This window comes from Salvia miltiorrhiza, chromosome 6 (assembly GCF_028751815.1).
Source record: "Salvia miltiorrhiza cultivar Shanhuang (shh) chromosome 6, IMPLAD_Smil_shh, whole genome shotgun sequence".
Lineage (NCBI taxonomy): Eukaryota > Viridiplantae > Streptophyta > Magnoliopsida > Lamiales > Lamiaceae > Salvia > Salvia miltiorrhiza.
In genome coordinates this window covers 35,146,264-35,289,723 of record NC_080392.1, presented here as the reverse complement: position 1 = coordinate 35,289,723, position 143,460 = coordinate 35,146,264, and the positions used below count along the sequence as shown (strand labels likewise).

Sequence of the window (143,460 nt, the reverse complement as noted above, 5' to 3'; positions counted from 1 at the left end):
TTTGGGGAGGTTAAGCTTTAGGCTGAGTAGCAATTTCGGCAGAACTTCAGCTTATGTCGTTGAATCGGTGAAGATTGAAGTTGATCCTCGAGCGCTATTTGTAGGAGAACTCTTGAATAGATCCGTTGGCGTAGAGCGTCCTCAAGATTTTTTCCGTTGGAAAGCAATTCGAATTTGGGCTGAGGCTTCAATCTTCGAGGTTCCTTGTCTGGGTGGAAACGGCTCTCTTGATGGACAGGAGATGTGACGTCTCTGAAAAGTAACCACCAGATATGAATGACCTCTGCAGAGATAAGGATATCCTGAGATCTCTGCATTTAATGCGGCTGTACTTTGTGAGTACGTGGCTTCCTTTGAACGTTGGAAGATCAGTCCGAGGAAGAATGATCAACTGATACTTGACTTTAATATCAGTCCATTGCGCGCATTAAGTAATCAGTTCCTAACTGATTCTTCAACTGATACTTCAGTTGGTGTCTTCAGTCTTTAGTCTTCAGTCCTTCGTTCTTCAGTCTTCAGTCTTCAGTCTTCGACACCACAAGCTAAACTAGAACCGAACTCTAACACTTGAGTTCAAAAAAATTCTAGTCTATTACAATTACGACCTATGAATTTTGGTATCATCAAAACAAGGATTAAGATATTCCACAAGGTTCCCAACAATTTTCCCCTTTTTGATGATGCCAAAACCACACAACAGTTCTAGACAACAAAAAGATTGAACTCACAGTACAAGTTCTAAAACTGGGGTGAAAATAGTTCCCCCTTAACAATAGAACCTAAAAACTTGTACTTAGAGTTAAGAACGAGACAGTTCTAAAACAGAACAAGGAGAAGACAGAAAAACATAATCAGAGCCTGTACAAAGAGTCATGTCTTCAGGTTGAGATCAAAAAGAAGTTCTTTTCATTAATAAAAGACTGATAAGCCATCAGTCGAGGTACAGAGCAAGACTTACATTGGAGTAAAAAGAAAAAACAAAAACAACATGGGAAACCCATGGACTCCAGCAGTCTGCTTGGCTGCGCCTTTGAACTTCTTGATCTTCATCTTCTGTCTTCGTGTCTTCATGTTCCTAAGCTTGTTCCACTTTTACTTGTTTTCCGTTGATTTGAGGTCTTTACTGGAACGTCGTTCTTACAACTTCTGGTGATCCTTGCTGTCTCATCTTCATTTAAGAAGGAAGATGAGGAAAAACCTTTGAGAAGGTTTTTCCCTGTCTTCCAACTTTTCCCCCTTTTTGGCAACATAAAAAAGAGAGCTGATGATGAAGACAATGATCAGACGGTACCCAACTCCTAGTCTCAGAAACTCGTGAGAAGATTTGAGAATAGGGTGAGTCCAGATATGCAGAAGAGGAGAACGCCAGTGATGAGGTGAGGAGAGGAGGGAGACGGAGAAGTGGAGGAGGACAAGAGAACGTAGAAGATGGAAGATAGAAGAAGGCTGCCTTGGAAATAGGAGAAGGATGCCTTATGAGGAGAAGGAAGAGTTGGTGAATGGGAAAGAAGGAGGGAAGAAAAGATGGGCGTGAGAATGAAGAATCGAACCGGTGGCAGCTGAGAAGACTAACACCGTCGATTCGCCGGCACTGGGTCTTTGAAGAATAGACCTGGTGCGGCTGAAGATGCCGGCTAACAACGAGAGAAGTCTCGTTGTTTGTTGCAAGCCAGGGAGGAGTGCAATATCTGCGATAAGGAAAGTCTCCTCCAGAAGCTGTGAAGCTTCTTGGCGCCAGGCATGAGGATGGAAGACACTCGCTTCGCTGGATACAAGTGAGGGTAGAGCAAACTTTGACGTCGGAGAGACGTTGAGATCCAGTGGAAGGGTCCGGTGAAGACCAAGTATGTGAGTGTCATTCTCCCACTCCATGACTTTGCAGTCATAGATTTCTCCTTTAGTCGGAACAAATTTTCTCTGCAACTTTCGAAAGATTGAAAGATTTTCTCACAGTGAAGGCTGTGGAGATTTGTTAGTTGATGCAGAAAAAGAGTGAAGACAACATGGTATAAATAGACAAGATGTGTACCACGTAAGAAGATGAAAGGTTTTTCGAAGACTGCGCCTAAAATGTTTTTAAAGAAATTTTCACGTCCGCCGTCACTGCAGGGGACTGAGACTTCAAAAAGGTGAGAGGCATCATTGCATTCTGTCATGTCAATGAGGTTCTCAAGAAATTTTATCACAGAGGCAAAAGGTTGGAAAGATTTTTAGAGAAGCTTATGACAAGTTCCATCAAAACAAATTTTCCCTTTTAAAACACTTGTCCTTCTCGGATATTCCATTTTCCAACAATCAGTTAAAGTTTTTGAAAGAAACTGATCAGTTTGAGAAAGATTTTGAACTAAAACTCAAAACTCTTAACTGAAATAACTGATTTAAAAAGTAAGCTTTTAAAATACTTATTGATCGACTGAACATTGTAGTCAGTCGATACCACTTGATCCTGGTTGAATCATCAGGATAACTTCTTCTTCAGATGAGCGTTCTGACTTCATTGCTTTCCACATGGTTGACCACCAGTCAACATGACTGTTTGAGAAAGTCTTCAAACACAGCATCACTCTTCAGGGTTGATGAGGTCGATCTTTCCGCACAGATCATTGAACCTGTCGCAGCCCGATATAGCCAGTGATAGCGTATACCAAGTATCGTACGACTAATAAAAGAAATAGTGAAAGAAAATAGAAATACATCTTGTTTTAGCGGAAGCAATTGCAAACTTTACTCATTTCCAAGAAAGATTTTAAGACCAAAATAATTACTCGCTTGGGTAAAACATAATAAGCAGTTGGAACTTAGCAAGGGTTTGAGAAGTATTTCCCCTTATGGGATATTACAGGCATAAGCAAATTAAATAAAGAGTTTCATCAGAGTTATGCAGCGAGATGCGTTACTATATGTGTGAAGACATATAGCAGGGAGTTCAAATTCTTATAGAGTCAAAGCTTATAAGGATAAATATGAGACATAGGAAAGACACAGCCAACTGACAATTCCAACAGCTTTCACCCATCCTCGCGCCAAGCCAGACCTGCATATTTAGAAATACATGCAGGGCTGAGTACCAAAAAGCACTCAGTGGACTCATGCCGGAAATAATTGAAATGTTGCTCTTAGAGCTATATGTCAATCTTGCCCTTTTCAATGCATCAACAGGATTTAACTGAGATTAAAAATACCTGTTCATGTTTTTCTGTCATAAACTCATTTGCATCATCATAATAATATCATTAGTCTGCAGACATTATATATTCACGGTATGTGCCAACTATGAGAACTCATATAATATATATATAAGGTGAAGAGAAGGAGGCCTCCTTCAAATCACCGTGACCGGCCGACTAGAGACGGCTCACGGTCACCTCTGCGCACAAAACCTTTACTGTCATATAAATCAGTCAAAGGCCGATATCTTGCATCATGATCATAATCATGTCTTTCATAGAGGCAACATACCATATCTCATTCTCATCAATAATAAATATGGCAAGTTGACAATTTTCATAATACTCATCAATAATGCTTCAACATGCTTCATTTTCATAAGATTCATCAATAATACTTCAACATGCTTCATTTTCATAAGATTTTGCATTTGAACTCATTATCATGGTAGCTAGCCATAATAGAGTTAGAATAAAGCCCACCTGTCTCAGGGGTCGATGACGTAACGCTCAGAGTCGTACTAACGCCGGCCGTCACTCGAACCTTTGGTGGCGCACGTGGTTTAGATTGTCATGTGACAAAATAAACTCTAGTTAGAATTTCATCTAACTAATATCTCAATACTTATGCTTTCATCATATGCTTAATCTCATCTTATAACCTATCTACTATTTACCCAATTGGACCTCTCAATTTAATTAGATATCTTATCCAATTAAAAGACTCTCAATCCTAGGTAAATAGCATTCATAAACATCAAATAGTCATTCATACTTTGCAATAATCAATTTCCACATAATACATTTTCACGATTTATCACAATAGTCAAATGACTTAAAAAAAATAATCCTATGAACTCGAAATCTTTTTCCTTGTAAGTAAATTCCCAAATATTCACGTAAGCTTGGAAATAAATATAAAATTTTCTAGTAGTATTTTCATGACATAACATGGTGTATTAATCCACCAAAACTTTAAAATCCTCAAAACAATTACAAAGTAGAAATTTTCAGACTCCTACAGTTTATCATTCTGCTCTGCCTCAACTTTAACGAATAAACTGTTTTGACTCAGAAATCTCCTAGATTCGAGACTTACACTGTTGAAAACCTTTCTGCGTCTAGTTTTATTTAAAAAAAAGTAGAGTGAAAAAATCCAAGTGGTTTACGAGATATGGGTGTTTTCCCACAGTCTACCAGATTCGGCAGTTTTGCACGACTGGAAGCTATGATTTTTGAAAAATAGTAAACGTTGGCCAAATGGTTTGAAATTTGGTGTAAATCCGTATAATACATGTATCTTTCTACCATAAAAATTTGGGAGGCTGAATGTTTTTGAAAGTTACTGAAAAGTGTGACTCTAGGGACTGCCTTTCTAAATTTCCGGTGGACATGCGCAGTAAAAGTTTTGCATTTTAAAAAGGTAGTAAAAGACGTCCAAATGACTTGAAATTTTACCAGCGTCCTCAAGACACATATATCGACACACGGTAAAATTTTGAAGAGTTTTGGACGAGGGAAACCTCGTCGACTGATCAGTCCAGAACGTAAGAAAACTTCTCAAAATGGTTGAAACAACAACATATACACATATCATCATAGATCTATACTTTCATCACCATTCTCATGCATTTTCACACTAATAACTCATCATGCTTCAATTATGCATCAATATACATGCTTATACCACAAGAAAATATATATATAACATAAGAGGAGGATTGAGGTTGCTACCAACAAGATCAATGGAGGTGGAGTAGAAGATGATGCGTAGTATGCTTGGAGCTTGAGCTTGAAGATGAACACTTTAAGAAACCTTAGTTCTTACTATATTTGGTGGAACAAGAAAAAGAAGTGTGGTGGAGTGAGGAGGAGGAGGAGGGCTGCTGAAAATAAAGAAGAATAAGAGAGGGAGGGAGATGAGAGAGAGGTGTGCATGTGCTTGTGAGCTTAAAGTGTGGAGGAATGAGTTGGCTAGTTAGATTAGCCTTTTAGGGGCTCTTTAATGGTGCATGTGATTTCCATTGATGGGAAAGAGAAGAATAATGTGGGAGAGTGGGGAGGGAGCTAGTGCTGCGTAAGGGTGAGAGAGTGAGAGAGAAAGAGTGAGAGAGATTGAGAGAGATAGAGAGAGTGAGAGAGAAAGAGAGATAGGTGTGTATATATATATATATATATATCTATATATATATATACTTGAATAATTATAACTCTTATTTAGTATGTGGGAAAAATATATCTCATGAAAATATATTTATTCATGTGAGGAAAAATTATCTCTATTATGATATATCTAATATCATAATAACAATGCATCAATAAATCATATGTGAATATTCTACCAAGTAAAATATTTATATCACATAGACATTTTAATAAAAATATAGGGCGAAGATAGGTTTCTCAATAAGAGAATTTATAAGACTCGAGAAAATAATATCGCCTCCTATTAAACTCTAAAAATTTCTTATCTCATTTATTCGCCCACGTGCATAATTCCTCTAGCTACTATTTAAAACTCAATTTAAATTCGAGCTAGGGCACAAATAGCTTCTCAAAACACGGGGTGTTACAGAACCTCTCTTCTGGAAGAGCCTTGGTCAGCAGGTCCGCTCTCTGAACAGCAGTGGGAATCCATTCCACAGAGATATTCTTCTTTTCGACATGATCATGGATGAAGTGATATCGAATAGCAATATGCTTGACTCTGGTGTGATGAACTGGATTCTGGGAGATTGCAATAGCACTGGAGCTGTCGCAATAGATAGGGACTTAATTTTCGTCGATCTCATAGTCCTTCAACTGTTGGACTAACCACAGGAGTTGTGAGCAGCAGCTTCCGGCAACAACATATTCAGCTTCAGTTGTGGAGGTGGCGACTGAAGTCTGCTTCGTTGAAAACCAAGAGATGAGCTTGTTGCCTAGGAATTGACATGTTCCGGAGGTTGATTTGCGATCAAGCTTGCATCCACTGAAGTCCGAGTCTGAATATCCGGTGAGCTTGATGTCATCGTCTGCTGGATACCACAATCCTAAATTGGGTGTGCCTTTAAGATATCGAAGTATACGCTTTGCTGCATCCAAATGAGCTTCCTTTGGATCTGATTGATATCTTGCACATACCCCGACTGCAAATGAGATGTCTGGTATGCTCGCAGTCAAATACAGCAAAGATCCAATAATTTCTCTGTACTTCGTCGAAGAGACAGATTTTCCTTCTGAACCTGGATCAACTTTCCAGTTTGTGTTCATTGGGATCTTGACTGATTTTATGTGCTGAATACCGAACTTGGCCATCAGTTCCTTAGCATACTTGGACTGACTGATCAGTATTCCTTCGTTGGTCTGCTTGACTTGCAATCTGAGAAAGAAATTCATTTATCCCATCATGGACATTTCAGCAAACTTTTTGCACATGCGTTCGGATTTGGATCCAAAAATTATGTCATCGACATAAATCTGAACAAGCAAGAGATCTTCTCCTTCTTTGAGAGTGAACAGAGTTCTGTCCACAGATCCTTTCTTGAAACCTTGTTCAACAAGATACTCCGAGAGAGTATCATACCACGCTCTTGGTGCTTGCTTCAATCCATAGAGCGCTTTCTTCAGCTTGTACACCTTTTCTGGTCCAGCAACCTCAAACCCTAGAGGTTGTTCAACATAGACTTCATCTGTGAGCACTCCATTGAGAAATGCACACTTGACATCTATTTGGTGTACCTTGAAACCTTTGTGAGCTGCGAAGGCTAAGAAGAGTCTGACTGCTTCCAATCTGGCAACTGGAGCGAACGTCTCGTCATAGTCGATTCCTTCTTCTTGACTGTATCCTTTTGCTACAAGCCTTGATTTATTTCTCACAACGTTTCCTTCTTCGTCTTTCTTATTTTTGAAAATCCATTTCAAACCAATCACCTTTGCATCGTGTGGTCGATCCACAAGCTCCCAAACTGAATTCCGGTTGAATTCATTGAGTTCTTCTTACATTGCGATGACCCATTGAGTAGACTTTAGAGCTTCTTCAACATCCTTGGGCTCTGTAGATGATAAGAAACAGCTGAAAATCTTATCTTCGTTGATGCAGTTCTGATTGATGTCAAAGACGAGGTTGCACATTGATCTCCGAGTCTTGACGCCATCTGATGGTTCTCCAATGATGTTCTCCTTTGAGTGGAGTTCAAACCATCTTCGATACTTCTTGATCTCTTCTGGAGATGGTGGGGCTTCTTCGGTCAGAATGGTTCTGAAGTGTTGAGCACCTTTTGGAGCAGGGGAGCGTTGAGCTGGAGCTGCTTCTGCACGTTCAACTCGATCTTCAGCAACTGGAGTTCCCCCTGACTGATGCCATCTGCATTGGCTCCAGTCTGAACTTCAGACCTTTCGCTGATCTTTTGATACTGAAGCTTCTCAGTATCTTCATCTTTGCCTGGTCCCCACACCAAGATAGTAGAGGGCTCGGTGTTGTGGATTTCAGCTTTAGAACCTTCAGTGTTCTGGACACACTTTTCAGTTTCCTGTTCCCTGAAATCATCTGTAGACTCATCAAAGACCACATGAGGTGTTTCTTCAACACAAAGAGTTTGAGAATTAAACACTCGATAGGCTTTGCTTGAACGTTCTGTTCCAGAGTATCCAAGAAAGACTCCTGGATCAGCCTTGCTATCAAAAGTGTTTAACCTCTTCTTTTCATTGTTGTGGATGAAACACTTAGAACCGAAAGCATGAAAGTAGGCAATTGATGGCTTTCTGTTCTTCCATAGCTCGTATGGAGTTTTTCCATGTCTCTGAGTGAGGAATGAGCGATTCTGTGTGTAGCATGCGTTGTTGACTGCTTCAGCCCAAAACTTCAAGGGGAGTTTTGATTCGGCTAGCATCGTCCTTGCTGCTTCTTCACAGCAGCAGAACTCGATGCCTTTGTAGTAGGCGGCGAATCGCAAACAATCGTCTCCAAATCATCCTCCTCAACAATCTCTACACCTTTTTCCTTGCCATCCTGCAGCTCTGGATGATTTTGATATTGAGTCCCGCTCCTTAGATGAATCGCATTACACTGATTTTTAGGATTGATCTCAGTGTTGCTAGGAAACTTTCCTGGTGTGTGTTGCGCAGCTGCTTGGTTGGCAATCTGACCAACTTGAGTCTCCAAAATCTGCACTTGCTTGGACAGTGATGAAAAATTATTCTCAATATTTCCCACTTGAGACTCCAAATTAGTCATCCTTGAACTAACAGTTGTCTTCATGCTAGACATCTCTGTTAACATCTGCTGCATCATATCCTCCATTGATACCTTCTTCGGCTCATTTATAACTCCTCCGCTAGACACAGAAAATCCAGGTGGAGGCTGCAAAGCATTGTTCGGATTGCCGTAAGAAAGGTTAGGATGCGGGCGTGCTCCTGGCTGGAACTGCGGCTGTCCCTGCTGAAATTGTTGACTTCTGCCATACATTCCTGGCTGTCCTCGCTGGAAATTCCCATAATTTCTGCCATTCACATAATTGACATCTTCCATGCCTGACGGGTCTATCACAGCTTGCTCATGATGTCTAACATTCAACTCACCAATTTTTGTAGTCAGCTCTGCCAGCTGTGTAGCCATCGCTGCCTGTTGAGTAACCATTGCTGCCATAGGATCAGAACTTGACGCAGCTGCTACCTTCTTCAATTGTACTCGCTCAGATGGCCATTGGTAACTCGTAGAAGCCATACTGTCAATAATGTTCCATGCGTCAGAACTACTTTTCTGGAGTAGAGAGCCACCTGCAGCTGTATCCATGTGCATCCTTGTACGCTCCCCACAGGCATTGTAGAACATTATCACAAGCGTGCCCTCATCGAATCCATGGCCTGGGCACTTTCTGAGCTTCTCCTGATATCGCTCCCAGGTTTCCGCTAGCTTTTCTCCATCGTACTGTTGAAACTGCACGATGTCCATCTTCAATTTCAGCGTAAGGCCAGGCGGATGAAACTTGCGTAGGAACGCATGAGCTAAATCTTCCCACACGATATTATCTCCCAGCTGTAGCGTATGATACCACGACTTCGCCTTATCCCGCAGTGAGAAAGGAAAAAGACGAAGACGGATAATGTCATCAGGGACACCATTCATCTTTACCGTGCTACACAGCTCCAGGAAATGCGCCAGATGCGCATTAGGGTCTTCAATCGCTTGTCCACCATATTGGCTCTGTTGGACCATCGTGATCAAACCCGTTTTCAGCTCAAAGTTGTTAACATTCACTCGTGGAGGCTCCTGGTAAATATATTGCGGAATGAATGCCTCATTAATTGGAGGCTTCTGAAAAATTACATAGTGATTTTTTATTGATCGATTAAGATCTTTGACCAGATCTCTCTCTCTTGCCGCAGCCCGGACCGCCCCGCCCCTCCGGCAGCAGCGCTGCAAGCCTGCAGCAGCGGCCCAGCTACACCGCAACAACAGCCAGGCAGACGGTCTGGTGTTCGAGGCAGCAGCAGCGCGGCGATCCAGATCGTTGACAGAGAACGACTCAGCAGAGATCGACTCAGCAACGGCGACCCACCTTTCGCTTCCACCGGCAATCTACACCGTTCAGAACAGAGCGGTGACCGAGAGAACGACTCAGCGGAGATCGACTCAGCAACGACGACCCACCGCGAATAGCGCCGAGCTTCGCAGGCCGCTGACTCTGGTTGAGAGATCTGCTGAGTTGCTGCCGCTGTTTCTGAGGTCCGACGAGGCCACTATCGGAGCCACCACCTCCTTCCGTCGGCAGTAGCTAAGATGTGATGGAAGGACGCCGTCAGCAGCCTCCAGATCTCGGCGCTGCCAATCCCGATCTGCCCGATCCTTATCTTGGCGCCGCCGATCAAGATCGAAGGAAATCTGCCCGATCCAGATCTTCGCCCACCACACCGCAGCAGGTCCCCAGTTGCACAGTCGCCGCCGGATGTCAATCGAGTCCGCCGGTGACGGACTTGAGTTCGCCGGCTTTCAATAGTGAAAAGGGGGGCCTCAACCTTCCCCCGGTATCATCTAACTTTGACGTGTTTCGCTCGAAATCAACTGTTCTGTATCGGCAACCGTCCGGCGCAGTGGCTGCTGGGCAGCAGTCGACGCCTCATGTTGATACAGAAAAGCCTTCTGGAGGATTAAACGACTCGGAACAGGTAAACCCGTCGTGCAGCGAACCTATCTCTTATGCCGCGAAAGTTCGTCCTACCATGATCAAGAAGCCGGATTTTCCTGCTTATGGTCTTCGTACACTTCATTCGAAACATGAGGGGGAGGTCGTTACTTTATCGATCCCGAAATCAGAGTATCAACAGCGTCTTGATGAATTTCAGTTTGCTTTGATCGGGAGGATGATCCTTCGCAAAGGCGACAAGCCGCGTACGTTCGCGGATATTACGCTAGAGTTGCAGCGTATCTGGCAGTGCTCGGATTGCCAATTCATTCCTATGGCTAAGGGTTTCTTTACTATCAAATTCAAGACGGTGGAAGCAAAAAAGAAGGCAAAAGGAAATCCGGTCCTCCAGCTTTCAACGGGTCACATACGTCTTCGAGAATGGTGCCGATACTTTGATCCTTATAAAGAAACCTCATCTCTTGCACAAGTGTGGGTCAGGGTGTATTATCTCCCGGTGGAATTATGGACTCCAGTTATCATTGCTAATATTGGTCGAGCCCTAGGACATCCGTTGCGTATTGACAACGTTTCTGCTAATGGCCAAGTGGGGCACTTCGCCAGGGTCCTTGTGGAAATCAATATGGCGCTGCCCCTTCTCAATTCAATGTACATCGATGATGGTAATAATTCTTTCTATATTGAATTTGGTTTCGAATCTTTGCCGTTGTTCTGTTCTCATTGTAAAATCACTGGTCATTCCACGGATAAATGCCGGAGAGCTGCGAAAGCAAAAGGCAACCAGAAGAATGAGGAAGCGGCTGATCAAGTTGAGGAGAATCATAAAGGAGATGCTAAGGTGGATCCGAAGCCTGCTTGGCAGCCTAAGGAACAGGTTTATTACCCTAATGTCAAGGATAGTGATCTTCCGCCGATTGGATTGGAAAACCGTTACGACGTGTTTCATAAAGATGATGAGAAGGTGGCCGAAACAGATAGTGACAGGGTGGACGAAAACTTTGTTGTTGAGTCTCCCGATATGTCTCTAAATGAAATTGGGGAGGTTAGTGCGGAGCGTCTGAATGAGGATGGGGCTGATGATTTTCAGGAGGATCATGGCATCACTAAGCGACATGATTTGTCGGCTGGTAAGGGACCTACGACTTTCATAGGAGATAAAGACTCCGGGAGCAGCAAAGGTTAGCATGGGGAAGAGGTTGTTACTTCTCCAAATATGCAGTCGGAGGATATTGATGAGTTACAGGTTCAGAAAGCAGCTGCCATGAATACACAACGGGAGAAGGACCCTACTCCTGATCAAGAGGATATTGCTAATCGTATTAGCAGGCTCGAGGCGCAGGTTACTCAAGGGATGGAATTGCTCGTTGAGCAAGTTCCACCTAAGCGTGGACCGGGTCGTCCAAAAAAGGGTATGGAACGTTCGCGCGTGCCACTGAATCCGAATCCGATAGATTACATAAAAGGTCGTCTAAGAAATGCGGAGGAACTGGGATATAAGCCGAGGGACTTTGTGGTTGATCATAGCAACAATAGTGCTATGTGTGCTATGAACAATATCGCGCACGGCCGTTGGTCGGATGAAATGGAGTTGGACGACTGATTTTGTTGCCAAGTATTGTCTTTTGACTTAAGCTGTCCTATGCGTTGATGTTTTTATTTTACGAGCTCTTTTCGAGTCTCGGGCCCTAAGTTTGCTTTCTTGTGCCTTCAAGGGTTTTTTCTTTTTCATTTTTAATAAAACTCAATTTCATCATTAATTGGAGGCTTCTGAGCCTCTGTAGCCGCCTTTTCATCAAGTAACTTCTTCACTTGCTCTTGCAGAGCTCGCATTTGAATTTGTATTTGTTCAGGAGTGGCCATCGTGTCCTGCTCAGCTTGATTATTTTACTTGGTGATATTGGGCAAAGTAGCGTTGATTTCATGATCAAACTTAAAAAGAGGACTATCGTGAGATCTTGTGTTCATGCGAAACCTACAAAATCACACTTTAAAAATTAGAACAGAAAAAATAAAAACAAATAAAACCTGTAGTACTATAAAGTCCTATCGAAAATATTAAAGCAACTTCTTAACAGTCCCCGGCAACGGCGCCAAAAAGTTGATCACTATTTTTATAGCAACAATAACTGCAACTAAACAGTGTAATTGTAGTACGAAAACAGCAAGCAGAGTATCGTATCCACAGAGACTGTAAAACGAAATTGCACTATCTATTTCCTAAACAGACTCTAACAGTAGACAAGTAAAACAATAATGAAGGTGAATTATGAACTAAGATTAACTAAATTAAAACTAAAGAGCATATAAATAACGATTACTTAACTCAAATATATGGAAAACTCTGACCCTAGGGATGTACTTTCACTAATCAACTACATGCATTCAACCTATTGATTCAATTACCAATTTTAATCCAACCCTGATTAAAGATCACTATATTATTCACAAGCGTCTCTAACGACCACCTATGAACGTAGATTAATTAATCCCTTTTCGCATTCAAGACTCCAAGGAATAAATTAACTCCAAATAGCACATAAAGAATAGCTTCCTATAATTTCACCTATCGCATTGAAGACTCAAGGCTAACACTATATCATGCATTCCTGAATCGGCTGAACAATTATCGCATTCAAGACTCAAACTGAACAACTATACATGTAAATCATTGATCAGATAATTCACAAGAGAACAGGCACCAGGAATCATGAATCACAAGTTGGAGGGCAAATTGATATCAATAAATCAAAAACACATAATCAATCAGCTATATACAAACCCTAGGTTCAGATTAAAAGAACTAGCCTAGACATAATAAAATCAAACATAAACATAATTAAATTGAACGCAATTGTAAAAACAAATTGTATAAAAACCGAATTAAAACGATTGTAGCGGCTTGAATCTTCAATCTTGATCCAAGCCTTGAAAACTGAAAAACAAAAGTATTCTAACGCTATAAAACTGAAATATGAATGTTGGGAACCCTAGATAGGTCAAAAGAGGACCTATTTATAGTCTTAGGGTCAAAAACCAAGTTCTAAACCGAAAATAACTTGAAAAATCGTAAAAACGCGGAAGAAATGAAAACATGCGTCAATTCGGCGAGCCGTTCGGCGGTCGCCGAATTGATCGCCGAAAATGGCCTCTTTTCCTCATGAAAACGGCGACCGCCATTTTTTCTCCACCAAGCCAAATTCAGTTCAGAGATTTCGGCGACCTGCCCGGCGATCGCCGAGTTGGTCGCCGATTTCACCCTTTAAAACACTGAAATTCGGCGATCAACGCCCTTTGACCGCCGAACTGCCCATTTTCGTCCCGACTTCAGAATCTTCGTCTTTTCTCAATTTTTGGGCTCGATTCTCTCATAACTCTTCTTTTCAACATGTTCCTTACACCCCATGCTCCAATATCACTCAATTCTGCATCCAAACAGTCAAAACTACACCCAACCGTGAAATCACGAAATAATAGTAAATGAACTCCAATCAATAATGAAACAGGCCTACAGAATATAAACCATAAAAACCATGCAAAATGAGTGTTTATCAATTACCTCTGAGCCATTCATTCCATTGTCGTAGCTGTTGTCAGCCACGCTTTCAGATTCATTGGCCATCAGGGCTCGGCTCTCATCGTCTGAGCTGGAACTGTCGAAGTCGGATGATTCTGATGTGTCTTTGGAAGAATCAGCATCGTCAGCAACCATCGCTTTCTTCTTCGAAAAGCTGCGATCTTTCTTGGCTTTCAGCTCTCTGCGCTCAGCTTGAGTCAGATCAGGGCATTCATTTCGAAAGTGCCCTTTCTTTCTACATCCAAAGCATTCCATGTCTTTGATGTCGTAAGCGGCTGACTTCCTTTCTCCGCTTCGGTCTGTGGAATGTCTGGAGTGGCTTTTTCTTTCCTTTCCTTTGTAGTGCTTCTTGTGGAACCTTCTGTACTTCCGGAACTTGGACTCTATTTTGTTGAATCTTTCAGTCAACAAAGCATATTGACTGAAGAAGTCCTCAGGGTTGAGTTCTGTTGGTTCCTTGATCTGCTTCTTACCTTCTCTTGTTGAGGCTTTCAGTGCTGCTCCTCTTGAGGTTGATGGATCATCTTCGTCTGATCCTCCTGTTTGCTATTTTATTTAACACGCCGCAAGTGTACGGGTGCAATTGTGTACAGTAGCAAGCAAGGTCGTATTCCACAGAGACTGATTTAACCAATTCATATCCTAAATTATTCTACTCTATCTGGACAAACGAAATTGAGAGTTTTTTTGTTGTAAAGAACAAAATAAGTAAACAACAGGAAAGAAAATAAATCAAGCTGCGAAACAGAGAAACAGATAAGAGAAGATTTCCCAAGACAAATGTTTCAACAGATTCTCCTAACTAACATGTTCAATTCAATTAATAAGACGATTCCTAAGGCAATCTCTAAGCTAGTTCATACCCACTCCCGTGACATACAAACCGTTGATTACATGCAAGGCTACCGTCCCCGGATCGCACTTCTAACATGCAACTCCTAAAAGCTCACAGGATTAGCGCCCTCACAAATATCAATTCCCTTTAGAATTAAATATATGTGTTCTATGTTCTTAGTTCAGGTAATAATTATCATCTCGCGATCTCAAATTAAAACCTATGATTATGCTAAATTGGTGGTCAATCAATAAAGCAAACAATAATAACAAGAACATAAAAAGGAATAACAATCTCAATTTATCGAATCAAAGAGTCAGAAATTCAAATCATGTTTACTCCCTAAACCTTGGGAAAAAGGGATTCTAGCCACACATAGACATATGAACTAGAATACAATTCTCAATCAAATAAATAAACATTCAACAAGAAAAACCGTAGTAAAATCGAGAATTTTCAGTCTTGCTCTTGCTCTGTTCTCCGTCTGTCTCAGCTCTCAGGAAAAGTAGTATATGATAAAAGATGATAAAAGGTTTTTTCAATATGTTTATGGGGAGTATTTATATGTCCTAGGTCTCAAAATATAGGTCAAAACCGTGTAGGATCGAAAAATAGCTGAAATAATAGAAAAATCGCACAAAAACTGTGCTGTCACGCGGCCCGAGGCGCGGCCGCGCGCCCAGCCCGCATGAGGTGCCACGATGTTCTGACAACTTTGCGCAGGAATTTTGTTTTCGCTCGTTCTCCCTCGTCCGAACTCTGATTTACAATCCGTTTGCGCTCACGAACTCCTCTCGAGACAAACTACAACTTTTATTTCATCTAATTCTTCCAAATTCTGCTTCATTATTTCTGAAAATTCGTTCAAAACACAAACAAGTGACAAGTTCTTGACCATAAACCAATATAAGCTCAAATAAATCATCAAACACACAAAATCCTCATAACTAAACATCAAATATGACACACCAAGAGGTAAAAATGCATGTTTATCAACCCCCAAACTTGAACTATTGTCCGTCCTCATACAAAACAAAGATGAACCAAGAATGAATCAACAAGAGCGCAGAGAAAAGTGGATAACATTGTGGCTTCAGATTTGTCAACAAAAATACCAACATGCATTTGTATCTTCTATCATCAAGATAGCACACTCATGACAAACTTCAAATTATGGTCTCAATGACTTGCAATCCTCACCAAAAAGATAAAGAATTTAAGATCTCTCAACTCTCAAGTGTGTCAATCAACATAGACGTGTATACGCTCAGTTCAAGCAAAACAAGTACTTAACCATAAGCTTGTCAATCGTCTCACCTCTCCACCACTTAATGTGTGCTCCTATAACTATGATCAAAAAGGTCTTTATTGAGGGTTGTAATGTAGGCTCTTTGGTAGGGTAGGATATATTTGGCTAAGTGACTAATAGATACTCTCAATGTAGCATAATCACCAACCTTATAGCGTTCTTACTCAATTCTATCCTCCACCTTCTGCAAAACTAAATTTTTCAATACGAAAATCATCACAACTCAACAATTATTTCTCATAACATTATGTCTCTCTAATGCATCCTATGTACCCATTTTTTTTCCAATTCTTTTCTCTTTTTTTTTCTTTTTTTTTCTTTTCTCCACCATTCTTTTTTTTGCTTTTTTCTTTTTTTTCTTTCAACAACTTGTAGGGTACTAGGATTTTCAATTTAAAACCACAAAACATAACTCATGATCATTCATCTCCACAACCCAATTATCTCCTATCAAATAATCTCCAAGCTCTCACCCATAGCTAAATCAAAGAATAAGGAAAAATAAGGCTCAAAGGGGGTGAACTAGGATCATATAAATAAAGATATATGACAAATAAGGGATAAATAGGCTAGCAAAGATGGCCTTCTATCATCTCAAAGTTATTAAGCACACTATGTGACCTCGAGGGAGAAACCAAGACAAGTTCTAGTGAGACATAAGCATGCTCGAACAATCACTCAAGAATAAGAAATAAGACTGTAAAAATAATGACAGTCAAGGCTCAAATCTCACATCTTATTTCATTGATTGCAAGCACACAGAGACCATGCTTATCATTCATCATTCATGCTCAATCTCAACAATATCGATACAAACGCATGCAATTTCACAAGTTTTAAACAGAAATCATCATGAACCAGTTATCCAACAAATCTCTACACAACTCACATCATCATCAAGGTAACATCACAGAGAAACCACCAAAGCAAGACTAAACAACTCAACGACGACACAAACAAAAACAACTAAAAAGAATCAATGCACCCACAAAGACACATCCCCCCAAACTTATTCACCGCCAAGGAGAATAAGTTTGAAAAGGATTTGTGGGGCACACAAAAAAAAACTAACAAACGAAAAGAAACGAACTAACCGAAAATTGGGTTGCCTCCCAATAAGCGCTATTTTTAACGTCGTTAGCTCGACAGAACATCAAACTCTTCAAGGAGGCTGATACAAGCAGTGCTGCGAACAGCTGCTCCCTGCTCCACTCTTGCCAGCCAAAATGCCTTTTTCCAACTTTCGATCACCTGGGTCCTGCCAAGAAAAAGGATCTGTATCAAATGTATTAAATACATCAACACTTACCGTTCCCGGATCCTTTGCTTTCTTGGGCACTTCGTCCTTGTGGATGCGGTATGGTTCATAGACATAGAAAGTTTGGCTCTCAGCATGAACTCGTAGTGTGAGCTCTCCTTTCTCCACATCAATTAAAGCTCTTCCCCGTGCAAGGAACGGACGCCCCAAAATCAGCGGGATTTTGTTGTCATCTTCAATGTCTAGAACCACAAAATCGGCAGGGAGAATAAAATCCCCCACCTTCACAAGCACGTTCTCCACAATTCCACGAGGATAAGTGACCGACCTGTCCGCCATCTGCAGCCTCATTGATGTCGGCTTCAACTCTCCAATTGCCAGCTGCTGGAAAATAGATAGAGGCATAAGATTTATGCTCGCCCCCAGGTCGCAGAGTGACCTTCCGAAATGCTGGCCTCCAATAATGCAGGAAAGTGTGAAGCTGCCAGGATCTTTGACCTTCGCTGGCAGCTTCCTCTGTAAGATTGCGCTGCATTCTTCATTGAGATTCACCATCTCAAACTTTCCCAGCCTCCTCTTCCTCGAGATAATGTCCTTCAGGAATCTAACATACTGCGGCATCTCCAGCAGTGCTTCCACCAATGGAATATTAATATGTACTTTCCTGAAGATCTCTAAGAATTTGGAGAACTGCTCTTGTCCCCTCTCTTTCTTCTGGCGCTGAGGGAGAGCTGTAGTCACAGTTGCTGGCGAAGTAGCTTTTTGCTTTTCATCCTTCTTTCTGCTAGAAACCTCAACAGTGACCTACTCAGCTCTTTTTTCAATCAGCTGTGCACTCTCATCTTTTGCCGTCATGGCCCCTTCCTGTGTAGTCCCGCTCGACAAATCAACCATCTTAAAATTACGCTGGGGAAACGGCATCCACCCCGGAGGACGCAGATGAGGTGGGAGTCGTCGGCCTTCCTCATGAACTCTCCACGATAGCTCTTCTTTCTCCATCTCATGAGATCCATGGCTGCAATCTGAGGTGACTTCACTCTTTAACCCAATGGCCATGCACTGCTCCTTGGGATTCACCTTGGCATTGTTTATGAGATTTCCCGACTGTTGGAGTTTGTTGACGGCGGTGGCTATTTGACCCAATTGGGTCTCGAACATCTTCATTTGAGTCCCCACAACAACGGCATTGGACTCTAGCTTTTCCATCCTCTCATCTGCCTTGGAGATGAACTTCATCATCAGCTCCTAATATTTGGCTTCTTCTCTTCATTAATGATTCCATTCGTAACAGAGAAGTCTGGTGGAGGTTGGATTGCATTGTTGGGATTCCCATAAGCCAAATTGGGATGTGGACGCCCTCCATGATGAAACTGTTGTCCACTATTGTATCCACCCTGTTGCCCATGCTGAAAGTTCCCATAATTTCTGCCATTGATGTAGTTGGCGTCTTCTACGCCTGTTGGGATCTCCATAGCCGGCTCAGGATTGCCAACAGTTATAGCATTGATCTTCGAGTTCATCTCTGCCAGCTGAGTCAAAATCAACGCCATAGGGTCCGAACTGGAGGTAGCAGCAACTTTCTTCAAGTGAACTCTCTCGGATGGCCATTGATAGCTCGTGGTGGCCATGCTCTCAATGATCTCCATAGCTTCAGAACTCCCTTTCTTGAGCAATGAGCCCCCTGCAGCTGTATCCATGAACATCCTGGTGCGCTCCCCACAAGCGTTATAAAACATGACCACCAGAGTCCCCTCATCAAAGCCATGGGACGGGCACTTCCTCAGCTTCTCCTGGTATCTCTCCCATGTCTCTGCTAGTGTCTCTCCATCGAACTGTTGGAATTGGAGAATCTCCATCTTTAACTTCAATGTGAGCCCGAGACGATGGAACTTCCGCAGGAAAAGATCTGTCAGGTCCCCCATACTGGATTGGCTCCCAGCTATAGATTTTGATACCACGACTTACCTTATCCCTGAGTGAGAATGGGAAAAGACGGAGTCAGTATAATATCATCAGGGACTCCATTCATCTTAACAGTGCTGCACAACTCCAGGAATTACGCCATATGCGCATTGGGATCTTCCATAGCTTTGCCTCCATACTGGTTTTGCTGCACCATCGTGATCAAACCAATCTTAAGCTCGAAATTATTCGCGTTGACACTTGGAGGCTCGTAGTACTGATACTGCAGAGTGAACGCCTCATTGATCGGAGGCTGCTTCTGAACCTCGCGGTTTTCCTGCGCCTCAATCAAACGCTGTAGTTCCTCCTTGAGAGCACGAACTTCTTCTACGGTAGCCATAGAACTACCTAGCAAACTTCAGAACCAAAAATCAGGACCACAGGAAAAAAATAAAGAATAGAATTTAAATAAACAGAAAAAAAAATCCAGATTAGTATCAAACAATTAGCAGATAGTACTGATAAAAATCAGTCCCCGGCAACGGCGCCAAAAACTTGTTCGCTATTTTATTTAACACGCCGCAAGTGTACGGGTGCAATTGTATACAGTAGCAAGCAAGGTCGTATTCCACAGAAACTGATTTAACCAATTCTTATCCTAAATTATTCTACTCTATCTGGACAAACGAAATTGAGAGTTTTTTTGTTGTAAAGAACAAAATAAGTAAACAGCAGGAAAGAAAATAAATCAAGCTGCGAAACAGAGAAACAGATAAGAGAAGATTTCCCAAGACAAATGTTTCAATAGATTCTCCTAACTAACATGTTCAATTCAATTAATAAGACGATTCCTAAGGCAATCTCTAAGCTAGTTCATACCCACTCCCGTGACATACAAACCGTTGATTACATGCAAGGCTACCGTCCCCGGATCGCACTTCTAACATGCAACTGCTAAAAGCTCACAGGATTAACGCCCTCACAAATATCAATTCCCTTTAGAATTAAATATATGTGTTCTATGTTCTTAGTTCAGGTAATAATTATCATCTCGCGATCTCAAATTAAAACCTATGATTATGCTAAATTGGTGGTCAATCAATAAAGCAAACAATAATAACAAGAACATAAAAAGGAATAACAATCTCAATTAATCGAATCAAACAGTCAGAAATTCAAACCATGTTTACTCCCTAAACCCTGGGAAAAAGGGATTCTAGCCACACATAGACATATGAACTAGAATACAATTCTCAATCAAATAAATAAACATTCAACAAGAAAAACCGTAGTAAAATCGAGAATCTTCAGTCTTGCTCTTGCTCTGTTCTCCGTCTCTCTCAGCTCTCAGGAAAAGTAGTATATGATAAAAGATGATAAAAGGTTTTTTCAATATGTTTATGGGGAGTATTTGTATGTCCTAGGTCTCAAAATATAGGTCAAAACCGTGTAGGATCGAAAAATAGCTGAAATAATAGAAAAATCGCCCAAAAACTGTGCTGTCACGCGGCCCAAGCCGCGGCCGCGCACCCAGCCCGCATGAGGTGCCACGATGTTCTGACAGCTTTGCGCAGCAATTTTGTTTTCGCTCGTTCTCCCTCGTCCGAACTCCGATTTACAATCCGTTTGCGCTCACGAACTCCTCTCGAGACAAACTACAACTTATATTGCAGCCAATTCTTCCAAATTCTGCTTCATTATTTCTGAAAATTCGTTCAAAACACAAGCAAGTGACAAGCTCTTGACCATAAACCAATATAAGCTCAAATAAACCATCAAACACACAAAATCCTCATAACTAAACATCAAATATGACACACCAAGAGGTAAAAATGCATGTTTATCACCTCCAGCCTTCTTGATTCCAAGATTTCTCAGAAGGTCGAACTCATTTGCCATGAGATCGGACAAAAGCTTGTTTGTCGGGAGTTGACTGAATCCTGGCTTATGCTGATGAGCGACTGAGTAGATCTGCCATTCTCCTCGTGGCAGTGCTCGAAGAATCTTCAGGTTGATTTCTCGTTGAGTGTATTTATCTTTAGAAATGGATTGAACTTCATTCAAGATTTGATTGAATCTAAGTTCCATTTCCTCGACAGATTCATTCTTGAGCATGAGGAATGAGTCGAACTTCTGGCAAGCTATGGATAGCTTATTCTCCTTGATTTCCTCGGAACCTACGCACATTCTTTCCAGAATGTCCGACATCTCCTTTGCAGTTCCGCACTTGATGATCTTCATGACATGCTTGTCGGGAACGGTGCCGGAGATGATGCTTTTGGCGAGGTTGTCAAGCTCATCTTGATTCCTTTCTTCGGTGGTGAAGTCTGTCTTTTGCTTTGGCCTGACCTCATCGTAAGGATCCTGATGTGGATCAACAGGAATCCGTTTGACGGTTTCGGTGATGATGATTGGTCCTTTGGTGATGACTTCCCACATTCGGCAATGTTGGGCGGTGAGGAAGCTTTCAAGCCGAAACTTCCATATGTCGTATTTTTCAATACTGAACATAGGTAGAGAAGATAATCTGCTGTGGTTAGTCTCCATCAAAAAAGAGAGAACAGATAACAACAGATAGCAAGCACAAAAACAAAGAGAGAACTTTTTCGAGACCTTTGAGAAAAAAAGGATCTAGTTCAATTAGAACCTAATCAGATACAGAGTGTTATTGCGAACAACCTGCTCTGATACCAATTGTTAGGTCCCGGGGGGTCTCGAATAGGTGTATGGGGGGGGAATACACCTATGGGCTATTTTTAAAACTCCTCAATGAGAGGGATCTCAGATAGAGATCAAAACGAAACTTTACATGCAAACAAAGACACCTGTTCTACTGAAAGCAGTTTTGACCAAACAGGGTTGACGACTGATACTGAAAACTCTTCAGTAGGGAGTTATCAGTTAAGTTGTTGGAACTTAACTGATGCACGTAAGGGCTTCAGTCGAGTTTGCTAAAACAGAGATGATAACACTCTTCATAACTATCAGAAGATAGATCAGTCAGACTGATATCATACGCAGCGAAAATTAAACTTAGTTTCGCAATAGCCTCGGTGGAGCACGTTGTTGGTCTTTAGGTTTCTCTTTGCAGTTAATTAGTGTTCAGTTTATCAATTGAAATAACACAAGTAAGAATGTAAAACTGAAAACTGTAAACAACACAGAGACTTTTACGTGGTTCGGAAAAACCCTTTCCTACATCCACGGTCGGTTGATCAGACCAACAATCCACTCCGCAAGTGCTTAACAAGTGCACTGCAAACCAAACCGTGTGCTTGTCGGGTGCACACAACCGTATCACTGAAGAAAACCCTTCTTCAGTACCCACGCTTCACTCGCATCGGATTTCTCTTGCTCAGCACAACCCGTGCTAAGACTTCTCACTCAGAGTCAGAGTACCTTCCTGAACTCCGAATCACTCAAACACTCTTTTGGGGGGAGGTTTGAACGAGTGCCAACTATACTACAAAGAACAAGTTCTTTAAAGCAAGTTTGACCGTTGGCTTCTGGGTAAACAGAGGTTTGCCTAAGGTCTAAGAGAATATGTGTAATCAGTAGTGACTGATTTTGGCTTTGGAATTCTCTTCTTCGATTCAAGCTTTGGGGAGGTTAAGCTTTAGGCTGAGTAGCAATTTCGGCAGAGCTTCAGCTTATGTCGTTGAATCGGTGAAGATTGAAGTTGATCCTCGTGCGCTATTTGTAGGAGAACTCTTGAATAGATCCGTTGGCGTAGAGCGTCCTCAAGATTTCTTCCGTTGGAGAGCAATTCGAATTTGGGCTGAGGCTTCAATCTTCGAGGTTCCTTGTCTGGGTAGAAACGGCTCTCTTGATGGACAAGAGATGTGACGTCTCTGAAAAGTAACCACCAGATAGGAATGACCTCTGCAGAGATAAGGATATCCTGAGATCTCTGCATTTAATGCGGCTGTACTTTGTGAGTACGTGGCTTCCTTTGAACGTTGGAAAATCAGTTCGAGGAAGAATGATCAACTGATACTTGACTTTAGTATCAGTCCATTGCGCGCATTAAGTAATCAGTTCCTAACTGATTCTTCAACTGATACTTCAGTTGGTGTCTTCAGTCTTCAGTCATTCGTTCTTCAGTCTTCAGTCTTCAGTCTTCGACACCGCAAGCTAAACTAGAACCGAACTCTAACACTTGAGTTCAAAACAATTCTAGTCTATTACAATTACGACCTATGAATTTTGGTATCATCAAAACAAGGATTAGGATATTCCACAAGGTTCCCAACATTGACATATCTAACCTTTAGGTTAATAATTAATTAAACAAATCAGAAAAAAAATCTAGCCATAGGATTGAAAAAATAAACGCACCAGATCGTGCCCTAGATCTCACTAAAATTAGGGGGTCTCATTGGAGCGGCCCCCTATATATGTATATATATAGGAATGGGATCATGTAGTATCCAATGCATATAATAGATCCGTAGATCCAAATCTAGACCACACATTTATGACATGTGGCGTATCAAGATGCATAAAGGCATTTGAAGGCAAAATATGGAGAGGGGTAAAATTGGAATGTAATTTTCGGATTTAATAATTAAAAAAATATATATTTTTTTAGATTTTCTCAAAATAGATATATTTTAGATGCATATAGTTTCACACAAAGATGCATAAAGTTTTCACATGAAATGCATCACTTTGAACATAAAAATGCATTTGATTTTTACAGTTTTGGTATTTTCACCACCCCACCCCGCACCACCCCCCAACCCACCCCACACCATCCCCCAACCCTCCCCATTACCACCCCCCAAAATAGTCATGTTTCACATGCATATAAAATCAAACAAAAGTGCATAAAGATTTTACATAAAAATGCATTAAATTATACAAAAAATGCATTTCATTTTAATAAATCTGGTATTTTCGCCACCCCACCCCTGCGCTACCCCTGCCCCACCCCCCACCCAATTTTTTTTTTTTTAAAAAAAACTGATTTTCTGACCACTGACCCCCCACCCCCCCCACCCCCCCCCCAATTTTTTTTTTCAAAACTGATTTTCTGATTGTTGAGTCGCTGACCCACCCACCCCCCACACCCCCCACCCACCCACCCACCCCAATTTTTTTTTAAAAAAACTGATTTTCTGACCGCTAACCCCCCCACCCACCCTCCAACCCAAAAAAAATTATATTTTTTCAAAAAATGCATTTTTATGTGAAAGTATATGCATTTCTGTGCGAAAGTATATGCATGTAAAACATGTAATTTTTTTATGCATGTAAAAATCAGTTTTTCAAAAAAAAAATTGGGGGGGTGGGGTGGGGGGGGTCAGTGGTCAGAAAATCAGTTTTTGAGAAAATAAAAAAAAAATTGGTGGGGGGTGGGGGGTAGGGATGGGTCAGTGGTCAGAAAATTAGTTTTTAAAAAAATAAAAAATAAAAAAAAATTTGGGGGGGTGGGGGGGTGGGGTGGGGTTCAGGGGTGTGGGGGTGGGGTTGGGGTGGGGTGAAATCTTATGCATTTTTATATGAAACTTTATGCATTTTTATATGAAAGTTCATGCATTCTCGTATGAAACTTTATGCATCTAAAATATACCTATTTTGAGAAAATCTAATTTTTTTTTTAATTTCAAAAATTACATTCCAATTTTACCCCTCTCCAGATTTTGCCTTGAAATGCTTTGCCACGTGTCACCATATTGATGCGCCACATGTCATAAATGTGTGGTCTAGATTTGGATCTACGGATATATTATAAGCTTGGATACTACCGGAACCCAACCCTATATATATATATATATATATATAGGGTGTGGTTCTAGAGAGAACTACATTATTTGTGAGAACGGGAGAACCATCAAATCTAATGCATCCACTGTAAAAATTAATGGCATTCGCTGTTAAAATTAATGCACTGAAATTTTTTTTAAAAAAATGCTCCCTTCAGGATTCGAACCCAGGATCTGCATTAATCCAACAAGATGATGCATCCACCGTAGATCTTCATGATCGAATGGCTGAAAATGGTTCTCCGGTCTTCTTTTATTTATGGTTCTTTCTTGAACCTCTCCCTATATATATATATAGGGGGGCGCTCCAATGAGACCTCCTAATTTTGGTGAGATCTAAGGTACGATCTGGTGCTTTTATTTTATCAATCCTATGGCTGATATTGTATCTGGAGGGAGAATTTTTTTCGCAGGGTTCGAATCTTGGAGAGAGCATAATATTTTAAATTTTGTTATTCAACAGTATATACTGCATTGTTCATCAGTATATAATGCTTGTTCATTAGTATATATGTCTTATTCATTACCAATTTTTAATTTTTTTTCATCAGTATATACATCTTGTTCGTTAGATATACGTCTTGTTCATTAGTATTATATGTCTTATTCATTGTCCTCAATGTTTCACGGAAAATAGGGGGTCTCACTGGAGCGCGCCCCTATATATATATGGGAAGGGCTAAAATAAGAGCATTTCTTAAGATATAAAATAAGAATCATTTTCAGCCATTTGATCATCAAGATCTACGGTTGATTCGTAATCATGTTAGATGGATTTATGGTCCTGAGTTCGAATTCCAAAGGTAGCAAAAATTTATTTTTCACAATTCATACCTTTATACAACGAATTCATACGTGTTCTATATAAAATTCATACATTAAAAATTGTTCTTATTTCTTATTTTAAGATGTGCTCTCACGGTAGCCCAACCCTATATATATATATATATATATATATATATATATATATATATATATATATATAGAGTGTGGTTCTAGAGAGAACTACATTATTTGTGAGAACGGGAGAACCATCAAATCTAATGCATCCACTGTAAAAATTAATGCATTTGCTGTTAAAATTAATGCACTAAAAAAATTAAAAAAAAATGCTCCCTTCAGGATTCGAACCCAGGATCTGCATTCATCCAACATGATGATGCATCCACCGTAGATCTTGATGATCGAATGGCTGAAAATGGTTCTCCGGTCTTCTTTTATTTATGGTTCTTTCTTGAACCTCTCCCTATATATATATATATATATTTGTTTTTTTTACGGATGTTTCAAATATATAGGTTTGTTTTCATAAAAAATAATTTTTTTCACTCATTTATCATTATATTCCTATTTAGTTCTTTAATTTTCTCTAATTTTAATTCATCATTATGGGATGGAGGAAGTTTACTTCTATATTTTCATTTCTAATTATATTTTTAAAATCTTTGTATAAATTTCAATCAAACTATTATGGGACGGACGGAGTAATTTAACGTTGCTTATAATTATTGTAGAGGCAAAAATCTACAATTGAAGTTGACGTCTGCACATCCGGATAGATTGGGCACTAGCAACCTGTCAACACAAGAACACGTAAGAGCCCTAGGTTGAACACCGGGAGGGGGTGTCGACCGTAGAGCCACCGACGCTCAAGTCAGTAATAGAATAGCAAAATAGAATGGTAAACATATCGAAATAGAAGAGAAAGACATGTTGGAATGGGTGGTTATTCCAAGGTGTCAGAGGCGTCGGAGGGTGGAAACGGTGACATTAGGGCTGTAAACGAGCCGAGCCGAGCCGAATACTAGCAGGCTCGAGCTCTGCTCGTTTAAATATTCGGGTGTTCGAGCTTGGCTCGAGCTCGATTCGAGCTTTTATCTTGATGATCGAGCTCGGCTCGTCATCCACTTACTAAGCTCTGGCTCGGTTCGAGTTCGGCTCGGGTGATGCTCGATAATATCGAATTCGAGCTTGAGCTCGAGCTCGGCTCGTTAGATGTTTGTATATATGGTGTTCAAGCTCGAATTTGTTATAAATTTAAGAAAATCTTCTTAATTAATATGTTACACGAGTTCGAGTTCGACTCGTTTAAGGCTCGTGTACTAGCTCGATTGAAGGCTCGACTGAAGGTTCGTGAACAAGCTCGCGAACAATCGAATTCGAACATGTTCGCGAGTTCAATGAGCCGAGCACTGTCAGGCTCGAGCTCGGCTCGATAAAAATTTCGAGCTCAAAATTAGGCTCGAGCTTGGCTCGTTTATTATCGAATCGAGCTCCGAACGAGCTTTTTCGAGCCGAATCTCGAATAGCTTGCTAGTAGCTCTGTTCATTTACAGCCCTGGGTGACATTGGGTTGTGATGGTAGAAGATGAGAGGCAGAGATAGGCCAAGATGGGCGGAATAGAGAGAATTCAAGAAGTAGAGAGAGCAAGTAGGATTTTTTGTCTCCCTTTGATGACTTAGTCGGGCTGTTTATATAGTGGACATCCAGCCGCTAGGGTTTCTACAGTCTGGCCTCGTCAAGACCCTTATCTCACATGTTGTTTCGATTCGGATGGGATCACAAAGTTTTACCCATCTGACTGTGTCAGCTTGGTGGTAGACGTGTTTTAGGGTTTGACGGTTGTAAGATGTTTTTTAGGGTTTGACGGCTGGGTCTGACAACCTTGTCAATCTCGGTTGACATAAGCCCTTGGGCCGTAAGCGATATATCCAGCTTGGTTGTGGATTCAAGTCGGTCTATAGGTTTTCGGGCTAGACGGACCGATCTGTTTGACTAATTGGGCTTTTTAGGGTCGTGTCAGATTGGCGAGTTAACTTGATGGGCTTAGGCTGAGTGTGAGTTATTCGGCCTGACCGTTTAGACAAGTTGGGTTTGAAGCGGGATAGTCAACCTAGGTCGGTCTAGGTTGACCTTGCAATAAGTATAATTTGACTTATCGGGTTGGACGAACAAGATTCCTTAAATAATTGGGCCAGCTGCATTATCGACTGTAGTGACCCGCTCTTTTTATATTATTTAAATACGGTATCGCGATAATTAATATAGCATCTTTCAGTAAATGGAATTCAGTTGACAGTTTATGAGAATTCAGCTTATGATCCTGATTTATTTATCAGAGACGAAGTTATTTTTTTTAGCTTTATGCTTTTGTATCGCGTGAGTATATCGCAATGAGAATTATTGAACCATTCAATAATTATTATTTCCAAGTTATAACTGACTTAGCGAAGTCATGTTATTTTTTTTATCGAGAAACAGATGCAGTTATATTTTATTAGTGCTACTAGAAGTCGTGGAATTATTCCGATTGCAAAGCAGATTAAATCCACGGATTTAATTTAAGACGTATTACAGTTTATCGCTATTAGCAGGCGAGGAAGCAGATATCAAGCAAATACAGAAATGTGATGTTTAGAATTCGTAACCAGTATTTTATTTACAACATGGTACTCAATTACATCAGTTTTCCTAATGAAGAGCTTGTTTTGCGCCTCACGTAACAACCGTGGGCTTTTATTTGCCTATTTCCTATCTTCTAATGAGGACACCCTGACTTGCAAACAAAAAGGAGGAAGAAAGTCAAAGAGAGAGAAAGGTAAAAAGAAGAGTGTGCTGCAGAAGTAGCCGACCACCCCTTTGCACTCCCATCTCATCAGCCATCGGCAAAAGCCCCAGAGAAGTCTTTCAGCCGCCTTCCGTGGCTGCGCGGTTCCCTCAAATCTCTACCTCCAGCCACCCTATGCCTGCTCATCTTTCTAGCATACTCAAGTATGCAGCGTCATTTTCTCTATTAGTATCAACCCAGCCAACAAATGCAATTTTTCACTCTCAGCTCATTTCACCCAAAAGAGAATCAAAGAATAGCCCCAGCTCGTTCGGCCGAAGCTCTCAAGGTAAGGCTTGGCTTCAATGATTTCATTCTCTTTGATTAGTTCACCTGTATTAACACAAGAATCATCGTTCATTTCAGATATTCCCCAATTAAAACAAATCAACCATAACGAACAGTACATCAAACTAAGCCAAGCAACTTGAAGGTGAGTTTTACTCTTAACTCTACCATTTCCGCCCAAAGTTTCCCTCGTTTGCTAAAACAACGGCACCTTCATTCATTTCAGTTAGTTCACAATCTATTCAACTCCAACAGCCACCAATCAGTTCGAATACATTCAAGGTATTCTACTATATCAGATTTTCAATCCAGTTGCATCCATATCTAGCATAATCATAGTTCATCTACTTCAAATAGCCAAGTTATGTTATAAACTTCACAAACCGGCTGCACTCTAGAACAACAAGCTATAAGAGTTTTTCCCAAACCTTACCAACTTGAACATCAACCGAGATAAGGAAGTAGAACTTAGCTTTAGAAGAGGAAGGGCTGACTGCCCGTTCGGTTGGGACTGAGCAACGATAACGGTGACAAGGGCGAACTCTCTCGGCCTCATCGAGACCCGAGGACGACAAGCTACGGCGTTACCGATCTAGAGAGGAAGAAGCCGACCGGCACCAGGGCCCGGAGCAGCAATCGCTCGACAGGGGCGATGACTTCCTGAGATTAGGGCTCGAGTTGGATTTCACGAATGGAATGAAGAACAGAGAGGAAACGGCGTCGGGGTTTGACGCGTCGCCGGTCGAAGCCGGCCGGAGCAGATAGCGGCTGAACGGCCGGAGAAACGAAGCCGGCCAGATTCAGCCGGAGGAGAAGAGGCCGATCGGCTGGCTTGAGAGAGATAGAGGAGCATCGGCTCCTTGAGAGAGAGAGGGCCGATTTGAATTTGGGGGATGGGCTCCTCTTTTGTTTGATTTTGGGCTTCCCTTTATTTTAATTGTTTTGGGCCACTCTCATTATTCCTGTTGGGCTCTAATTGTTTAAAGATTTGGGCTGATGTAAAATTTATGATGGACTATTATTCCAAATCCCCATTTATATTTCGTTGGGCCAGTTTAATTCTTCATTTGGGCCGATTAAATTGCCTATTGGGCTAAGAGTTAATTTTTTCCAGTCCACATTAATTATTATTTGGACTCCTCCATTATTCTTTTTGAAACGACTGCAGTATATTAATTCGCATCATTCTTGATTAATTATCAGGCTGCTTGTTGAGCCTCTTAATTAATGAGCTTATTACTAATTCCTTCAAGCCCAAATGATTTAAAGTGGGTTGTTATTGTTTATTTCATTAAAGCCACTTGTTTTATTTAATTATTTGGCTACTTTTTTTTAGACTATTAATTATTTGAACCTACAATAGTGATTATGATTCAATTGTTAAGCCCGATAAATTTCTACGAGGTCACATCTCAATTAAAGCCGAGTTAGTTCTTTCATTTCGATCGAATACAAGGACGAGATTATCTATTTTACAATTAGAATATTCCGATGGGCAAGGAAGAGTTACAGCTTTATTTCGACCGTGATAAGCGAGAGTTAGCTAAATCTATTAACGAGGATTAATAGTAGAATTTCCCGACTATCGCTCAGATGATTAGTTCACGCATACCAGATTCATGCATATCTATTTATGCATTCTCATCCTGAGAATTTTTTCCCGAGTAAGTATCTTATGTATTTTCAAGCAATCAAGGTCAAGGTCGGGAATAACAGTCAAGCAAGGAACCACCGAATCACCGAGATTGTCATCAGGTGGGTTTATTTTCAGATATATCAAATCAGTTTAATGTTACTTTCAAGCAAGTTATTTCATTACAGAATCTATGAACAGAAAGTTATTTCGGTTATTTCAGTTATTGTCTTGCCATAAAATGTTTCATTTAGTATGATATCTATCTGATGAGGCAATGCCAAGTTAAAGTAATCGAATTCGGGTCCTGAGCAGTTGATAGCTATCCTGCCAGGGCTAGTGTACACCCAGGGCCGTGAGTCATCTAGCCGGTCAGGTGTCCGTGAGAGGTGGCCACCTCTCCGGCACACAAGCTTCAGATATGATAAAATACAAGAGAACTTAGACTGATCAGTCAAACTTTGAGAATCACAAAAGAATTTAGTAAGCTTGGACCTATTTCATGAAAACTCCTTTGCTGTACTGTTAAGATGGCATGGCAATTTATGTTTTCAATGCAAGTTTCTATAGGCATATGTACCCACTGAGTACTTTTGTACTCAGCCTTGCATGTATTTCTAAATGTGCAGGTTGAGCAGTAGCCGGTGGTGATGAAGTGACGAGCAGGAAATCCCTTTTGTCTGGAGTTATATGTATTAATGAACTCTTGAGTACATGTCTTCATACATGTAATCAGAACCTTCTTCCGCTGCGTACTCAAAAGAACTTCATGTTATTTTGGCTAAGTCAGAGCTATCCGAACTTACTAGTTTGACTAAGTCATTACGACTCCAACTCTGTTGTAAATGTTCCCTTCGTTATTAATGATTAAGTATGTTTCTTCATTGTTTATTTGTTATTCGTTCATCCCCTTTCTATCCCGCTTCTCATCTCCAACCCTTGGTCATGATTTCCCAGCTTAATTATCCTTAATTAAGTCCGGTCGTGACATCGACCCAGATTGGTTCGAAGTTTGTCGGGCTGGACTGACCGAGTTGTTTGGCTTTTCGTTCCAGCCTAAAACATTAATTGGCTTGAACTAAGTTGACGAATTTTGCCCACTACAATTATAGAAGTTAAGTTATTATTAAATGCTGACTGATATATAGCATATTCTTCTATATATGTCCTCAAATATCAATCCCAAAATATTCCTGATTCCGTCCGAACAACTATTTTAACTATTTTTTAAAATAAATTAAATATAATGTGATGATCATACATAAGAAAACAAAACAATAATTGATAACTATTAAAATATTCCGTAAAATACCATCTATACTTGCTACATGTACCCCGAAAAACAAAACAAAATTTATGAATTCCCGTGCGAACAACTATTTTAAGTATTTTTTAAAATAAATTAAATATAATGTGATGATCATACATAAGAAAACAAAACAATAATTGATAACTATTAAAATATTCCGTAAAATACCATCTATACTTGCTACATGTACCCCGAAAAACAAAACAAAATTTATGAATTCCCGTGCGAACAACTATTTTAAGTATTTTTTAAAATAAATTAAATATAATGTGATGATCATACATAAGAAAACAAAACAATAATTGATAACTATTAAAATATTCCGTAAAATACCATCTATACTTGCTACATGTACCCCGAAAAACAAAACAAAATTTATGAATTCCCGTGCGAACAACTATTTTAACTATTTTTTAAAATAAATTAAATATAATGTGATGATCATACATAAGAAAACAAAACAATAATTGATAACTATTAAAATATTCCGTAAAATACCATCTATACTTGCTACATGTACCCCAAAAAACAAAACAAAATTTGTGAATTTCTCCTCAAGGGACGCCAAGCAGTGTGATTTTTTGTCTATGAACAATGAGGTTGGGAGATCAAACCCCACCGCTCCTCCTTCCCGTAAAACAAAACAAAAAAAAAAACAAAAATGACAAAAAATATATAAAAAATTATAATCTTTCGACAAATACTCCCTCCGTCCCGGCTTTTGGTATCCAGAATAAGGGTCTCACATTTTATGTGAGAGTTAAAATAATTAAAGTGGAGTAAGGGCCCCACCTACTTTTACTAAAAATAGAAATGGATACCAAAATGTGGGACGACAAAAAAATAAAAGTTGGATACTAAAAGCTGGGACGGAGGGAGTAATATTTATATATTTTTCTTCATAAAATGTACTTGAATACAATTAATGACGACTATGTCAATGTTATTAAAATACATATATACTCGTTTATTCTATAATATTTTAATAAATTCAGTTTGTGATCCTTTTATTATTAAACATTTTAGTTGGGCAGTCCCCTTGTACAAGTCATGATGCAACCAACAAATGTTTTCATCGTGAGAGGAAGTAAATTATAGTGGGTCGTGTTTGAATTTTGTTTTGTTAATTGTTGGATAATTATTGTCAGATTTATTTTCTATGCTACCTAATTAGATATACAGATCCTCTGTCCCCCCTAAACGAATTGTATAGTTTTTCTATTAATGTTTGTCGACAATGAATTACAATTGATATTGACAAGATTTTATTTTCACATTTTCTTAAATAATTGCCATCCATTTAAATCAAATAATAAAGAATTTTATCGCCTCTTGGTCATTGATTAATATATACTCCTTTCATATCATATACAAATTATTCGCACCTTTCATGATTTTTTTTTTATCAAAAGCTCCATATTAAACTAATAAAAAATGCATTGAGAATTACATATAATAAAAAAACAAAAATTACCTTTCACACCAATACAAGTTCAATACTTTGTTTTTTTTGTTAGAATAAATTCAATACTTTTTGTTAACTCAGTTGATATACGTAACCCATGATTCTTGTCTGCATATAATTACACATACATGCACATCACAGCATCTAAATAAACACCAACACTCAAATTAAACTACATATTTCAAGAAATAAACAAAACTTTAATTCTCCAACTCAATATATCAAAACAATTATATTTATAGATATATTTCTCTCTCCCTCTCTCGATATAGTACCCTAATTGTTAAATTGAAATTTATATATGCAAAAAGAAAAGCCAAAAAAAGGCATTTTTTTTTGCCAATGCTCCAAATTCGTAGAAACCAGAAATTCAGCTAACCAACCACATAAAGAATAAATTACTAATATTTACCCCACTTTGTTTGTTTTGTTTTGTTTTTTTTTTTTTTATGAACAAACACGGCATAAAAGGTCAAACGATGGAAGCAGAAGACTCAAAGATTTCTTTAATCATAACAGCATCCAATTATTAGATAATTAAAATTTAATTAATTAATTGATTAAGTGAGAAAAGAAATGCTCAAGCAATCTGCATTGATATATAGGTTTTATTTACAGAAGGGAGAAACCAGAGGTTTGTGTGAGAGAGAGTGCAATGGAGAATTGGAAGAATTTAATGCACGTATTTGTGACGATATTTTTATCAAATTTTGCGTCGTTGATAGTGAATCCGACAATCGCAGACGTCACCATGGAAGCTGTATGCCCCGGAAAAGATGAATGCTCGCTCTCCATTTATCTCTCTGGATTCCAACAAGCTGTACGTCTCTCTCTCTCTCTCTATATATATATATATACACACACATACATATGACCATAATGATCTACAATAAATTCATTATTTTGTTAGATGAAATCATGATTCTACGTTCAAGGTAGCAACCCACGCCTTAATATCTTCAAAGTTGTGGGTTCAAATCTCATTTCTAGGTTTGAATTTCAAGAGAGAAAAATTCAATTTTTAAATTCATATATTTTCACAAATTTATAATTTATATTTTAAAAGGGATTTTTGACTATTCCATATATATAATAAATATCTATAAGATACTCCCTCCGTCCCAACTTTTAGTATCCAAGTTTCCTTTTTTAGACGTCCCACATTTTGATATCCACTTCTATTTTTAGTAAAAGTAGGTGGGGCCCTTACTCCACTTTAATTATTTTAACTCTCACATAAAATGTGAAACCCTTATTCAACTCACAACACATCAATCACTTTATTAAAATCCGTGTCGTTCTCAACTGGATACCAAAAGCCGGGACGGAGGGAGTAATACATTAGACTACAAGATGATGAACATATAATGGAAAAGATTAACACCGTACTAAATTACTAAATTTTGCCAAAATAAAGTCATAAAGAGCTTACAAGTATTCGATTAGCTTTAACTAGCTAGCTATAACTTGATTGTTTCTTTACCTTATCTGGGAGAATTGCATGTAAATACACAAACTTTGCTTAAAGTTTATATTTGACATAAAGTTAGAATTTTACAATAAAATACACCAACTTTGTAAGTTGTTTAATTTTAACGTCGAATTTATTTCCGATGATTGAAAAAAATGATGTGAAGTTAGGATTTTATTCATTTGGTTTTGTTATTTGTCCGGCAAACTAAAAGGTGTGTGCTGGTGAGCTACGTAGGAGCTACGCCATTTTAAAATTTGGAGAAAATGAAATCGACGTCAAAATTAAACAACTTACAAGGTTGATGTATTTAATTGTAAAATCCTAACTCCACGTCAAATATAGATTTTAAGCAAAATTTGTGTATTTTCATGCCATTTTCCCTTATTTAATTCCATATATTGTTAGCATAACTCGGAATCGAAGTTGTTGAACACGCATGAATTTTAAATTCAGGAATTGAAGTTAGGTGAAGTGGGATATTCAACCTACTTTTAATTAACTCGATTTATAATATCATAATTCATAAACAATTATGACAAATATTAATTAAATTGTAAATGGTGGCCTAGCAAATCTTAATTTTGCTATTTTTTTAGTGTTTTGTTGTTGCGTGTCTATGAAAGGATTACATATATTCAATGGTTAAATAGATGTAAAATTTGATAAAATCATCAAATACACATCATAAATTTGATCAAATCATTAAACAACATGCTACAAATTTATTTTATTTTTTATTTTTTATTTTTTTAATTCTAACTATTTAATAATAAATTAATTAATGCAGATTTCAGGATTGGCTTCTGTGGTTATGATGCCATTGATTGGAAATTTATCCGACACCTATGGTCGAAAACTCTTGCTCACAATCCCTTTAACCCTAGCAATTATCCCTTTTGGTATATACTATTCATTCATCAACACTTTAGTCACACATTAAATTTTATTTTTCGTCTAAGTAGAGATTTCAAAAGTAATTTTATTTTTGATTAGGTATATGAGTTTGGATCGAATCGGGCCTATATCCTCGATATAAGCCCGATCGACAAGAAATTCCGATCCAACAATTTGACAATTAAGTCTAACAATATTTTATTTGAATGATGTATGTGTAGTAATATTGGCTGTGAAGAGGACGACGGAGTTTTTCTACGTGTACTACGTCGTGAAGACTCTAACGTCTATAGTAACGGATGGTGGCATCATTTGTCTCACGCTCAGTTATATGGTACACTTTCATCTATTCTAGCTAGTGTCGTTAATCTTAAAAAAAAATCGTACAACGGTGTACTCGAATAGAAATTTTTTTACTTTAAATATTTTATTAGGCTGATAATGTGTCGGAGGGAAAGCGTGTATCTGCATTTGGGATATTTTCCGGTGTGGTTTCAGCTGCAATGGTTTGTGGAACATTAACTGCTCGAATTCTTCCCACAGACCGTATTTATCAGGTTATATTCATTCATTTTTATCAATAATTTCATTTATTTTCTACTTTTGGCTACTTTCGATTATTTAAAATTCTTATGAACATTATAGTTTTTTGGACGCTATTTTTCAATTAAATCCCAACTTTGGGGTGGTGGTGGTGAAAAAATGGGATTAATCATGTGATTAGAGGGGATTTATATAACAAAATACAATCTAATTATAATAAATAAATAAATAAAATCCCGAATGGTTGCTGGGAATGCTATGCCTCCAGTTATCGGGTCCCATTAATTAAAATAACATTTCTTTTATGAAAATGGGTAAAAACGAATTTTTCTTAAAATTGATATTATCAAATAATTTAGGTAGCGGCAGTTATAGCCGTTGTGGCGGCAGTTTACATGAGAATCTTTCTTGAGGACGACCGACGAACGGGCTGCCGTAAAAACGAGCAGCCAATGCTGATGTCAGCAACCGAAGGAGATGGAAACGAGCCGTTGAAGACCAACGATTTGATCAAGTTGCCAAAGGACATGTATCGATTGTTCAAGAGCAGGTTGGATTATTGAATAATTAATACAATACCACCACGTTTCACATTTCTAATTTCCTAAAAATGTATAATACAAGAAAAACAGAGCTACTATTTCAAAAAATTTCAATTCCAAGTCATGCTAAAATTTAAAATCTTTAGAATAAAAAAAAATGATTTGAGGGTGCTGAAGCACCTTCTAGCCTCCCACTATGCATAATTCGCCTCACTTTTTTTGACTTATTTGTAGCACTACTATGTCACTGGCCTCGTTTGTTGCCTTCTTCAACAGCCTTGCTGAGGCAGGAATTTCTGCTTTCTTGATGGTACTCTCTCTCTCTCTCTCCCTTTCAAATTATATTGAGATAATTATTTTCAATTCTTCCATCCCCAAAATCTAAAGAGAATGCATTCTGGTGATGGATGAATGTATGTATCACTTGGGTTCGAATTTCATGAAGAACGAAAAATTTATTTTATTAAATATAATTAAATTTTACGACAAATGCAATAACTTTATACGTTTTAATATCGATACAATTATTCTCTGCAGTATTTCTTGAAGGCGCGCTTCCATTTCCAGAAAGATCAATTCGCTGATATATGGCTTATTACTTACACTGCAGCAACCTTCTCAAGCGTATGTCCAAATAATCTTAGTTTCCCCAATCTAAAAAAATTTGTGTCAAACTGTTGAGATTCGTTAATTACTATCCATATCTTTTTAGTTCTGTATACAAAATATTTTTTTATATATATATTTTACCAAACATAGTATTGATATCTAATAAATAAATAAATATTCCGATCAAAGATATCACACATTATCGCAACGGGTGCTTATTGTCTTCGTATTGGTGCCGGAATTTGTTCTAACGACAACACTCTCACACAAAATTCTCCTACATATATCTTTGAATGGTATGTATGCAGATGGTCTTGATGCCTCTGCTGGGTCCAATTATAGGAGAGGAAACGCTTCTATGCATAGGACTTTTTGCAGGATTCTGGCAGATGCTGCTTAACAGCATAGCTTGGGCACCTTGGGTAAGATCTTTAATTAACCTATTTCGAACGACCTTGATTTTCACTTTCTTTTACAATGTGTTTATTTTGATTGTAAAATTTTTATTAAAAAATGATGAATAAAAAAAATATATTTTTTTTTCATTTATTTTTTATCATATATATTTACATAGATGAAAATATGAGAATATGTTGAAAAACATTTTCACACCACTACCCAAAGATAATACTTCAACATTTGATAGAAAATGAGTGAAGATAACCCATCCAAAAAAATATTTCATCATGTCCCTATAAAATTTTCTATCATATAGTAAATATGTGAAAATGATGAGAAAAAGATGAAAATATATTTTTTCTCTAATTTTTCATCAAAGTAAATGATCCTTAATGTCTTCCCTAGAGACTATTGTTATGGGACGAGTCGAAATAATTAAAAATACATATTTTTATGATATTTTTTTGGTGAATATGCAGGTCGCTTATGCTTCTGCCTTCTTGGGAGTCTTCCTATTCCTAGCAAGTCCTAGTGTAAGTTCTCCCTTCTTCTTCTTCTTTTTTTCTCTCTCTTTCTTCAGAGACGATCAATAATAATTTTTCATTTTTCTCTGTGATAATTCAAATCTCCAATCTATTAATTCGAAGAGAAGCATCTTATCAATTAAATTATGTTATGTTGTCCAAGTCTTAGTGTAAGTTAACATTACATATTAATCCTAAAAATTATGTATTTAATATTATAAAAATTAAATACATCTAACAAATTCTTCATTAATGTTAACAAATCACATCTTCATATTAATGGATAATTTATAACGTCAAAACTATTATTTGTAATAAAATTATATTAAATTAAATTAATTTTATTTGCTTAAATCTATGCTTCTATTTATTATAATTGGATTAAATTATTAAACTGCGTTTAATTCTTTAGAATGTGAATATTAAGGCATAATAGAGAACCAAATTGAGTTATGAACAATTTATTGTATACCTTCCACAAAAAGTTTCTAGCTTAAGGGGGGTGTATTGGTTTGGGATTCTGTTGGATTTTTTTGGACTTTAAAAAGTTTATGGATTTTCGTGGGTTTAGGAAATCCATAGACTCTATGCAGAGTTTTGCTGACTTTTTTTTTATTAATTTTCATGGATTTTCATCGACTTGATATATAGGAATTAGGAAGACAACTTTTTATTCATTTTTGTTTTAGTAACTCACATTTTCTTTTTATCTTATTTTCCATGCTTACTTTTTATATAGTAATTAAATCTGATGAATGAATAAAAATTACATTTATGTACAATTAAGAATTGTTTAAAATAAATATTTATGAAATCAACAAAACGTGTGTTAATATAAATAAATTACAAAGTAACGATTATAAGCAGGTATTCAGTATAGTGTCGATTACTTTTGTAAGCAAATTAGCAAAAAAAACTCTAAAATGCTCTTTATAGTATTGAAGCATACAATTTGAAGTTGTTTGTGAATTAATACGTTTTTAAAATATACTAATATATTTTTTTTAAAATTCATTGTTCTATCTAATTTATTAATATAAATTGAATATAAGTATTTACGAATATATATGTAAATCTAGTTTTCATTTAATTTTTTAAACTTAATTGAAAAAGATGACGAAGAAGACAAGAAGAAAAATAAACGACATACCACCTTAGTTTGAGTGTTTTTTTTGTTCCAGACTCCAAAGTACTCAACAAATACACATGAGCAAAAAAATTGATTTCTCAAATCAAAGCCCAAACCTTTACTTTTCGAATCAAGATATCAAACGACAAAAAATTGAAAATTTCATTAGAAAAGTTTTAATTGCTAAAGAAATTGAAAGATTTGGGTACTTATCTCCTACGTTACGTCAAATTAAAATTATGAATTTAAAATGACAAGTTTTTATGGCCACATCAGATAAGGTGCATCATCTCAAGAAAAGTCGGGCCTCACGACCAGGTGAACACTGATAGTCCAATCTCATAATTTATTTCACAATTATTATTATACTGATACACTAAAAGCACGATAAACGTGCTGTGCACTGATGAAATAAGATACGAAACTTATCCGAATTTCTTCTTGAACTCATCAGGGGATTGCTCAAGGATCTCTAATGGGAATAGCTTCATTAGCCAATGTCGTATCTCCATTAATCTTTAGCCCTCTTTCTGGTGAATACTTCAATTTACTTAATTTTTTTTTCAATAATCAAAATTATTCTTCAACATAAACCCTAACCACTACAACATGTTTTAGCTTTGTTCCTATCCGATGATGCCCCATTCAATTTCCCCGGCTTCAGTATTTTCAGCGTCGGTCTTGCCTACGTAAGATTTCTCTACTACATTTCATATTTTAATTGATTAAATACATGTTACGTGTATATTTATGAGGTCTAATTAACGAATATTCTCCTGTGTGGTGCAGCTTGTTGGTTTCTTTCTTAGTGCGGTGATAAAAATTCAACCGCATTGGTCAAAAAACAGAGCATGCAATCAGCCCTCTTTGTTGGCCTAATTAAAGGTTAAAATTCATATATATACTCCATCGGTTCTAATAATAATGTCCCAAATTTCTTTTTTGGACATTTTATTTATAATATTTCAACTCAAAAAAAAATCATTTTATTTACTATCTCTACCTTTGTCCTCATTTATTTTGTCTCTCTATTACTTTTTCGCTACTATTTTCATCTCTCTCCTCATTTACTTTATCTCTCTTACTTTATCTACATTTTCTTATTTTGCATACCCCATTCTTTTGGGATGTTATTATTAGGACGAATGGAGTATTAAGTTTATGGACTAAAGTTTTGTTTTCCTTAAAAAAAATACCAAATTGTTCGGAATACTTTATATTATTTTGTGAAAATGTAAATAGATTACGACTCCAACACTTATATATTTGTTGCGCAATGTTTTATTATGAATAGTGTCTCTGTTTCGAAAACTAGTTTAGTGCTCGTTTGGTTCAAGTAGAAGAATAGAAATGGAATGGAATCAAAATGGTAATAGTAACTATTACTCCCTCCGTCCCACTTATCTTGAGACATTTTCTTATTTGGCAAAAGTTTCATTTTTTATGTGGCAATACTCATAAAGGGCCATTCTCAAATAGTAGACCTCTTATATAGCAAGGAAGATAAAAATGGTAGTTTGATAGGCAAAAATGTATGAAAAGTCTAATATAACCTTAGTGGGCCCCACAAATTATTTAAAAAAAGAGAGAAAGAAATAAAACTCTTCAACACTCTCTCTCTCTCTCTGCGTGAAACACACCCAACTCTTCCCTCTCTCTCTTCAACACTCTTTCTCTCTCTTCAACACAATCCTCCATTTCTCTCTCTTCGTAACTATCTGATCTTGTAATTTTTCAGATCTTGTTAAAAAAAAATGGTGCTACATGTGTAAAGAAATCATCTTCATCTTTGAATGTATTAATTGAAACAAGTTTGGTTCGATTCGGAGTCATTTTGCCCCTGAAGTGATATAGGTATGTTGTAATCTGTAATAAACGATTTCATTGTGTATTTCGTGCATGTATTTTTATTTTTTTCATTGTGTTCTTAAGTACACAGTTGCATACTTCTAAAGGACACAGTTGAAAGTATGTTTAGATGATCTTAATAATTTTTTATTTTTAAACCAAAAAAAATTAAGTTTTATCATGTTTAGGACCATATTAAAGAATAATAAATTGAAATAAGTGCGTCTTATTAAGGACACAGTTGAAAATACACATTGTGTTCTTAAGGACACAGTTACTTGTAGATGATTATAAACATCATCATTTTATACTTGCTCAATTTAAATATATATTTGTTTGTGTTTACTAACACACAATTGAAAGTACACAGTTCGATTACACAGTTAACACACAACTTCACTGTTGTTCCTTAATAATAATGGAATAATTAATTAATTTTCATAATAATCTTTCAAAAAAAAGTAATTTACATAATAATTTAGGTAATTATTGACTTACTAAATTTCATATTAATTTTAATATTCAGTGCACAGTTCGAGTATGTCACACCCCAATTCTTGAAAGAATAAATATAATCGAGGTATAAATAATTCATAGAAATAAACAAGGGAAATACCTTGTTAAAACCCGAAATAGGATAGAAAGTCGGGCTATGCCCCTTTGGATCACAAGTTTTGTTTCATGCTTCTGACAACCGACATTCATTGGCATAAATTTAGTAGTGAAGAGTCTAAGCTCGGTCAGGTATATCATTTGAAATTTAACATGAAGATCTTAAGTTGGGAAAACAAAAGACTGATATGAGTAATTGCCACAACGGAAGTCTAACATAGGAATTTATCGCTAGCCTCAGCTCCGTCCCGTCAGCACCGGCCAGCCAACCTGAAAACATTTGAAAGTATTTTTGGGCTAAGTACTAATGTACTTAGTGGGCATGCATTTTCTGAAACATCTCATATTTTAATAAAGACAGTTTATCCAATCATACTTGACATGACTTAGAAGGTTTTAAATTGAAAGAAGTACTTCTAAGCATGTTAAAACATTTTCTTTCATTTGTGCGCACATGTCACACTCCCTTTCTGTTACTCGCTGTGATCCCGGACCTCTAGCCACCGACGGATCCATTTCTCCCATTGCACTTGCCCTGAGGACGTAACTCAGACAAGTTGAATTGACCTCGGGACGCTACCCAGGCAGGCCTTACATGATACATGCTCCGGAACACATCCAGCCAAGCACCCTTATAACGCCTCTTACATGAATTAGTGCCCGATGGAGATCAACCCACCGAAACAACTAACAAGTGTACACAATTCTCAAATAACGTGTTAGGCCATAAGAGAACCTCGATCGATCCATGAATTGCGAGCCTTAAACAGAGCAGAGTGCACATAAACATTTTATTGGATAAACAGTTTTCATTACATTAAATAAACAATTTGCATTTCATTGAAACATTTAGAGCTTAATAACTCAATCATACTTTGTACATTTGGAAAGTAAGCCCACCTGGATAGGCAAAGCCTGAAGATCATAATCACATAACCTGTCTTGGGAAAGCAGTGCTAATCCCCCTGGTCACAAAGCCTACAAGAAATTCTATTCTTAATAGGTCTCGTGAAGCTGACTTAATATCTTAGGGAAAAATACTTAACATACTTGATTCATCACGCCGGGTTTCCAAAATTTAGTAAATAAATAATTGAAAACTAAATTCTTAAGTTAAAGACACCAACAATATCCTTACTCGATTTTTCTTAAATAATTGGATTTATAAATAAATCAATTAAATCATGAACGCTTTCACTCACAAAAATACTTGATGCAAATCATTTCATGCTTAATCATATATGTACATAATAATATAATATTATTATGCAAATCATTCTTTAAATTAATTAATTAAACTTTTACAAGTCTAATTAATTAATATAATGCAGCCCCTTTAAAAAAAATCTGCATAGCTTAACTAAATAAAAATGGATTGGGCTCAATAATTCAATTAATAGTCAACCCAAGTTTTTTTTTTTAAAAAAAATTACAGCCCATTTTAGATAAAAAAAATCGGCCCAACTCCCATGGTCCAACCCTAAAACCCAAACTCTTACTCAGCCCAAATAAGGAGCCCAACATAATTAAATAAAACCCGGCCCAACAGCAGCCCTAAACCCTTTTATCCACCTTTCCTTCTTCTCCAAATCACACGCACACACTCAGACACACAAAGCGGCGCAGCAGCATTCTCTTTCTCTCACGACAGCACACACACTCACGCTTCAGTCACTCATCCCCCCTCACTGCTCATCTCCATCTCCCGGACGTTCCGCCACCGTGAAACCATCGTTTCCGGCGAGGAGCTTCGCTTCCGGCCTCCCTCTCTGATCGGCTCTGTGACTGCAGCGGCGAAGGCTGCCGCGGCCACCTCCGGTCGTCCTCGCCTCTCCCGTTCACATCTCCCTCTCTCTCACACCCCGGCACGCACAGGCGACGCGCACCCAACTGACAGGCGGCGAAGCAGCGGCAATAAATCATCGCCTCATCTCCCTCTGTACCCCCCCTGTTCTCTCTCCTCCTCGGCGACGACGGAACGCCGCCGCCTCCCTCGGCCTCTCTCTCTCGGCCTTCCGGCGACAGCAGTAGATAGAGCAGACTGCCGCCGCCGTCCTGACCTCCACCCAGACCAGCTACCGCCCTCATCTCTCATGCTCCATCCTCGGCCGGATAACAGCGGCGGAGCCGCCGCCGATCCCTAGCCTCCCTCTCTCAGTTCACACAAACACAACGCTCATCCTCCTCGACTCAGCAGACCCAACCAGACACTCCAACATTTGGACTCGGCAATCAAAATCAAGCTCAAGACTTTTTCTTTATTCTTTTTAATAGGTATGCTTCATATATGTATCTATATGCACATAAATTGTATGTCTGAACACTTGGTGATTTAAGAAATTGTTGTTCTTTATGAATGTGTATACATATGCACCGAAATGATGAGATGAAAGTATGTGAAGGTTTGATGTGCTACAATTGCAGTGTCATAACTAAATGAGCAAGTATAAAATAGATAGAGAGATTCAAAGATGAAACCTCTGGTTTGAGTTGTTGAAATATGAGTTTTGTGGCAGTTTGATCCATTCGCAATATGGCTGAGCTCTGCACTTAGATTTCTTTGGGTTTGTTGGAACTAGAGAGTAACTTGAGGAAGAAATGAGATTAATCGAAAATGCCTAACTGAGGGAAAAGATAGGTCCTTTATTGAAGTGAAATGACTTTGTAGAGGAAGGTATGGTGATGAATGAGGTGTCTTTGCAGAAAGATGTATGATTGAAAGGTATGGTGGTGAATGAGGTGTCTCGACAAAAAGCTATAAAGTTGTGGCATAGGGTGGCTGATGGAGTAGGTGGGAGTAGGTGGGTGTGGGAGTAAAATAAAAATAAAAAAAAATCTTCTGGGTTGTACTATGAAAACTGTAATAATTCTTCAGGGTTTGCTGACTAAAAGCTCGTGAAAAATACTTTGAATGCTAAATTAAATAAATATGCGACGCACATAAATTTAATAACTAAATTTACAAATGTTTTTGTAAATCATTTTTGTTGGAATTAAAATAAATTCATTTTCTTTATATCCGGCGTGAATCATCTTAAATCTAAGTTTAAAAAGAATTCTAAACTTAAAATAAATGGGCGGGGTGTTACATCCCTCCCTCCTTATAAAAATTCCGTCCTCGGAATTGCATATCTGGTATTCTAGCTTGTGATACTAGTCATTGGTTTCATTCATCTCTTTTGTGGCCTTTTCCATCCTGTGATGGTTCCACTACATGACGAGAACAATATTATTGTCTCATAAAACTTGAATCTTGCGATCAAGTATCTGGACTGATTTCTCTTCACAACTTAGGTCCTGGCTAGGACTACTTTATCTTGCTTAATCACATGTTATGGATCACATACTTTCTTAATTGTGAGAATATCACCTTCTAGTACTTCGAGAACTGACATCAAACTAAATCATTCTAGTCATTACTGTGCTTATCGTGGTAAAAGAAAATCTTATTGTGACAACTACATAGTGTGAGTCTATACATTGGGATGACGCTCTACTCAAGGTCAAAATCCTAATTGACAATCACTGAAATCTTAGTTATGTGGGCTGGCCAGACCCAGCACAACGAATCACTCAGTCAAATGGGAGCTTCGCCCCCAATCATGTCAACTTCTTATCTCTTATAAAGCTCTAAGTCAACTTCTAACTTAAAGCACTTACTTCTAAGTACTTCAATCATAAATCTTTGGTATCATATAGGTCCATTCTATGTCGTTCTAGCGGTGCTGTCACGACTAACATTCGTAAGGCATTTTTGGGTGGTTCTCAAACGATTTGTAAAAGAACTCATCATTCTAATCATATAGGCAGTGAACCTAAAATGATAACATAAAACTTTCTCATCATTCATTCATACATACATACATACATACATACATATATTTGCTTTCTTTGAAATTTTGAGTCATATGGACATTAAATGTCCCTTTCATGAAAAACTTTGCTTATGCCGGAAAGATTCAAGGAATCTAACTCGGCCATACATACATACATACATTGATTCGTTAAGGGCTCGGGTTGTCCCAAACATGAAATACATTCATTGAGTCGTTATGGGTTCGGGTAGTCCCAAACACGACAAAAGCATTCTCATAGCATCATAAACATAAGGCGCACATTTTCTTGAAAACTTTCATAACATCTAAAATACATATATGTATATTTTTGAAACTATTATCGTACCTTTGTTGCGGCAGTGTGACGGCGAGCTGAGGGCTACTGACATTCTTAGAAGTCTAGAGATACTATTCTAGACTCGACATCAAAAGCTTATGGTTATCAGAGTCATGAAAGAAAACTTATGCTCTGATACCATTCTGTCACACCCCAATTCTTGAAAGAATAAATATAATCGAGGTATAAATAATTCATAGAAATAAACAAGGGAAATACCTTGTTAAAACCCGAAATAGGATAGAAAGTCGGGCTATGCCCCTTTGGAGCACAAGTTTTGTTTCATGCTTCTGACAACCGACATTCATTGGCATAAATTTAGTAGTGAAGAGTCTAAGCTCGGTCAGGTATATCATTTGAAATTTAACATGAAGATCTTAAGTTGGGAAAACAAAAGACTGATATGAGTAATTGCTACAGCGGAAGTCTAACATAGGAATTTATCGCTAACCTCAGCTCCGTCCCGTCAGCACCGGCCAGCCAACCTGAAAACATTTGAAAGTATTTTTGGGCTAAGTACTAATGTACTTAGTGGGCATGCATTTTCTGAAACATCTCATATTTTAATAAAGACAGTTTATCCAATCATACTTGACATGACTTAGAAGGTTTTAAATTGAAAGAAGTACTTCTAAGCATGTTAAAACATTTTCTTTCATTTGTGCGCACATGTCACACTCCCTTTCTGTTACTCGCTGTGATCCCGGACCTCTAGCCACCGACGGATCCATTTCTCCCATTGCACTTGCCCTGAGGACGTAACTCAGACAAGTTGAATTGACCTCGGGACGCTACCCAGGCAGGCCTTACATGATACATGCTCCAGAACACATCCAGCCAAGCACCCTTATAACGCCTCTTACATGAATTAGTGCCCGATGGAGATCAACCCACCGAAACAACTAACAAGTGTACACAATTCTCAAATAACGTGTTAGGCCATAAGAGAACCTCGATCGATCCATAAATTGCGAGCCTTAAACAGAGCAGAGTGCACATAAACATTTTATTGGATAAACAGTTTTCATTACATTAAATAAACAATTTGCATTTCATTGAAACATTTAGAGCTTAATAACTCAATCATACTTTGTACATTTGGAAAGTAAGCCCACCTGGATAGGCAAAGCCTGAAGATCATAATCACATAACCTGTCTTGGGAAAGCAGTGCTAATCCCCCTGGTCACAAAGCCTACAAGAAATTCTATTCTTAATAGGTCTCGTGAAGCTCACTTAATATCTTAGGGAAAAATACTTAACATACTTGATTCATCACGCCGGGTTTCCAAAATTTAGTAAATAAATAATTGAAAACTAAATTCTTAAGTTAAGGACACCAACAATATCCTTACTCGATTTTTCTTAAATAATTGGATTTATAAATAAATCAATTAAATCATGTACGCTTTCACTCACAAAAATACTTGATGCAAATCATTTCATGCTTAATCATATATGTACATAATAATATAATATTATTATGCAAATCATTCTTTAAATTAATTAATTAAACTTTTACAAGTCTAATTAATTAATATAATGCAGCCCCTTTAAAAAAAAAATCTGCATAGCTTAACTAAATAAAAATGGATTGGGCTCAATAATTCAATTAATAGTCAACCCAAGTTTTTTTTTAAAAAAAAATTACAGCCCATTTTAGATAAAAAAAATCGGCCCAACTCCCATGGTCCAAACCTAAAACCCAAACTCTTACTCAGCCCAAATAAGGAGCCCAACATAATTAAATAAAACCCGGCCCAACAGCAGCCCTAAACCCTTTTATCCACATTTCCTTCTTCTCCAAATCACACGCACACACTCAGACACACAAAGCGACGCAGCAGCATTCTCTTTCTCTCACGACAGCACACACACTCACGCTTCAGTCACTCATCCCCCCTCACTGCTCATCTCCCTCTCCCGGACGTTCCGCCACCGTGAAACCATCGTTTCCGGCGAGGAGCTTCGCTTCCGGCCTCCCTCTCTGATCGGCTCTGTGACTGCAGCGGCGAAGGCTGCCGCGGCCACCTCCGGTCGTCCTCGCCTCTCCCGTTCACGTCTCCCTCTCTCTCACACCCCGGCACGTACAGGCGACGCGCACCCAACTGACAGGCGGCGAAGCAGCGGCAATAAATCATCGCCTCATCTCCCTCTGTACCCCCCTGTTCTCTCTCCTCCTCGGCGACGACGGAACGCCGCCGCCTCCCTCGGCCTCTCTCTCTCGGCCTTCCGGCGACAGCAGTAGATAGAGCAGACTGCCGCCGCCGTCCTGACCTCCACCCAGACCAGCTACCGCCCTCATCTCTCATGCTCCATCCTCGGCCGGACAACAGCGGCGGAGCCGCCGCCGATCCCTAGCCTCCCTCTCTCAGTTCACTCAAACACAACGCTCATCCTCCTCGACTCAGCAGACCCAACCAGACACTCCAACATTTGGACTCGGCAATCAAAATCAAGCTCAAGACTTTTTCTTTATTCTTTTTAATAGGTATGCTTCATATATGTATCTATATGCACATAAATTGTATGTCTGAACACTTGGTGATTTAAGAAATTGTTGTTCTTTATGAATGTGTATACATATGCACCGAAATGATGAGATGAAAGTATGTGAAGGTTTGATGTGCTACAATTGAAGTGTCATAACTAAATGAGCAAGTATAAAATAGATAGAGAGATTCAAAGATGAAACCTCTGGTTTGAGTTGTTGAAATATGAGTTTTGTGGCAGTTTGATCCATTCGCAATATGGCTGAGCTCTGCACTTAGATTTCTTTGGGTTTGTTGGAACTAGAGAGTAACTTGAGGAAGAAATGAGATTAATCGAAAATGCCTAACTGAGGGAAAAGATAGGTCCTTTATTGAAGTGAAATGACTTTGTAGAGGAAGGTATGGTGATGAATGAGGTGTCTTTGCAGAAAGATGTATGATTGAAAGGTATGGTGGTGAATGAGGTGTCTCGACAAAAAGCTATAAAGTTGTGGCATAGGGTGGCTGATGGAGTAGGTGGGAGTAGGTGGGTGTGGGAGTAAAATAATAATAAAAAAAAAAAAATCTTCTGGGTTGTACTATGAAAACTGTAATAATTCTTCAGGGTTTGCTGACTAAAAGCTCGTGAAAAATACTTTGAATGCTAAATTAAATAAATATGCGACGCACATAAATTTAATAACTAAATTTACAAATGTTTTTGTAAATCATTTTTGTTGGAATTAAAATAAATTCATTTTCTTTATATCCGGCGTGAATCATCTTAAATCTAAGTTTAAAAAGAATTCTAAACTTAAAATAAATGGGCGGGGTGTTACAGAGTATACAATTAAGAGACAATTGAGAGTACATTGTTGTTCTTGACAACACAATTAGTGTTTGAAAGCACAGTTGTGTGCACACAGTTATGAGTACACAGTTCAGTTCTTGATGACACAATTAGTTAAATATTTGAACCAACATTATGATTTGCCGATTTTTCAATTTGAGATACACTCTCTCACATTATATGACTACATTAATAATAGACAATCTGAAAATGAATTTGTGTTTAACACGACACAATTAAGAGTACACTGTTATAGTATTAAGGACACAATTATTAATTGACAATTTTTTTTGCAGACATGTCTTCGCGGCGTGTCGTTATTCGTCATAGTGGACATTGGGATAGATCAGATTACATAGGTGGGGATGAGGTTATGGTATACATGCCCGTGGGTCAATTATCTTATGATAATCTAGTAAAAGAGATTCACGAGCAAGTGGATAGCGATGCAACTTCAGATTATTTGATTTACTACACGACGAGCACGGGCAATGATAGGAAGACAAAGGTTTCCTTGAAGAGTGATACTGATTTTTTTCGATTGCTTGTAGAACAGAATGACTATCCAGTAGTTTATGTTATCAAGAAAGGTAATCAGTCAGCACCAGCAAGTGTCCCATATCACAACGATTCACAGCGTTCTACTGTCTTACCCGGAGAAGATGATGTAGATCAGAATGAAGCAGATGATGACGATTCAGAGTCATCAGATGATGAGGATGACAAGCGCCGGGAAGAGATTGTGAAATCAAGCATACATGAATATGAATGTTGGATTCGCCAACCGGGGCACCTCGAGAGACTTATCGGGCAATGTAATTTAACATCTAAGCATCATGCAGGTGCAGACGCCCATCGTGATGATGATGATGATAATTCAGCGAGTGATGAACAACGTAATTGGATGATTGCAATTCCTAATTTGGATAGTGCATTACCATTACGTTGGGATGAACCATCTTTTGTAGACAAAGGGCAGTTATCCATGAATGCCACATTTGGGTCGAAGGATGAGTTGGCAATTGCAGTGGGACTGTATCACATGGAGCAGAAAGTAGAGTACAGTTCGGATCAGTCCAATAGCATACGTGTAGGTTACGTTTGCAAGCATTCTAAGCAATGCACGTTTAAGCTACGTGCAGTCCAGGCTGCTGGAATTTGGAGAATTATTGTGTATATCGAGTACACAATTGAAATTACAGTTCACAGTTAATCTATGGGGTAACCAGTACACAGTTAGAATACACAATTGGAGAAATTTAGATTTCACACATACTTGCACAAGATTTAATCATACGATTTACACAGGCAGTCAATTTAAGTATGTTTGGTTAAAAAATAAATAAAAAATTATTGTGTATATCGAGTACACAATTGAAATTACAGTTCACAGTTAATCTATGGGGTAACCAGTACACAGTTAGAATACACAATTGGAGAAATTTAGATTTCATACATACTTGAACAAGATTTAATCATAAGATTTACACAAGCAGTCAATTTAAGTATGTTTGGTAAATAAAAAATAAAAAAATTATTATGTATATCGAGTACACAATTGAAGATTACAGTTCACAATTATCTAATAAAGTGCTCTAAAGAAGCTTTGATTACATATCACTAACTTTGAACAAATGTTGTAGAAGTATTTTGACTTTGGTTAAAAAACAATGTTACTACTAAGTTACATTGTGTTATAAAAAAACAATAAATATACTTATCAAATTTGATTAATTGTATTTTTTGGTTCAACTATATAAGACTATTTTCTTTATTTCATTGGTGAAAATCATTAAATCAATTGAACAAAGTGAATTGTTTTTCAGTACACAGTTAGAATACACAATTAACAAAAATTTTATCTCATACAAAGTTTTACACTATCTAATTAACTTAATTAATAAAACAATCAATTTAAATTTGTTTCATCAATATAAAATCTAAAAATTAATATTTATAATGAGTACACAATTGAAGATTACAATTCACAGTTAATATGTGGTAACGAATGCACAGTTAGAATACACAATTGGGGAAATGTATAGTTTATACATACTTACACAAGATTTTATCAAATGATTTAAGAAAACAATCATTTTAAGTATGCTTGATAAATAAATTTTTTTAAAATTAATGTATATATCCAGTACACAATTGTTGCGTACACAGTTATATACAATCAATACACAATTAATTTTTAAACACAGTTCAATAACTCATTACAGAATCTAAGGAAACACCAAAACATCATCCAAAATATCATCTAAAATATCATCCAAAATAGCATCCAAAATACATACCAGTAAATATATCATCCAAAAAAAGGTGTGTCACAACACCAGTTAAAATATACAATACTTAGTGAATAACATCATCATTTATCCATAGTTAGTCCAAATATACTACGAGCAATGTGACACCTGTAATCAGCCAAGAACTTCTCGTCAACGGTCTTGCGACGATTCGAAGATGTGTTCAAGATACGGTCAACATACATGCATGAGAAGACACCACAACTGACAGAGTCTACTTGACAGAAAGTCTCAGACTGTGGCATAACTCTCAGCTCCATCTCATAAACTTTCTCCGACGATGATTTGTTTTTCTTCCAATAATCTGCCCAATAAAGTAGACGAGGTAGCAGACGAGTCACGGGCTTCACACAAAGCTTTCTGTCATTTAACTCATTCTCGGTCAAACAAAAGGCTTTCGAGTCATACAACTCGACTACCCACTCCTGTAACAATACTCGAACTGTGACCCAATGAGTCTTGTCCACATTGCATACCATGACAACCTAAAATAGTGAAAATAAATATGGTTAAGACTCAAGCTCAAATAAACAAACTAATTAAATTTTAAAGTTACCTGTCCATTAACTTTCCACTTCTTTGCTATGTCAATTAGGTCCTTCGGACATGACCACTTTTTGTACAAATACTTCCCACAAATAGACTTGGTCTGTGGATTCGGTCCATGGTACTTCTCAAACTCACGGAGCAGAGTCATCTACAAATATGAAATGACCAAATGGACCTTCCTTGAATCTCTCAATAGCTTCCTCGCCACCTACTTCCTCTAATGTCAACCTCACATGCTCCACAACCTCATCGCGCACATATTGGTTGATACGGCCCTTATATCCTTGCATTAATGGTCTCGCCCATGTAAACCTAGGCTGAAATAAAGGTAAAACAAATACATAAATCAAATATCCAACTGTGTAGAGGATATCAACTGTGTAAGCTCAATTGTATATTCTGTATCAATTGTGTACTTCATATCAACTGTGTATTTCAACTGTGCGTTAATTCAATTCCAACAGTCGAATGACGAGCAACAAAACAACAAGCAAATGCAAACTCAGCCACAAACCAACAATCTCATCATCATTTCAATGATAAATCATCAACACACAGAGAACGTATAAACAATAGCAACACGCATCTATATATCTTAGATTGGAGTTCAAAGTCACCAACGTATAAACAATCATCAACAATTCCTCAACACACACAACCTATAAACAATCGTTTTACACCATAAATACTCACCGGAGGATGTGGTTCGTTCGCCGGTGCTAATACTTCATCCTCTGCAGCAGTGGTCTCCTCCTCCGCCGTCGCCGACTCTTCATCGGCCGCTGACTTCGGCGGAGGTCGCCTTTTGGAGTCACATTTCGTCTGCGGCAGTAGCGAGTTCGGCAGCTCTCCTTCCGCCGTCGACTTAGACGGCGAAGAATTAGTGCTCATTGCTAGAGCGTCGGTGGAGGAGATTTCGCCAGAGGGTGGGATTTCGAGAAGGATTTTGCCGGAAAGAGAGCCGAAAACGAAGGGATTTAGCTGGAAATAGAGAGCTCGCCGAGAATTTCAAAGTGACGAGAGAGAGGGAGTTCTGTCGGCCATGGAGGGCTCGCCGGACATGGAAGACTCGCTGCCGCGCGCTGGCAAGTTTCAGACTGGGAGAGATCGAGCTATTGGGCGTGAAGAGGGTTTCTATTGGCAAGTTTCTATTCTTTTGCCTTTTGTTTCAACCGAGAAAAATGGTAGTGAGAGAGATGAAGTTCCAATATTTCTATATCTTTTCCTTTTCTTTTTAAATTTAATAAGGGTATATTAGTCTTTCTATATATTTTGCCCATAAAACTCCCTTTTTTATCTTCCTTGCTATATAAGAGGTCTACTATTTGTAATGGGCTTGTTATGTCTTTCTCTCATTTTTTATTCCCCTTTTTTCATTTTTTCACCTGTACACAAAATACTACTTTCTTAACTCATGCCCAAAATTATCTTAGTATATCTATGTAATAAGCTTAGTACGAAATGAACTTACTAATGTGAGATTGAGAAATCTCAATCGATTTTCATGTAAATGAACATGTTGAATAAATTATATCTTAATTTAAACGTATTAGAATCATATACACGGTGATAACATTCACTAATAATAATCAGTTAAAAATTATTATTTTTCTATTATTCTCCTACAATCCACGGTTTATGGCACACTGTTACATGGTTAGGGTCCCCGGTAGCACGTTTAGGGCACATGTACAACATGGAACCGTGTACTGTTATAAAAAGTCCATATATTTACCTAATTAATATAATAATTTCCTGATATATAATACTCCATCCGTCCCATTGATCTTGTCATATTTTCCATTTTGGGTTGTCTCATTATCTTATTATATTACTATATTTGGTAATGATTTTACACTATAAACAATATGGTCTCACACCTTTACACACTTTTACTATACTAATTATACTCTCCGTAATAATCGTGCCCAAAAGAAATGAGACAAGCATAATGGGATGGAGAGAGTATCATTTTGAGCCTAATTATTTATAAGAGTAAAATTTTGAAGTAGCCAAAATGAAGCATAAAACACAATTTATGGTCACACATTGAAAAAACACAAATTTTGGTCATTTTTATTGATTTGGACGTTTTTACCCTTAATGAGGCGGACCGGGTAGGATCAGGCACACGGGTCGCGTACCGGGTCGGGTTAGGCACTTATGGCACTATTAGTGCCATAAGTGCCAAGATTTTACTTTGGTTTTATTTTGGATTTCCGGTGGCACTTATGGCACTAGTAGTGCCATAAGTGCCTTCGGAAATCCAAAATAAAATCAAGTAAAATAGTCATTTTGGCACTTATAGCACTAATAGTGCCATAAGTGCCAACGGAAATTCAAAATAAAACTAAGTAAAATGGTCATTTGGGCACTTATGGCACTAATAGTGCCATAAGTGCCATACGTGCAACACAAATACAGAAACAACAACATCATTTAAACCCTAAATTGAACATCTAAACCCTAAATGGATAATCTAAACCCTAAATGGAACATCTAAACCCCAAATGAATAATCTAAACCCTAAATGGAATATCTAAACCCTAGGGGGAAGTGTGCACTTATGGCACTATTAGTGCCATAAGTGCCATACGTGCAGCACAGATCAGATCTGTCGATGGCTGAAATCGAAGGAGGCGAAGATCAGATCTGCCGATGGAGGAGGCGGCGCAACGATCAGATCAGATCCACTGCCGCCGCCTCATCAGATCAGATTTACTGCCGCCTCATCAGATTAGATCTGCCGCCGCCGCCGCCTCATCCTCCGCCACCTGACCGACCTCTTCCACGCCGCCGATTTCAGAGGACCGGATCTCCTCCACCGCCGCCGCCTCATCCTCTACTCCGACGAAGTCCGCCCAAGCCGCGAGAGCTCCGACGAATTTTCCAAGCTCGGCGTCGTTGGAGAGAGAGAGAGAGGGAGATGAGAAAGAGAGAGGAGAGAGTGAGAAGGGTAGAATAGTCATGACATACAAAAAATGGCCAAAATTTATGTTTTTTCAAATGGTGGACAAAATTTGATGTTGTATGTTGAATAGGGCCATTTGGCCCAATTGTTTCTTATTTATAATATAATGATAATCTAGATCGATTTACTATTAATTCTTTATTAATGGATTCACATATGAAAAACTTAATTACAATATTATCTTAATATAATTATGAAATAAGCACAGTATGAAATGAACTTACTAATGTGAGATTGAGAAATCTCAATCATTTTTCATGTAAATGAACATGTTGAATGAATTGTACCTTAATTTAAATGTATTAGAATTATACATATGGTGATAACATCTATATATTATAGCAAAACACAGTTTGTGGCAATTTAGCAAATAAAATAACATATAAAGGGCAAATCTATATCTATTTTAATTAATCTATATCTATATATCTATTTATTATATGAAAATGGATACGCCTTATACCCACGAACCCCATTTCTTACATTTTATTTTCCACGAAACCTCATTCTATTTTCTCTCTCCCACTATCCACTCTTCTTTTAACTGCTATCAAACTTACTTCCGTCTCCTCTCTCCAACATATTCTGCAACAATCTAATTACAAAAATGAAAAAATCCCCAAACTTCGAAACCCTTTTCCTCACCCTCTCTCATCTTTTGCCAATTCCACCACTGCATTGATCAACCGGCCTCTGACGGAGATTCAGCCGCCATTTGCCATTTACTCATCAAACTTGATGGAGACTCATCCTCCGCCTAGCTGCCCTCCTCGAACCAACGTCACGGGAACCTGGGCTGGCCCGCGGCCTCAAGCAGCCTCTAGATGCAAGAGCAATTCAGCAAATTTCCCCCGCGCTTATTCATATTCCCCTTTTATTTTTCTTATTCAGCTGACTTCAATTCGGTTTTTTTTTTCTCTCCTTAATAATATGTTTACTTTTTTTTCTACTATATTAAATTTATTTCCTTTTCTATTTTGTTATATTTTTAAAGGAAAAAAAAAGTACATGCCGTGTTTTGTGTTTTACATCTTTCTTTAATTATAATAGTTTGGAATGTAATAGATGTGAATGAAAATATATTGGTTCATTTTATTATTCTCTTTCAAAAATATTTTTTTTGTATTAATTTTAATACTTTTGTTGGTGTATAATTAGTTATATATATTAAAATATAATTTCAAATATGAATTTTTATTTATATTTCTGTATGAAAAATATATGTATACTTACTTATTTATTATGACGTGTAATACTCTATAAAAATAATGTGTAATGCTAATTTTCACTATCAAATAATTTTTAATTATTTATTAACTATAATTATTATTTTACTTTATGCAAAGTTGAAATTTTGCATTTTCAAATTCAGGGTTTCATTGAGTATTAGATTTGGATTATTTTATTTCTAAAGGTAAATTTTGTATTTGCTTATATTTTGATTTTGTTTAGTATTTATATTTATTTATTTAAATATATCATTTAATTTTGATGTTTTCCGTGCATCGCACGGGCGTACGTACTAGTTCACTTATTAAAATGCGGTTGTATATATAAAAGAAAAGAAAAAGACCTAAGAAACCCTTGAAAGCACACAAAAAAAAAAACAGACTAGGGACAGAGCCTCATTAAAACCTATTTACAGAAAACCCAAACGGGAAAATCGTAAATAGGAAAAAGAGTGCTTGTCTACGACGACAAAGAAACAAGACATAGAAGAAAAAGCGGGAAGGACCATTTCCAGAACTCCGGCCTAACCATCGTCCTTAAACGGTCCCGGCTCCAACCTCCCACAAACAAAACAAACAAAAACAACCAAACAAAAGAGAGGCGAAGCTGCCAACAAGACAGCAGCGAGGCTATACTCGAAGAAGTCGCAACCACGCCCCAAACCTCAAGACGACCAACGGAAAAACTCAAGACCCAAACGCAGCATAAGATCCTCAAAGAACCTCGACGTCGACAACGTGAGCTGCCATGGAGCTACCAAAGGGGTCCCACTCACCCAACCTCAAACAGTCAAACCCAAGTGCACCTCTGCCAAGTGTACGTAAAAAAGCCTCTTCCAAGAAATAGAAAACCCTACACACACCAAACTCCTAAATCCGGCGCGAGTAGCTGTGTGTAAACGTCAAAAGAAACGGCATGCGAGAGTTTATTAATCGCGTAGGGATACCAACCTTCCTGGCGAGCCAGATTGGCCATGACGTCCGCTGCCGAGTTACCCTCTCGGTAAATGTGTGTAACGTAGAAAAGCCTCAAAATTCTGAATACGGAGCAAGTTATGGCGCCAGTACGGAATAAAAATGCCAGGGGATATCCGACGATCTAGAAGAGAGTAAGTGAACAACGTAGGTGGAGTCGGATTCTAGCCATAATCTCGTCCAACCACGAGAGGAAGCTGATCACTATTTTAACTAGCGACAAAACTGCAACTAAACAGTGTAATTGTAGCACGAAAACAGCAAGCAAAGTATCGTATCCACAAGGACTATTAAAAAAAAACTAAATTTAGAACACAGTAAATAAAATTCATGTAGAAAAATCAAATAATAAAACGATTGATCATTGGGAAGTAAATTCACTAACCAAATTCACACAATCAATCTATTAATCCTATTTACCAGTTTAATCCAGTTATGATGAAAGATCACACATTTAATCAAATACTCTCGTCAGAGTAGCAAAGATCGTAGATTAATAAATTATCTATCTCCGTCAGGTCTCAAGATAATCTACTAACTCCCAATAGCTCCTAAGAATAGCTCACTATGATTCACCTATCTCCGTCAGGTCTCAAGGTTAAAATCATATCATACATTCCTGAATCCGCTAAACAGTTATTTTCGCTAGGTCTCCAACCGAATAGCTATACATGTAAATTATTGATCAAGTAATTCACAAGAATTCAAGCACGAGAAAGTATGAATCATAAACTGGAAGGAAATAGATATTAACAAATTAATTACAAGAATCTAATTAACTATTTACAAGCCCTATAATCAGATAACGAGACATAGTAAAAGAAAGCATAAACATAATTAATAAGAAAGAAATCATAAAAACTGAATTATATACAAAAACTCGTAGTAAATCCAATGTAACAATCATGAATCTTTAATCCTTACAGAAATTCAATCTGAGCTCTAAAAACTGGAAAGCAATGAAAACTAAAAGCTAAATAACTGAAAACTAAAGTTGGGAACCCTAGATAGGTCAAATAAAAGGTCTATATATAGTCTTAGGAAAAACCCAGTACACAAATCAGAAAATACTGATAAAACATAGAAGGCTGAAAAATGCGGTGCAATCGGTGCCTTGATCGGCGGTCGAGTTACACGTTCAAAACCAACGAAATCGGTGACCGCCGATTTTTCGACTTCAAGTGTTAAAACCATCAAGGGATATCGGCGGCCTACTCGGCGGTCACCAAGTGGGTCGCCGAATCCCTTCTCAAAAATGCCCAATTTCGGTGACCTACTCCTTAGGTCGCCGTTTTCTTCTTTTCTCGCACGTAGCACATTTTATTTGTCCTTTCTCGATATCCAGGCTCGTTTCTCTTCCATCTCTTCTTGTAGACATACTCAATTGGTTCCTAATGCTCCGAAAACACTCAGTCCTGTATCAAATTAGCCAAAACTATACCCAAACGTGAAATCACGAAATGATAAGAAATAAACTCTAAACGATAACACAATGGGCACAACTTTGACATAATTTACAGAATATAAGCCATAAAAGCTATGCAAAATGAGTGTTTATCAACTCCCCCAAACTTAAGATGTTGTTCGTCCTCGAACAACGAGAAAAACAAAACAATAACACGAATGGGTAAAAAGATTGGCACGTAGAAATCACGGGGCATCTACGGCGTGCGAGGGATGTAAGCATCCCTCCAATTGCGATAACCCTTGATTGGGCCCTCGACGCTCTGAACAGCTGCTTGAGAAGGATTTGGGTTAAGTCCAAAAGTGTGCGCGTCAGCATCCCCCAAATAATAAATAGTTCTTGTTGTGTCACATGGTTGTTGTCTTTCCGAGCAAGGACGGTATGGGCAATAATGCAGTGCGTCATCCTCAAGATCGGATTCCGAATGTCGGCTGCACTCGATGTCCCCGACATGAATGGGCCAGTGTCAGGAAATACTATCTCCTTCCAAAATGTCGTGGCATTGAATTCTGCTCCAATAGAATACAAAGTGTGACTGGGCAGCGTGATTTCCACCACTGGGACGTCAGCCTCCCAAATATTGTTGAGCTGAAAAGACAGCCTTGTGGGAGTAGTTTGATTAAACACCGATTTGTCAATCGTGCTTAAGATCTCGAGGACCACTCTTTCATAGGTGGGCCATCCACCATTGAAGATAGAAACCCATCCTAAGTGGTAGAACAACAGCCGCACGTAATCATAAATGCCCATCTCCCAGAGAAGGTCGTGGTCGACATACCGTGTTGCCTCCATCCATCTCCCCGCTAGCGTATTGAATCTTGGGCGCTCATCCTCTGATATTTGTGACACCCCATGAAACTTGGGGTCCACTTGTGTATACTCGGCTACTTGCCGGGAGCTTGATGGGGCATTAGCTCGACGTCTCTTAGTACCTGTGATTAATCTCTAGTTAGTATCCATTCATTACACCATAAGTTTTCAACCAAAACAAACATTCATCACCCAACGACCTCCAACATCATTCTCAACTCACACAACACAAATAATCCCCCAATATCATGCTTAATCCTCATATGAAATATAGTCTCAAGGATACCATCAATGCCAACAATAATTCATCTAAGTATCTTCAACTAAGCACAAGAAACATATATAACAAAGATAGGCACCAATTGAGACTAACACTCCTAATCTAGCATGTATTGTAGATTCACACAAGTTCATCACCACAAGAATAATCATAGCAATAATCACAAACACCAACACTAAGCGAAGTAATGTGATTTATTCCAACAAGTAAGCTCAATTCATAGTTCTAGCATAAACCCTAGCTACTCCACTTCATCAAAAATCCACCAAAGACTCACAAAAACGTAGCAATAGTGTAGGAATATAACTAGATTGAGAGTTAGAAACCACATACCTCAAAGATTTAGGCAAAAATAAAAAATTGTAGAAAATTCTTCAAAAACCCCAAGTTTTTGAATCTCCCGAATTTGTGGATGAAAATATGAAGTAATCGGATGGAATGGAAGTTAATGTAATGGGTATGAAGTGTGTGGAATGAATTGGGAAGATTCAAAGTGGTTGGGAGCAATTTGAAAGAGAAAATCGAAATTTTCACCTACTATGTGTGCTTAGTGTGTGTTCTGGGCGAAGTGTGTGAAAAAGAAGGAAAAATCTCTATTAAAACTAGCCTGGGAGGAAACGACGACCTACTCGGCGGTCGCCGAGTGGGTCACCGAAAATCGACTATTTTCAGTACAAATTCGGTGGTCTCCGAATTTTTCGTCCCAAGGCAAAATTCACGACAGAGATTTCGGCGACCTATACGGCGCCCGCCGATTCCTTGCTTCCAAAACGCCGATTTCGGCGACCTACTGGGCCAGGTCGCCGATTTCACTTTCGCCATTTTTTTAAAACACTAGCAAAAACGTTAAAAACACAAGAAACACTAAAATAAAACAAACTCATAATGCAATAGACATTGGGGTTACCTCCCAACAAGTGCTAAATTTAACGTCTATAGCTCGACGATACCTTATACATGACGGATCATTGAATTTGACAACTTCAAGACCACGATCAAAATCCGACTTGAAGTAAGGCTTGAGACGATGGCCATTGACAGTAAAAGTATTACCATCAGCATTGAATAACTCATAAGTCTCATTCCAATTACTCTTACACACCACATAAGGTCCCGTCCACTTGTATTGCAACATGCCATAAAATAAATGCAGCTTAGAATTATACAAGAGAACCTTTTGTCCTGGCTTGAACTCCTTGGTGTGAATGCTCAAATCATGGAATTTATTGGCCCTCTTCTTGTAAATACGAGAACTCTCATAGGCCTCATTCTGCCACTTATCCAACTCAGTCAATAAATCACGCCGAGTTAAACCCGTCTCCTTGAACTCCATATTGATTCTCCTTGTTGCCCAATATGCCTTATGCTCAATTTCAACAGGTAAATGACATGATTTGCCAAAAACAAGTTGATATGAAGATATACCAATAGGAGTCTTGTAAGCAGTGCGATATGCCCAAAGAGCATCATCCAAATGTTTCGCTCAATCCTTCTTGTTGGCAACACTCTTCTCCAAAATCTGCTTAATCTCTCGATTAGCCAACTTTGCCTGCCCATTATCTTGGGGATGATATGGAGTTGTCACCTTGTGCTTCACTCCATATATACTTTGCCAACAAACTTGCTAGCCACTTATTGTTGAAGTGCGATCCCCCATCACTAAGCAACACTCTTCTCCAAAATCTGCTTAATCTCTCGATTAGCCAAATCTTTGACCAAGACTTTCAAGAATTGACAGACAGCTCTAGCATCAAAAGGAATATAGTAAAAAACAGCAGAGTTCCACCCTTGCCATATACGCCACAAGACCGTAATAATACTGAATTTCCACCATAAAGCAATCAGCGAGCTGAAGGAAATATTCCAGACCTGAACAAGAAAGTCATGGACATCCGCACTATGAATCATATAATCTTTGCCAAACCAGCTGAGCAAAGTTTCCCAAATAGGCCTCACACAAGAGCAGTTCCAAAAAATATGGTTTATAGACTTGCCATGATGCCGACAAAGAGGGCAACAATTTGGAGTGATCAAACCCTGCTTGATCAAATTATCAATGGTGGGTAAGTGATCATGAAAAATCCGCCAGCAAGTTAAAGATCGTCGGACATGAATGTTGTTATCCCAAATCCATGTACCCCAGCCCACCATAGGATACCTGTGAGAAGAATCAGCGTAAGCTAGGGCCGACGTGACATTACCACGTAGGGATTTTTTCCAATAGCGGATGTCTGCATCCGAGTCCATCTGTAAGGTGAGCATGTCACCCACGATATCCGGATAATGCTTCACAAAATTAGCCGAGAAGTGCCATTTATTGTCAAAGAAATACTCGGACACCGGCTGCATGAGGAACTCATGCACGTAATGTGGAATGGCGAGACGGTCACACAGCCGGTACCCAAGCCAATCATCGAGCCAGAAGAAAGTGGAACTCCCATCTCCAATAGCAGTGTAAGTGCATTCCACCAAGTTATTGATCTCCTCTTTAAGATCGATCCAAACGAAAGAGTTAGCCACCAAACGCTTCGCATACCCAAAATTATCAAGGTATCGAGACCGTAGCAGCCCACGTGCAAAACCTTGTCCTCTAACCATATTCCAAGCTAACTTCATGAGGAAGCTCATATTCATCATCGAGAAAGAACGAGCTCCCAGCCTGCCCTTCTCTTTAGTGGCGCAACATTTATCCCACTTTACCCCACAAGTTGGCTTTTGATCCGTATTTCATGTCCATATAAAATTTCTACATTTACGATCCAACTCATAAAAAAGAGACTTAGGCCATTTAAAGACCATCATGGTGATAACATTCACTAATAATAAATAACCAGTTAAAAGTTATCATTTTTCTATTATTCCCCTACAATCCACGGTTTATGGCACACTATTACATGGTTATGGTCCTCGGTAGCACGTTTAAGGCGCACGTGCAACACGAAACCATGTACTATTATAAAAAGTCATATATTTACCTAATATAATAATTTTATGATATATAATATTATTTTGGACTTCATTATTTATAATATAATGATAATCTAGATCGATTTACTATTAATTCTTAACTAATAGATTCACATATGACAAACTTACAATATTATCTTAGTATAACTATGAAATAAGCCTAGTATGAAATGAACTTACTAATGTGAGATTGTGAAATCTCGATCAATTTTCATGCAAATGAACATGTTGAATGAATTGTATCTTAATTTAAACGTATTAGAATCATATATATGGTGCTAACATTCACTGATAATAAATAATCAGTTAAAAATTATCATTTTCTATTATTCTCCTATAATCCACGGTTTAGGGGACACTGTTAGACGATTAGGGCCACGATAGCATGGTTGATCTGTGTTCATGGTAGCACAGCTCTCACGGTAGAGTTGTTGTCATGGTCGCTCAAATACATGTTGGGAACTTGGTGAAATATCCTTGCCCTAGTTTTGATGATACCAAAATTGTTAAATTCTCTTTGTAATAGACTAGAACTTTTCGAACTCAAGTGTTGCAATTCTTTTTCTAGTTTAGCTAGAGTTCTTATGACTGAAGACTGAAGAACTCAACTGATGTTTGCGATTAAAGGCAGAGTCAAATATTGATGTTTGACTAAACGAGTTTCTCAACTGAAGGTTCAGTTATGACTGATTCATTAATGTTGACCACGTGGCTTTAGCGGACTGATACTAAAGTCAAGTATCAGTTAACTTTTTTCCTCGGACTGAACCACCTGAGTTAAAAGGAAGCCACGCATGTCAAGTACAGCCGCATTAAATGCAGAGATTTCAAGGATCGTCCTTTCTCTGCAGAGCATTCCTTTTTGGTGATTACCTTTTCAGAGACGTCTTACCTCATGTACCTAAGTAGCCGTTTCTCACCAAATAAGGAACCTCGAAGATTAAAGCCTCAGCCAAGTTCGAATTTCTCTCCAACGAATGAATTCTTGAAGACCATCTCCGCCAACGGATCTATTCAAGACCTCTCCTATAAATAGAGCTTGAGGAAAACTTCAATCTTCAGCGATTCAAATACACAAGCTGAAACGCTGCCGAAATCGCAACTCAGCAAATCAAAGCCTTCCAAAGTTTGAATTGAAGAAGAGAATCTGAAAGCCAAAATCAGTCTACTACTGATTACATATATTCTCTTAGAACCTTAAGCAAATATTGTATATCCAAAGCCTAAGTTACTGATCACAGAGAGCATGGTTTCTGTGATCTAGTTGGTAGTTTTCAAACCTCCTTTCAACTAACCGAAAAGAGCGTTTGAGCCGAGAGGAGTTCAGACCAGTGTTCTGACTCCAAGAGATCTTAGCAGTCGCAGACAAAACATTGTTGTGTCTTAGCGAGCTAAGAGTGAGCGAGAAATCCAACCCAGTGTGTTGGTACTAAAAATTTAATTTTCAGTTTCAAGGTTTACTGTGCACCCGTAAGCAGAAGCCCAGAGTGTTTGTCAGTGTGATCAACTAACCGTGGACATAGGAATTGAATTCCGAGCCACATAAAAATTCCTTTGTCATTTATCGCTTTCAGTTTTTACTTTCTTATCTGTGCACAAACTCCTTGTTAACTGTAACTGATTAATTGCAAAGTGAAACTAAATCTTGACAACGTGTTTAATCACAAAGGCTATTTCAAAAGAAAAGTTTTTCGTTGCCAGTGATATTAGTCTGACTGATATATCTTCGGATAGTCAGGAAGATTCATAGCCCTTCTCTGTTTTACAATAAAGACTGAAGCCTCACGCATATCAGTTAAAGTCTCGGACTTACTGATATATCTTTACTGAAGAGAGATTCAGTATCAGTCTTCAACCTTTGCAACTAAAGTTTTCCTTAACTCTTTCTATAGTCATAGGGTTGTGTTCGTTTATTAAAAATAGCATATAGGTGTATTCCCCTCCCTCCCATACACCTATTCTAGACCTTCCGGGACCTAACATTACACGATTTCCCCGAAGATTGTAAAAAATGTCTGTAATAAATTTTTAGATCCATTTATACATGTTTTGCGTCAAAAACAATATAACAATGACCATCATAAACAACAAACAATAACAAAATCAATCCAAATATACTCCCATCAATGACCATCAATCAACAACATAAACCCTAAACAATAACGGTAACCTACTCGCATTGGACATGCATTTTTTGTGTGATCTTGACTCCGACAAATACTACACTTTTTTTTGTGATGTCGTCTTCGCACGAATGCTTTCAATAATTTTGCCTGATAAAATTTGACTACACTACTACAAATAAGGCTTAGGTAAGAACACTTATTTACACCGTGTATGCCAACTGTGTATTTAAGAACACACATAAATGAGGAGGATTTGTTCACAGCTGCGAAATGGGTTTATGTTTCAACAGTTTTATCTTTTTTATTTATTTAAAAATCAGCTACCATGTACAAGAAAATAAATGAGAAAGAGTTATATTTCCAAGTCAATATCAACATTTTTTAAGGGCATTTTAGACTTTCTACAAAGCAAATGATATAGAAAACATAGTTAAGGTTTGCAAAAACAAACCTAATTCAGATTTTAATCATTCTACAACAAAAGTATGGCCCTTTTAGCAAAAAGAGTTAATTAATTTACATAGATAATTATAATTGACCAAGTACATTAACTAACAAACACAGAACCGTGTATATATGTGCATACACCAACCGTGCATACATATACTGTGCATAGCTCTACCGTGCATAGATCTATCGTGTAACTGTACTACAAAGACAGTGACCCAGAAAAGTGTGGGACCAATTTAAAATATGAAATAAAAACTCGTCAGTTTTTAAAGAAGAAACCGTCTCTTTCTTTTCAAATGGGACCCATAAGGTTACAATTGTCTTTTTACACAATAGTGGCTACCCAAACTCATGTTTTTATGAAAGTGGATAAAAACTCATACAAGTTTTTAAAATGGCTCTTTGTATGCATTGCCACTCCATAAATTATACTCCTTCTGTCCATAAGAAATAATTCATTAATTTTTGTCATTTTTGGATATTCATGGAAATTAGTCTCTTTCCTTTTTTTGGAAACTATCTATTACATGGTGGGACCTATTCTCCACTCACAATACAATTAATTATCATTACTAATACTATGTTTTAAGTCGGCCCCTTTCTCCATTCATAATAAATTAAATCATTTTCATTAAAATATGTGTCGTCCCCTTCTAAGACTATTTTTTGTGAACTGAGAGAGTACTTAAAAATCCAGATATAACATAACTTAAGACCTTTAATCTTTGAAATATTCATTTTACCACTAGATGATTTCAATGGTATGCAATTAAACATATAGTATTATCTATAATATGTAGTTGAAAAATGTAATTTACATTGTATATTTGTGTTACACATCTATCAAATTGTGTAAAACTACACATTCAAGTAATTACAACATTTTAAAAATCGTGTAAAACTACAAATTTAAGTAATCGTTGAGTTATTTCTATCGCAGTTTCTACTACATTAATTTTAGTGGAAAATGTCGTAGAAATTGATCAAACCTTAAAACCATCAAACCATGGCTTGCCTCAACACAATGCTTGATGTGTGGTGTCTTTTGAAATGAAGGGTTTAATCTTAATCACTAGACTCAGAATCAGAGCTATCACCTGCAAATCACAAAGATATGTAATTAGCACGTGATATGAAACACAATTTAGAACATAATAAATTTCAATTTAAAATATCTTACATAAGAAAATCCGACGCACAACATACAAAAACCAGGGAAATCAAATGGTGGATTGTCCGACAGAAACCAAGCTGAGGAAAAAAAAAGAGAAAAAAAAAAACTCGTTTATGCTCGATTAAAATACGAAATTGTAACGTATCTAGCTAATTCCGAATATACCTGAGATGGGGCTGTAGACTAATGGAGATATGACACTAGATAATGAAGTTATGGCTAATAGAGATCCTTGTGCAATTCCCTGCTCATGATGTAAGAAATTTTTATAGCTTATGTAAGGATATATTCATCAAATCATTATAGCTCAAGAAAAATTAAAAAAAAAAATTGGAACTTACTTGTTCATTTGAGCCAACTTGTTTTGAAATGATGCTTCTTATCTGTGATTGGTTTAGGAACAAATTGTACATGAGAACACAAATTACATATGTACAACGACGGGCTAAATAGTTATAAATTTAAATAAACTAACCTTAGAATAGGTACATCAAAATTTGTAAAATTACACTTTTATAATTGTATATGTAATAAATTATTATATTCAGTAACGACGCTACTTACGCAAGAGCTCGATAGAGTAAAGAACATGCCCAAAGATGAAGCAAGATAAGGTACCTACAAAAATGTTGTTTAATTAATAATGTGTTAATTAATAAGAGAAACTGAATTTTGATGAAGAGGAATCAATTTGTTTCTTTAAGATAAATGAAGTACTACTAACCCAAGGTGCCCATGCTATGCTTTCAAGCAGCATCTGTACATATAATCGAAAGAAAGAAAAAAATGTCACAAATTTTAGTATAAAATCGAAAATTAAAATGAGGACTAATTTTTAGGAGAAATTCAAGTTCTTACACTAAGGAATCCATTGAAGACTCCAAAACAAAGCAATGTGTGTTCTCCAATAACAGGTCCTAATATAGGCATCAGAATAACCTGCATGTAGGAATTCAAGGATCATTAAATATTAATGCAATAATTGAAATTAGAGAGGTGAAAACTGAAAAGAACATTAATTAGTAGTAATTAATAACATTACTAATTAATTACATTAGTGATAGTTGCTCCGACGTTTATAATGAGAAATATCAATGAGAATTGATCTTTGTTGAACTGGAACCGAGCCTTCAAGTAGTACTGCAACATCAAACACATGTAAGATTACTATGAAAATTTGGTGGATGGCGACGAATGATCCGTCGTTGAAATAGAAAATTCCGTCGCCTATTACTTAAGTATAGTAACGGAATTAGCAATATATAGTTCGTTTTAAAACCGTACATCGTTAAGATAATCAGTGATGGAATACATGCCTGTCATTATAGTTAGAAACATGACGTAATTGTTTATGTATGTCGCCGACTTAAATAGAGACGAGAGAGAGAGAGAGAGAGAGAGAATACCAACAAGAAAGAACCAGCACCAGCCTCACCAACACTATTGAAGAAACATACAGATGCTGCAAGTGCAAATGTAGTGCTGCAATACACAGTCACACAAATAAAACACTAACAAAAGATGTTGGTAGAAATGTTAGAATCTTGCAATAATTAACACAACGTATATATATAGGCAGGAGCGGATGCAAAAAAATCTTTCGTGGATCTTGTTTTTTTTTTTTTTTTCTAGAAAAGATAATTTGTTTACAATTTCATTATTAACAGGGACTACTATATAATGATTGACACAAAATACACATAATTTAACGATTTCAAAAAGAATAATAAATAGAAATTGGTGGGGGGCAGTTAAGCCCCGTGCCTTCACTTGGGTATGTATCTATATATAGGGTTGAGTTATTGTACAAATCAAATTTACAGTATAAAAATGTGTTTCGTTAAAACATTATGAATTGGCTGTAAAAATTGATGAAAAAATGAAATTTTCGCCACCTGTGAGATTCTTGCCACGAACCACAAATACATTCAACAAAGTGACGAATTTACCGTAGATCATTATAATTTAAACTGAAACTTAAAATGATTTGTATTTTATACGATATAGACCTGGACTCATTTTCTACACACAGAGAGTTTTGATTACCTGCTCTTGAGTAGACGAAACACATGTTTAGGCGAAGGGATTTGATGAACGAAGTCCGTTTTGTTGGACGTTTGGTCCGCCTCCGAGCTCAAGATCAACGGCTGCAAATCATCCTTTTCGCGGACAGAGTCCTTGAGAAACACTCTCATGTAAACTGCTGCAAGAATAGCTAGAACTGATGCAACCTGCAGTAATTAATTAGATTAATTACTATCTTAATTTTGTCGAGATTTAGACATTAAATAATCGAAGTGATTAACGTTGGATACGAACCTTAAATATGAGAGAAATGGAGAGTAAACCGGCAGCTAATGTACCACAAACGTTTGCCATGCTCATCACCCCACTTAGAGCTGCAAATGCTCCCACACGATTCCCTTCTCCAACATTATCTGCCTAACAAATAATACCAATTAATTATGCCATGTTTTCAATATATTTTTATTACTATATACAGAATTAATACCATATTTTAGATATGATTTATTCCGACATTGTCTTTATTATAAATGGTTATTAGCGTTTAAATACATCATATTTAGGCTGAGTAGTCTTTTAATGTTGCTTGCAACTTTAAGAGCACCCACAGTGGAGGGCGCGGACGCCGACCTGGGCCAGCCCATGTCCCTCTGTGCCCAACCCCCCCTCCGTGCCCGGCACACTTTCATTTTTGATTGGGCGCGTATTAGCACGGCCCAATCACAATTTAAGACCAAATAAAAAAAAAATTATTCCTTTCTCTTATTTTTTCTCCTTTTGCAACTGTCGATTCTTTTTTTTTTTATATGTGTGGTATTATTTACTTTAATATATATGTGCGATTTTATTAGCTGTGTTGTGTGTTGTACCAATTTTCTGTGCATTTGAATTTTAATTTTTTTTATCATAATTATATTAAGTTTAAAATTGTATTTTATTATTTAAAAAATAAATTTGTTCGTGTAATTATATTAATTTTATAGTTAATGTGTAGATAGGCCCCTGTAGTATACGCCCCTATAGCGTATTGCTATCCATAGTCAATGTGTGTGCAAATAGGTCCCCGAAGTCCGAAACGTTAGTCAATTTTTTTGTACCCCCAATTTCTTTCCTCTTCCAATTTCTACCCTCAATTCCAATTCAGTCACTACCGACATCTCCCTCGGCCTCTTTTCTCTTCCGGCGGTGACGAGATCGCCGGTCACCTCTCCCACGACATGAATGCCTCCTCAACATGAATCAAGAAGCGGTGAAGGTCATTCTAGACTGCAAGATACAGATTCTGTTTTCTTCAATCCCAGTGCTCTCTCTTTCTCTCTCTACATTCTTCATCTCCTTCATGTGACTTGAAGAAATATCTGCAACTACCTAGCTGCAATCGCTCACACGTACGCGCTCGCGGCGGACGGATAGTTACAAGTGTTTGTTTTATTTATTTTCGCGCACAAACACGCACCGAGAGTGAAATGTTGGATTTGAATACTGACGCCGTCTTCTCCGTCGACTCGGCCCACTCCAACAACGAGCTCAACTGCTACAAGGAGACCACCGCTGATTCTGTGGCCTCGACCACAACCGCTGCCGCCGCCGAGGTCGATTGCAACAACTAGACTTTGAAAAAATATGGATCCATGGTCAATTTCTCAATCCTCGACAAGTACGTGATCGAGATCAAGGATGACGCCAACAATGACGTTAACAGTGGCGGGAACGAGCTGCAGCTCTTCTCGATCAGAAACTCGCCTCCATCGCTGACGTCGGCGATGGTTAAGGCCTGGCTGAATCTATCGGTGTCGGAGGTCTCGGGCGGCATCAGCGGGGTAGAATTGGGGATTTACAAGGCACAGCTGCCGAAGAATACTCCAGTGCAGCCGCCTCGAGCGAAGAAGAGGTGATCGGCGGCCTCGTCGGCGCCGGAAGAGAAGAGAGGCCGAGGGAGATGTCGGTGGTGGCTGAATTGGAATTGGGGGTAGAAATTGGAAGAAGAAAGAATTTGGAGGTAAAAAAAATTGACTAACGTTTGACTAACAACGGTTAGTTAAACGGGCTTAATTGATCGATTTTTCGGACTTCGAGGGCCTATTTGCACACACATTGACTATGGAGAGCAATACGCATAGAGGCTTATACTACATGGGCCTATCTGCACCTTAACCCTTAATTTTATAAAAAAATATAATACAAAAATTTAAAAACATAAATATTATATATATAAATATATATATTAATTTTTCAAAAATTATTGTAATGTTTTTTATTTTTCATTTTTTTAATGTAATGTTTGATTTTTATTTTAATGAAATTTATGTTATTAAATATAGTGTTAAAATTAATTGAAAATAAATAGTAAAATTAAATACAAATTAAAAATCAAAATTTAAGAGTCAAGGGGTTGACTCTCCAACGTCGGGTGTTGGCTCAAAAGTGGTGGGGACCACTTTTAAGAGCCAAGGTTGGCTCACCACTGTGGATGCCCTTACTACTAATTTAATTTTTCCCCAAATTATCAAGTTAGAATGTCGATATGTACTCATCGGAATGAACAACATCGTATATTACATCTCTAAACCAAGTCTTTTTAAAAAGGTTTGATGAATACGCATCAACATTCCGACTTGCCAGTCAACTTGAATTTGAGCAAAAATTGAATTTATTGTAAAATTGTTACAAAGTTCATATATTTTTTGATTCATTTTAAAGTACATGTGCAAAATCATACTACTCTAAAATTATTGCATTTAGGCACCAAAAACCTTTTTATAAGCTATGTTCTTTTTTTTGTTTCAATAAATATACAATGTTTTGCAGAGATTTCTTATGAGGAAGATAAATTATTACTCCTTATGTCTCATAAAAACATGAATATTTGTAAGTGGCACGGATTTTAAGAAATACTTCCCTCGTCGGTCAAGAGTATGCCACAATTGCATTTTAAGCGTCCGCAAGTGACATACTCTTGGCGGACAGATGGAGTATTAGATAAAAGTATATTGTGAGTGAAAAAATGATTCACTTTATGAAAAATAGAGATAATAGATTGTGGTGGAGTAGTGTGCAAAAATAAAAATGTTCATGTTTTTTAAGACAGTCCAAAATGACAAAAAGTTCATGTTATTTGTGAGACGGAGGGAGTATGAGTTTAACTACTGTCATCGGTTACAATATCCCGAAAGGTGAAAATTCTATAATTAATTAGGTGTGGAGAGAGGCAAGAAAATACCAAATAGCTAAACGAGATGCAAAGAACGCCTCCATCCACAATCATGTCTGTCAATATCTTCATTGCATAGTATGCATAAAAGAAGTTCGTCGTCCGACTCCAAGCCAATATCACTGAAACCAACTCAATTAAATTCATATATTAATTCTTTTACTATATATATATATACACAATCAATTTTAAGCAGACATCTATAAAAACTAAAAATACTTACCTATTGGTATAATCTGAAGAATCAGAGGAAATGTCAATAAATTCTTCCTACCATAAGCGTCGGATAAATTTCCAATCATCGGCATCATCAGCGCTGATCCCACTCCAGTTATCTGTTTATTTTTTTCGTGTTACAAATTAATTATTCGATACTCCTATTTTATTTGTTATGAATTTAAAGATGGACAAATTTATAAAAAAAAATTAACACTAGGTATTTAAAATTAAAAGATATAGTAAATATTTGTTGAAAAAAATTATAATTGTTGGTAGTCTTAATTGAAGTTAATATCATATTTAGTCTTGGCAAAAATTATAGATTAATCATGTTATTGATTATAAGATTATTTATATTTATATAAAAATAATTACGATTTTTCGAAAATAGTAATTATGGTTATTCGGTCCATTATCAAGTGTTCACTTTTGAAAATTAATTTTATGATATTAAAGCTTTTATTTTGTTACTGTACTATTCTATTTTTTGGCGCAACTATAAACCTTGTTTAAAATTACATATTTTAGAATTTATACTAATATTTGTGTATCATACTTAGATTTATTTCTAATCCTAATTTATAATTAAAAGAAGAGTATATATTTAGAAAGTACTCCAAAAAATATTAGAGCACAATATCAATTTTTTTTTTAGGCAAGCACAATATCAAATTACAATCATTACATTTCTTGCAAAGTAATGCTAAACTAGAAAATAAGCCAATATCTGTCAAAAAAGCAAACAAGAAGATCTTTTTCTTCTTTTTCTTTTTTGCGTGTGGATAAGAAACAAGAGGTTTTCTAATATATCCATCGTTTATTATATACAAACAAATATTATGTCCAAATTTTGCTCAAAAAAAAAAATTTATGTCGAAATATTTATATGGGAATGCTGAAAAAACGAAAAATTTATTAAAATAATAATGTAAACGAAGACTCACGGCGAGCTGGAAGCCGGTGAGGTAGATGGAGAGAGAGCACTCGTCTTTGCCGCCGCAGACCGCCGCCACCGTCACGTCGGTGATCGCCGGATTCACCAGATACGACGGCAGAAACGCCATAAACACCGTCACGAACAGGTGGATCAGCCTCTCCCATCCCTCCATCGCCACCGCCACCGCCGCCGTCGGTACACTTTTGTGCGTGTGGTTTAGAGGGAATTTTTGGTTTGAAATTTGATCACAGTTTCTATATAAACTCCACTGAGTTGGAAATGCGGGACCCTTAGTTCTAATTTCTAAAAGTATATATTTTTTTAAAGATTATTTTGATTCCTAACATTATAACATGGGTCGAGTTGGTGTTTTTTTAATTAGAGTTAGGTGTGTTTCTTCAAAAAAAAATAGAGTTAGGTGTGGAATTTAATTCAATTATTTCATTCAATTTATAATTATGATATGACTTTTTCAAAAGTTACTAATTTTTTGTCTGAACGATGGTTCTTGACATTAACAAAAAAGGAAAAATTGTGTTAAAATTGGGTCAGAATATGAGTTTAAATCAGAGTACGAGTCAAAGTCTAAGTGAAGGTGAAACTCAATTATACGGTACACTCGGATGTATACAAGACCACCTCTTTAAGTATTACGGTCTCATTAATCATTATTTACGTTCAGTGTCAATTTTGATGATTAAGTTACAAATTTATAATTATAATTAATCTTGGAATTGAATAATCGAAGATGGAAAATATTTGGTAAAATAGCACCAAAAGAAAGAGACGAAATTATGAGTCGACGACATTTGGTGGAAGTCTCCATCAAGAGAATTATCCATGCGACAATCGTGATTATCTTAATAAATTAATAATAATGCATTCATTATAAAAATGAATGTGTTAGGAATTAATCAGTAGTTTGTCTCTAGGATTACTGTTACGACGTCGCTTTCAGACGTCAAACACGTTCATTCAAAACTTCAGCCCACCTACCCCTTAATTGGGCCATGATGAATGATTAAGTGGGAATGGCTATTTTATGATTGAAAATTCATAGAGTTAAAAATTTATATTTTAATTCACGTTTTAAAGTAAAAATTAGTGGCAGAACACAGTTGGAATCAAGATCGTGAGCTTCATGATTTATTGAGATACACCACGATTTGGGGTTGAGATTATTTTAATTACAACTTCTAGTTAAAATCAAGCTACTATTAATTTATGCTACGGCATGTTTCTCATGGGAAAATATCCACATTATTGAATTTGTACATATCTATATTACATTTTCTCAAAAATGGTTTTTAAATAGTGAGTAAAATTTTGAAGTAGTCAAAGTGCGGTTTTATTTTGGATTTCCGTTGGCACTTAGTGCCATAAGTGCCAACGGAAATCCAAAATAAAACAAAGTAAAATAGTCATTTTGGCACAACAATAATAGAATCAAGAAATCATAAATGAATAATCTAAATCCTAAATCGAACATCTAAACCCTAAATGGATAATCTAAACCCTAAATGAAAGTGCCAACGAAAATCCAAAATAAAACCAAGTAATAAAATGATGCGTATGGCACTTATGGCACCATAAGTGCCATACGCGCAGCGGGCGCTGGCTTTTCCCTGCGAGCGCGCAGCTCACCCATAAGCCTCCAGCGGCCGAGCAATCACCCCAGCGACCGAGCAATCACTCCAGCGGCCGAGTAAAAAGGGCAAATTAGGCATACCACCTAATTAATGGTCATATTTTGATATTTTAAGATTAAGGACCAAAAATTGATTTTATATCTTCATTATGATCATTTGACTACATTGTTTCTTTTAAATATGTAAAAAAAAAAATTTATAGTCATTCAGTCCACCAATTAGATCCTCTTAATTCTTAAAAAACAAATTGGGCATGTTTAGTTAGCAATGAGTCTTTTAATATCATCCACTCCACCTCAACGCACACCTAGAGGCGCTACTCGTGAATGTGCTTTCAATTACTCGACTAACGATTGGACCACCCTACACACAAGCGTCTTAATTCTTAAAAAAACAAATTGTCATCAACCCACGATTGCAGTATTTCGATAACTACAACAAAACGATAAAATTTTGACAATATCCACTCAACCATCTGAACCAGACACGTGTCTTAACCTTAAATAAATAAATAGAAATTGGCAATCTTTAACTACCGGCAACCGCTGTTTGTGAGCATGCTTTCAATAGCTCAACTTAGAAGATATTAACCGGAATGAAACGACATCGTTTAACATCGTACACTCCACATCCAACATAAACACACATCTTAACCTTAATCTCCATACATTTGCATATGCAACAACTCAAGTTAGAAAAACTACATCCCACATACATCTCAATCCCTAAACCCTTAATCCAATATAAAAACATATCTTAACCTTAATCTTATCCTTCATGCATTACATAGAAAACATTAGATTGGAAACCTAACATAAACACATATCTTAACCTTAATCTTAATCAGATCACCCGACTTCCACAGACATGTCAATCTCAATCTTTATACATCTAAACTCACAAAAATCAGATATCATAGCTCAAAAATGAAGCTCAATCAAGAACATAGCAAAACCTCAATCATACATAATGGTAGCTATTCTTGCAGAAGCCACCTTTATGATGTGCATGTAAAAAATCAAGAATTGGCACCCTCTAACATCCAGATAGCACAGCTTCTTGCAGCCATCAACGATTTTGAGCAGATCTTTATCAACCAGTGTCGAATTCGACACATTTAGCATGCTCAAGAGAGGGAATCCAACACTAAGTTGACACGAGAACAATGGCTCCAACCCTCCATTTCTTCTAATCCCTCTGATTCTAGGGCAGCAGTTGCTCAGTTCTTGCAAGATCACAGGCTCGAAATAGGGCGAGTCCGAGAAATCCACGAGCTCGAGTTTGTTGCACCTATGGATGACTTCAAATATTGCTTCTTGAGAAGCATTGTAGGATCCGTGGAAGGAAAGGTGCTCCAAGTTGGGGCAGCTGCAAGAAATGACAAGAATGTAATGGTTAATTCCATTTGCAGACACGATTTATGCACCTAACTTTAATCAAATTCTAAGTTTGCACATGAAATAAAAATCCTGCCTCCAAATACACGAACTTTCAATTGTTGTGATTATTCACACGATTGTCAATTTTCGATGAATTAATGCTATTGTGGCTAGCAAAAATGGCTTAGAAATTCAACTATGCCATTTAGTACAGGTCGTTTAAGCCATAAAGACATTTTAGGCATTCACCTAGAATGAGCAATTGACAGCCGTGTAAAAAATCAGAATAATTGAAAGTTGGTGTATTTAGAGGCTAGAATTTTTAGCTCATGCAAAATCAAAATTCGGCTATTGTTCGTATATTTAGGCACAATTAACCCAAATATTTTTAGAGAAAATACATTCAAGTAACCTAAACTATATCCCTTTGCACAAAAATGACCTATACTATTGGTTTTATCCATAAATATATCCATAAGCCTAAGATGAGGAAAGAATCTTGAATGGTTTACAAAAACAGTGATCTTTAATCATAGCAAATGGAACAATCGAGCTTTCAGTATCAGTTCATATAATAAGCATTAAGCAATAGTCATTATAGATTTAAAATCACACTCAAATTCTCCAAAACAAATACAACCCAAAAACAAAGGGGGTGAGAAAAAAGAAAATACCAAAATAAGCTGCTATTGGCCCAGAAAAGAAAAAAAAGAAAAAAAGGCAATACAAATTTCTCGTGTTTTTGTAAAAGGGGGGAAATTACCATTGGGCGATAACGCGAAGAATCGCGTCATCATTCGGAGGGCCGCCGCCGGCGGTGAGGAACGGGAAGAAGTAGACAGAAATGACGGCGGCAACGGCGGCGCCAGCTCGTCGGATCAAGGCTTGGAAACTGGCAACGCCGCGGCGGGGATCTGGGCTTCTCCTGCCATCAAAAGGGTCAACAAAAATTAGGGCGTCGGGGCGGGAGTGCATCACGAAAGCGTGATCGGCGGCGGAATGCGGCGGCGGAGAGTGAGTTTCGGCGATCATGGAAACCCAGCATGGCGGATGGCGGGCGGCGCGGGCCCATGATCTGCAGACGAAAGGAATGGTGCGCGATCGGTCCGTGATAGAGAGTTTGCTAAAGATGTGTGCAAGAGCCAAGCTCGGTAAAGCCTCCCATTGCTGATGCATATCACTCTCTCTCTCTCTCTCTCTCTCTCAAAAATTAGGTTGAGTCAATGTTTTCGTGTAGAAAATTAATTCTTCATTTTATAAATATAGATTTTGCACTTGATGTTAATCGAGCCACAATCTACTCGATTTTAGAGTTAATTTTGTCGAGCTTGGATTATTTTTTATTAGATCGATTCCCCGAATATTTTCCTAAACTCGAATTTGCGGCTCTAATCCTAAATTCGGTTTTGGAGCTAATCGATATAGCAAGATAGTTTTGAAAACAATTTGATGCGCAATTTTTCTTGCTAATTCAAACACAAAATTAATTGGTATTTTCTCAATTAATACACTTTATTATTTTTTATATAAAAGTGTGTCTTTGCAACCTAAATAGGACATACATTTTCCTTGCCATTTTTTTCCCCTCTTTACGTGAAATGATGGGTATAACTTTAAAATGCACTTTCTCGTGCAATCGATTGCACCGTGCAACTAATTTCTGAATGACACTATTTCAACATACAAATGACACTCCATACAAATGACATTTGAAGTGTTATTTGTATGTTGAAATAGTGTCATTCGAAAATGTTCAAGTGTCATTTCCAGAATGAAATAGTGTCATTTTGAAAACCAATTGCACAGTGCAACCGGTTGTACAGGAGAATTTATGTAACTTTAAAATAGATTATCAAAAACAGTTACACGACTATATGAAATAAAATTTTATTGTCAAATTTAAAAGCAAAATATTCCCTCCGTCCATTAATTTGTGTTCTAATTTGTTATTTTGATCCCTCCATCAATTCGTGTCCTAATTCACTAATTAATGTATTGTCCTAAAATTAATGAATTAATGCCAAGTCTTATCAAATTTGTGTACTTATCGTGTCAACCTGATAAGAACACGATACTTTCGTATCGAGTTGGTGTTGGATTCGTGTCGGGTTTGTATAACCCATTAGAATTAATATTATGAATTTTATCAAATATTTATTTTAAACTAAGAAGTTTTGAATTTTTAAATTTTTTTTCTAATCACATATTTTGTTCTGTCGTCAAGCAACACAAAATTCATTTGATTCCTTATTTATTTTTTATTTTATAGGGTCGTCTTTAATCAGAATTTTACTAAATTGTCATTTTCTAATCATTATTGTGTAGTGTCAACGCGATTCAAATCATGTTGCTATTGTTTTCATGTCGTATTCGTGTTTGTGCAAGTGGGTCATGTTCGTGTTGAGCAATTTCATAATAGATCGGTTCATGTTGACCTTATCATATCATATAGTTATCGTGTCGACCCAACGACACGCACGATTTGCTTGCGCTAATAAAGATCTTCCACATTAACCATCAATTTTTCGATCTCTTCGAATCAAACTAATCCAACCAGTTTCTTTATAAATGTATTTAACATCACCAGTAACAGGCCTCTGCCCAATAATATTCCTGGAATGCTAATTTTGTAGCTCGAAGATACATTTTCCGAGCTCAAATATATAAATTTGTGGTGTAAAGGAAACTTAACCAAAACTATAGATTTTCATGTTCTAGACTTCTAGTCAAAGGAAAATGCACCCTAAATATATACAAGTACCTTGAAAATTCAAAAGGGCGACACTAACTGAAAATTAAAACCAAAGATTCACAGATTCAGTAGCAATAATGCTAACAAGGTGAAAACAAACATGTTTATTCTTCATTCATATTAATTACATGGTGCACCGGAATGTTACCCTAAACTGGGACAGTCTCAGCATCGTCATCGCTGTTGGCATCGAATGTCAGAAGAAGCTGCAGCAGATCGCCGGAATGATCTCCACGGCTCTCGGAGGCCGTCCTCTGCCTCGGGAGAGAAAGAAGCTGCAACATTAGATCCTCCGGAGAGACCATACGGTGCATCCAACCCCTCGATCCGGGCATCGTCTGGAAATACAAAGTGCAAAATCATCAGAAGGCATGATCATCACCAACAACACCACCAGCAGCAACAGAAAACATGGCATCCCACTTATTTAAGAGTCATTTTGCATCGTCTCAAAACCATCCAACAACATGTCAAAATCAACTGTAGTAGTCTCTATCACCAGCCAGAATCGTTGCAATTATAATTGTCAGAGATGTCAAGTAAAAAATCATCAGAAGCAGCACTGTAGGCATCACCATAGCCCTCGGATCCGCTGATATTTTCGATTTCATTCTCATAGGTGTCACCATAGCCCTCAGATCCGCTGATATTTTCGATTTCGTTCTGATAGGTCTCGGGATCAGATCCGCAGTCTTCATACAAGTCTCTATCAATAACAAAATCAGTAGTACTATCACCTCCCTCATTATTGTCTTCCTCCTCCAACCAATCATTCGAAACCTCATTCCCGCCATGGTCATAGTTCTCGGCGATATGGTCGTCGTTGTCGCAATGGCCACCACCATCATCGTCATTATTATCATCACTGTCATCCTTACCTTCATCGTCATCATCATCATCACCGCTGTCACCATCACCGTCACTGTCACCATCATCATCTTCGTCATCCTCATCATCATCATCACCATCATCATCATCATCATCGTCGTCATCATCATCATCATCATCATCATCATCATTGTCCGAACAGACGAAGTCATCATCATCGTCATTGTCATCAAGGAAACCACCAAAGGAAAAGAAACCAAATCTTTGAGGTATCAAACTCAAGACCCTATCCTATTAAGTAATGTGGAAACATTAGAACTTCCTCCAAATCCGCATAATATTTTAAGAGAGATGCAATAAAAAACATCATGTGTAAAATGCAAACAAAGAAGTTCACCAAATTTTACAAGGAAAAAAGAAAAGAAGTTTTGCTAAAAATAAAATCACTAATCTCGGTGGGCCCAACATTAGGCAATATGATAAAAGGGTGGCAAAAATATATAACCATACCTTCTGAATATTTGTGGGTAGAATGGCTCTATCAATGGCTTTTGGAATCCACATTTTTATATCTTGCTCAATTCCGCTACTGGCTAACACTGTAGCATGAGGATGGGTCTCAACACAATTTACTACGTGCTTGTCTCCTTCCATAACTCGGACAAGGTTCCCACCTTTTTTATTCCAAATGAAAATTCGACCACAATCTGATCCACTCACAACATAATCACATTTGGGGCCAAAAAAGTTCACACCCTTCACAGTCTCACAGTTCCTATGCCCTCTGTACGATTGTGGAGCAGCTTTTATATTAGCCTCAACATTTGAAAGAGATGAACCTGGAAGATTATCAGTGGTCAAACCACCAGCATCACTGCGATCGGACACTTGAGAAGAAATTGATGGATTAGGTCCTAATCCATGATCCTTTGTAAACAGGTATATAAACTCATCATTGTAAGATACAAGAAGCTCGCTCTGATTAGAGTATGCCAACCCTGTTATTCCCACACTTAAATCATCAACTAAATGACTGGGGCAAAAATAGTCAGCAGGCTGACCAAATTCTGCTGATCCATCCCACTTATATTTACGAATATCATAAACTCGAGCAAATGAATCCGATCCTCCAACAGCAAACAAATTTGGATTTCTTGGATCAATGGTAATTGCATTTAGATGCAAAGTACGGAAAAACTTATGGGGAAGAAGAGGCTTGCAGGTAAAAAGGCTTGTAGCACTTTCAGTTCTCAAGTCAATCTGCACAATACATATTGATTAGGCTTATCAACATAGTAAAAATAAAAATAATGATAGACAAATGTATAATGGAAGGCGAATTCAAAAGTGATATTTGTCTTTAGATGGGTTATATAGGCTAACAAACTATTTGCAATAGTCATGCCACATAGCATAGTAGGATTTATTCCCAAGTTTTTCCTACAAGAACAGTGTAGGAGAAAGAAAAGAAAAAAAGGGGCAGATGAGGAGCACTTTTGAAAATGCACAAGTGGAATTCTAGAAATGTCCACTCACATGTTGAACCGATCCATCCTCACCACAGGTAAAAAAAATGTGAGGGCTTCCAGGTTCAATGGCCAATTTGTGCACTCGCCCATCATGTTCTGCGAGCAGTTTAGTCTCCACTCCGCTTTCACGAATCCGAGCATGTCTCACCTGAATGTAAAAACTCACTTGTTTGAGAAGGATCTTTAAAAAATTAATGAAGTATGTTGCGGTTGTTGTCCTCATCATGGGGTTGGGGTGGGCAAGAGACAGATAGAAAAAACAAATCACCTGCCCATCAGCAGCACATGTAACAATGCTCTGATCCTCTGAGTAAGGCATGAACTTTGCTTGGAAAACATTGTTAGCATGGCCTGAATGGAAAGAAAGTTTGACTCGACCAGATTCCCAGTCCCATAGTATGATCTTTCTATCATCAGAACCCGATACAAGAATATCACCGGCCTCATTGAAACAAATGGTGTTCACGCATCCACGGTGTCTATCTAGTTTTCGCAAGACATCAAGACGAAGCACTAGATCCTGAAAACAAAGAACCAAGGAAGTGAAACAACTTTCAATTTCACAATCCAAAAGGCTGAATTCTCGCATCGGAACACCTGATGAAATAGAGAATATTCATTTAAATGTTTCTGAAAACATAACCAGCATATGCAATTCCATAAGCATCCAAGTAATAATCCAAAAATATGAATAAATTCTCTAAAAATGATTCATATTCTCATAGCAACAGTTAATCATCTCATCTAAACTATGCCCTTATTTTATGAAGGCCATTGAACCATCTTTTAGGAATTTCCACATGAATTATAGAGCTACTATCTAGTAAAGTTATTCAACTGGAAAAGATGGAAAAGATTAATGGAATTAGCAAAAATTAGATTCTGACACACAAATATAACATAGAACTCAATTTACCTCATAAATAATCACCATAATATCCAAGAAAATCAAACATTATCGAAAATGGGGATTAATAATTTTCTCATAATCAAACACAGAGCAACCGATTTCACCAAAAAAAAATCCAGATATATACCAATGAGTAAAACAATACTGAAATCGATAACAAACAGAGTCTAAAATATCAAAGTGGAGAAGTAATAAAATAGACCTCAGCTTGTCTAAAAAAATAATAATAATAAAATAGACCTCAGAGGCGGCAAGCCTGTTTGTGAAGTTTCTAGAGGAAAGTTGGCCGAGTTCACGTCTCCATACATCCACAATCGCCGAATCGAAACTTGTTCTCGCTCTCTTCTTCGTCGCCATCGACCTCAACCACAGCTATGTTTTTCTTTTCGTGAATTCGCAAATTATAGCGCTGGCGGCACAATCAAAATTAAAATTCAATCATTGATTTTCTTGAACACCCAAACATTTCCAGATTGTGGGTTATGCGTGTGTGTGTGTGTGAGAGACACAGAGAGAGCGAGAGAGAGGGGTGAAATGTTTGCAGTTTTGCGAAACGGAGGGGTGGGTTGTCTGAGGAAGATTAAATGTTTTGCTTTTGCTTAATTCAAAAAAGAAATGTTTTCTTCTCAAAAAAAAAATGTTTTGCATTTACCAAAGGGTTAATGGTGTTTTTTACCCTATTTAAAAAATGAAACATAAAATGTACCCACTCAAAATTAAACATATAAAATGTACCCATTTTGAGGTTGAAATGACTAAGATACCCTTAAAACAAAAAGAAAATACCAAACAAATCATCTCTCCCACAAAAAAGTAAAAAATCGCAGCCTCTCCCCCCAAAAAAACTTGCAGCCTCTCCCCATCTCTCTCTCTCTCTCTCTCTCTCTCTCTCTCTCTCAAAGCGCCTCCGCCGCCCTCCAGGGTGTCTCCGCCTCCGCCGCGCTGGCGCTGTCGCCGCAGCCACAGATCCCGTCGCCGTGGCCGCCTAGATCTGCCTCCGTCGCGCGCCGCCGTTTCTCTCCAGCACACCCACGCACACCTCCGCCGCAGCCTCGCCGTGCCTCGCCGCGACTCCTCCCCAAATCGCAGGCGCAACCTCCTCCTCCTTCTTCTTCTTCTTCTTCTTCTTTTCACTCTCTACCGATTCCCCCACCTGCACGATTTTCGATCTGAAGTCGCACGATTTTTTACCAAAACCACATTTTGGGGCCGAAAAGTTTATTTTTAATGGAGCTTTTTGTATGTATTTGAGTATTTCCCTAATTTATTTTTAGTTGATTTTTTATAAAGTCTTTAAAAAAACATTTAATATGAATATTAGAAATAAAAGTATTTGAGCAAGAGCCATGTACAGTGTCTGAATAACAAGATCGGGTTTATCCAATGTGCACGAATAATGATTAAAAGTTACCACGTTACGAAGAAGAATTTATGATCGAGTTTGCCTCATATGCACGACACCAGTGACGATTTCAAATTGTTCATCAATCTATTATCTATACTAATAATAAAAAATAAAAAGGAACCTAAGATATCTATACTAATAATAAAAAATAAAAAGGAACCTAAGATATCTTAAGGCACAATTTATAGATTATATATTTTATCTCTATCATATATTTTAGGGAAAAGGTGCAGATAAGTCCTCCTAGTGTAGCCCTTATAGCGTATATCTCTTCATTTTCACTGTGTGTGCAACTAAACCCCCAACTCAAGAAAAAGGGTGCAAATACCCCCTCGCCCTAATCTTCGTTTTCTCACCGTTGGTCAGCATTATTTTTTATTTATTTTTAATTTTATGTTGGGCCCACCTTCTTCACCGTTAGCTTTTTGTTTACTTTTGAAGTCTAAACTATTACTTTATGGTTTAAGGGGCTTGGGATGCGGCAAGTGACTTTAGATGGTGGTGAGCGAATTGTTGATGCCCAGCCCGATGTTGAGGGTTTTGAAGATGTTAAAGATGAGAAGGATGGGCTAGCTTGCATGGTTTGCCGCGAGGGCTACCGATTGAGACCTACTGATTTGTTGGGTGTTTACACTTATAGTAAGCGTGTGAATTTGGGTGTTGGAACGTTAGGAAGTGCCCGTGGTGATTGTGTTTATACAACTGTCAGCCATTTCAATATCATACATTTCCAGTGCCATCAAGAAGCTAAACGAGCCGATGATAGCCTAAGAAATTCGAAGAAGGAATGGGATGGTGCTGCCTTGAGGAACAATGAAACTCTTTGTAATAATTTGTTTCCCCTGAGAGGACCCTCTGTTCTGATGGGACAATACTTGTGTTATGTTGACCAGTACTAAGACTATCTTACTTCATTGCGAAGAACAGCTGCGGCGCCGAAGGCGCTAACATGCGCGGCGTGTTTAAGAGTGATGAGGAGATGGAGAATTTCCAGCGCGCTTGCATGATCGAGAAATAGATGGAGAAGAAGGTAATCAAGAAGGTCGTCGGTCGGAGGAATTCCGTCACCGATTTTCAAGTGAAGAAGCCGCGCAAAGATCGCAAGAGTTCCAGCTGGAGTTCCTCCGATTCGAGCTACGCGGCCGCCGCCGGATTCTTCTCCTCGTCGGAGGCGGAGTCATTCCAGGTGCAGCGGCCGAAGCCGATACGGACGGAGTTCGAGAAGGAGAAATTCAGTGGAAATCGCCGCGAATTGGAGCTGAAACCTAAAATCGAAGGCGAATTCTGGAAGACAAAGTTGCGAGCGCTGAAAATCTACGGCGACTTGAAGAAGGTGAAGCAACCGATATCTCTCGGAGGCATTATTCACCCTTTTTCTTGAGTTGGTTGTATTCAAGAAGGTGAAGAAGGTGGGCCCCACAGAAAATTAAAAAAAATAATGCTGACTAACTGTGAGAAAACGGAGGTTAGGGCGAGGGGGGTATTTGCACCCTTTTTCTTGAGTTGGGGGGTTTAGTTGCACACACAGTGAGAATGGGGAGGTATACGCTATAAGGGCAACACCTAGGAGGGCTTATCTGCACCTTTTCCCTATATTTTATTTTAAAATTATTTTACATATTATATATTTATAAGAATATATTAATTCATTAGATATTACACTAAATCTATGTGATATGTTTCTATAGTTATTGATAAGGCTTATAAATAATTACAAAATTGCCATTCAACTTTGAAATTAATTTGAAATTGGTTTCAAATTGAAAACTCTCTTTTTAATATAGTATATATATTAATTTCTTCTTGTTCATTGAGTACTCCATGCTAGGGAAACTTGAATAAAAAAAATAAACACATCAAATAAGGAAATTACATGCACACGTCACATCTTCTTTGCTAATTGTACTCCGTCCTTGGCTCGGCGGCGTTTTGCAAGCATATATCATTCCTCATTGCCTTGTCCGCAGTCGTTCGTCGCCGCATTCTGAAGATCGTTCCTCCATCCTCCGCTATCAGCGATAATTGAGTTTGTGAGTGTATTGAATCGTGTCGGCCCTCCATCCTCCGCTGCCGGTGATTATATATTGGTATTTCGTTTTGTTTGTATCAGTATTATTCATTTGATAGAATAGAACATAACGCATGCAAATAATTATATATTTTGAAAATTGCTTCAACTACTAATTATATATTTTGAAAATTGCTTCAACTACTCTTTCTACAAAAAGAAAGTAAACTTTGCTTGGGTATTTTATTTATGCAGATGATGGAGTCACCATATTTGACATTTGTACATACAATTGATGATCAATTGTGTATATAATCAATTCATCTGTAAATTAAACGTTAGTTTCATTATCATTACCTTGGGAGCATTGTGCTTAGAGAGGATCAAATTGATTTTGGTTTCTTCTGTAAGTCTTGCTTTGAGTTTTTCGTAGTCATCTGTCAATGTGCTATATACCTATTGCAATTTAAGGCATAAGATGCCAATTGACTCATATTATGTCCATAATGATCCTTTAGAGCTGTAAATGAATCCCTTATAATTAATACAAATGTTTTGTTCCTTTGATTTACTCCCTTCGTCCCACTGTAAGTGAAACCTTTTTTTTGGGCACGAGAATTAAGAAATGTGTATTTTGTGTGTAGGTGAAAAAGTGAAAAGGTGTTTAAAGGGGAAAAAATTTACCCAAAAAGGAAAGAGTCTCACTTACAGTGGGACGCCCAAAATAAAAAGAGTCTCAGATACAGTGGGACCGATGGAGTATATTTTTTTCGACAATAGTCATCGAGTTTGTGATTCTTGAAAGGCTTACTATAGTTGAAGAATTAGTTTAAGTGTAGTATTTTATTCTATGCTTACTCTATTTGCTTACCACATTTTTAGAAGAATTGTGACTTTGAAAAAGAATAATAATAATAATAAAAAAACTCTTCCTATTGTTATTGTTGGATATTGAGTTTTAAGTTTGGAAAGATTGGATTTTTAATGATCGGATATTTTTTTTCGGTGATGGGGAATGGAGCGTAATAATTATATGCGATCCACTTCTATTTGAGTTTAGAGCTTGGAATGGTTGTCATCAACTTGGTGAAATCAAATAATTTCAAGATTCACGATGAGTATTTGCATAAGAAGCAATGTGGAGAATTTATGAATATATTTGATTTGAATGAGATTTCTCTAGTAGTGAAGCAAATACTTCAATTGGACAACGCGTTTTTAAGACTAGAAAGACAAAATCGACGATAAAGTTGCATCCTATAGAATCGCAAAAGAAAAAAAGAATAATAGCTAAGAAAAGTTTAATGAATACATTGAAATTACAACTGACGATGATCTTCCACTGAAAAACATTTTTTCGCAAACTAAAACTAAGAAGAAAATACACTACAAAAAAAAATGAATCGTCGGCGGCAATTCCCGCCGCTAAAAATGGTGCGGTCGCCGGCGATGGAGTTAGCAAGCCGCTGGCAATTATCTCGTCGGAGATGTGATTTCCGACAGTGAAATGAACCTGTCGGCGATTACCGGCGGCCACTACCTCCGGTAGATGTTGTCGGCCAAGTCAGGTGGTTGGCCGGACTTTTACTGGCTACAGACGCCGCCGACAATTAGTGGCTGCAATGATGCCGCCAACGATTCTGACCGATCGCCGATGGCTCGCCGAATGCCGGACCATTACCGGAGGCCTATTGCCGTTGATTCTATAATTTTATTTTTAATTATTTTAATTAATTATTTTATTTATTTATTTATTTTATTTATATCCACAAGTATTTCCGTATTTATACAGTATTTCAAACCTTAGACAAACTTCCCAGTGGGTCACTCATCTTAGTTGTGCTCTAAGTCAAGCACGCTTAGCCTTGAAGTTCCTTTCGAATGGTCACCAGTAGAGAACACTCGTATTATTGATAAATCTATTAACTATTAATTCATTTAAAGACTATTTCAATATACAATATATATCATATATTCATAACATTAGAATATGACGAGATGATATCCAAGTGATGTTGTTAATTACGGATCGGTCTCGTTTTCGCCCTTATTTTTATGGCGAATAAATATTTAATTTTTAAATTATTATTAATTATTAATTTTTTATGCGCGCATGTGGAGGCGGAGGAAAGTGTTGTAGTTATGTGCAGTCAGGGGGACTTCACCATCCAAGATCTACTCATGCATATATATAAGATAAATAAGGTAATATATATATATATATATATATATATATATATATATATATAGGAATTGGTTCAATTGAGATTTATATATATTTTGAGATTTTGAGATAAATGAACATATAAATACATTATGATGAACTTGTCAATTAATTTTTATGAACGCGCGTTGGTCTAGGGTTCAATCCCTACAAGTGGCGTGTTTTTTAAATAAATTAAATAGATTCATATGTTCATCAGTTATATTGGTTATGTTCAAAGAATTTATTGATATGTTCATTTATCTCAAAATCTCAAAATATTTAAAATCTCAATATAAGCTAACCCTATATATATATATATATATATATATATATAGGGAGGGTCCTGTGAGAACTCCATATTTTTGTGACACTTAAGAACAAATCAAAGCCATAGATTTGATCTATCTAACGGCTCATATCCATTGAAGTACCCATGTGTTATTTTCGGTATAAAGGAGTTATAGGGAATTTCGTATATAATGTACAACCGTTACTTTCCTAATTTCATGCAATATCATATCTCATAATTATGGTATTTGGATTTTGTCAAACATATCTTTTATTCTTCCACTAACCCACGATTTAGATAACTTATTTTCTACAGTTCTTTAGTCCATTATTCATCCTTCATTAGTTTGCAAGATATTTCAAATCCATAACTCACGTCAATTTTTTGTTTTTTGAGATTAAACATCCGCAGAGACTCATTTTTTTTAGATTAAACATGAACACACGTTATATTCAGGAATGTTTTTCCATGTTCAGGCGCATAATTCATTTGTTCATTTAACATGAACATGTACTTTAGTTGACTGAATAAGCTTAGTACGTTAATTCTGTTTTCGCATTTATATTACTGAAAACATAAATCATTTTATTTATTCTTTGAGTAACCAACAATCCATCACTAGATTAACCATTTGTTCATATGAAAAATGAGTCGTTTTACGCTTGCCCCCCCAAAAAAATTTTGTTAGACCATCAATATTCACTAGATTAACCACTTGTTCATATGAAAAAGGAATCATTATGATTCAATTCATGAACAATAACTTGACAAACATTTCGAACAAATGAACATCTACATGAACAATGACTTGTTCACTTTCAGTGTTCATGCATGATGGTCAATATTCATTCTTATTCAAAGTTCATGTCATACGTTTAGGACTTGTTCATGGACTTTGTTCATACATATTGTTCAATTGAATACAACCATAATATCACAAATATCACTTTTTACAGTAAACATAAAAAGGATCAAAGTATTAAATAAATAACCTTATGAACAGTAATGTCATATACATTAAATATACAATCCAATGTCATGTAATTATAGAACATTGTTAATAAATCTAATAAATATTACTATAAATTTATTGACTTGAAGAGTTAAGTTCAAACTCATTGTACGAACAAAAAATTAACAACCCCAACACATAAGAACCTCAAATAAGATAATGACGTATTGTTCAAAACGTTCAATGTTCATGAATAAAAAAATCACCCTAACAAAACTAAATTAGCATTGAACTTTCGATCCATGCACAGTTCGCGATAATGCACATCTGCAGACTATATAACATCTTCTTTGACACAGTTGTAGTCACAAAATACAATCGATGCACAAGATTGTAATCTCATAGCTCTCTTCCACGTGAAGCCAGAGACGATCTTCATATTCAAGCGAATTGTTCAATGATCTATAAGTTAATTAAGACTATTATCAAACAATGCACATAGTAAGAAATGACAATCAACACATAATGAATAAATTCAAAAAGTTATTAGTACATCAAAATATTATTATATATTAAATAATACATCTTACGAACAACAATATTAAGGTATATGAACATACAAATGACATGTAGATTAAGCATATGAACAACAACTGAATAATCACAAAACAATTTCAAACATCAACAAAACCCCAAAATATATAAAAGAAAAATACAGAAGCTGAACACAACCAAATTTCAGAATATGAATATAATTTTTTACATAAACTCCAATTCATAAAACAAAATTTTCATGAATGTTCATGTAAACAAAAATCCATCTCTTATGTTCATGAATGACCACATATAGTGGCTCGAACACAACTTCTAAAACTTGTACATTCGAAAAGATGATGTGGAATATAAACAAGAAACCCACAAAAATGACACTTTAAAGTAAAAACAATAAAAGCATTACACAAGATAAAACCTTTATGCATATCGATTTGTTCATGGAGGACCACTGGTTTCACAGATATTATGCTCAAATAAGGCACGACAATCATTATTTTTACTCAGTGTTATAAATGATTTCTCAAAACAGATCCAGAAAAATAAACAAACAAAACTAGGGTAAAACAACCATAAAAAGTACCCTTTTTTTTTTTAAATAATGGATTTCTGGTAAAAAAGAAGAAGATGAAGTTGAACAAGGGATAATTAAATGAATATTGTTCGTCCAATGGGAGAAGAAACCGATGAAATAAATTAAATCAAGGTCAATGAACAGACGACAAAGAAAGCGACTAGCAAGTCGAAAACTATACCTTCAATCTCGGATTCCAGCCGAACTAGGCAGATGACCATGAACAAGAAAGGTTGCTTCAATGGAGGTTTCTCTAATGGAAGCCAAAAATGAGGAGACGTAAATGTGTGAAAAACAAGTGATTGCATAGGATATTCATTGCGGGATTTGAGGGATCCGTATTCTCTTTCCATATTAGTTGGTTGTTGAGGTTCCAAAATTGCCCTTATTAATTTTATTCGGAGAAATACTATAAAATTAAGGCATATGTTAAGTTACAAGATTTTTAATCATAACCGTAGAATCTTCTAAAATCAGTGGTGCAGGATTGTTCTTAGGTGTCACTAATTTTGAAATTCTCACTAGATACTAACCATATATATATATATATATATATATATATATATATAGGGTCGCATTCAATGGAAACCATTTCTTATATAGAGAATGAAGACCAAATCAAGGCCATTTATCTCAATCCAATCAATGATCCAGATTATTTCATGATTTGATTTTTCATGTAATTAAATAATGGTTAATTACATTTATTTAATCCAGAAAGGGCAAAAACGTCCACTCAAATCTACTGAAATATGGGATCCCATTGAACAAATCCCGAAAATTCATTTTTTTCCATTCTGGGACCTAATCCGTCAATGAACATAATAGATGAACATTGGTATGTTCATTGTTTTCCTACGAACATTTCGACGAACATCAGTATGTTCATTGGTTTTTCTACGAACATATCGACGAATATCAGTATGTTCATTGGTTTTTCTACGAACATATCGACGAACATCAGTATGTTCATTGGTTTTCTACGAACATATTAACGAACATCAGAATGTTCATTGATATTTTCTACGAACACTTAATTGACGATATGCAGATCTGCAAATCCGGCGACGGCGCGGCACGGCGGTCGCCACCACGAGCGTTCTACCATTGTCGTCTTCATCGGCTTCACCCTGACGACGCCGGGGCAGCACAGCCTCGAGAATCCTCCGCCTGCAACGCCGACGGAGCAGCAGAAGGAGGAGGAGATGGAGGCGATAGGGGAGGGAGGCGGTGGAAGGGAGAATGGAGGGGATGGCAGCGGAGCAGAAGCGGCGGAGCAGCAGAGATGGGGAGGCGGCGGAGCAACAGGGGATTGGGGAGGCGGCGGGGGAGGGGGGAGAGTGATTGAGAGAGAGAGATAGAGAGACAGCGTGAATGAGAGAGAGCATGAATGAGAGTGAGTGAGTGAGATTAGGGTTAAATAGAAAATGACATGCTTAACCTTTTGATTATAAAATAAATTAAAATTAATAAATTTAATCAATTAAATTACCACCATTAGATTAAGTTAGATCAAGGAACCAGATTTGGTCTTCATTCTCTATATAGGGGAGTGGTCTCCATTGAACTCTCCCCTATATATATATATATATATATATATATATATATATAGAGAGAGAGAGAGAGAGAAAGAGAGAGATGAATGTTATGCTACATACCTTATGTGAGCACCTTACGTGAGCACCACTCACGTTTAGCCATCGTTAGCATTATCTTTTTTGTTTTAGATATTTATTTTTATTCTAATACTTCATAAATCGTTATTAGGATCATTAATTTTATAAATAACATAAAAATCGAAGTCTAATTTGTTCTTTTTATTAATTATTTGAAGTTAAAGGGAATATGAACAAATCAGACTTTGATGTTTTGTTATTTATAAAATTAATGATCCTAATAACAATTTATGAAGTATTAGAATAAAAATAAATGTCTAAAACAAAAAAGATAATACTAACAAGGCTAAACGTGAGTGGTGCTAACGTAAGGTATGTATCATAACATTCATCTCTCTCTCTCTCTGTATATATATATATATATATATATATATATATATATATATATATAGGGTCGCATTCAATGGAGACCACTCCCTTAGATAAATAATAAAGACCAAATCAAGGCCATTCATCTCACTCCAATCAACGGTTCATATAATTTTCTGATTTGATTTTACATGTAATTAAATATTGGTTAATTACATTTATTTAATCCAAAAAGGGCAAATAAGTCCACTCAAATATACTGAAATATGGGATCCCGTTAAACAAATCCCAAAAATTTCCTCTTTTCCCATTCTGGGACCTGATCCGTCAATGAACATAATAGATGAACATTAGTATGTTCATTGTTTTCCTACGAACATTTCAACGAACATCAGTATGTTCATTGGTTTTTCTACGAACATATTGACGAATATCAGTATGTTCATTGGTTTTCTACGAACATATCGACGAATATCACTATGTTCATTGGTTTTCTACGAACATATTAACGAACATCAGTATGTTCATTGATATTTTCTACGAACACTTCATTGACGATATGCAGATCTGCAAATCCGGCGCGGCACGGCGGTCGCCACCACAAGCGTTCTACCATCGTCGTCTTCATCGACTTCACCCTGACGACGCCGGGGCAGCACAGCCTCGAGAATCCCTCCACCTGCGACGCCGACGGAGCAACATGATGAGGAAAAGGAGATGGAGGCGATAGGGGAGGGAGGCGGTGGAAGGGAGAATGGAGGGGATGGCGGCGGAGCAGAAGCGGCGACGGCGATGTCAGATCTGGAAAAGGGAGGCGGCGGCTGTGTGGGAGAGAAAGAGAGCGTGAGTTTGGGAAAGAGAGAGAGATAGAGCGTGAGTAATGAGAAAGAGAGAGATATACCGTGAGTTGGAAGAGAGAGAGAAAGAAAATACAAATGACAAACCTAACCTTTATTATATAAAATAAATGAAATAAAATCATAATTAAGGGTTAAATTATCACCCTTAGATTAAGCAAGATCAACGCACAGAATTTGGTCTTTATTCTTTATCTAAGGGAGTGGTCTCCATTGAACTCTTAAGATAAATACTTAATTGATAATTACTAACTAGACTCTGCTGCAAAATACGACTCGACTGAGACCCTTCAACGTGCCTGCTGATCCCTGTACCGACTCCATCGGGCTCAGAGTATCGGTTCTCACGTGCTCGCCTGGAAACGGCCTTAATCTCATCCTGATCTCAGTATGCCTTGAGTCCTGTCCAAAAGGTGTCGGACATGCCGAGGGATGTCCCCATTCTCTCCCTTGCTTCGGTTTTCTCTTTGAGCTGTCTCTTATACTCGCTCATGTTGTCACTATACCTTTTGCAGGCATTTCTTAGCCACATTTTTTTCACATCAGCCTTATCCTCAGGGTCTCAAGTAAACTTTTTCTGTTGAATATATTGGTTAAATTAATATATAACATTTTAACAATATAAAATGATAAATTTATATGTAGTAGAAATTCAATTACGTTGAATTTCTCAAAATACAAGTCCTTCACCGTTGGCGGAGTCAACTTCCACGTGTACCCGCCTGGGTTCTGAATCCTCTTAAACGAGTTTGTGCAGTTGGTGGAGATCCTCGGGGGCTCGATCAACTGACTGAATATATCAAAGAAATTTAAAGAATTATTTGGCATAGACAAAAAATGATTTAAATTAAAATACTTACCCATCAGCCGTCCTCTGAAAGAGGATCCTCCCGTCGCGCCTAGCGCACTCGGCCCTAATCGAAGCCACTGATCGGCCTCTGGGCCTTCTAGACCCAGAGACAGTAGCGGTCTGTTGAGCGGAACCCTCGACTCCAGAAATGTACGGCCCAGAGCTTGAGGAGGATTGTCGCTCCTGCTCAGGCCCAGAAGACCGACTACCAAACCCCAGAAAACCTCTACGATGAGACATGGTACCCGTTTCAAATTGATTCAAATAAGTATAGACACAACCGGTTTACAATTATCAAATAAAATAACAAACATATCACATAAATTGATTCAGATAAGTATAGACAATATGTGAATTTAGAAATACATTAACAAATAAAGTTTCTGATCACATAAAATAACAAACATAACAAATGCATTGCCAAATATTCCAAATTGTACATTTACAATTATTTCTAATCATCACTATTGTCATCATCATCATTGTCGTCGTCATCAGATGTCAACGGTTGGTCGTCGTCTTCTGGCTCATCATCATCTTCAATGTCAATGATTCCACCGAGGGGATGAACAAGAAGTGGTGGGTCAATGTCTACAGTTGTCTACCCACACAACTGTAGACATAATAGTAACAACCTCTTCTTGAAACGTTTGATCTAATGTTGAGTTAGATGCGACAGTGAAGACTTCAACCTTTGATCTTGTGTTGACTTTGTGTCGTAGCCCGCCGTCTAGCCAGTGATAGCGTAGACCGGGTATCGATACGACTAAATAAAAGGAAGGAATAAAGACTGGGGAAAACTAACTCAACATCAAGCGGAAGCAAAAATAAGTCTTGCTAATTCTAGCAACATAATAACTTTCCAAGACATAAACATCGACATCTTTATAAAAGCCAAAGTATCGGGATTCTTGTCATCATTTACAAAGCAGACATAGCTCAATATTTACAAGGATTCATATTATGCAGAGTATCACAGCAAAAGGTGATCAGACTATATGTACGGAGACATATAGCTGAGAGTATATCACTTGATTAAGTTTAAAACAAACTCCAAAATCAAAATGCTACCATATGAAATAAAAATACGGTAGATAGTAAACATTCGGAACAACAACCCCGCCAACACCAGGCCACCCTCCATCCTTGCTTATCCTGCACATTTAGAAATACATGCAGGACTTAAGTACATAATTCTCAGTGGACATAAGCCGAAAAATAAATGAAACTTGCTCGTTAGAGCTATAGATTGAACTTGCCACAGTTTTAAACAGATCATAGGGGTTTTATTATAATTAAACCTGTGAAAGCCGAATCTCAAACATAAGCATCATAAATAACAAACGAACGATTGCGCAATCAAAATACTCAACATGTATGTACCACATCTACAATTCATCATCAAAGGTACCGAGAAGTAGGCCTCCCTCTCGAGTACCGTGACCGGTCGATCCAATAGATGACTCACAGTCACCTCTGTGCAAAAATCCCGCTTGAGGCAGGACCGAATTCGTCCCATCGGTAGAGGGTATCAAACAAGTTCATCATCAAAATAATTGGCAAGTCAAAGGTTCAAATCATAAATCATCTCAAAACATTTATCAAATCATATCATCATCGTTATTTGAAAGCTCATATAGTAATAGTCAAAGTAATGCCCATCTGTCAGACTTAGCTTACTGCAGGTAGTACTCGAAAAGATCTCACTTGCGTCCTCGACTGGTATCTTCAGATATCATCATCGTAGTAGTGCATGAGAAAAGTTAAAGGAATTAGTTAGAAACTTTCTCACTAATAAACTAACAGTCTCTCGACTTAGATAAGACTAGCTTAGTCCTATTCGGTCACTCATCATAATCACACTCGACTCATCTCAATCTTATAACTAATTATTACGTCAATAAACACTTATCCTATTCTCGATTTTATCGCTCATCTAAGACTATCAACATTTGTTGGGAACCTTGTGGAATATCCTAATCCTTATTTTGATGATACCAAAATCCATAGGTTTTAATTGTAATAGACTAGAACGGTTTTGAACTCAAGTGTTAGAGTTCGTTTCTAGTTTAGCTTGCGGTTCTGAAGACTAAAGACTGAAGAACGAAGGATTGAAGACTGAAGATTGAAGTTACCAACAGAAGTATCAGTTGAAGAATCAGTTCGGAACTGATTACTTAATACGTGCCGCGTGAACTCAGCGGACTGATACTAAAGTCAAGTATCAGTTAAACATTCTTCCTCGGACTGAACTTCCAACGTTCAAAGGAAGCCACGTACTCACAAAAGTACAGCCGCATTAAATGCAGAGATCTCAGGATCTTCCTCTCTCTGCAGAGGTCATTCCTATTTGATGGCTACTTTTTCAGAGACGTCACATCTCCTGCTCTTCAAGATAGTCGTTCCCACCAAACAAGGAACCTCGAAGATTGAAGCCTCAGCCCAAATTCAAAATGCTCTCTAACGGAAGAAATCTTGAAGACGTTCTCCGCCAACAGATCTATTTAAGACCTCTCCTACAATTAGCGTTCGAGGATCACTTCAATCTTCACCGATTCAACGACATAAGCTGAAACTCTGCCAAAATAGTTTCTCAGCCAAAAGCTTAACCTCTCCAAAGCTTTAATCGAAGAAGAGAATTTCAAAGCCAAAATCAGTCACTGCTGATTACACACATTCTCTTAGACCTTAGGCAAACCTCTGTTTACCCAGAAGCCAAGGTCAAACTTGCTCCAAAGAACTTGTTCTTTGAAGTATAGTTGACAAGTGTTCAAACCTCCTTTCGAAAGAAAGAGCCGAGTGTTTGAGTGATTCGGAGTTCAGGAAGGTACTCTGACTCTGAGAAATCTTAGCACGGGTTGTGCTAAGTGTGAGAAATCCGACACGAGTGAAGTGTGGGTACTGAAGAAGTGGTTTCTTCAGTGGCACACGGTTCGGTTTGCAGTGCACCAGTTAAGCACTTGCAGAGTGGATTGTTGGTCTGATCAACCAACCGTGGATGTAGGAAGTGTTTTCTGAACCACGTAAAAGTCTCTTTGTTATTTACAGCTTTCAGTTTTACATTCTTACTTGTGTGGTTTCAATTGATAAACTGAATACTGAATAACTGCAAAGAGAAACCTAAGATTAACAACATGCTCAACCGAGGCTATTACGAAACAAAGTTTATTTCCGCTGCGTATGATATCAGTCTGATTGATCTATCCTCTGATAGTCAGGAAGAGTGTTACCATCTCTGTTTTAGCAAACTCGACTGAAGCCCTTACGTGCATCATTTAAGTTCCAGTAACTTAACTGATAACTCCTTACTGAAGAGTTTTCAGTATCAGTCGTCAACCCTGTTTGGTCAAAACTCTTTTCAGTTAACAGGCGTCATAGTTTGCGTGTAAAGTTTCATTTTGATCTCTATCTTGAGATCCCTCTGATTTGAGGAAAGAAAAATAGCTCATAGGTGTATTCCCCCCCCCCTTCATACACCTATTCGAGACCCTCCGGACCTAACAATTGGTATCAGAGCAGGTTGTTCGCAAGAACACTCTGTTTCTGATTAGGTTCTAACTGAACTAGATCCTACTGATGGTAATTTGTCTTTGATCAAAATCTTCTCTCAAGATTCTTCTTGAGACTATGTGTTCCGTGTTTTCTTCTTGTTCCCTGTGTGTTTCTCTTTCTCTTTTCATGAACAGGATCAAGAAAGACTCCTCCAGCGATTATGTCCATACATACTTTCGAGGAGTCAACGGACTTGAGATTGGGACAGTGGATTCTGACCACGATGACAGATTCATCTTTCCAGAAGAAAATCAGACTCCAACCCACTCACAGTCAGAAGGAACGAGCAGATATGATCAAATTCGACAAGAGTATCAAAACCTAAGAACGAGATTTGAAAATCTCCTTAGGGAGCACAGACAGATCATCAGAGAAATTGATCATGTGCTAGATGCTCGAAGGATCATCATGCGCTACATACCACACGAAGACGAAGCTGATAGAAGAAATGTTCAAGAGCGCAGACTGATCAACAGACTGAAACTGCTTCAGTCTCGGAGACAAGAACTTCTGGAATGTCTTGAGGAATCAGAGACAGAATTCAAAAGGACGTCAGAAGTATTTGAAGAAGTGATTCATGAAGAAACACTTCAGTTCAGAAGGATGATGAAACTTGAAAAGAACGTGCAGCAACAGTCGACAGATTTGTAGCTGAAGAAGAACCAGTCGTCACTTAAGGGGGAACTTGCACTACAGTCAACGACTAATCTAGTGCTAGTCACTATGTAAGCTTCTCTCAACAAACTCATTTATTTATATGACTGAGTCTCTTTATTTACTTCGACTGAAATTTTTTCCTAGGCTGTTGTGTCATTAGACTTACTTTCTCCTTTTCGTATTAAATGACTGATCACTAATTTCTTAGCAACAAATATCGCAACTAACACGATGCAATTGTAGCAAATAATCAGTAACCGAGTATCGTATCCACAGGGACTATCATAACGAATCACTTTAAGTAATCCTAATTAAACTCTAGTAATATTCAGGCAAACGAAAGAAGGAAGGTTTAATTAACTTAAACTAAAACGCAAATAACAATAATTAAAAGATCGTAGGAAAAATCAAATATAAAAGACAACTGATCCTAGGGTAGTAAATTCATTAACTAAATCTACGCAATAAATCTATTAATCCTATATACCAGTTTAATCCAGCTATGATGAGAGATCACTTAATTAATCAATTACTCTCGCTAGAGCAGCAACGATCGTAGATTAGTAAATTATCTATCTCCGTTAGGTCTCAAGAAAATCTACTAACTCCCAAAAGCTCTTAAGAATAGCTCCCTATGATCCACCTATCTCCGCTAGGTCTCAAGGTTAAAATCATATCATACATTCCTGAATCCGCTAAACAGTTATCTCCGCTAGGTCTCAAACCGAATAGCTAAACATGCAAACTATTGGCCAAATAATTCACAAGAAATCAAGCACCAGGAATTATGAAGCATAAACTTGAAGGCACAAAGGTATTAACAAATAAATCACATAAATTCAATAAACTATTTACAAACCCTAGAATCAGCTAAACGAAACTAGCCAGACATGCTAAAATAACGCTCAAACATAACTAAAAAGAAAGCAATTGTAAAAACTAAATTAAATAAAAACTGAATAAAAACGATTGTAGCGGCTTGAATCTTCAATCTTGATACAAGCCTTGAAAGCTGGAAAGCTAAAATATTCTAAAGCTATAAAACTGAAATATGAATGTTTCTGATCGGGGGTCGTGGTGTTCAATAGGTCAAAAGAGGACCTATTTAATAGTTTTCAGATTTCCTTCGGATCACCATGGAAGTTGCCATGCAAAGTAGAATTCTAATGGTAATAGAATCGTGTAAAATAAGGCAACTCTCCAGCTGGATGCGTGCTCCGGAAAATACTCCCACTCTTGCCGAATTCGCAGCTCTCGCCAGAGGGATGGATGTCACCAGGGTAACGGGTCGCGCCAGAGAAATGACGATTTCTCTGCTATCACCAGAGGAATGGGTTGCCAGCGGAATGGCGATTTCTCTTGCCTCGCCAGCGGAGCGGTGATTTATCTGGCTTCTCGATTCCGCTGTAATGGACTTTTACGATTCCGCTGTAATGGACTTTTCTCCCCTCTGCTCTGACTATTGACTCCTCTGGTGATGACTTCGCTACACTAGCTTCTTGATTTCGCTGACTCCAAAGAAATGGCGATTTCTCTGACTCCAGAGAAATGGTGATTTCTCTGGCTCCAGAGACCAGAACACCTAGAAAACGCCAAATTCATCCAAAATTCTCCACAATTGCATTCTTTCATCTCGAAAGCTTAAATCTCCTGCAAAGCATAGAATACACCATAAAACGCACCAATTTCCAGAAGATTATCCTAAAACACGCACATACAAACCCTTAAAAGTAGAGTAAATTAAGCAGAAATCAACTCCCCCACACTTAGCCTTTTGCTTGTCCTCAAGCAAAAATCTATATGAATCCTAGGAAAAAATTGATTTCAACAATGTTCATTTTCATCCAAACATTCACAAAGTCAATTCAAAACTTTACAATCAACACACATCTCTCGGTCATGCAAGTAACTCAAAGTTTAAGAAGCAACACAAGAGTAATGCAAGTAATTCGATCAGACCCAATTCTCCGCTAGAAGTGAATTCCCTAATGTGATCGCCTTTATAATCAATATCACCAATTTTTCACACTTTGTGTGCTTGAGATTTCGACAGTTGAGCCATAATTCATGAAATAAAACCATTTGGATGTAATCCAAAGTCTTTTCACGTGGTTTCCCATGCTCATAGTTAGACTAGAGGAGCAGAGACTCAGAGCTATCACATTTCAGAACCGGCCAGATGTTTCAGAGCTGGCAATTTTGAAGTTGGCAATTCGTCTAACATTTTTCACATTTCACATATAAGATACGATCGAAGGCAATCACAATGACAACACTCCTTCTAGCATCTAACGGACAAATCACGTTTTACTAACTTACAAAAGTGTTGCAACAAAACTCATAATTCTTTGCACAAACAAGAAACATATATCAAAAGTAAAACAAGAATATCCTCCATTCATTCACAAACCCAAAATGCACATTGAAAACCATCTTCTCTTCCACAAATTCATAAAAATTAGCCAGATTCGAGACCAAAAACTAAGCATAGAAAAATCAATTTCGCCCAATTTTTGAAAAATATAAGCAACAAAACACCACTCCCCCACACTTAAAGCATGCCATGTCCTCAGGGCATAAAAGAAATACGAAGAGTGTAGAAAACGTCCCTGATTATCGGCAATGAAAAACTGAATCTTCGTGAGAGGCGGTGAAAAGGTGGGTTTGCGGCCTTGGGCAGAGTAAAGAGTGGCTGCGCTGGACAGGTGCAGCGAAGAGAGTGGCTGCGCTGGAACATGAAGACCACCAGAAATCTGGCAGAGAAACACCTGCCCCAAACTAAACAAAGAAACAAAGAAAAACAAAACGAAGCAAAACGAAACTGAAAGAAAGGAAAACAAAACAGAGAAAAATAGTTGGGTTACCTCCCAACAAGTGCTTAATTTAACGTCTAGAGCTCGACGATACCTCATGATCTCAATGAACATCAAACACAGCGGGCGTGATAGACCGCTTAACACGAACAGAGGTAGAATACCCATGCGCATCAGCTGCGTGAAAAATGACGCTTCCATTCGGCACATCTATCATAGCTCTTCCCGTAGCTAAGAATGATCGACCAAGAATCAACGGCGGATTTGTATCTTCAGGAATATCGAGGACCAAGAAATCCTTAGGGAAGACTAGCTTGTCAACCTTCACAAAGATGTCTTCAAGCTTTCCTCTCGGCTTCACTCTTGATCTATCCGCCATTTGAATCTCCATCGAGGTCGGCTTGAGATCTAATTAATATTAATTTTAATCTAACAAAATAATAGTAAATCAATTTAAAATTAATCTAACAAATTACAATTAATCATACTTGATAAACATCCTATAAATTAATTAAAGTTAATTTTAATCTAACAAATAAATAATAAGTAAATAAATAAAAGTCTATTAAGAACGAGAGCGTACAGTAGTGGTCGACGGCGGAGCGGTGGCGGCAGCGGTGGGGCGGTGGGGATGGCCTGAAATTATGGGGAGGGAGAGGAAGGGAGGGTAAGAGAGATAGAGAGAGAGAGGGACAAAAGGAAGGAAGGGTGGGGGCTTACCTTGACGGAGGCGGACAGTGGGGGCGACGGCAGCGGCAGGGTGGGCAAGGGGCGGGGGGGCTATTCATATGTTGTTGCTAGGGCTTCAAGCCCGATTTGGGCTTCAAAATTGGCGGCGGCCCATTGCCGCCTCAAATGCCCGACCCGCTAATAATTTACTGGCAGCGCGACTGCCGGTGATCGCCGGCGGCGATGCTGCCGCCGTTAATTACGTCGCATATTTAAAAAGAACAGGTCGGTCGTTTCGCCGTCTGAGAGCCGTCGGTAATCAGCAGCGGCGGTTCGGCCGCCGGTAATCCTGCGTTTTTTTCTAGTGATATCCTCAATCGTCAAAATCAAACAAGAAAAGATTTAAAATTAGTCTTGCTCCGTACTTAGATAATTTACGACATTTTTAATAGATCTTTTTGCATTTTTATTTAGACATATATTATGAATATTACTTTCTTACATTTAAATTTTTCATTAATAGTTTTATTGATTACTTTTTTAATTTTTAATTATAGTCAAATGAATAAGACATTTTCATAAATACAATTAATTAAGAAAAATATTCAAAATCATTTAATAATATATGTGCATCACACGATCTTACTGCTAGTATCATAAAAAAAAATATGATTTGTTGGGAAATGAAAGAATATTTAACCATATGTTTTGATGATACCAAAACCACTAAAATGCACATTCTAGCTGATGGTGATTTGAGCTTCTTGGATATCTAGACAGGACAATGAATACAAGATGACTGAAGGTGTCAGCTCAACTGAAGACTTGCTTGACTGAAGGACGCGCACAAGTCCAGAACACACCAAAAGCTGCAGGCTCAACTGAAAGATCCTAACTGAATGAAACTGCATCAGAAGCAACTGATGAATCCACAAGTCATGGCATTCACCTCAACTGAAGTCGGGAAGGCCACGTTGACAGACTCCAAGATATGCTGCAACACTTGAAGAAGTCAGAGGCATTGACCTTAAAGGACGGAGTTTTCTCTTTTATGTAAAAACCTCCAGCATCCGTACCAAAGGACAAGAAGGCCATCTCTCCATCCGACAAAGAGAAATGAAGACAGAGTACCTAAGCAGATTCAAGACGTTATCTCACAACGACAGGATTCGAAGAAGAGATCTCCACCAACGGATCTATTCTTTAGAGCTGTCTATAAATAGCTCAGGAGACACCTCAAGAAAGGTGGGGGATCAAGAGAGAGAGAAAATCCTATTCAATCATTAATGTAAAGCTACATCAAAAGATCAATTCGAGCTCAACCGCTACAAGCATTGAATCGAAGAAGAGAGCAACCAGATATCATACAATTAGAATATCTTATTACAAGAACTCTCTTAGAATCTACAGGCAAACAATAGATATATCTTAAGCCTAGATTGATGATTACTATGTTCTCAGTAATCCTAGTTGGTTATTACATAACCTTTTTTTTCTTTCTGAGAGAAGAGAGTATGTAATAGAGTTCGAGACTAAGACCGAACTTAACGGTTGTTTGGTATCGTCAAACCAAACAGATGGTCTCTTGGCACCAGTCAAGCCAAGTGGTTGGTGTTTAGTACCATAAAACTAAACAGCGGTTGTGGTTTAGTACTGGTCCAAAACTAAACCAGTTGGGTTACCTTGGCACCTAGAAAGCCAAGGGGGAGTTCAGCTTAAAGGCGATGGCTCCAATTACCTTAGCATTAGCTGATTGGACACGACAGTGTCAGAGCGTGCTAAGTGTTAAATCCAATTCAGGATGGATTGGTAGGTTTGTTGTGCACCTCTAAGCATAAGCCCAGAGTGTTTGTCAGACAAATAATCTGGCTGTGGATGTAGGGGAGATGTCTCCGAACCACGTTAAAAATCATTGTGTTCTTTACTTACTTTCAGTTATTTCCTTTATTTGTGCTTAACTGTTTTCAATTGAACTGGACTAACTGAAAAGTGTAACTAAGGATTTTACAAGTGACAAACATTTTCTAAAGGTTATTCGCACTAAGTTTAAATTTCGCTGCTGAGTTATTGATCCTACTGACGACTCAACTGATAGTCACAGAAGATTGATAACTCTACTCTGTTTTACAAACTAGACTGAAGCTTTACTTGGATATCAGTTAAGCCCAGTGGTCGACCGTTGTCAACTTACTGAATTATCTTCAGTATCAGTCTACAACCTGTTTTCTAAATGGAAATTGGTTAAAGTTCGTTTTGTTTGCAAAAAATAGCCTACATGTGTATTCTCCCTCCCCCCCTCATACACCTGTCAGTCAACCCTCCGGGACCCCAACATGATCGAATAATATATACTCCCTCCGTCCCACTTTAATTGGCACACTTGCCTTTTTTGTTTGTCTCACTTCAATTGGCACTTTTTTAAAATAGTATGTGGTCCCTACTTTTTCTACTCACATAAAATAAGTGGACTCTACCTACTTTACACTCTTAACCCTTTATTCTTAATATTCGTGCCCAACTCAAAAGTGCCAATTGAAATGGGACGGAGGGAGTACTATTTAATATGTATGCTCACGTCATTAAAAAATATTTATGATCGAGTTTATTCAATGTGCACAAGTAACGATTGCATGTTGTTCATAATATTTAAAAAATATATGACCAAATTTGTTCAATATACAATGACACGTTGCTCATGTCATCAAAAATAATTTATGATCGAATTTGTCCAATATACACGAGTAACGGTTATGAATTGCTAGCATCATCTATATCTATATAATACTCCCTCCGTCCACGAAATGAGTATCCATATTTCCTTTTTCGTCCGTCCACGAAATAAGTACCCATTTCCCTTTTTGGCAAGTGTACCCCACACATCTCTTTAATTAATACACTCAAAAAAGTGGGACCCTTAAACTATTCACACTATACTCCATACATTTTTTAAAACCCGTGCCGTCCACAAATGGGTACTCATTTCGTGGACGGAGGGAGTATATAAAAGAGGAGTCCCTTAAATTTTTTCCTCTTTTTTTTCTCTCTCTTCTCCCACCAATTTTTATACCTATTTTGTTATATAATTTAATTTTTTTTCTAAACGTCGTTAAATTTGATTAATAAATAAATAATTAATATGCATCTTAAATTTAAGTTCGTGACAAAATATGGCGTGATTTCGTTACTGCGAGCTGCGAGCTGGTTTGCACAACGTGATTTCGTCATCAAGTCTCCTTCTTCTCGTTTGTTCTTGGTTACTGCGAGCTGGTTTGCACAACGTGATTTCGTCGTCAAGATGGCGTTCAGGCTGCAGTTGGCTCAGGATTTTCTTCGAGCACTTGGCGTTCGGGTTTCTCTCTGGATTTGGACCTTCAATGGTCAAAGGTTTCAGCTGTTCGTCACTTTGGTGTGGTGCTTCTGGTTCGGTGTGGTGGAACATTCTCGGCGACGGCTTTTAACTAGTAGTATTGTCTCCTTTTTTTCGTGGGTTTTGGGGTTGGAGGTGGAGGAGTACTTACGGAGATGGCACTTACCCGGCTGTACTGCTCTCGTTTTTCTTTGTTTGGGTTTGTTCTTTCTTACGGCGACGGCGTCTAACCGGCCGTTTAGTTTTTCTTCGTGGGGTGAGAGCCGGGATAGTTTGGGGACGATGGTTAGGCCGGAGTTCCGGAAACTTTCCCTTCCGCTCTTCCCTACTTTCGTTTTGTGTTTAGACGAGTACTCTTTTTCCTTTTCACGGTTTTTCCCACTGGGTTTTCCGTGAAAAGGTTTTAATGAGGCTCGGCCCTTAGTCTGCTCCTTCTGTGCTTTCAAGGGTTTTTTTAGGTTTTTTCTTTTCTTTTTTATATAAAATCGTCATTAAATAAAAAGTTCGTGACAAAATATTTAATATTGTATAAAAATCATCAAAAATAAATTTAAAATGAATTATGAAAACTTTAAAATATTTTATTTTCTCTTTCTTAGTTAAAAATTACAACTTTTTATTTATTTATTTACTACGACGTACAATATTCTATAATGATAACGTGTAATGTTAAATTTTAATTATCAAATGGTTTAAAATTATTCAATAACTATAATTATTGTTAGACTTTGTACAAAGTTGAAATTTTATATTTTTAAATTTGAGATTTTATTGAGTGAATTATTTTATTTTATTTTTAATATATATTGTACATTTATTTATATATTAGTTATATTTAATATTTATACTTATTTATGTAAATATATCGTTTGATTTCTGATAACACTCATGTTTCCATGGTTTTTAATGTTCACATGATGTCAATTTTATAGGAAATTGAGTGTTGAATGATTGTTTTGTGCTTAAATTGCTTTATCTTGAGAAATATGATACTTGCTTCAACTTTGATGAATTTTACAGAAAAATGGAGTCTGAATTTGGATTAGTGGTCTTAATGAAAGTTGTAGTTCGTCTCGATATGAGTTAGTAGACGGTTCGCAAATCCGAGTTCGGACGAGGAAGATATGGCCAGAACAAGAAAGTCACGCGCAGCAGTGAATAGTGTCCGACGGGAATTTTCGGATTTTATCAGTATTTTCGAGTTCTACACTGTATTTATCTCTTGTGCCTATATATAGGTCATTTCTCTGACCTATTAGACATATCTCTTCACCTCTTTTCTCCATCTTTTCAGTTTTAGACTTGGAATTTTATTGTTTTCATAGATTAACTTTATTTTCCTGCAAGATTCAAGCTGTCATTCAACATTCTTCCGGGTTTTTTGTATTTTATTTATTTCTATTGCTTTCTTTTATTTATGCTTTTGATTTATTTCGCTATGTCTGGCTAGTTCTTTTATCTGAACCTAGAGTTTGTACATAGTTGATTAAATATGTGTGCTTGATTTATTGATATCAATTTGCCCTTCAGCTTGTGATTCATGATTCCTGGTGCTTGTTTTCTTGTGAATTATCTGGCCAATAATTTACATGTCTAGCTGTTCAGTTTGAGTCTTGAATGCGATAATTGTTCAGCCGATTCAGGAATGCATGATATAATGTTAGCCTTGAGTCTTGAATATGACAGGTGAAGCTATAGAAAGCTATTCTTTGTGTGATATTTGGAGTTAATTTATTCCTTGGAGTCTTGAATACGAAAAGGGATTAATTAATCTACGTTCATAGATGTTCATTAGAGAAGCTTGTGAATAATATAGTGATCTTTCATCAGGGCTGGATTAAATTGGTAATTGAATCAATAGGTTGAATATATGTGTTTGATTAACAACAGTACATCTCTAGGGTCAGAGTCTTTTATATTTGAGTTATCTATTTGATTTTTATTTGCTTTTGTTTGCAATTTAGTTTTAATTAAAACTTCTTCCTTTATCGTTTGCCTGAATATTGTTAGAGTATTATTAGGATTACTTAGAGTGATTTCGTTTATCAGTCCATATGTATACGATACTCAGTTACTGTTTATGTGCTACAATAATACTGTGTTAGTTGCAGTTTTTGTTGCTATAAAAATAGTGATCAATTTCTATGTTCGCCATGTATCACACGGATGGCCATACTAGTTAAAACATTTTATGATCGAATTTATTCAATATGCTCGAGTAATAACTGCAGATTGCTCATATAATCAAAAATAATTTATGATTGGATCCATCCAACAATATGCATGAGTAATGATTGCAACTTACTCAAGGCATCAAAAAAGAATTTATGATTGAGTTCGAGGACCACGATATTAACAACCCTAAAGTGATGATATAAACATATATAAGTGGCTTTAGATGATAACAAAATGTGACATATCTTTTTTTTAGGGAAAAGACTGCTAATATTATTGAGAAATATCGGAAACGGACAATATCGAGAAGCCAGGGGGAAAATCCCGACTTCCTAATCATTGCATCCGAGCAATCAAAAGCAAAGCTAGCTAAAACATGAGTCGTTCTGTTCGCCACGAGCGTGGAAAAAATCAAGAACTAGATATTCATGACCATGAGCAAAGGCCTCCACAAGATCATCACAAAGGGAATCAGCGCAATGGTTATATCGTGAAGCATATGAACCGCTAAGAAAGAATCCGTATACAATGCCACCGGACCAATATCATGAGCCAAGCAAAGACCAATAGCCACTAACAAAGCATGAAGTTCACCCATCAAAACGGTGGTTGTGACACCAATCCGCTGACACCCGGCAATAATAATCTGTCTGTTTGAGTCCCGAGCAATGAAACTGGTGCTCGTCCTAGTCTTGTCTTCTCGCACAACAACATCAACGTCGAGGCGAATGAATGACATCCTTAGGTGGGGGATACCAATTGCTCAGACCTTCGGCGGGGAGGAATTGTTGATCGATAGAAACCTTCTCACGGGCCTTATGAAAGTTTCTTAGCATCAATTCAATCGAGTACCAATCAGAAGCTTCCAAATCGTTTTTTTTTTTCAATGTTTCACATCACAGACATGCTTCCATATAAACCAATATTTAAAGATCAGCTCCTCTAAATCTTTAGCCCTCATGCTGTCAAAAACCCTTCGACAAATCTCCTCAAAGCAAAGAAGTCTGGACTGGTTAAGGATACACCAAAACTAAGTATTTTTCTAGAGACGACGGATCTTTGTGCACCAGAAAAGACTATGAGCAGTTGAATCCGGACCATTATTACACCAAAAACAGATTCTGGAGTTAGGGACATGGTGACGAGCCAAGTTAGCATCAGTAGCTATGTAATCTTTAGAAGCACGCCAGGCGAAATGCTTAACTTTAGGCGGCAAATCCAGTGCCCAAAACTTCCTCCATCAAGAATCGATATTAGAGGTCTTGGAAGAAGGATATGACTCATAAAAGTTGATCGCGCATAGGTACCCGGATTTGACGGTATGCCTCCCATTTTCATCAAAGCCCCAACAACGGGAGTCAGCAGAACCCTCTCGGTAATTTATCGAGCACATAGCATGCATGACAAAATCTGGGAACACTTCCCTTAACTTCTCTCTATCCCAATCTCGGCTATCTGTGATCAAATCCAAAACTCGGCGGAGCACACTTGCTTGGTCAAAAGTGTTTGATTCATACTCCATATGTCCCATTGATAATGGCTCATTACTTTTGGGCGCGGTTGTTAGAGCATCCACAATGCGAGTGACCTGATAGCTGACCTGATAGAAGAGGGACCACATTGGATTAAGGAGGCCACAGTGGGGTGACTTGATAGCTGACCTGATCTTTTTAGTTTTGATTTTTGTATTTTTCATTTAATTTTAATTGCACACATTTAAATAACACAATTTACTTAAAATTAAACTTCATTAATTTTAAAAATCCTAAAAATTACATTAAAAAAAACATAAAGACATAATTTAAAATTACTTAACTAAAACCTAAAAACATAATTAAAACCTATCTAGTCTCCACCGCCCCTTCACCAAGCTAGGATATCTGCCACTCGTTGCTTGTGCCATTCTAGCTACTCCGGAGTCATGTCAGAAGTCTTCATGAATAAGATCCGATCGTCGTGGATCTCCCTCTTCAGCTCGTTCTTCTTGGCGTACTCACCGATGATTTTTTCCAACTTGTCATCCGATCTATCCAACCTCTCCTTGTATTGCGGTGGAGGCTCCGAGCTTTGCAACGCCTTCCCCTTCGCCGCTCTCGCCGCCGCCTTCGCCACCTTGTTTCCAATTGGCCGGAAAGATGTGATCTCCTCGCCCTATGCCGAGGTGGTGAAGTCGCCCGTCTCTGACGTCTTCGCCCTCTTGGAGGAACGGAAGTCGCCCTCAAGGTACATGAACTTGAACCTCCGGTTGATTCGGAGCATCATCCATGCATTTCAGTAGTTGAAGGGGCCAGAAGTTGGGCTCCTACCTTGGAAGATGACTTGGGTCTTCTATTGGAGCTTGTCGTCAGAATGGCCGGAAGGCCACTTCGCGCAAACCTCCACCCAAACATTCTCCCGACGCCGAGGAGGGCGTTCACCCGATCTAGAATCCGACCCCAATAAGCCTCTTCCTTTTGATCGATATCCTGGACGGCATCGTTGGTCTCCTCTGCCCAAACACGGACAATAAGGTCCGTCTCTTCGAGGGTGTAGGTGTGTCGAGCGGCCTTTCCTTCCTCCGGCATAGGAGCCGACACCTTCTCTTTGGAGGCCATAGACTTCCGTCGCCCTCCTTTCTTGGGCTTTGACACACTGTGGGCGGGCGGTGCCTCCTCCTCGCCGCTTTGACGAGGTTCCTCCTCCAAGTTGATACCCGCCAAATCGGGATGATAATCCCTCCACCGGAGAGGTCGGGAATCCAATTTGGATTGTATGGATCCATTTTTTTTTAAGAGAAACTGAGAGAGAAGATGGAAGAAGATAGAAGAAGGATAAGAGTATATAAAGAAGAAAGAAAGGGAAAAAAAAAGTTAAAACGGTCGGATGGCCGTTTATCAAAAAAATATATTAAAATCGTCAACGGCAATTTTTTTTAAAATTTGTTTTTTTTTTTTAATATACAGCACGCGCCTTTCCCAAACAACATCAGGCCAGTCCTGATAGATTGGGGCACTCTCGAGACACCACCTTCTGCAGTGGGTGACCCGATGTGTGGATGATTCGAGTGGGGGCTATCGGATCACCCACTGTAGGTAAGGATAAAAGTGAGAAAAGCGATGGAGCCCACAACTTTTTATAAGAGAATGTAATTTTTTTTATGGAACAGATCATTATCAATAAGACAAATTAAAAAGAAAATGGGTCAATGAGACCAAGGGAGCATATCCTTATTATTATTATTATGGCCGATTATTTTTCTTTTCCAACTAGGCGCACGTTTACGGGAAATTCAATTTGAATTTCTTTGTTTAATTATAGCCTACGTGTGCTTCAATTTATTTGTGCACCTACGTGCACTTATGTGCATTTTTTTTTTCTTAATTTCACGTCAATTATGTGTAGTATTATTTTTTCTCTAAATTAAATAAAAAATTACAAAAATAATTTTTTTTAAAATTATCTTAGCAAAACTAGAACTTTTTAAAATTTTACAAAATGCCAAACCCAGAATCTAATTTTACAAAATGCAAAAATTTATGCAAAATCCAGACATCTAATAGTTCGGAAATAGTTATGCTTTTTTTCTTTTAGGGAAAAAAAATACTGCTTTTAGATAAATGATTAAACACAGGTTTTTGTAAATGAATGTAATACTTAATTTGAATGTTTTTGCATGAAAAAGAAGGATAGAATCCATTTGAGAACGTCGCCAACCAATGTTTGCCGGCGGCGGTCTTCACCTGGCGGCGCCACCACCAACCTCCCCCGGCTTCCGCCACTACCGACAGTCAGTCCGCTGCGCACTGACAAAACAAGGCCAGCGGTTTCTCTCTTCCCTCGCCGCCGCAGAAGAGCCTTCCACCGCCGCTAGCTTACTCCGGAAATTCGCCGCCTCATCGTCGAAGCACGTGGCCCTCACGACGCTCTCCCACCTCCTCTCCGTCTCCGATTCCCATCCCCGCCTCTCCTCCCTCGCCTTTCCCGTAAGTTCACGCCCAGAAAATCTCTGCTTCGTTGAGGCAATTTCTCAAACAGTTGGTGTGCTTGCAGTTGTACACAGCGATCGAGCAAGAATCATGGTTTAGCTGGAACGCGAAGCTGGCAGCGGATGTGATTGCTTTCCTGTACAAGGAAGGGAGGTTTAAAGAAGCAGAAGATTTGTTTGCTGAGACAGTGTTGAAGTTGGGGTTCAAAGAGAGGGATTTGTGTGCATTCTACTGTAATTTAATGGATTCTAATGCTAAGCACAAGTCGGAGAGGGGGTTTGTGGATTCTTGTGGAGAGCTGAGGAGGCTGATGGCGCGGTCGGGGGCTGTTTACACGAAGCAGAGAGGGTATTCAGCCATGGCGGCCGGGTTCTGTGAGATGGGGTATCCTGAGAAGGCTGAGAATGTGGTGGAGGAGATGGTGGAAAATGGGGTGAGAGTGATGGCGTTTGAGTTGAGATCGTTGGTCAATGGATACGGGCGGAAGGGGCTTCTTGAAGATATGAAGAGGAGCATTGTTCGGATGGAAAAGGAAGGGTTTGAAATGGATACGGTGTGTTGTAACATGGTGCTATCATCATTTGGAGCACATGGTGAGATTCAAGAAATGGTTTCATGGCTGAAGAAGATGAGGGGGTTGGGGATAGAGTTATCGGTTAGGACTTATAATTCGGTTCTGAATTCGTGCCCCAGCATTATCTTCCTGCTCAAGGATATGAAGAGCGTACCTCTATCGATTGATGAACTGGTGGATGGTTTGGAAGCAGAGGAGGCCGGTTTGGTGCTGGAGTTGTTGAGCTCGACTGTTCTTGATCAAGTGATGGAGTGCAGCCAGTCGGAGTTGAAGCTGGATTTGCACGGGATGCATCTGAGCACGACATATTTGGTACTGCTGCAGTGGTTCCGTGAGCTGAAACTGAGGTTTGTTGCAGGGGATTGCGCGACTCCAGCTGAGGTTCTTGTGGTTTGTGGCCGTGGAAAGCACAGCTCTGCAAGAGGGGAATCGCCTGTGAGAGATTTGGCGAAAGAAATTATTGTGAGGACGAAATGCCCGTTGAGGATTGATAGGAAGAATGTTGGATGTTTCATTGCCAAAGGAAAAACTTTCAAGGATTGGTTGCTTCATATATTGTGACAAAATCCTTTATCAAGTGACACTGTAATTTTTTGGCAATTCTTTGCCTGCAATGGGAAAAGCTTCAAATATTTCTTATGATGGTAAGAGCATACAAAGGAAAAAGAGAAAAATTTATATATGTTATGAATTGGTATGTTCACCAAATAAATTCAGAAATTTTCAATCCGAACCTTGCATCTGCATTGTAGTCCCTCGTTGGTTCAACTCGAATTCAATTTGCCCCTCCACCTAGAAAAATGCAATTTGTATTATGGTAAGCAGATGCATCACATTGCAAAAAATTAATCGGTGTTCCACGTGATGATATGATAAATATAGTTGGTTAGCAATGACTGAGTTTCACCTCTTGCAGCATGCGAGAAATGCATCTTGGAATTAAATCAGTGAAACAAATTGATAAGGTGAGACAAATCTCAGAACCAAGGCATCCACCATATATACATCTTTCCAAGGTTTTTGAGGGAAACTGCTTCAGAGATTAGACGGCGTGCTTGTCCCTCCACGGCTAGAGGCAGAGAAGGTGCAGCTCCTACACCAACGACTACTCCCTGCAGGCGTGCTTCTATGTTGCTGATGGCTCGCTGAAAGTTGAACAACAAGAGATCAGCTATATCATCTAGTTTGGTCAAGTCCATGACTCGATTAGGCAAAATTATGTAACCAAGTAGCCATCTATTTAGGAAAAGGGACAAACAGGAGCTCCTCAAGGAAGAGAGGGGATCAAACCTGTGCATGTGGATTTTGTACTTCTACTCCACTAGATTTGTGAGATTTGGTCCATTCGACAAGAGGATCGTGGATGAAAGTTTCCAGAACGCTCATTAGTGTCTCCTTGTGAGCCCTCAGAATCGAAAGTGTGATCTCAGAAACCCTCAGGTAGGTGCCCTCATAGCCAGTTATGCCAAGCCCATCGATCATGTTCTTGATAAACCCCAAAACAAACAAGTCAAAAACAGAATGTTAGAATCAAAAAGGACAGAGCAGTAAAGGGTATACCGGTTTCAAAACAGTCAATGCTAAGATTGCTAATAAGCGCGATTAGACCTTGTTATGGCAACAAAATCCCATAACAAAGTTTCAACCTGTTTCGTATTTTCTCTGTTACCTGTGTCAGTCTAAAAGGCACCAACTCTGGCTTCTCTAACTGCAGGCCTTTATCAAACAAGCAACTAAAATCAACATGCACACAATCCCCAGTAGTAGAATCAAAAAGGATATTTTCGCCATGCCGATCCCCAAGGCCAACAATATGACCAACCATTGACCAGACTGCAGTAGTATGGGCATAGGCAATACGGGCTCTAAACCACATAGCTGGTTCTGAAAATGTGTTTAGAAACCATTTGTGGAAAGCTGGTGGGAACATTGGCAGGATTTTGGTCTTCAGCATTTCATCTTCAGGCATTCTACCTTGTGATTGGTCATAGATACGCTTAATTTGAGGATTCGTTTTCTGTTTATCAAACTTTCCACAGCTTATATAGATGTCCTGGAGAATATGTCGAAGCCCACGAGTATGAGGAACCCACTCAACCATACCACAATCTTCTGTCAAAGGAACCACTGCAAAAGTACGAATATAGAGCTTCCGGCGACGACTTTCAGGATTTTTGGAAAGCAAACGGTTTATCATTGTATTGAATTCCATCATTCGCGCATCTTTTCTCAGGTCATCCTTCGGCTTGCAAAGAAATGGGTGTTGCTTTCCATCACTACCCATGAGAATGACCTGCCAATAATATATGAGGTTTCAACAGAACTTTAATGAAGTTCAAATCATGAATATAGAGAGAGCCTCTTAAGAGAAAGTCATAAAACAGTCACAAGGAGCATTTTAGCTTAGCTACTACCCAGCTTGAAGAAAAGTGGATGCATGGATTGCAGAAACTAATCAAACAATGATACATGACGTCTAATTAACAACTAATATGAAGTTCAAATCTTGTCAATGTAGATGGCCTCATCACAGAAATTCATGAAAAGAATCAAAGAAACGGTTTCACTTAGTATGGAAAACTAATAAAACAAATGAACCCTGAGGGACGGAAACAATGAACTTCAGTGGAATATACTTTCACATGAAACTCGGGTATTTTCAATCTTGAATCTTGATAAATTATTGAAGACAGTGAGAACTAATTAAACTAGCCTTTGAAGGCAAATAAAAGAAATATAAAAATTAAGTCAAATATGGAGATTCATTCTCAAGGAATCGACTTCGAATGAGAGGGGGGAAGAAAAAAGAGAAAACCCAGAATTAGGTCTTACTTTTTTTGGGCGCTGAAGTGATGAAAGAATTTCAGCCTCATCTGCTATCCCAGATATTGTCGGCAGAAATGAGTGTGAAAAGATATCAGATGTACCAGAATCCGCAGGATTTGCATCATCTGACGGTAGGTTAACAGTAAGAGATTCCTGGGTTGGCATTATAATTTCCACAGGCATCATCCTCTTCAGGGCACTAAACTCTGTCAAAATATTGATCGTCTTTGACTTTGATTGTCCTGGGTGGAAGCATAACCTGATTAAATGATCCACAAGCGCAGCAAATTGCACAAACATAGAGTTAAAAGCTCCTTGATTGGATCCTTTTCTAGCAGCTTGTATAATCTCTGCTGCAGCATCTCTTCTCGAAGAAACAGTAGACTTTGTAACAGCTGCCATAGTCCAAAGGGCTTGCTGTGGGTACTGCTGGAGAACAGAAGTTATTATCCGCTTCACCAAGCGGACAATTTCTTCATTTTGGTGGCAAATCCTCGAAACCAATTGAGGCAAGACAGTCAACCACTGGAAGGTTGGCAAGTCCTTCAAGCACCCTCTCATGATACCTATGATCTAAGAAAGAGAAGGAAATTAACATAAAATAATAAAGTTGAGAATTGAAAGCTTAAATTTTAGTTGGTGAACATAACTACCTTCAAATGGACATTTTTCATATCCTTATTGGACTGTTGATTACTTCTATAATAAAAGGTCCCAAAGTCGAACCATAACGTTAACAACCTTGGCAAGGCCTGGAACAGATTCTTGTGGCCCCTGTGAAGCCCTTTAGCATAAAACAACAGCACATCAGGAAGATGAGTCCACCAGCTTTGTTCTGAATTTATGTTTTTAGATGCAAGTGCTGAATTGTATGGCATTACTCTCACTGGATGTTCAGTAGGGCCTTCCTGCCGTTTACGAGCATCAACAAGCACTTCATCGCAGTATTTTGCCATGTAGAAGTATCCCTTCTCCCACTTGGGCTGCAGTTCCTTCACCCTAGAATATAGAATTATCACATCTTCCTTCTGCTTTTGCCCAGTATAATGAATCCACCTCGAATACAGGAGGAGAGTCTTTGCCACATCTGGATTCTCATTCATACACTGAGCATCAGAGAGCAAAGGGGGAGGATTCACAGGAGCCACAGAGAGGCTGGTAATAGATGACATAGCAGCAGGGCCAACAACTTCAATGGGCATGTTCAAAAGGGACTGTTGCAGCTCTGCAATGGCACCATCTGCCCGCCTGGTGTTCCAGAGAAGCTTAGCCTTCTCAATATGAACGTTAGATGCCCGTGCAGCCTTGGCTTCCAAAATTGCCCGATTTGCAGTTTCATAATGACCAGCTGAACGACATAGCTTTGCATATTGTATCCAGCAATTTCCAACTTGAGCACCAAGACCACTGGCGCTGAAAACCAGTCTTCTGAATGCCAAGAGTGGTTCCCTTGCCCACAAAGATGGTTGGGTAAGTTTGAGCCGGCATTCCCAATTTTCCAGAGCACTTAAGAATTCTGGTTCATCTAGTTGGAATCTCCTTCCTAGAAAAGACTCCCCTTTCAGAAGAGAGTTGAAATCCTCAAGTTCCCGGAGCAAGTGAAGCTTCACAACAAATGGGTATGCTCGTGCATAAGAATCCATCCCAGCAGCAGCTAGAGGAGCAATTAGAGCTTGCTTAGACTTTGCAATTTTCTCAGCAACAGAAAACTGATCCTTTTCCATCATCGCCTGAAGAATCTTGGCTACACCTTTGTCAAAAGAAGCATTACTCTCAGAGCTGCTATATAGTAAACCTTCTTCATCAGCACCTGTCAGGTACTCAGCCATCAAGTCCCACCTCCCAAGCCTCCAGGCAGCTTGAACCCCTTGGGTGCACCATGTTTTCTTATACTGAGGATTCCTACGAATCAATCCATCTACATGAGTTACCATGGCCTGTAAATGGCACATGTTCAACAAGCAGTTGAGGACATCAGAGTGCCTCTGAACAGCGGGTTCCATCTGCAGAGCCTGCTCACAAGAAGTCAAAACTTCAGCCCAGTTTCCTGCCTTTTTGTTAATCAAAAGGTGGTCTTCCAAACTTTTTGATTTACGTAGAGATGCCAATCCAGATAAGCCATCTGGTTCATCCAGTCCACTGTAAATTTCCATAAGAAAAGATATGTCTTCATCCTCAAAGACACCACAGCTCCTTTCAGAAGCAGGATTGAAAGATCCGGACTTATCCCACACATAAGACTCAAAATACAACAAAGATCTAGCATAAGCCTGACACCTGAACGAGGCCCTAGCAAGGGTAAATTTTGGAATTGCACCCAGGAGTTCCGACACATGTTTGCATTGTACAAACACTTGGTTTGAATCCTTTCGAAGAGCCATACTCTGGTCCTTCAACTTGACTGCCTGCTGCCTATAGTTGGCTGATTGAAGAGGCTGGGAAAGGGCAAGTTCTTGCTCCACATCATCTACCCATTGGCCTAGATTGTCAAGAAGAGTAAATACGGCTTGGATGCACACCTCTCTTTGCCCAGAATTATTTCCATGAGCAGCAGTAGTGCTACTATCGGAGGCAGCTTCATTAAGAACTGATAAAACTTCCTCAGTTATGCCACTACGTGCCTCCTCTGTACCGTCACACACAGCATTTAAGACCAAGTAGGGTAGAAGATACATGGCTATCTGCACATCATGGCGCACTATACCTCGACAAGCATTGAAAATTGTAGACCGAGAACCAGTGGCATGTGCAGTTAATTTTTTAATCCAGAAGTATATCCAACTCCTGAATGACATCGAAGGATGGTATATAGATCCACAAGCTGTCGAGTCTGACACATTGGGAAGTTGGAATCTTGAGGTTAAGCAAGGTGCTATTATCTCTTTGATATAACTGGAAAACCGATCCCACAATCTCTGTCCCCTACCAAACACATCAGAGCAGTCAACCAAAGAAGATTTGCCGACCTTTATAAGCTGTTTGTCTTTAGCCCGCTCCAAAATATTGTCATGAAGAGATGCCTCACACCCTGCAATTTTTAGCAGCTCCTGAATAGCCAACGCAGCTGAATCTTGCACAATGGTATCTGGTGCTGCACTGAAAGCCCTCGCTAGATGCTTGTCAATCAACTCAAAAATGAGATCATCATCAGAACATGCAATCTTAAAGCGTACGCTGGAAAATCCCTTAATTTTGGCAGGATCAATAGCACCAAGAGCTCCAAGACAATCTGCACATATCAGCTTCAGCCGCTGTCCAACCAAAGTCCTTGATTCCTCAGCACACCCTTTGAGCAGTGATGTTATCAGAGAACTCATAACATCCAAAGCTGAATCCCCTTCCTTAATGAACAAAGCCATGAACTCCTCCCTTTTCAAGTTCAGCAACTTGCTTAGCTCAGATGCTACCATGTATCTTACATTCAAATTCTCGTGCTTTAACCCTTCCACAACATCATGTAATTGGTCTTTCAGGGACATCAATCCACGTGCTTCTTGAATGACTTTGTTCACTTCTGCCAGAGCAGGTACATTGGGTACAGTAGGGAACTCACGAATATGCTGCTTTAAAAGGACCTTATTCTCAACAACAAGTTCTTCCAATATCTCTACAATTTTACTCATATGGGAGGATGAATTCCCTGTGTCTCTTTCCAAGAAAGGAACAAGTGCAGCAAAAACTTGAGAAATAACGTGTTTAGTGCTAGACGGTGAGACAGTAGCTAATTTCTTTAAAAACAAATGTAGTATAGAAAGACCTTCACCCTGCAGCCATTGCTTCTTGATGGCATGCATGAGAAGAACCATAATTTTTGGTACGTATGTGCTAAGATGGGAGCCCATCAGTTCAATCAGCATCTCTATTCGTCTCATCGCTTGTTTTTGTAGTGACATGTCCTCTGCATGAAGCATTTTTCTATCAATGCTGTTCAGCAAACCAACAACATGGTTCCTCAAAAATCCTGGAAGATCTTCACTACCAGTAAGAATTCTTGCAACTTCTCTTAACATATGAGGTACCCTAGTTAACCTGTAAGAGAATCTAGAACGTTCAATATAATTTTTCCAGTATTCTGTAGACTACTTAATTAAACTGTAAATAGAATAAATATAATACATCCAAAGTGAAGAGCTGGTTATAATATGAAACTAAAACAGTGTCCCCAGTTATATATTCCACAAGGAACTGAAAAACCAGTTAGCAACAAAATTTGTATCCACATAACATGAATCATTTTATACGGATGTTATGTATATACATACCTTTTACTTATTTCTTCTGGATCATAAACGTCGGAGAAGCATATAAGTTCATCCAAAAGTTCAGGCAAAGCAGCGGCAAAAAGTTCTTGATTATCAGATCCAGTACATTCAAGGTAGAACTGCAAAGCAGATTTTAATTTCTGTCCATCAGCTTGATGAAGAGCAAAGGCAAGTACTTTAGGCAGCCAACTAACAATTAGCGCCACCATGTCTGTGTTCAAACACTTAGCCAATTCATATAATGTTGCTCGTGCATGGTCATTATCATGCTTGAGGACCACAAGTCTTGGAAGAACAACAGGAATCATCCTCTTGACAAGTTCTTCAGTTTCCACACCAAGAACAGCTGCTGAAAACTCTTCAACCATTTTAGGCTGATTGACCAGCCTCATGCATAGATAATCATACAATTCAATTCGGACATGAAGAACTTTGGAAAGGACTGCCTCAAGCCCCCCTGTGTGATGTAGGTTACAAGATCTGATAATCAGTTTCGATGCAGTTAGTCTCACCGTAACATGAGAATTGTCGAGTTGACCAATCAGTAAAATAAGAGAGAACAAAAATAGTTGACTATGGATATCAACAGATTTCATTATAGTTGCTGCAGTTTCTAGAAGGGTTTCAAAAACTAGAGGTTCCTCAGCAGCTGCCAAAGCATGTTTTATTATGTCCATGAACTTTTGTTCACTAGATTTGTTAGAAACATCCTTATCCGAAAATAAAATCTCCAAAATAGGCTCCTGAAGAAAGAAACTTATATGTGATCCAAAGGCTTGTCTCACATTTTTGTTCTTGTTAAGAAGTAAAAACTCAATGCATTGAGCCCACTGAGATCTTGTCTTAAGCAAAACATCTTCAGTTCCATGCAGAAGGATCCGATGGATTATTCTTACACATGCAACTTGAACTTCTTCTGATGACTGATCATAAAGGAGTTCAAAAAATAAAGACTGCAAATGCATATAATCACAGATCAAATGAGAACCACTTTGAAGCATGCTTGGTGAAAGAACTTCCAGACAAGACCCGTAATGAACTGTGTTACTCATGTCACACTTTGAACACCAAAATCCTTGCAACGGATGATGAATAGGGGAGTCTTCTTTATTATTATCCTTTGTTAAGTATAATTTCCATTCAGCTCCCAGAAATGCAGTAACACCAGTGTAGTATCCATACAGGCATGCAAGCTCACCAAGAGAGAGGACAGCTATTTTCTTCACTTGCTCACTTTTCTCTCTTTTTAGGATTCTGAAAAGCAAGAAACGGCTCTCAAAAAAAAAAAAAAAAATCAATAAAAGCAAGAAACAACTATGTTATTTATGACAATAAAATGTTTTGTTTTAAAAGGGGTTAGACGGTTCTGTAATCCTAATGTTAACTAGAAGGGCATTCATCACTTACTCCAGCCTTTTGAACATATGGGACAGAGTACCAAAACCTGAAAGTAGAACAACCATTGGCATAGATGTGACAGCTTCGATTCTAACTTCTTCTTCTTCATCATGAAGGGCCAAGTCCAGAATATCAAGATCCACTGTAACCTGTCTTATACATTCAGCCCTGGACTGAATACGAATAGAGAAACATTTTGCCTTCCAGGGGGGATGGGATTCTATCATGGAAGGACTATAATTCCAAGGAAGCTTTAGCAGTGGTCTCAAGACGTCCCCAATATTGTCAGTATTTCCAAAGATCACATGCTTACTCTCTTCAGGTAAGGACCCTGAGTGAATAGAAGGCTTTGATAAGTTAAACAATAAAAAAGGCTACATCTCAAAAAAACAAAAAACAAAAAAAGGAAATGAACGGAAACCAATTAGGTTGAATGCAGAGTTGTTGGGGGCGGGAGATGAGGAAAAGAATTTAAGAACTTAAAGTAAGAAAAGATTTCAAAAAAGAAACAAATGAACACACACACTCGCTCACTCACAGCTATGTGCTAATATTTAAGGCTTTAAGCTCATCTACTAGTTACATTACCTTGCGAAAGCAGCAGGCAGTGGACTGCTTCTAGAAAAATGGATAGATCAAGAGGAAATAGAAGTCCTTGCTCTGCCTGCTAGATTTGTTAGACATTACAAAATGGTACAGTCTAATAAAAACTATAAATATATCAACTAAAAAAATTTAAACGAACCTGCTGAAACATCCAAGAAATCCAGTTGAACATTAGCCGAAATATGTGAAGGGACATCTCAGCCTGAGGATGTTCAGAAAAAACAATACAGAGTATGCAAATAGCTGCAAGGGAAGTTTCTGTCCCCAAGGAACTAATTTTGCCTCCAGGAGGTTCTAGAAATCCAAGTAATAGATTTAATGAGCCCACAAAATCAGCATATTCTTTTTCCCCTACGCCAGTAGAAGTACTAAGAGTCTTGAATACATCATGACATTTAGGGCCAGAAATGTCATCGACTTTTTGGCGCTTAGTTTCGAATGTTTCCAAATCCTGAATGGATCTTTTGCCCCCAACATTTGAGCTTTCACATTCATTACCCTTTACCATAGAAAGACCAGTATGATTTTTGTGAGTCGTTATCGTACCAACAACATTGGGACCTAGCCTGGAAACAGCAACTTTGAAGCAGTCTATTAAATGGAAAATGGGCTTTGACGAACAAAGCATACAAATCAGACATTCTGGCTTCCAGGAACAAGGGGGGCATGCATTCACAATTCGACAATATGCACCGGTAAGAGCAGCCTGAAATATACAATGGATAGTAAGTTTGAGCTCCAAGCTAATAGATTATTCTATTTCATATAAAGAAGAGATAACACAGTACATAATAACCTTGAGCTCCAAGCTGCCAGTCTTCAGCATTGACTGAGAAAAGACACGGATTATATCAGCTGATGTTGATCTGACAACATCATCTGAACAGCACGAATGTAATGACTGAAGACATGCTCCAAGTGATGAGTCATATGCCACACTTCTGAAATTTTTGAAAAAAAAAAAAAAAAAAGCCATGAGAAAAATAACCTACATCTGACAACTACGTTATCATGTTGATAATAATAATGAAGAAGATAGCAAGGCAGATCTTCAGAAAGTGTTTGCATAGCCAAAAGATAGGTATCGGAATATGACTAATCATAAACAAGATTTCAAGGCTTTAAAGCAATCAATAGAAAGCTCACTAGATCACACATCATTGCTTAATCTTAGCATCACTAAAGCCAAAGGAAATATTGATTCAGCTGATATGAGCTAAAACACCACATGTGTCAACATCAGAAACTTTCAACTAAGCCACATAAATAACTTTATATGTTATGACCAATAGTAATACCTGAATATTGTGGTAAGATCATTTATATTCCAAATATAACTTTATATGTTTGATGCTATTAATCAACAGAAACTTACCATCTGATAAATCAGTGTGGTAAGATCATTTATATTCCAAATAAGCCACATAAATAACTTTATATGTTATGACCAATAGTAATACCTGAATATTGGAACAGCCTCAACATCTTCACTTAGTATAATTGTTATTGATTGTATTAGTTTTTCAGCAGGAACTATCTCGCTGTTTCTCCCTGCTCCGATGAGGCGTGCAAAGTCAAAACATGCCTTCACAAAACTTGAGAAGTTAGACTACCCATTTGAGGCAAGCATTAAATCAAATGATGCAGAAAGTTATATTATAAAGAAACTGCACAAATTTGCAGTAATCTACCATGTGCAGATCAGCATCTCCAAAGCACAAAAGCTTGCAGACAGCCAAAACACATGATGCATCCAAAAGCCCTTCAACATACAAAGTTCCTTCAGTTAAGCATTTACTTAGAAGCTTGACGGTTGATGTGGCAAATGCAAGCAACCTTTCTCTTCCCGCAAGATCGATTAACATTCCCTCTTCAGTAATTGGTCGATTACAATCTGGGTCATCTCCAAGAAGGGCAGGGTGGTTGCAGATTCTGGCAAAAGACTCACAAAAAGACTTCAACAACAATCTCTCTGGTTCCCCTGATCTTCTCCCATCAAATGTTTGAGCAGCATTTAGAAGATCTGTAGAGGAAAAAAATTTAAAAAGTTTATTGCCATAACACGAATATAAGAAATGTCAAGTGGTTTCAGATAGAATCATAGAACAACAAAGACTACATCCCATGAAAAAGGAGAAAGAAATTGCACTCAATGAGGTGGAGAAACGCACATTATTGTCTACTGATAATACACCTTTTAGTACCCAGATTGGGAGCAGAGTCGTTTACCTTCAGTTAACAACATAGCATCCATAAAGAATTGCCGGTAGGCATCTAGATCACCTGTGCGGAGCAAGGATAGCAGGGTTCCAACAATCTCCAGTATAGCTCCATGTTGCGGACTAGCAAGAAACAAAACTCGGGCTAATTAATTAAAAAATCTCTTTCAAAGATGTTTTATAGCCAAAAAACCTCGAATTCTGCAGAAACAACTGTAGAAACACTAAATGAAAACCTAAAGGAACTACAAAATTTCTGCCACAACTTAACCAACTTACTATCAGACTGACATACAGAAACAAGAATCTCAGATTAATTTCTGCGACAACTTGCCCCACTTATTGCAACGACATAAAACTTGATTTTCAAAAATATTTAATTAATATCCAAAATTAACAAAATCCTGCAAAAACAACCGCAGCAACACCAAAAGAAAACCTAAGATATTTCTGCCACAGCTTCACCAGACCACTATTAAATCAAAAACCAACAAACATATTAAACCATCAAGTTACTTACCGAAATGCAGGTTCAGCAAAGAAGGGCAGAATCCGCCCGATAACTGGAACAACCGCACTCGCCTGCCCGTGATAGAAAACTACCGGAATATTCTTCGCCGTGTACGACAGCAGCTTCAGCACCGCAATCACCTCTCTCTCATTAGCTACAATGCATTCGATTGTTTTTCACAAATTTCAAAAAATGAAACCCGAAATTGTCTACTAAATAAATATGCAATAATACCAGACGATGAAGGAACGACGTAGGTTTGGAGGAGACTGGGGAGGACGGCGCGAAATCGAGACACCAAAACGTCGTCGTATTGCTTGTTAGGAGTCGCTGATGATGCCGCGATGCGCTCCCGGAGCTCGTGCACCAGGCTCGACAAATTCGCCATTAAAACCGTTTGCTCAAACTAAAAAATCATTCCAGATTTTCCAGTTCTGAAAGAGTGTGCAGAGAAGAAGTCCGTTTAGAGAGAGCTGGACGAATTCGCCATTAGATCGTTTGCTCAAACTACAAAATCAGTTCAACTCTCTTCTTCGAAAGAGTGCACCGAGGAGAGAGAGAGAGAGTGTTTTCTTTTATGGTTTTCCCTCCTATTCTTTGGTATTGGGAAAGTCGTTTGTAACCTTCAAATTTTTTTCATTTTGCTGATTTTAATGTTTCAATTGTTTTCCTTCTACCATTTTGTAGCTTTGTTTTTTTATTTTTTCTACAATACCTTTTAGACGATATTTTCTACTAAAATACGGTTTTTTCCATCTTGCACCTAGGTGCACTGTACCTAGGTGCTGGATGGGCGACACGTGGCGGACCAATCCATTTCCATTTCCTTTTATTTTTTTCAACCCTGTAACTCAACCCAAGTTCGAAAAGTGGGCCCCACCTGCCAGCTAGGTATGGTCAATACATTCTTTATACTGTATTTTTTTTTAATTTTAATTTTAAATACATCTGCGGCCCCACTATTGTAAAAGCTTCGAAGGGAAGCTTCTATTCTCTGAAATAGCATTCAATTATTTTTGAATTTTACAAGTGGGTCCCATTTTAGATCGAAGCTTGCATAATTTCGTGTAAAAAATTTTGCAAGGTCAGTTTTTTGGTGGGAAGAAGTCCGTCACCGTCAAACTAAGAAGTCCGTCGATTGAAGCTTTGGCATCGTTGCCGGAGACATCTTCCCGGAGCAGCGGTTGTCGCTAATACTCTGTTCGTCATTCCCGCCCCCGACGGAGGTTTTTATTTTGCAAGGTCATTTTTTTGGTGGGAAGAAGTCCGTCACCGTCAAACTAAGAAGTCCGTCGATTGAAGCTTTGGCATCGTTGCCGGAGACATCTTCCCGGAGCAGCGGTGGTCGCTAATACTCTGTTCGTCATTCCCGCCCCCGACGGAGGTTTTTTTGGTTGGAAGGTGTAATGGTACTCTGTTCGTCATTTTCCATCTATGTTTTCCGTAGCTGTGGCTGGCGTTAACCCACCGGCGAAGCGAAGTTCCGGTATGGCGGTATAGCAGAAGCAAGTGAGATTCTGAAATAGCGAAATTTTGGTAGACATTTGTTCTTTTTAATTTTGAAAATCTTTATATGTTATTCGTATATACTATATTGTAGAAATGGTGTATGCATGTAGTTGTTGCTCTTATGAAATGTGGCAGGTAATTAAATGCAATTAGGGTTTGTAGTTTTGTGTGTGGATATGTAATGTGAGCCCTGAGTTCGTCAATTTGGTGTGTATGAAGGTTGTTCTTATTGTTTTTTGGTTGAGTGATTGGATCTGCGAACATTATTTTTTTGGAGGAACAAATACCCCAAATGCCAAATGGGTTCTTCAATGGCTTGTTTATTTAATATGAGTCTTTTGATTCCTGTAGTATTGTTTTATAATGTTTTGTCATAAAATAATTCTTTAATTGTTGTCATTTTTTCTTTGATTAGTGAAAATGGTGTTAGATTTGAATGTGCCGGCTGGAATAGATGAATTGGAATATTACAATAATATTGTCAATGATGATGCAATAGACTGGGGCATGAATAATGTCCGTGGTGAGGATTTTTCAGCATATGGGTTTGAAACGGAAGAAAATGTGAATGTAGAAGATGTAGATGTGAATGAAGACATTGTGAATGAAGAAGAAGAGAATGTTGAAGCTGTGGAATCTGAGTTCCTCGTCGACGGTGAAGATGTGGTGAATGAAGATGTTAATTTGTCATCTAGAGAGTTAGAGGACAAATTATCACCTGGGTGTTTAGTTGATGGGGTCGATGATGCTTTTTTGTTATATTGTGCCTATGCCAAAATGACTGGATTCAGTGTAAGGAGAGGGAACGAAGAAAAATTTAGGCGGACAAAAATATTGCGTATGAAGACATTTGTATGTAGTTGTCGCGGTTCGACACCTAGTAGTCACATTGATGGTCGTTTACCTGTATATAAAAAGCAAACAACTCGGTCCAACTGTCAAGCCCTTTTGAGGGTTGCTCGTGTTGAGGGAGGGCCGTGGAAGGTAACGACATTTAATAAAGAACACAACCACGAGTTACTTGCCAAGGATCAAGCCTATTTGCTTCGTTCTAGTCGTCACCTTTCGCATTCTAAGAAATCTATGTTGGAGGCTTTGACTTCAGCCGGCATACCAATAAACCGAGCTTGTCGTTTCATGGAAAATGAATCTGGTGGCCTTGAAAACGCCGGATTTATTCGTAAAGATGCTTACCATCATATGGACAATGTTAGAAGAAAGTCTAAGATGACGGATGGAGATGCAATGGCTCTGATGCAGTACTTTGTTGACAAGTCGAACAAAGAGCCTTTTTTCTACTGGAATATGCAAAAGGATGATGATGGTCGACTTATGAATTTATTCTACCGTGATTCTCGTAGTGGCCTTGATTACGAGTATTTTGGTGATGTGCTATCCGTTGACACAACCTACAAGACGAACAAATATGATCTTATTTGTGCTCCCTTTGTAGGTATGGATCATCACTTTGAATATATTGAGAATGCCCTTAAATATTTTATCTTTGATTTCATGAAGTGGTTATAGTTCCTTAATTAATGCTAAAATTGATAATGCCTTTTCACATACATTCGAAAAAAAAATTGTGTTGTTACATGAGAAGCCCAAAACATTTCATGATGATAGACATTCTGTAAATTTTTGTGGACCTAAGGCTTAATTATTTTGTGAGCTTTATTTGACTTTTTTCTTATTTACACCTTTAACATTGATTAAGGGGGCAATAATAATTTTTGGAGTATTTTTTGGCTTAATTTAAGAACAGGTTATGTAGAACTTTGTTCTTACATACATTATGGCTTAACATTACCTATTTTTCTCAAACTATGATAAAGATAATGTTGATTTTGTAGGTATTAATCATCACTTGAAGAATTGTTTGTTTGGGTTGGCTTTCCTTTCTGACGAGACAACGGAGACATTTGAATGATTGTTTTCAACCTTTCTCGAGTCAATGAATGGAAAGCAACCGGAAGTTATATTCTCCGATCAATGTCAAGCTTTGATGAATGCTATTGATTCTCAATTCAAAGGCGCGGCTCATCGCCTATGTCAATGGCATATCAATCAAAATGCCCCTTCTCACTTTAGGTCCTTGAATGGTAACAGTGAGTTCAAGAGAGCTTGGCATCATTGCATGAATTGGTGCGAGAGCGAGGAAGAATTTGAAAGCTTGTGGACAAAAATGATTGCAGATCATGGATTGGCTGAGCATCGGTGGTTTGCAAGTATGTACAGATTGCGTCAGAGATGGGCTTCTGTTTTCACTAACTCTCGTTTTTCTGCCGGATTACATGCTACTTCGCGAAGTGAAGTAACGAACAGGGTTTTGAAGGATTTGAGTAGAAGAAGTGGCTCGTTATTTGAATTTGTCCTCAATTACAAGACATTCATAGGCAAGCATCCCCCACGGAAAAGAGTTAAACTTTTCCAAGTCGTCCACCAAGTGAATTAGCCTTTCTTCTACCCTCTTATTCGTTCTATGGCGAATCAATAAAATGCCAAAGACAACAACAAGGTAAGCAAATTTTAAAGAATCCTCATCTGCCCCTTTCTTTGCTTTGCAGTGCCTCTCAAAAGCATCGTAAACGTGGTGGAAAAAAATTCTCTTTTTTGCCTTGAAATGGACTTTAAAAAACTCAGAGGTTTGTGGGGGCTCCTCCCAACCCTTAAAACACAGCCCGGTCATGACACCAAATTCCATGGGGCCCAACTCTATATCCTTCCCACATAGTCTAAAAGATAATCTTCTCCTATTAAAAGACTCTACATTGATGGATGCATACATAACATACAAGAGTTGACCTTGAAATTTCCATTCATCTATATTTAAAAACCTACCAAAACAAGACTGCCTAAATTTCTCCAGATTGTGAGAGTCTAACAACTCCCGAATACGACGAAAATAGGTAGTTGGTTGGTTGCGTTGGGAAACATGTGCACCTACAGAAAGTATAGGAAACAAATGATGCTTATACACTTCAAGCTTTAATTCAAATTATTTGTACTTATAAAAAATTTGGAGTATTGTTGCATAAAGAGCAATACGTAGGATAAACAAACATTCAACCATCACTTTCACAATTACATACAAAAACCCTACCTGGGATAAACAAACATACCACTGAAACCCTAACAATCCGACCAACTAACTGTGAATACTCCAAACACGCACAACAACAATCATAAAACCACATACTCACATAATAGATACAATATACCTCAGATTTCATACTACCAGTCATCTGAACTAACAAAAAAAGAAATTCAGAAAGCATTCAGACAAAAACACAAAAATACCCAACCTAGTTCCTCAGGTGCCTTCGTAGCTAGAGTTTTCTTCGTCATCTTTCGGCCTTTTCGCTTCTCTTCAACAATTCAGAAAACCTACCACTACAATCATCAAATGCTCAATTCAGACAAGCAAACAAAAATACTTTGAATGACATATATTTTCCATAATATTCAATAGAATATATTCAAAGAGAACTCTAAACACAAAATTACTAAAATTCCATAATACAAACAAATATAAATTTAGATATGTTCAAAACTATAAAAGATTCTACCTATTATGCAACTTCTTATTTTGGCATAATATACTCAATACAGCCACATAGCTCGGACTCGGACCATAGGCCATAGAGTTCGGGATGAAAAAAAAAATTCAATTCGGCATAAAGGCCACATAGTTCGGCAAAACTAAATGCTCTATTAGTCACATATATTATATCTTAGCCAAATAAATAAATGCCTTTTATATTGTTGCTTTCATAAGAAAGGGACAAAACAGGACCACTAGATTTAAAAATGTGTGAATTTTCAAAGACTTTGGTTATTTTCTAATATAATGGCCACTACCTAGGAATCCTTTTCTACCTCAACATAAGCATTAAACCATCATTTTCATATTTTCATACGAAAACCCTACCTCTGACAGAGGTATACATACAAACGTAACATTCAAAGCAGTGTTCATTATAAAACCAAATACGAAACCCTAACATTCCAACCAACAAACACATTCCAACCAGCAAATAAGAACAAGGGAAACAACTTCGATCCTCAGGTGCCATCTTAAAATCGGACATGCAAACCCAAAATCTTAAAAGAACAAGGGAAACCACTAACCTCCAATGGGAAACACACTAATCACGGCGAAATGAAATGGAAATCGGCAATGCCGAAGCGCCGAAATACAACAGCTGGGTTTTTTGAACGGGACGTCGAAGACAACCTCGAAACCAACGTCTACCACTGGAAACAACGCCGGACGGTCGAACCGGGACAGAGAAGACAACCACTGGAATCGACGGGAATCGGTGGAATCGGCTGAATCCACTGGAATGCCCAAGCGTCGGAATACAACTTCGCCGTTTCAGCCCAAAGCAGAACACAACCTCCAGCCCAATGTCGTCGCCCTCGCAAACAACGTCGGACGGTTGAACCGGAAGACGAAAATTCGAGTGGAATCGCCGGGAGAGAGCAACAGAATCGCCGGGAGAGAGAACAGGAATAGGACGGTAAAAACTAAAAAAGTTAAAAACTTTGACTTCTCAAATGAGAAGCTTCCCTTGGAAGCTTTAGTAATTGTGGGGCCCCCTCCCCAATGTAATTCATTCAAAATAAAAAAAAATAACCGAGGCTTCTATGTATTATTCAAACAATTAAATAAAAAGAAGCTTTTACAATATTGGGGCCCGCATATGTATTTAAAAAAAATAAAAGGAAATGGAAATGAATTGGCCGCCACGTGTCGCCATCCAGCACCTAGGTACAATGCACCTAGGTGCAAGATGGAAAAAACCCTAAAATACTTATAGTCGACTTTTCATTTTTCTATAATGATTTTTTATGTCTTTATGTTTTAGTTTTTGCTTTTCTTAATTTTTAAAAGTAGGGGTATGGTTTTAGCATATTCTTAACTTCCTAAAAAAAATGAAGAGGATGATATCTGAAAAAGAGTATTTGATGAAGCAGACCAAGAAATCAAGTGACAAATATTTCCATTTCACCATTTACACCACAATGGGTTAATTACATTCATACATACTTCTCCAACCCTAAAAAATGGAAAAGAAAATAAAAATAAAAAATCTCAGCTCGCCGGAGAAGGAGTAGACCACCCCGGCGGCATTCTGGTGGAGGTGATCGGCGGCATTGCACGAACGTTGACGTCAATAGGATAGAGACGATACTCGATATCCAGCTCTTTTAGGATCTTCACCGTCTCCTCAACCAAAAGGGCCCTTCTCTTCCACTTATCTCCCATGTTTTGATGGTTCATTTTATGTCTCACCCACACTGATAACTTCACCATATGTAGCTGCTCAATGTTCATCACCACTACCGACGGCTGAGGGTACCAATAGTCGTTCTTGATCTCAATGTATCTGCACGATACATGATTCAAAATTATCAAGAAAACATCATATCAGAACGAGACAAGTATGAGATTATGAGGTGAGATCACTTACGCTATGATCCTCTGCTTGATGAGGGCGATTTTCTCCACTGGCGTGCCAATGTGGACAACAAAATCTACGGAATCACCCATATCTGGGCTCCGGTAGAAGTTTCCAATAGGCCTCGTAGCAAGGGTCACGTTTGGGTAGATGATCTTCAAGTTGTCGTATCTCAAGAAGACTGTTGTCAAAATGTTCATCTCCTCAACAACCATCTACACAAACATGAAAAAATCAATAGTGAGCATCTAGGAGGGCTCGAGCCCCCCTCAAATATTTTTTTATTATTCTTTCAAAATCATCCAATTATTGGTATTTTGTGTGTTGCTCGCACCTGGACTCCATCAATCTCGCAACGATCCCCCACGTCAAAGGGGTGTATCACGAACACGAAGATCACGGCTTCGAAAACGGTCTTGCAGGTGTTGCCGAATATGAAGGCTACGACCACTATCTGAGAGCTGATGTAGAGCAGGAGTTTGCTTGTGGCGATCTCAAGGATCACGAGGCACACAACGAGGATGATCAGGCCCACGATCACGTTCACCATGTGGTGGAGCTTGTCCACTGCTGTTTTCGTGTCGTTGAGCGTGAGGGCCAACGCCCTTCGCTCTATGAAGGCGTTAACCTTAGTAAAGAGACAACGATTTAAGGCTGCCGAGTTTAGAAATTGTTGTGTAAGCTAAGAAATATAATAAGCTTACCACCCAACTTTTGAGGGATGCTTTGCTGATCTTGTCGGCCTCCGTCGAGCCCTCCACCGCGTTCAAGGTCTTCAACGCGTCTTGCTCCGGCAAGAAACGCATAAGATCTTCGAGGTAGATGTACCTGCAGCCAGAGACGAAGTTAAACTAGCTAAAAACTCGCGAAAAATCATAGCATTTTGGGAGTTATTATCAATTTATAGCCTCAATTACGATGCATCAATACCTTGTGATAATATTATCATTAATTAAAGCAAAACGAGTGAAAAACTACATCTTTATAATAATAATATGACGAATTAGAGTGAAATCGAGCAAAAGTGGGCTAACCCATTTTATTTTTTAATTCATTTTGTCCAAATAAAATTATTCACCTTACAGAACATATGAAAATCATCCAAAAATCATAAAAATATATTTGTCACCATTTTTCATCGAAAGAAAACACACCCTGATAATACACATACATGGGAACGACTATATTTTGTAAATTTTGAGTTTGGAGATTTTGATAAGCCTAGAAATTTTGGGCAATTTTCACAAAGTCGACGACTTTTATAAAATAAAATAAAATATTGGTTATTAAGTAGAGAAAGAGAGTGACACTGACTTGGATTTAGGCTTGGCGACATTGCGGAAGATCTTCCTTGCGGCGCACTTGGCCTCGCACTCGCTCCTAATCTGCGTGGATGCGTCGTCGCCCTCGGTGCTGTGCTGCACCTGCTCATCCAGCGTAGTTAGCACCCCCTTCTTCACCACCTTCATCAGCCTCTTCATGTTCCACGCCGACACGTTCTTGTGATTCAGCTTGTGCAGATTCTCCATCGACACTATCTCCTTATCATCGTGCTGGCTCTTGTTCCTCTCCAGATTCTTCGATTCCATGTTCTTCGCCATCTGCCCCGACAGCTTGAAGCTTACCCCTTTCATCGGCCTCGGCGGTAGCCCCCCTCCATTCACCTTCCCGCTCTTCTGCAGCGCCGACGGCCGCAGGTCTGGCGGCAGCGTCGCCCCGGCGTTCTGCAACCGCCACACCTCCGCCATGGTCCGCTCCTCCTCCTCTTGCTGCTTCTTGATCTCGATGTGCGGCGGCCCTGATAGCGCCTCGATCACCTTCTGGTTGAACAGCGATTCCTGTATCCGATCGAAGAAGGTGCTGACGTGGAACGACGATGCCAGCACCTTCACCATCAGCGTCTTCACCAGCCACAATAGTGTCCCCACGATCATGCACACCAGCAACGTGTTCACATACCACAGGAATTTGTTGTTCCCCTGCACTCGCTGATCGAACATCGAGTGCCACGCGATTAGAACTAACCCTAACCAGATGCAGTTCTGCACCGACCGCTTCACCCCGTATACGAAATACAAAACCCTCTTCCTCATGAAAAAATTCCTCTCGATGAAGAAGACCACGATCCGAATCCCCCACCCGGACACCAGCCGCCCGCAGATCAATACGAGGATCAGAACCTCCCATTTCCATAGATGCAGACCTCTGAATTTTCTCACCTTCCACTTATCGATGGAGGTCGTGCAGATTAGTGCGGTCACTATTAGGATTAAGCTGATCCATTCGATGAAGGTTAAGGCACTGAATTTGGTCCTTTTATATTCGTCGGGTAAATCCTCATCGAACAATGGATCCTCCTCCTCGTCTTCGCCGGGTCGAGTCACCATCCCGGAGGCCCGCCCGATGTTCTCGGACCGGAGCTGCCCCGATTTTAGGTCGGTGCGGCGGTCCGGTGTGGCGTCGGGCGGGTCGAGGAGGCGGGATTTAGTCTTCATTCTGCCGTAATTTCGTTGTATAGATGACGTACATTTTAGGACCTGTCCATCGCCTGCAACGGCGGCGACATCGGTGGGGTTGTTCATGGATCGGCGACGATTTAAGGTGCTCTGGCGATTGCGATTTCCGTCATCGCGATCTTCGTCGGAGGAGGAGGGGGAGGAGATTGGGGATTCATTGATTTCGTTGCGGTATTTCTCCTGCTCCTCCGCGCTGATGTGGCTGCTGAAGGTGGCGGCCTCGTAGCGACGGCTCTTGCCGCGGTCATCGTGATTGGCGGTGTGCGGGGGGAGGCTGCGACTGTTGCTGTTGCTGCTGTTGTTGTTGTTGTTGGAGGAGGAGGAGGAGGAGGCGGTGGCGGTGCGGTCGTTGCGGAGCTCTTCCATCTCCAAATCGACGTCGAGGCAAAAATCGCCGCCGGTGGCTTTTTGTTTGTTGAGGAACTGATTGATGAGCTTGGAAGGGGGGTCTTCTAGAAGGTCGAAGCGCGGGGGTTGCGTGGGGGATTCATGATCTTTCCAGAAATCTAAGGTGGCGGGGTTCCCGAAGATGGGGGTGGAGGGGGTGGAGGGGTCGTCGCTGTCGATCTTCACGATGATTTCTGTGGAGTCGCGGCGATGGTCGGAGAGAATGGGCTGCTCTTCGTAGAGGAGGTCTTCGTCGGTGAGGGAGATTTTTCGGCCATGCATAAATGATTTGGAGGACTTCCTGCGGGAAGGAGAAAGGTCCATTAATGATCAAAAATGAGGGGAAGAAATCTTCATTGATAAAAAATAATTAAGGGAAATAAGATTTAATCCCAAATTGTAATTTTCGGATAAGTGGGAGCTGGGCGTGACATTGGAGGATGCATGCATGACACAAATGGTTGTGAAACTCACGGTTTTCATTTTTTTACTAATTTTAAACATTTGCGGTTGTTTTACAATATAAGTGCATGTTCGGTTTTATAGTTAGGCTTACGCCTGTTAATAATGTAGGGACTAAATCTATCTTAAAAAGCGGTCTTACATTAGGCATAAGAGATATTTGGTAAGTTGTATTAAACATATGTCTACATAAAGAAATTGTTCGGCTACCAATTCTAAAACTTAGATAAATATTGTGAATTTACTAAGCTAACCTAAAGATCACATGGTCAATTACTTAAATGACCTTCATCCATAGTTTGCCAAAAATTCGGCGGGAAAGATGCTTTGACTAGGGATACTCGCCTCTGTATATAAATGATTCGGCGGGATTATTTCTCATCAATCTTCTCGAGATTTATGAGCTCACGACGGGTGCGAAGAGCAGGGGAATTCCAATCAGAAGCAAAACAGTGGTGGAAAAATGACTTCGGTGCAGCAAGATGATAAATATAAACTCTACTACTGCTTTTAAATCATTTAATTGATTTGTATGAAATTTAATACTCGTTGCTCTTTCGATGAAATATGAGTGTCATTTCAGATGTTCTTTATGGAATATGGTGTCAATTTAATCTCCCTACAATACGTTGGTTGTTATTATTAGTAGTGAAACTCTTAATTTTTCTCACGAATTCGATAGGGTTTAGCGCTTATGTGAAATGTACGCATAGATGCTTGAAGTTGTCTGTGGAGTTGTTGTAGTGGAATTTTTGGTCTCTATTCTTTTTAAGGAGTAATTGTAGTTCGCATTTGAATTTTTCATCACTTATGCGTTGTAAGGTTGTGTTGTAGGCAACCATGACGCCTGCCGTGGCAGGGTAAGCAAGACTGACAAGACACGTCGAAGTTAGACGGTGAGAGAGGAGGATATATTACTTGCATTGTTGAAGGAACTCATTGCTATTGGGTGGAAAGCAGACAACGATTTCAGGGCCGGGTACCGATCTCAACTTGAAGAGGCAATGCGCAAGGAATTTCCCGATACCGATCTCAAGGGGATGCCACACATAAACTCGAAGATTAGCGCGTGGAAAAAAAACTACTACTCGCTCTCTGCAATGCTGACAAGGAGTGGTGTTGGCTTCAACGTCAATGGGACATTCATGATCGATTGTACCAATGAGCAGTGGGAGCAAATAGTCAAGGTTTGCATTGATTCCCAGCATATTTTCTGAGTTTTGTAAAGCTCTGCTACATTAATTTATTTTACTTTCAATGTGATAACAACGCACGCTCAATGCATTTCAAGAGTTGGCCGTTGCTGGATGTTTGGAAATAAATTTTTGGGAAGGATAGGGCGGCAAGTTTGAATGCTGGGGACGTCATGGAGGCTGTTCACGATGTGTTTCAGGCTGACAACATTTCCCAGGATGGAGCTGCTGCTTCGAACCATATTCACGTGTCTGAAGAAGCGGCGAAAGATAAGGCAGAGACTAGTGTGTGCCAAAGTAATAAGACTGAGGGCGTAGCGAGAGTCTCACGGAAGAAGCGAAAGGCACGAGATGAACTTGATGGCGTCTGCGCGGCATTGGGTGAGATAAGCCGAGAAACTGGAAATAGGCTGGAGGATCTTTCAACACGCGTCGGGTACGAGTTCGATCTTGGGAAAGCCAGGCAAACTGTGTTTGAACAATTGGGCAAAATCAACGGCCTATCAATGAAAGAGAAGTTTGTTATTTGCGAGATATTGGCCGACAAAGTGTAGCGTCTTGAGATTTTCATAGGCCTACCGGAAGATGCCAAATCCGAGTATGTGGCATACCTGCTTGAGGGTATAAAATATTAGTTCCACGCCACTTATCTGCTCCGCTCTAAACTCTTTGACGATATTTTGTTATGTTGCTTTGTGATATCTATTTTGTGTCAAAATTTCTAGTGTCTTCTGATGCTTGTCTATATTAATATCGTTTGTCTATATTAGCAATGGCGTAGCGCTACATCGCCGGGGGTTTTTGTATATGATGTACTGGAGAGCCACTTGTGGTTAAATGACTGACTTGTGCTTAGTAAGTTGGTATGTATGTACATATATAAGTTATTTGCTATGGATTTGATTTGGTTATGTCCAGATTCAATCTCGTTGGTGTTTGAATTGTGTAGTTTTTCATTCAACAAAGCATACTCTTGCACGAAAAAACTTGAACTCACAAGCAAATGTTTGATTCACTTTGAGATCAAAGTTGAATGCTAGATGATCTCAGAAAAACACACTTCATTAATTGATTCACTTACCATGGCCATGAATGAAAAAATTTGGAACATGATACCAAATATTTCATAATTTCATTAAGTAGGCTTCATTGAATAAAGGATAAGTGATGCATACACTACCATGCGTGCACACAAAATACTAGCCAAAATGACTATTAACAGAGACCAATTACACATGGTCTATTACTTCCATACATACCATATGCTTGGACATGTATTTCATGTAATTACAGTAAAAATATCTCAAGGATTCAATAATTTATATACGCGCATCAGCCCTCGACAACTTTGGTGCAAATAAATTATAACATCGACATATAAACCTTTCCCAACAAGCACCATTTGTCCAGATCAATCAACTTACCCCAATTTCAAACAAATTATCATCAACGACCTATACTAATATCTCATGCAGACATGCCACTACTAAACCAAACAACAAACTTTCATAAGATTCGGTTCATACCTCAGAAATTGGACGTCGACAGAGTGAACAACAACAACCTTTTCATGATTCAAATTTCACAGGGTATTGGCTAGGCCCAGAGACTCCGACCACCCAATGCTTGCCCACCCATAAAAAAAAAGGCGAATCAGGGTAAATTATCCACTAGTGAAGATAAGATATACAAAGAACTTACACGACAAACTCTCCAAGCTTTCTAGCCTTTATATCTTCCCAAACCCTCACAACGATGAATAATTGAGAGATGGACAACAACCAACTCTCTAAGTGTGAATACTACACATTCACCACCTAAACCCACGAAAAGAACCTTTACCAACAGGCTGGTAAAGCAACAAACAAAATAAGATTGCACAACCCAAACCGATCGCTCAAAAACACAATATGAAATAGCGATCAAAAAGAGACTACACTGACACACACTGTATGGTCTCTCACTCCACGGAATATTCTGCCCAAAATTATGAGAATAACGATGAAAAACCGCAGCCAAAAACATTCTCCTCCATCTCCTTAAATAGGCAGACCCTAATAAGAGTTATATCTTGAATAGAACTCTAATGAAGAAGATATACTCAATCTATAATTGTAATCCCTCAATATCTCGTGCATATTGCTGATATAATATGATATATATCCATAAGAAACATGAAATACGCAAGCACGAATATGCTGCTGGAAAATCGCAAATCTGCTGAAAACCCGCACAGGAAAGTATCAGCCAAAGTGTCAAACACTGTTTGGTACTTTGCTTGTAATCGTATATGAACATCCTGATACTGCTGGTACATTGTCTACATAATGACAATCAACATGATTTGAATATGACCACTACTCAACACATGGTAATCGAATTTTTGCAATTCAAAAGGATATTACCTACATACTAAACAATGATTCGTCACTTTATTTCACTTGCTAGGATTAAAAACATTATGCATAACTTTTGATACATATCCAATCATTTCAAATTAATTTTGAATTTTACTTAAACTCTAGATGAACTTTCAATCCTAGTAGCAAATATTTATACACTTGATATTCATGAAAAAAAATTCTCACAGCAAAATTAATAAGCATTGCAAAAAGTAAACTGGAGAGGATGCAAACGCAGCACAACCTTAAAACAAAGGGATACTGTACAATGCAAATAGAATAAATGGACTATAGGGGCTGCAATTAACCCTAAAATTGGTGGTGAGTATTAATATCCCTAAATTAAAAAATTTCTTCCTTTTATTGAATAATCTGTTGTTATTCAGTGATGTCCGCGTCTTAAGGCCGAAAAGAAGCCGGATTTCTCCTTTCGTTTGTCGTCCCCATCGTCTCCAACCTGTTATAGACAGGCATCACATTAGCATTGAATATGGAATGCATTTGTTCTTCAAGAAAAAGTTATTAATACGATAGAAGCAAAGGTTCTCACAGTAAGTTGAATAACATAGTTAGCTCACAAAGCACGCATGATTACGGTGTAATTTGTAAACGAGCTAAAATAATGTCTTTAGCCATACTCCCTCTACCCCCGAATTAAGTGTCCGATTCGGATATAAAACTTGTCCCGAATGTATTTCACAATTGCCAAGGAAAATTCATGTCAAACTTTCAATTTTACTTTGTGGTTCGTTTCTTCGTAGATTTTTTGAGGAAGGGACGCATATTCGGGGATGGAGAGGGAGTAAATAAGTTAATTTGGTAATATAGCAAGATGAAGAAATAACTTTTAGATAGAGGAGGTATGAGGTGATCATTAAACAGAAGACAGCAATACCTCCTTGGCAATTTTCTGCGAGATCTCCATTACTTCAGAAAAGTCAGGTCTTAACGCTGGATCTTGCTGCCAGCATTTCTCGAGCAGCTCGGCAAGCTTTGGGTGAGTGTTCTTGGGAATAGTTGGCCTAAGACCCTAAAACGCCAAACGAATGGAACTGGTTTAGAGTTTATTACAACATTTAACTTTTCATGGGGTATGTAAAGAGAATTCATCTTTGCTCTCAACCCGAGCGTGCATAATAAAAAAAACCAACTGCATAGCAGAGTAGAAGCTTTACCTTTTGGACCACTCCAACAGCTGCTTGTAAAGGAGTCAAGTACTCATAGGGGATCTGACAAACAAAAAACAAAAACATTAACTAATTGTTGTCTAGAAGAATTAAGACAAAACAAATAGAGAACTGAAGAAGTACCTTTCCCGTCAGCAGTTCCCACAAAACCACCCCGAAGCTGAAGACATCTGCCTTATGATCATACGGTTTATGTTCAATCACCTTTAAGAGAATAGCACTTGTGAGCAAATCAAGATTAACTGCGATAAGAACCAGCAGGAAGAAACTGCATTCTAAAAAGGAAAATGATGGACTAGAAGAGGAAATGCAAAGAACATCTTGATGCTTAGTTCGAACTACTATGTTCAGCTCCAGAGGTCTTCTTTTCAAACCCGAATAAAACGGCGTAAAATCTTTTGTTTGAACTTATGTTAAAAGTGAAATCAAATATAACAGCCAAGTATGAGAATCTTCAGAACTGGTAAGATAAAAATACAACATATAATAATGACAGTCACAGTTATAACTCAAAGAATAAAATCTGCATAAGGCGCATTACATCTCCTAAATTCTGATTTAGTTCAAAGAGGCATACCTCAGGAGCCATCCACCTATATGTCCCAGTTTCAGCGGTCATAACACCTGATTGTGATTTCACTCTGGCTACCCCAAAATCAGCCACCTTAACAACCTGCAGATAAATACATCTGAGATCTTCTAAACTACCAAAGCTATAATAGTTTGTGTAGAAGACTAGAAGTTAAAAATGGCAGATAAGGTGGTGTATAAAAAAAAAATATATTGTATCTTCTGTTCTGCCCAGAATATCAAGAACTTTGTTTCCAAAATTTACAACACTCACATAAAACCAAAGCCAAAACCCACATTTTGTCTACACATGGATAACTATTAAATTTGACAGATTGGGGGGGAGGGGGGGATAGATTAAAGCAGACTCAATTTGTTAGAAATAATGCTTACTTCATTTTCATCCATCAAAAGATTTGCGGCCTTCAGGTCCCTGTGAATGATATTATTCTGATGCAAATAGTTCATGCCCTTTGATACGTCGATAGCTACTTTCAGTAAAGCTGGGAGCTTAAAAGTACCCTTTTGCTTGTGTAAATAATCATAAACACTCCCTCCACACATGTATTCTGCAATCAAACAAACATAAAACTTACCCTGATTTGCTATTTACATCATTACGAAAAAGACACAGAGACAGAGTCCTCTTAGTAGTTCAAACCAAAACTCTACATTTTTCAGGCCAGGGTACTTTGTCTGACACGTACCTGTCACTATGCACAAGTTAGGAGGTCTCGTGCATGCTCCTATGAACTGCACAACATTTTTGTGTCGTACTTTTCTGCAAGTAGCATATACTAATCAATAAAAACAAGGGAATAATAAGATAGTAGGCCGGTTAAGAAATCTTCCCACAATAATAAGCTAACTTTAAGATAGATGCTAGTATTAAGTTTAAAAGGTTGAAGTAATAGCAAAAATGATGCACCAACAAAATAGACTTGAATGAAAAAACTATGTCACAAATGACCATTACAAAATGAATATTCAACAAAAAATTATTGTTAAAGGATGTCCAGTATAGCTGGTCACCAATTTATCAATAAATATACTCTGACGAACCTCATTATATATACTTCCTGGGCAAACTCCTTTTGTAGTTCAGTATTCAATCGCTCTGTTTTGAGAATTTTGATTGCTACTTCCTGACTGCAGTAAGTACCTTTATATCTGAAGAAAGAAAAGGTTGTTTTATGCATTTTTGCTAATTAGAAAACTCAACTGCAGCCATAAGTTTAAAAGTAACAGCCCCGGTACTCACAGATCACCATAAGATCCAGATGCTATCTTGGACTCAAATTTCAAGAGCTGAGGATCAATTTCCCAGACGTCAGTACCATCATTAGGAATTGTCAGATGCTCAGATTCACTTTTAATCGCTAGTGGATCAATTTCGCTGAGAGAAGGCAGATTATGCGTATTTGGCCATGAATTTTTCTGCATCAAATACGAATCATCCATGACAATGCAAATCTATAGTAAGAATGTAAGATTTTCAAGGATTGTAAGATTCCATCAGGTATTGTCATCACATAACAAAAAAACATGCATAAAGGTGACAAACCAACAAAAACTATTGTAGACCGACCAATCATGTGCAGGAAACCTAATCATAATCCCAACTGCCTCAATCAAGGAGAATAATGCACAGTACCTCAATCTTGTAAACTTCTTTTTCCAAAGCAGTCCGGAGTTGCTCAACTTCCTGAAAAATTAAGAAAGTCAGGGGCAACCCAAAAGGCGAATAGCCAAAGAAATTGAAACAACCCATACAACGGCAAAAATGACAAAATTAAAATGTAGTTACCTCAAAGGGCCATCCATCAACAACAAAGACATCCAGCGAATAGCCATCCACTGTAGAAAAGGCATGTGCTTCTTGGATGTTCAGACCAATTTCAGCTAATAAAGAAGTCAACTGCAATACCCATCATTGAAGAGTTTACTTCATGTTGAATATGTTTCATGTGACCCATATAGCATGGTCAAATGGACAGGTGCACTAATTACCTGACTGAGAAGCTTCGGTTTGTCATCGGCTGAAAAGGTAATCTCATGCATGGCCCTGCATTGACATTTATGGGAAAAATAAGCTTCATGACATGCATTTCCACAATGAACTTGTTTTCATCAAACATTACAACTTGTTAAACAAAACAGTTGAGCGGTGAAGAACACAACAAAAATTCCAAAAAGATACATTTGTCACACATTAAACCTGTGTTTGATTCAAGCCTGGGATTGCAATTATTAAATTCGAATACAAAAAGCCATATGTGTTATATAGTTCTACTTTGGTTGATTGACATGATAATCCAACCTCTATTTTTTAAATATGTCCAATTCAGTTATGTTCCTCCCAATACAACAAACTCAAAGTTACATTTATAACCTCATTGCAATTAGGGGTACCAAGGACCAGTAATTTAGGGATCCAGGGATTTCTTTTTCTCATATTGGATCGACCACTTCTTTCATGTTTTGTGCTAATCAAGCAGACGCATTTCTGCCCAAAATACTTAAAATACATCAAAGTGAGAGATTATGATCCCACTGTGAGTCCCTACCATTTAATTGGATTTCAAGGAACATACCACTTCAAAGCTTATTTTAGAGTAAAAAAAGAATAAAAGTCAAACCCAACTTCGTCAGTCAAAGTTTGGCAATGCATTTCACCTAAATTTTCCATAAAAATAAAATTAGTCCTTGAAAATTGCCTCCGTTTTCACCGGATAATCAAGGATATCAACACCTGTTTCCATTATATTTTTACAAAATCCAGAGAAAACTCCCCCTATCCCAACAGCTAAGCCAAAGAAAAGGGAGATCAACTAGTTTATTACTCTAACACAAGAATGTATAAGTGAGAGAAGATTGTTCCCAGAAGGAATAAAAAGTTTTGTGCTCCGAAAAAAATGGCTGATGGACCAACTACTCTTTGTGGGCCCAAAAAAGTCAACCAAACTACACAATGGGTGGGATGTGGAATATAATCACTTGAATTGGATCCAACCAATAGTAGCCTAAAGATTGAAAGCAACAAGTCATATATGAAGGCAACTAAGTATAAAAATAATGCTAGGAAACATGTCAAGATCAGATCACCTATATAGTATACCTGGGAAGCTTGGTACCAGCCTCTATGACACTATCCCCATCTTGAACTTCAGATTTATTTACTTCGAGTGCAAGAGCTTCAAGATTAGGAGAAGAACCAAAGGCAGGTGGGGGATGGATGCTGGATGAAAAATAGGGTAGTAAATATTCACGGATTCAATAAAGCTTCACAAACTACATAGAACTGAGTACTGAATAAAATATTTTAATGATGAAAGAGATAATGACAAACTGAAACTGTTAATACATGAGCCACCATGACAGTCAATTTTATATTTCAAAGAGACGCTGGCTACACCTTCCCCTTCTTGGTGAATGTGAATGTACTGAATCTCCAGAATTCCCATCAAATAGAGGCACAACCTGCGCAGGATTAAACTACAGTTAGCATATAAAATGAGAACACAACATACATTTAGTATATAGATGAAAACACAATAGCAGCTGGGATACATTCATAATTCAACCATCTTTCAATTTCCAAACCTCACAATATACCAATTGCTAGCGCATGAAAACAACAGTCTCGCTTCTAAAATTCAACTTAAAACCTTTGAATAACCAATCAAACTAGAACCTCTGGCATGTGGCCATCACTGTAAGGGTAAAACCATACGCTCCTTAGAAGTATAATATAAATTGTAAAAGGAAAAAAAGCACTGGGATTCTGGTGAAATCAGCTAGAATTCACTTTTCTGTTACTCTGAAGATCCAATTTGTAGTCTCCACTTTCCATCAATCAGCTCAAGATGACTATTATATCTTCGTGAAGAAACAGTTCTCACAAGGCACAAGTACTGTCATTTACACAAACTATCTTGCTTCCAAGTTGAGTTTGGAGATAGTATTATTAGCCTAACGATCAGCAGATGCCACATGGATAAATACAGAACATCAAACAATAACATATCAGGATTACAGATGGAAGCAGAACAGTAATAGTTCACCTGCACAAGCCGAACTTCAAAAACTGGCCTATTAGCAGGATCACGAGCCAGATGCAGTAAACGCTTGTGCGTCAGAACATCTTCTGCTCTCTCAACGTTCACATCCATTGCATACCTTCGATGCAGGGACATAGAAACTCAGTCACAGAGTTAACAAACCGAATCGCTGCAGAACGACACATATTTAGAGAAATAACAAAAATCCTTGACATGCAGCACCGCCATAGTTGATTTTAAAGTACACTGATTCGATTACAGCAATATGCTTACAGTCTTACACCGTAACAACACGTTCAAACTATCAAAAGCAGAACACATCTTTCCAAATGGTAAATCACCGCCCAAATCCGTGAATCCAAACAAGACGTACAAAAATATCG

The 143,460-nt window shown here is 38.2% G+C and overlaps 11 protein-coding genes and 1 long non-coding RNA gene across 19 annotated transcripts in view; 4 read left to right on the top strand and 8 right to left on the bottom strand.

Moving 5' to 3' along the window:
* Positions 1 to 2,717: 2,717 nt before the first annotated feature.
* On the bottom strand, positions 2,718 to 5,257 carry LOC130989254 (uncharacterized). The gene is made up of 3 exons (XR_009090543.1): positions 4,902 to 5,257; positions 3,651 to 3,711; positions 2,718 to 3,034 (listed from the first exon to the last, which is right to left on the bottom strand). It is a non-coding gene; the product is annotated as an uncharacterized LOC130989254 (long non-coding RNA).
* Positions 5,258 to 33,854: 28,597 nt separating this feature from the next.
* LOC130989253 (uncharacterized) lies at positions 33,855 to 40,456 on the top strand. 2 transcript variants are annotated; one of them, XM_057913213.1, is made up of 13 exons: positions 33,855 to 34,060; positions 35,502 to 35,613; positions 35,830 to 35,942; positions 36,043 to 36,165; positions 36,511 to 36,701; positions 36,928 to 37,003; positions 37,231 to 37,317; positions 37,611 to 37,724; positions 38,181 to 38,234; positions 39,631 to 39,672; positions 39,809 to 39,887; positions 39,973 to 40,043; positions 40,144 to 40,353. In XM_057913213.1, exons 1-13 carry the CDS (start codon positions 33,896 to 33,898, stop codon positions 40,231 to 40,233), a joined length of 1,317 nt encoding a protein of 438 aa, XP_057769196.1. In that variant the 5' UTR covers positions 33,855 to 33,895; the 3' UTR covers positions 40,234 to 40,353. The 2 variants fall into 2 exon arrangements, with proteins under 2 accessions (XP_057769196.1, XP_057769197.1); XM_057913214.1 differs by lacking the exon at positions 35,502 to 35,613 and having other exon boundaries at positions 33,889 to 34,060; positions 40,144 to 40,456.
* Positions 40,457 to 60,777: 20,321 nt separating this feature from the next.
* On the bottom strand, positions 60,778 to 61,230 carry LOC130990825 (uncharacterized). The gene has a single exon (XM_057915059.1). It carries the CDS (start codon positions 61,228 to 61,230, stop codon positions 60,778 to 60,780), a length of 453 nt encoding a protein of 150 aa, XP_057771042.1.
* Positions 61,231 to 66,204: 4,974 nt separating this feature from the next.
* On the bottom strand, positions 66,205 to 73,351 carry LOC130989252 (uncharacterized). Its single transcript, XM_057913212.1, has 14 exons — positions 73,014 to 73,351; positions 72,074 to 72,185; positions 71,860 to 71,972; positions 68,934 to 69,056; positions 68,661 to 68,845; positions 68,021 to 68,096; positions 67,668 to 67,754; positions 67,473 to 67,553; positions 67,339 to 67,371; positions 67,179 to 67,232; positions 66,956 to 66,997; positions 66,780 to 66,858; positions 66,621 to 66,691; positions 66,205 to 66,537 (listed from the first exon to the last, which is right to left on the bottom strand). Exons 1-14 carry the CDS (start codon positions 73,176 to 73,178, stop codon positions 66,457 to 66,459), a joined length of 1,302 nt encoding a protein of 433 aa, XP_057769195.1. The 5' UTR covers positions 73,179 to 73,351; the 3' UTR covers positions 66,205 to 66,456.
* A 2,201-nt stretch (positions 73,352 to 75,552) lies between these two features.
* LOC130989251 (uncharacterized) lies at positions 75,553 to 77,419 on the bottom strand. The gene is made up of 2 exons (XM_057913211.1): positions 76,798 to 77,419; positions 75,553 to 76,023 (listed from the first exon to the last, which is right to left on the bottom strand). Exons 1-2 carry the CDS (start codon positions 77,208 to 77,210, stop codon positions 75,612 to 75,614), a joined length of 825 nt encoding a protein of 274 aa, XP_057769194.1. The 5' UTR covers positions 77,211 to 77,419; the 3' UTR covers positions 75,553 to 75,611.
* A 1,377-nt stretch (positions 77,420 to 78,796) lies between these two features.
* LOC130989250 (uncharacterized) lies at positions 78,797 to 82,709 on the bottom strand. Of its 4 annotated transcripts, none has more exons than XM_057913208.1 (5): positions 82,294 to 82,709; positions 81,412 to 81,663; positions 81,151 to 81,291; positions 80,125 to 80,874; positions 78,797 to 79,905 (listed from the first exon to the last, which is right to left on the bottom strand). In XM_057913208.1, the coding sequence occupies exons 1-5, from the start codon at positions 82,408 to 82,410 to the stop codon at positions 79,282 to 79,284; spliced, it is 1,884 nt and encodes a 627-aa protein (XP_057769191.1). In that variant the 5' UTR covers positions 82,411 to 82,709; the 3' UTR covers positions 78,797 to 79,281. The 4 variants fall into 4 exon arrangements, with proteins under 4 accessions (XP_057769191.1, XP_057769193.1, XP_057769192.1 ...); XM_057913210.1 differs by having other exon boundaries at positions 78,797 to 79,124; XM_057913209.1 differs by having other exon boundaries at positions 82,060 to 82,692.
* A 27,791-nt stretch (positions 82,710 to 110,500) lies between these two features.
* LOC130989247 (serine/threonine-protein kinase ATR) lies at positions 110,501 to 123,954 on the bottom strand. 4 transcript variants are annotated; one of them, XM_057913202.1, is made up of 18 exons: positions 123,560 to 123,954; positions 123,335 to 123,479; positions 122,825 to 122,937; positions 122,287 to 122,618; positions 122,056 to 122,180; positions 121,392 to 121,536; positions 120,735 to 121,301; positions 120,578 to 120,656; positions 119,999 to 120,320; positions 118,592 to 119,845; positions 114,983 to 118,358; positions 114,336 to 114,902; positions 113,173 to 113,796; positions 112,794 to 112,988; positions 112,411 to 112,648; positions 112,238 to 112,295; positions 111,658 to 111,936; positions 110,501 to 111,065 (listed from the first exon to the last, which is right to left on the bottom strand). In XM_057913202.1, the coding sequence occupies exons 1-15, from the start codon at positions 123,711 to 123,713 to the stop codon at positions 112,481 to 112,483; spliced, it is 8,166 nt and encodes a 2,721-aa protein (XP_057769185.1). In that variant the 5' UTR covers positions 123,714 to 123,954; the 3' UTR covers positions 110,501 to 111,065; positions 111,658 to 111,936; positions 112,238 to 112,295; positions 112,411 to 112,480. The 4 variants fall into 4 exon arrangements, with proteins under 4 accessions (XP_057769185.1, XP_057769184.1, XP_057769186.1 ...); XM_057913201.1 differs by having other exon boundaries at positions 111,658 to 111,918; XM_057913203.1 differs by having other exon boundaries at positions 111,658 to 111,918; positions 120,578 to 120,653.
* On the top strand, positions 110,617 to 112,142 carry LOC130989249 (pentatricopeptide repeat-containing protein At2g17033). Its single transcript, XM_057913205.1, has 2 exons — positions 110,617 to 110,926; positions 110,994 to 112,142. The coding sequence occupies exons 1-2, from the start codon at positions 110,660 to 110,662 to the stop codon at positions 112,062 to 112,064; spliced, it is 1,338 nt and encodes a 445-aa protein (XP_057769188.1). The 5' UTR covers positions 110,617 to 110,659; the 3' UTR covers positions 112,065 to 112,142.
* A 1,300-nt stretch (positions 123,955 to 125,254) lies between the features above and the next one.
* Positions 125,255 to 126,764, top strand: LOC130990824 (protein FAR1-RELATED SEQUENCE 5-like). The gene is made up of 2 exons (XM_057915058.1): positions 125,255 to 126,287; positions 126,688 to 126,764. Exons 1-2 carry the CDS (start codon positions 125,255 to 125,257, stop codon positions 126,762 to 126,764), a joined length of 1,110 nt encoding a protein of 369 aa, XP_057771041.1.
* A 24-nt stretch (positions 126,765 to 126,788) lies between these two features.
* LOC130990822 (protein FAR-RED IMPAIRED RESPONSE 1-like) lies at positions 126,789 to 127,289 on the top strand. Its single transcript, XM_057915057.1, has one exon. The coding sequence runs from the start codon at positions 126,789 to 126,791 to the stop codon at positions 127,287 to 127,289; it is 501 nt and encodes a 166-aa protein (XP_057771040.1).
* A 2,534-nt stretch (positions 127,290 to 129,823) lies between these two features.
* On the bottom strand, positions 129,824 to 133,684 carry LOC130989245 (mechanosensitive ion channel protein 6-like). The gene is made up of 5 exons (XM_057913199.1): positions 131,614 to 133,684; positions 131,004 to 131,127; positions 130,634 to 130,927; positions 130,312 to 130,514; positions 129,824 to 130,227 (listed from the first exon to the last, which is right to left on the bottom strand). Exons 1-5 carry the CDS (start codon positions 133,524 to 133,526, stop codon positions 129,933 to 129,935), a joined length of 2,829 nt encoding a protein of 942 aa, XP_057769182.1. The 5' UTR covers positions 133,527 to 133,684; the 3' UTR covers positions 129,824 to 129,932.
* Positions 133,685 to 137,477: 3,793 nt separating this feature from the next.
* LOC130989246 (serine/threonine-protein kinase STY46-like) overlaps positions 137,478 to 143,460 on the bottom strand; it is a 6,795-nt gene continuing 812 nt past the window's right edge. The window contains exons 2-16 of the mRNA XM_057913200.1: positions 143,081 to 143,195; positions 142,432 to 142,496; positions 142,135 to 142,254; positions 141,027 to 141,081; positions 140,824 to 140,934; positions 140,671 to 140,721; positions 140,278 to 140,453; positions 140,079 to 140,186; positions 139,724 to 139,797; positions 139,410 to 139,585; positions 139,024 to 139,119; positions 138,570 to 138,650; positions 138,435 to 138,488; positions 138,155 to 138,289; positions 137,478 to 137,716 (exon numbers count right to left, since the gene is read on the bottom strand). Coding sequence (XP_057769183.1) covers positions 137,642 to 137,716; positions 138,155 to 138,289; positions 138,435 to 138,488; positions 138,570 to 138,650; positions 139,024 to 139,119; positions 139,410 to 139,585; positions 139,724 to 139,797; positions 140,079 to 140,186; positions 140,278 to 140,453; positions 140,671 to 140,721; positions 140,824 to 140,934; positions 141,027 to 141,081; positions 142,135 to 142,254; positions 142,432 to 142,496; positions 143,081 to 143,195 — 1,492 coding nt within the window. The 3' untranslated portion in view covers positions 137,478 to 137,641. The remainder of the gene's footprint in view (positions 137,717 to 138,154; positions 138,290 to 138,434; positions 138,489 to 138,569; positions 138,651 to 139,023; positions 139,120 to 139,409; positions 139,586 to 139,723; positions 139,798 to 140,078; positions 140,187 to 140,277; positions 140,454 to 140,670; positions 140,722 to 140,823; positions 140,935 to 141,026; positions 141,082 to 142,134; positions 142,255 to 142,431; positions 142,497 to 143,080; positions 143,196 to 143,460) is intronic.

Excerpts from the sequence above, each read along its gene's own strand:
- LOC130989251 (XM_057913211.1), bottom strand. The coding sequence starts at position 77,210 with ATGCATCAGCAATGGGAGGCTTTACCGAGCTTGGCTCTTGCACACATC. Across the intron at positions 76,024-76,797 it reads CTTCGCGTTATCGCCCAATG|CTGCCCCAACTTGGAGCACC; the intron begins GTAATTTCCCCC and ends CATTTCTTGCAG.
- LOC130990825 (XM_057915059.1), bottom strand. The coding sequence starts at position 61,230 with ATGGAGTTCAAGGAGACGGGTTTAACTCGGCGTGATTTATTGACTGAG.
- LOC130989253 (XM_057913213.1), top strand. The coding sequence starts at position 33,896 with ATGGAGAATTGGAAGAATTTAATGCACGTATTTGTGACGATATTTTTA. Across the intron at positions 39,673-39,808 it reads AAGTCGGGCCTCACGACCAG|GGGATTGCTCAAGGATCTCT; the intron begins GTGAACACTGAT and ends TGAACTCATCAG. Across the intron at positions 39,888-39,972 it reads AATCTTTAGCCCTCTTTCTG|CTTTGTTCCTATCCGATGAT; the intron begins GTGAATACTTCA and ends AACATGTTTTAG.
- LOC130989249 (XM_057913205.1), top strand. The coding sequence starts at position 110,660 with ATGTTTGCCGGCGGCGGTCTTCACCTGGCGGCGCCACCACCAACCTCC. Across the intron at positions 110,927-110,993 it reads TCTCCTCCCTCGCCTTTCCC|TTGTACACAGCGATCGAGCA; the intron begins GTAAGTTCACGC and ends GTGTGCTTGCAG.
- LOC130990824 (XM_057915058.1), top strand. The coding sequence starts at position 125,255 with ATGGTGTTAGATTTGAATGTGCCGGCTGGAATAGATGAATTGGAATAT. Across the intron at positions 126,288-126,687 it reads TATTTGTGCTCCCTTTGTAG|GTATTAATCATCACTTGAAG; the intron begins GTATGGATCATC and ends TTGATTTTGTAG.
- LOC130989250 (XM_057913206.1), bottom strand. The coding sequence starts at position 82,410 with ATGGCGACGAAGAAGAGAGCGAGAACAAGTTTCGATTCGGCGATTGTG. Across the intron at positions 81,664-82,293 it reads ACAGGCTTGCCGCCTCTGAG|GATCTAGTGCTTCGTCTTGA; the intron begins GTCTATTTTATT and ends CTTTGTTTTCAG. Across the intron at positions 80,875-81,150 it reads AGGATGGATCGGTTCAACAT|ATTGACTTGAGAACTGAAAG; the intron begins GTGAGTGGACAT and ends TGTATTGTGCAG.
- LOC130989247 (XM_057913202.1), bottom strand. The coding sequence starts at position 123,713 with ATGGCGAATTTGTCGAGCCTGGTGCACGAGCTCCGGGAGCGCATCGCG. Across the intron at positions 114,903-114,982 it reads TGAAAAATGTCCATTTGAAG|ATCATAGGTATCATGAGAGG; the intron begins GTAGTTATGTTC and ends TCTCTTTCTTAG. Across the intron at positions 112,989-113,172 it reads TGCCTTTTAGACTGACACAG|AACATGATCGATGGGCTTGG; the intron begins GTAACAGAGAAA and ends GGGTTTATCAAG.
- LOC130989245 (XM_057913199.1), bottom strand. The coding sequence starts at position 133,526 with ATGGACCTTTCTCCTTCCCGCAGGAAGTCCTCCAAATCATTTATGCAT. Across the intron at positions 131,128-131,613 it reads GTCGCCAAGCCTAAATCCAA|GTACATCTACCTCGAAGATC; the intron begins GTCAGTGTCACT and ends CTCTGGCTGCAG. Across the intron at positions 130,228-130,311 it reads ATCAAGCAGAGGATCATAGC|ATACATTGAGATCAAGAACG; the intron begins GTAAGTGATCTC and ends TGTATCGTGCAG.
- LOC130990822 (XM_057915057.1), top strand. The coding sequence starts at position 126,789 with ATGAATGGAAAGCAACCGGAAGTTATATTCTCCGATCAATGTCAAGCT.
- LOC130989252 (XM_057913212.1), bottom strand. The coding sequence starts at position 73,178 with ATGGAGGGATGGGAGAGGCTGATCCACCTGTTCGTGACGGTGTTTATG. Across the intron at positions 68,846-68,933 it reads CCATTTCTCTCATATTTAAG|GTTGCATCAGTTCTAGCTAT; the intron begins GTTCGTATCCAA and ends TAATTACTGCAG. Across the intron at positions 67,372-67,472 it reads TCTTCAATGGATTCCTTAGT|ATGCTGCTTGAAAGCATAGC; the intron begins GTAAGAACTTGA and ends TTATATGTACAG.